Source organism: Bombus vosnesenskii, unplaced genomic scaffold (assembly GCF_011952255.1).
Source record: "Bombus vosnesenskii isolate JDL3184/JDL3185 unplaced genomic scaffold, Bvos_JDL3184-5_v1.1 scf7180000014015, whole genome shotgun sequence".
Lineage (NCBI taxonomy): Eukaryota > Metazoa > Arthropoda > Insecta > Hymenoptera > Apidae > Bombus > Bombus vosnesenskii.
Genome location: NW_022883331.1, coordinates 1 through 144,179, shown reverse-complemented (window position 1 = coordinate 144,179; position 144,179 = coordinate 1). Strand labels below are relative to the sequence as shown.

The window sequence follows — 144,179 nt, the reverse complement described above, 5'->3', positions numbered from 1 at the left end:
GATACGTTTAATTGAACATGGAAGACAGAATCTGCAAAATTTCAATTACACTGGGTTTGACTGGACACAGAGTTGACATTGTGCAAACCGGATGATGTGCATAGTATTTGGCAGCGAATGTGGGGCATAACGCGCATAGAATTGTCGACATATCACCAATAGCAGCGGATATACGTTTAATTGAATAATGCAGCCTGAATATGCAGTACTGCAATAATATTGTGTTTGACCTCGACCCGAGATGACATAATGAAAGCAGGAGCAGGTGCGCTGTGTTGCACCTTGACAACAAATTTGGGCATAACACCCTGTTACGCCGCGCGACTCTCTGCCTGGCCCAGGTCACACACCGCGGGCCAGACGGACACCAGATGTTCGCTTTTCCGTACAGCGTACCCTCAATAGCCTTAAGCACCCGTCATAAACCCGAGTAACTTGCCTGCTAAGGTCCTTCAGACCCAACAAATGTTTTTTTCTAAATCAGTTTCTAAAGACTATTGTTTACTACGGCTTGACACGGGAAAGTTAGTTTTTCTCACGTATGATGCTTCCTACTAGCAACTTTCTATCGAGGGCGGTTAAGACCCTTCCTAGCCCACCAACCTTCGTTTGTCCAATCCGAGGCAATGTATACTGCCCTCACTTCCTGACCTAAAATGGCATGAACAAATCCGATGGTCCCGTGCGCTAGACACACCCATCACTAGCTTTCCTCCGACACAGCATCGCCACTCAACTTCTTCTTCTACATCGTTGGAAAAGTCAACTACTAAGTCTAAAGCTAACGCCTAACATGGCAGTCTAAGCATAACGCGAGAGTCGGTTCTCGGTATTGTCGAACATACATTTCCTCTACTAAATATCTTATAGTGCTACGTCCACTAATACATTAAATCCAATTATAAGAGCCCTGCTCTAACGTACATATCTATCTTATCCTCGTGCAATAAGTGATTATCTATTTATCTATGCTCAACAGTGTAATCTAAGTGTTGGAAATATATTATTTATAATTCTGTGAATCACAGTGTTATACAAACTCAATCACCCCTATTATCTCAACGGAAATCAGAGGATCGATCAATTCGTGGTGTCGATTGTTATAATCGTAACGGGAATTTACGACTCCCGTTGACGTCTCTCCTCGCGACTACGTCTCCCCGCGATTGGTCGAATTAACACACCCATCGAATTGGCGACATATCACCAATAGCAGCGTAGATAGGTTTAATTGAATACTGAACCCTAAATATGCAAAACTGCAATTACAAAGGATTTGGCGGGGACCAGGGTTGACATTGTAAAAACCGGCTGATGCGCGCTGTATTTGGCAGCAAATGTGGAGTAGAGCGCGCATCAAATTATCGACATATCTCCAATGGAAACGGAGATACTTTCATTTGAATATTTAAGACAGAATCTGCAAAATTGCAATTACGCTAGATTTTACAGGGCACAGAGTATACATAGCGCAAACCGGCTGATGCGCGCTGTATTTAGCATCAAATGTGGACTATAATGCGCATCGAATTGTGGACATATCACCTATAGCAGTGGGGATACGTTCAATTGAATATTGAAACCTGAATATGCAGTACTGCAATTACAGTGAATTGGCGATAGACCAGAGTTGACATAGCGCAAGACGGCTGAAGTGCACTGCATTTGGCACCAAATGTGGAGTATAACGCGCATCGAATTGTCGACATATCTCCAGTGGAAATGGAGATACGTTCAATTGAATATTAATAAATAAATCGGCGTAGATCAGCCTATTTGCGCTATATCAAGTCTAGGCACTGTCAAATACAGCGCTATTGCAGTTTTGGAGAATCTGCCTGATATATTCAATTAAACGTATCTGAGTTTCTATTCAAGATATCTCGGTAATTCGATGCCCGTTATACTCCACATTTGCTGCCAAATGCAGTTTTGCATATTTAGGCTGCCGTATTCAATTAAACGTATCACCGCTGCTATTGATCGACAATTCGATGCGCATTGCATTCCACATTTCCTGCCAAATAGAGCGGACCTGCTCCCGTTTACATTATGTCAACTCGGGTCGAGGTCAAATCCAATGTTTTTGCAGTACTGCATATTCAGGCTTCAATATTTCATTGAACGTATCTCCGTTTCCATTGTTGATATGTCGACAATTCGATGCGCGTTATACTCCATGTTTGCTGTCCAATACAGCGTACCTGCTCAAGTTTACATTATATCAACTCGGGTCGAGGTCAAATCCAATGTTATTCCAGTACTGCATATTCAGGCTTGAATATTCAATTGAATGTAGCTCCTCTGCTATTGGTGATATGCCCACAATTCGATGCGCATTATACTCCACATTTGCTGCTAAATACAGCGCACATCAGCCGGTTTACGCTATGTCTACTCTGTGCCCTGTCAAATCTAGCGTAATTTGCAGTTTAGCATATTTAGGCTTAAGTATTCAATTAAACATATTTCCGCTGCTATTGGTGATATGTCGACATTTAAATGCGCGTTATGTTCCACATTTGCTGCCAAATGCAGAGCACATCAGCCGGTTTTTGCTATGTGTTGAAGTTGTCACCACTTCTAAGAAAACTCTACATCAGGCTTCTTTTAGTTATCTCCAGCACTGGAGCCATCGACAGCGTGTGGACAAAAGACTGCGACGAACACAGGCTATAAACAGTAGACTGGCGACGTTGGCTTCAGTGTCTTTCAGTTATTGGGTAACACAGCTAGCGTGCGGATCTGGACCAGCTCAAATTGTATTCTTACTTATAATTACACTTCTATTTAAATATATTTTCTGCCTTACAATTTATCCACGTGTTTTCTCTGTTTACACATCGAATAGCCTCAACAGGTTATGGGCCCAGAGCTGTAAATTGCAAGGCAGCAACGTGAAGTGAATAAATTGTTAAAGTGTTGTGCTTAGTAAAGTAAGGGATAGTGCTAAAATGGAATCAGCAAGTGCGAAGATCGAGATGTTACGTGGCGAAGAAAGTTGGCTCCAGTGGCATTTTGTTAAAAGTTCCTTTTGGAGGAAGATGACGACCTGATCAACGTGTGTGAAAGGAATCTGTGTCCAGGTAACAGCGCAGCGAAAGAAATCGCTCATGAAAGATTTTTGAAAGCAGATCGGTTAGCCAGAAAATTAATTGTGACCTCAGTAGGAAGGAAACCGTTGGATCTTCTTTTATGTTGCACAACAGCACATGAAATGTGGAAAAAGTTGAATACAGTATATGATATGAAGTCGGATGAGAATTTAAATATGGTCCAGAAGCAGTTCTTCGTTTTTAAATGGGAAGAATTTGAAAATGTCTCTTACAACCTATCAAAGTTGGAACTGATAGCGGCGAAGATGAAATCCCTTGAAAGTGAAATTGGCGAGAAAATGCTGATAACACGCATTTTACTGGTGTTACTAAACAAATTTGACCATTTCCACAGTGCGTGGGATTCCGTGGAAGAAGGAAAGAAGACCTTAGACAGGCTTAGTACCAGGCTGATGACGGAAGAAATCAGATGGAAGAAAAACGACCAGGAAACATCGGTGGCGCTGGTAACAAAGGGTAACAATTATAAAAGGGAACAACAGAAGCAGTCAAGCAAACATGAATACGAGAAACAAGGAACAAGCTGCTTCAACTGTGGAAAAGTTGGCCATCTAAAGAAGGATTGCTTTAGATGCTTTATATGCAAAAGGAAGGCCACACCAATAAAAATTGCTTTAAAAATAATAAAAGAAGCGACAGTAGAGATAACCAGGAACCTAGAAATCAAAATCGAGATCACAGCGGAATTGATCTATTAGGAAGCACCACAGCGATACAAGCAGCAAACCCTGATGTATGGATAATCGACTCAGGAGCTACGGATCACATGACAGGACGACGGGAATCAGCGTCTTGGAAGAATTCGATAACACGGCGAAGATAGAGATCGGCGTTCATGGATGCGTGCGGCAAAGGAAAAATCAAAGTAGAGACTTTTGTGGACGGCAAATGGGTAACATGTACAATGAACGATGTTCTGTATGTACCAGGTATGAAAAGAAATCTATTTTCCATTAGATCTGTCGCAAGAAGGAGCATAGATTTCTGTGTTTTAAAGGAAGGCCCAATTGTATGTTTTTACAAAACCAGAAAATGATAGCAAGAGGTTCTGTTATCGGAAATTTGTATAAAGTAGATATGCGAGTTATCATACCGTCAGTTTGTAATTTTAGCAATAGAACGGAATCAAACGCGGACACATTGCAGTTATGGCACGAACGGCTATATCATCAAAACATCAGACAAGTTAAAGAGTTCTTAAAGAATTCAAATATGAAAGTTGTGGAGAATAGTAACTTTTTCTGTGAAGGTTATCCCGTACGGGAAACATCATAGATCGAGTTTTCACGAGAAAATCAATCGGGCGACTAAACCTCGCGAAATTATTTATGCGGATGTATGTGGACCTATGGAAGTCGAGTCATTAGGCAAGAAACTGTATTTTCTTACATTTAAATATGATTTTTTAAAATTCACAAAGATTTACTTCTTACGACATAAGTCCGAAGTAATCGAAAAATTAAAAACTTTTTGCCTAGAAGTTGAGAATCAATTCAACGATAAGATTAAAGAAATTCATAGTGATGGAGGTGTGACGGATGAAAAGAGAGAGAGAGTGCGTTTCGTCCCGGGACTACCGGTGGACTCGTCAGTAAGGCTATGCCCGGTAGTCCCTGCCTTAGACGTAGAGGGAGTCTCGCTAGGTGCGGTATTTATATCAATCGTTCGTATATTCGACTGCTAGCGAGTTAGACAGACAGACTCGTTGTCGTCGTAGCCCTCTAGTGTTGGCGGTTGGTACCCGCGGCTCGACTTGTCGACGTCCTATTGATACCGATCCGCCACAGAGGGAAAGAATTCAAAAATAAAGAAGTTAAAGAATTTTTAAGAAGCCAGGGAATTAGGCACACAATTAACGTCCTGACACTCCTGAACAGAATGGTGTCGCAAAAAGGGAAAATAGAACAGTAGTAGAGGCAGGTCGGTCGATGTCAAAATCAAATCTACCGCTGTTTTTATGGGCCGAAACCATGAATACAGCAGTACATGTTATAAATAAGACCAGGCCGACAAGACAAGAAAACACCGTATGAACTGTGGTACGAGAAACCGCCAAATTTAGAAAAGTTTAGGGTTTTTGGTACTGAGTCCTTTGCATACATACCTGCAGAAAAGAGAACAAAACTTGACAAAAAGGCTAATAAAGGATATTTGGTAGGCTATTTAGATGACGGACGAGGGTATCGAGTATACGTGCCGACAGTAAGAAATGTAATATTGAGCCGTGACGTAATATTTAAGCCCGAACTAGAAAATGCGAAATTTGTTAATTTAAGTTTACCGACAATTGTCGAGCGCGAAGATATGTGTGCGCAGAGCGATAGAGCATGTACGTATGAAAGTGCAGAGAATGAACATGGAACTAGCGACAATGTGAGACAATTGAGAGATAGAGGTAAGATCAAACGAACCGATTTCTATGGTAGTCCAGTAACGTACGTAGCGGGAAAATCACCGGTGGATTTTAACGAAGCGATGAGATCCAAAAAGTAAGAGTTATGGGAAGCGGCTATGAATGATGAAATGAAATCGCATCATGAAAATAAGACGTGGATTCTTGTAGAAAAACCAAAAGATCAGAAGGTACTTAGTAATAGGTGGGTTTTAACGGTAAAGCTAAATTCGGACAACTTTGCGCGACATAAAAGGGACCGCAGACATGGGACTCTTATATACAAAAGCAGGCAGTCTCGAAACCTTTAACGATGCTGACTATACAGGCGACAAAGAAACAAGAAAGTCAACATCAGGCGTTGTATGTAAGTGAGCGACAACAATGTATAGCTCTATCTACGACCGAAGCTGAGTATGTCAGTGCAGCCTCAGGAGCGAAAGAAATTATGTGGCTAAAGAAAATATTTCTTGAATGTAAAATAGAGATCTTTAAGTATATGCTATGTGTAGACAATACTAGTGCCGTGAAATTAATTAAGAATCCAGAATTCCATCAAAGAAGTAAGCATATTGACGTAAGATATCATTTCTTGCGAAATTTATTCAATAGAGGCGAAATTGATGTAACGTATGTAACAAGCGAAGATCAACTGGCAGATATATGTACAAAGGCATTGCCAAAACCAAGATTTGAATATTTAAGACAAAAGTTAGGTTTGAAAAATAAAAAAGATATTAAGAGGTAATTGTTTGTAGACATGTAGAATTTTTAGGGAGGGCGTTGAAGTGATCACCACTTATAAGAGAACTCTACATCTGGTCTTTTTAGTTTTCTCAAGCACTGAAGCCATCGACAGCGCGTAGACAAAAGACTGCGACGAAGTCAGACCATAAACAGTAGACAGGCGACGTTGGCTTCGGGGTTTTTCAGTTATTGGGTACCATCTGGACCAGCTCAAATTGTATTCTTACTTATAATTACACTTCTATTTAAATATATTTTCTGCCTTACAATTTATCCACGTGTTTTATCCGTTTACACATCGAATAACCTCAACATGTTTCAACTCATAAATTTGTTTATAATTTTGTAATGATCACAGTTTCTCTAGTATTTTTGTAGATTGAGTTTATTATTCTATCTAATGTATATCGATTCAGTAATGAATTGAAAAGACACCTTCCAACGAGTACAAAACCAGGCATTATGTACACTTAAGTCCTAAAAGGAACGTAAGCGTGAAATATCACCGTTCACCTCCTGTATATTTCCTGTAAAATCGGTTACTTGTACGCATATAAGTAGCTGTGTTATATATTTTCTAGTTGTACGTACCAGAGAGAACGGAATTTGTATGTGTATGTATGCGTGTATGTGCGTGACAAATTTTTTCATGAACCCGATAAAATTTTTTTTTCTCTCATAAAGGATCAAGACAGAGAAGAAAAGTACACTTTTAACCAATTAGTGTCCATAAAACAATCTTGAAGAAAAAACTAAGATTTTTGAGGACCAAAATCCATCTAAGGAGGTAGGTATGTGACATCAATCACATCTCAACCTACATCAGAGATAAGACATCGACCGAGCTTCGGACTCCTTTGGACACATCACCACCTTATCATCATTGCCTACACAGAAGCTATGACACACCTTAGTCCACATCATAGATAAGGCACCGACCCCCGACCTTCGGACACTTTTCCACATCATAACCTACACCGAGCCCCTCAACATCCTCAAACCAAAACGTATATAAGCTGAGCCTTCACCCAGCTCAGGGAGTTCTTGTTCTAGTTGCTGTTCTTGTACAACACCCCTTTTTCGGTTCAGCGTTATTCTATTCTTTCTTTTCTCTTACAACCCAAGTATCAATTTTACGTGACAGAAGCGCGTGGCAACTTATCCTTGCTGAAGTTGCATCTGCGATGTATCTGGTAACTTTCTTGCTGATGCCAGTGAAACGTTCAAGGCGCGTGGCAATTTAGTGTTTGCCGAGTCTTCTTATGCGTTATTTCTTGTTTCTTTCAATAAAATATTATTTTTTCTTGTCATAATAATAAGTTTAACATGTTATTTCATGGTTTGTTTCTCATGGCTGATTTCTATTAATTTCTAATATTCCTGTTACCATATAAGAATGATGTATTATATTGCGTTAATTATTATTTATTTTTTTTGTTACAATCTTCCATTTGTATTATCATCTATTAAATATTTACTTCTTCATCGAAAACATAATTTATTTTGTAATGCATAAAAGTTACTATATGCACGTGTTGATTATCCAAAATGGCCGCCTGTGAATGTCCCTAGTATATAGTGACTTTTATTAATGTCGAATCTATTATTTATTTGTTAATTATTTGTAACTTTATTTTAGTAGTTGACGTATAATTGAAGTGAAAATAATATTGTTTTGCATTTATTTAATGTGTGTAATTATTGCATGTATTCCGATGCGCACGTGTAGAGCTATCCTATGTTCATGACAAACCAAGATGGCCGGTCGTGAATGTCTCCAGTAAAAGTATAGTGACGCGTCCTTAATTTGTTTAATACTGAAATAATTATTCGTCCGTCGCTTATTTTCCTCTATTTTAGCGCAGTTAGAATTTTTTAATATGACAATAGCATTGTTTATGTACTCATTATAATGTGTATATATACTATGTGTTATTTTAATATAATAGCATATGGATTGTGTTATTGTTAAATTTTATAATTTATCAATAGCACTGTTTTATTATTGTGTTTTGAGTAATTTATTTCTATAAAATGTTCGCTTAATTAATTTAATACTAATATGTGCATAGTGTATTATTACCAATTTTACTGCATAACATAATCGTATTTCTCTACGCCTCTCAGACTTAATACAATTATACTATAACTTAGTACAATATAATAATTTCTTATCTTAATCGCGTTTATCGTTGATACTCGGTTAATCGGTCTTGATTAATTTCTAACCTATTCCTATTTTATTGGCTGTTTCTACTTCTTTCTTATTAGTTTGTTGTTACTTTATACTTGTGATTTTGCCGTTATTTCATATCTGTATGGTATAATTTTGGAGCTAATCTATATATTATTAATTAAAATCTTTATTGTTTATAGGTTCTACAATTCTAATCCTTCAACGCTGAGTCCTTTAATTGGAACAGTTACATGGTGGGTGTTTGGTTCTTCGCTACATTTCGAACACTTACTATGACTATTACTTATCCTAGAATTGTAAGTATATATATAGATATATATAAAAGATATATATAAAATTTTGTAAATATCTACATAGTAAAATAGTTTGTCCACTATCTTGTTTACTAAGACTGCTTCGTTAGCGTTGGATTATTTTGTTATAGTGTCACAATTTTTTCCTTGATTTTTCAGTTTCCTGTTGCCGTCATGACTGTTGTGGTAGTATCTGATTCAATATTCCGTAAGTATTCATTTAAATTTGGTAGTAGGCTTCTTACAACTGCGTCGGCTGTAATGTATACCTTCAGATGTGAGTAACGAGTTTCTTACTATTATCAATTTTTACTTTAACGTGGTTTACAGCATTCTTCCTCTTTTTAGGTTATGAATAGTTACCTCGGTATTTATTACCTTCGGTATCTTCATACCTGTGAGTAGAATGCTCTTAAAATTTTGCAATGGTCAACCGTAAGTCCTGTTATCTTGTAAATGTTGTTGACGGGCATCAATTATTGTCCGTTATCCTTGTTTCTTTTAATTCAACTTTAATGTTGTTATAAATATTTAATATTAGTGCAATTGAGATTAACTTATCCATTTGTTTCAGCTGACCGTCGTATGTTTTACAAAATGAATCCGTAGCCTATCCTTGTGGAGTTGTGGAGTTCACTTCCTCCATGTACACTTTCTTCTACGATGATTAATCGTGCACTAGGTACCTTTCACTTTCACTGCTTTTAATTATTTTATTTAATTAACACATTTTATATTTAAATAATGGTTAGAACGCACATAATAATTTTCCATTTTCTTTTAGGTTTCCACTATCTGCAGTATTCAACAAGCAGTGTTATTCCATATAACACCTATTATGTTGCCTCATGAAATCATTCTGGTGGTCTGTTTCGATTATGTGTTAGTTTTAACTTGTTCAAGTGTACTGTTCGTGGAATCTCTTTCACTTCAAACTTGACGTTTCGTGTGTGGATTCTGACAATAGTGCCTGGTTTGTCGAAGTGTGAGAATATGCCTAGGTGTTTTATATATTTTATATCCCGTTGTATATAAGATATATTTTGTTTATTGTGGTTTTGTATGTCCATATGTGCTATAGATTAGATTGTTCGATATTTCATATTTGTTATAAAAGTGTGTATTCCTATCGTTCCATTCCTTTTTCCTTTTCTTTTGGATTATTTGTGATGTTATTGCGAGATTTGATTAAATTGTCGAATTGTAGGTTATCCTGATTGAATATCGTATTATGTCGTGATTTATTAATTAATTTGCGAGTCACTTTTGGTTAATTGGTTCTTCTTAGTTTATCCTTAACCGAATTGTGAAATTATAGGCTATTCTTGGTTGTATCAGTCGCTTCGCGGCTTGCTCGGTTTATTAGTTGGTACAGGGTATGTTGTATTCACTATATTTACTATTTCATTAAAGTATGTATTTCTATTATTTCGTTTTTATTTTTCTTACTATTACGTCGCATACGATCGTTCTTTATTTTGATCGGTTAGGGATGTACGTATATATATATGTCGGAGATGAAAGAACATCGGAGCCTTCCCTTTGGAACTTCGGAAAAATCCTTTAACACCGTAATCTAGAGTCTATCATAGGCGTAATTAAACAATTGTCATTCGATCTGATTGTATTGTTCGAGATTTGTGATAATGAGCTTGGGCTCGAGGCGATAGCCAGTCGCCGAACGTAGCCGCGGTCACGGAATGAACGCTTTGTCTGACAGAGGCATGGAGTAGTTCTATAGCTCTCCTTAAAAAGGAAATAGCTGTAACACTCGACAGTAAACATTCCAACGGTCTCTGTCTCGTAGCTCGCCACTTGCAGACCCTATTCTTCGAGTAAGATGATTGCCAGATGTCGATGCGTCTCCGCAGTGCATGTTCAGCTAGTCTGAGGGCCCGTTATAAATCTTAAGATTTAGCTAACTAAAGTCCTTCAAACAAACAGTCTTTGTCCCAACTACGAGAAGATAGAGGAGACCTATTTTTTCAACGAACGGCGTCTCCCACTAGCAACTTTTCCTCGAGGGCGGCTAGCATCTTTTTCTAACCACCGATATGGAGATTGACCAATTAGCAGCAACGCCAATTTCCCTTACTTTCTGAACGAAGGCTTTTCTCGACGAATCCGATGATCTCGTGTCTTTAGACACACCCCATTATAGTTTTCCTCTGTGGCATCATCGGGACGGAAATTCATTCTCTCTCGCGATCTCATCGACGAAAAGAGTAACACCTCACGATTAGTGAATATTACGCGTCCGACTTAGATTTTGTGAGTACGTTCATGTATCATCCCGTCGACCGCGGATTCGTTATTGAACCTAGGATCATTGTCATTAGTTTCTCGAGTATCTAATTACCACGGTTACTTATCCGATTCTCTGATAATCGTATTTGCACTAGTCGATGTCTTCTTTATTGCATAACGACAACGTGTAATCCAAACGAAGATTCGTTTCACGCTCCTAACCTTAATTCTAATGTAAACCCGACATATATGTTAATTAGATGAGTGATCAGAAGTAGATGTAGAGAATGAAGAGATGTTGACTGAATTAAAGAAGTGAACCCAGTGTAGAGATGTTGACTGATCTGTAGTCGTTGAACCAATGAAGTTCGATGACGATGCTGTCGCAGAGAAAAACTCTTACTGGGTGTTGGTCGCCCCACCACCGGGTGGAAATCCCGGGAAAAATGGGGAAAAACGTTTCCCCACGTTCCACTTGATGGAGCAATAACCATAAGGAACCTCTTGACTCGAAGGTGTTTTGTACTACTTAACGGCCTTAATGGTCAAATCGAAATGCTTAGTTTTACGACAGTTCCTTTATGATTATTAAGGTTCAACTAATGATATTGACGTAGCGAGTGGCCGCCTCGACTGAGGGATGGATTCCGGGCTACGCAAAGAGTCACCGGACGTAACAAATATTATCGATCGGTGGTTAAGTGAGAAAATCATACCGATACCAAATCTACTAGCACTATAAAAAGTTCGAAGTTGAAGGTCTTATGTAACTCCGGTTGAAGATTACCAGTAACGGCAATAATATCTTGTCCGAAGTTCATTTGCCTATAGATTTTGTAAACAAAAAAAAACGTTGATATTCCAAGGCACAATGAGTCTCTCCCGTTTCAAATCTTCCATTGACTTATGTGCCGCTACTGACCGCAACTGACAAGCAGTAGTGTTACGCCACGAGGCTTACCACAGGCTGTAATTTCTAACCGTCGCTCGCGGTCCTATAGTGTCGCAGGCAGATCGTCTTATCTGCCCGCCGGATCATATACAATGTATCAACGAGCGCATAGTTGTGGCCAAGCACCGAGCTCTAGAAACGTCGATTTTTGTCCGTTACGTTTTTTCACACAAGAATGGTCATACGTGATCATAGGCGCGAGCGGTGGCGTAACCCGAGCATAGTGGGGGTCGTCTTCCAAACAAGACAAAGAAATGATCGAAGGGCAATCAGTCCCTCCTGACGAGTCAAATGTTACACATTGAGAAGTCTGACGAGCAAAATCAAATAGTCTAACGAATTCATTTAGAGATATCGTAAAGTCGAGTCAACTTTCTGTAATATATTCATCATATTATTGTCAAATATATTATTTTATGTTAACCTGTTAATACAGTGTTACATTCATTGAACCACCTCTGTTATCTTAATCGAAACAGGGGAATGACTATTTTGGAGTTCGGTTCAGGGCGCGATGGGGAGCGGACGTGTTGACGGGTTGCTCCCGCTAGTCGAGTGTATGTACGAGGACGTAGTTTGGCGTGATTCGTATAGGGTGTAAGGGGTCAATGAGGCGGGAAAGGTAGTGTAATAATAATTGTAAGGAGTAGTGAAATGAAATGAGGGGTATACGTGGACTGAGGTGGCAGGAGAATGCATGAGAGTGAGATAGTGTCGGGAGATGCGGGGGAGAGTGAGTGAAAGTGTGGAAATGGAAATAGAGTTGGCATGTATGATGATTGAGGGGGTGAGCAACAAGACGTTTGCGCGTAATGGGCTGATAATATCCTCACTGAACAAGAAAAAGTAAGTGGAGGATAGGAAGTGTGCGAGAAACGAAAAGTACGGTAGTAATCGTTAATTTGAATTTATCCGGTATTGGCGACCTCGGATAAAGTCAAATAAACATCTACACAAGACCCCATCGACTATAATGGCAGATTCACGCGTCACGGTAATTAGTCGTTTATATACATACGCTTTAGAGGATAAATAAATAAATAATAATGTGAGCATGTACGGTCGACTTGAAGTAAGTTCCTATTTTTAAGGAATAAAGTCGGGCCGGCCAGGGTTCTTATACTTATAATATTTATTTGGCCATTTATTTATTGTGACACGAGCCGAACTAAGTGCCTTGGAATAAATAAATAAGTAATGGGGTGCCGAGTAATGGGGCGGCTGTAGGAGTTACGTGGTGATTAGTAGGTTGGGGTATGTAGCGGTTGGATGTATGCACCGCTATAATGTTATAATATTTTACTATTTTATTTATTCCTTTAGTTTATGATATTTATTTATTTATAGTTTTGTATTGATTAACTAGTAATTGTTTTATTCGATTTATTTATTTATTATTTATTATTTAAATTATTTATATATATATTTATTTATTTATTTACTTATTACTTATTATTTATTATTTATTTATTAATTTATGGTATTTATTACTTATTGTTCATTATTTATTATATATTGTTGTTATTTATCTATATTGTGGCGTTCTGGGCGCGTATCATCGGGTCTTTAGCAGTATGCAGGTGTTTGACAAGGGAAACTTAGATAGCACAATTACTGTAAATATTATCATTGTTTGGCTTATTTGGTGACCTGGTGAGTTTATGGACAATGATTGGATACTTTTGGACGGTATATGGGCAAGATGTTGACGAATTGGCGATGTTTATGGACTTGCTTTTTACATACAATATGGACAGGCGGTCTAAGGTTAACAAACGTACGACGCAGGGGGTTTCGGAGCCCCCAGGCCCCGTCGGGAATACGAGTGGCTTACCATGCTCGACCCGACGGTTATTATGTTACTGGAAGAACGGCGGGGGGGAGGTGGAACCCCAAGCACCCCTTTGTGCGGTAATAGCTACTGAGGAAAAGGAAAAGGAAAAGGAGGAGGGCAAGCTAAAGAAGACGACAGCGGGAGGAGAGAAGCCGAGGATGGCGTCTGACGTGAAGCCGAATGAGAATGTGATAATCTCGGTTATTCCGAGGAAGGATGGGGGGGGGGGGGGAGAATTTCTGCCCCTTTAAACCGAGTAAGAGATTTCAGAGGAGCCCTATGATTAGTGAAAGGACGGAGGTTGGGGTGGTTGAGGAATCGGAGGGTTCCTTTGGAACTAGAGGGAGCGACCACAGTACGCCGGTAGCAGGGAAAAAGGGCTGGCCTACGCTAGACGATACGCAGATTAGCGATGCTGACGACGAGGATCTTCTGATCTCCAGGGCTGAGTTGAAGGGGCTCACACAAGCCATGACAGGGATGGTTAAAATGTTCAACATGGTGTTGAAGAGGCTAAAGTTGGACAAAGAGAAGGATGAAGGAATAAGGGAGTTAGGCAACATGATGAAAGGTATCCTGTCTACCCTGGAGCAGTGTGGGGAACACAAGGAGAGAAGAAGAAGGAGAAGGAGAGAGCCTGCCGAGGTTGTGAAAAGGGCAGACAGGGCAGAGTTGGAGAGGGAAGTGACGATAGCCAAGGGCGGATATTCAAAAAGAAAGGTAGTATCGCCGGCTGAAGGTATGAGAGTTGAAGAGTATAAGAGACCCTGAAGAGGAGAGGGCACATACGCTGAGGCGTGTGGGAGGGAGAATAGAGTGATAAGGGGTGACTACAGCGAGGACTCCGAAGGATGGGTGAGGGTAGAAAAAAGGAGGAGGGAGAGGAGAGCTCCCTTAGAGCAAGCTACTCCGATGCTGCGCCTGGGAAGCAACCGGCGGGTTGGTACTGAAGAGAGGGGCGTACCAAGAAACAGGAGGAGGAAGGAAGCCATACTAATTACGGTGGAGGAAGGTTGTGAGTGGCTTCAGGTGTATAAGAGGATAATGGCGGTGAGGAGTTCATTGGAGGGAGCCATGGGGGTCCGTAGGACGAGAGCGGACCATATCCTGATTGAATTCGACAGGACGGTGGTGGTCAGCGAGGCGGCGGCTAAATTGAGAGCCGACTTGAGTGATAGTATGGAGGTGGCCGCTCTGGTGAACAGGGCAACTCTACAAATAAGGAACATCGACCCCCTCACCAGCAGGGAAGAGCTGGTGGAAGAAATCAGGTCGCAGTGGGGAATGGAGGAGAGTGGGGAGGTGGAAATTAAATCTATAAAGGCGGCACTATGGGGCACGCAAGAGGCTGTAGTGGTCCTCCCGGTGAGTGGAGTGCCTAGTGACGAGAGAGAAAGGAGACTGAGAACTGGGCTAACGATAGCCTCCGTTAGGCAGTTAGCTAATGTTCAGCGCTGTTACAGGTGCCACATGTTGGGGCATGTTCTGGCAGAGAGTTGTGTAGGAGGTGCGGCAGCGCTGAGCATAGTATGAAGGATTGTGATAGAGAGCCGAGATGCGCCATGTGTCTGAAACATGGTGGTATAAATGCAAGACACGTAACGGGGTCGTTGGCGTGCCCTATGGTGCGCTTAGGTAGTAGGAATAGACGGGGGCCCAATTAGAGTCTTACAAATAAACCTGAACAGGTGCAGGCTTGCGCAAGACCTGATGATGCAGTGCGTATGTGAAAGCAGGGTGGACATAGTGACCATCTCCGAGCCCTATAGGCAGTTGCCTTATTGGCTTAATGACGAGGGTGGGGATGCATCGGTATGGGTCACCCTGTTTAATGGAAAACATGCGGCGAGCGAGACCCTGATAAGAAATGTAGGGATTGTAGGGGTCAGGGTTGGTGATGTGTTTTGCGTCAGTGGGTGTTGTTCCCCCAATAAGGGCAGGGACCAGTTCAACGATTATTTGAAGGAACTGGAAAGGGTCATAAAGGAGGAGAGGAAAAGAGCACCGGCGATTATGGTTGCCGGTGACTTTAATGCGAAATCATCGGTGTGGGGGGGCTCTAAGATGGAACGAGGGGAACATGCCCACTCGATGTTATGACGAGGAATGAGCTTATACCTATTAGGACGACGGGAAGCTACTCCTTCCTGAGAAATGGAGGGACTAGCTTCCCGGATATAATTAGCGTCAATAGACGAATGAGGCTAAGTTGGAGGGCGAGTAGGGTCCTAGATTGATAGGATATAGGGTCCTGACAGTGCTCAACGGAATAAATACCGGTGGAAAAATACCGGCGGTATGGAAAAAGGCTAGGGTGGTATTAATACCCAAGCCTGGCAAAGAACCTGGGACGTCATCGGCGTATAGGCCGATTAGCATACTGCCGGCGTTGAACAAGGTGTGGGAGCACACGCTGAAAATGTTCATAGAGAGGAGCATTGTTCAGGATCCCTTCCATAGGGATCAGTATGGCTTCAGAAGAAAGAGGGGGACTCTTGAAGCCCTGGATAGGACGGTCGCAGTTGTTGAAGAGTGTAGAAGGAAGGGCCTGGTGTGTGTTCTGGTCGCCCTTGATCTGAAGAACGCCTTTAACGCTCTAAGGAGGGAGAGGATAATGGAGGAGATTCGAAGGAGACGACTACCGGAACGGCTACAGGAGTTGTTAGCGGACTATCTAGCTGAGACGAGAATATTGGTACACTGTCGGGACGGTGTCGTAAGGAGGAACGTCTACGCAGGGGTCCCGCAGGGGTCGGTCTTAGGACCTTTACTGTGGAATCTAGTGTATGACGGGGTGCTGGCGGCGCTGGACCGGGAGAAGGATACCGAAGCAGTAGCGTTCGCCGACGATCTGGCGGTTCTACTCGAGGTTAGAGGGTCCCACGACTTTAATGAAAGGATAAAGGCGGTCATAGCCTTGGCCACCAGGTGGTGCTGCGAGGCTGGATTGCATCTGACCAGGGAGAAGACGGAGGTTATCCTCTTAACAAGGAAGAGGATTCCGAAGATTTTTAATGTTGATGTGGGGGATGGGAGGGGGAGGTTTCCACCAGCCGTGTTGTGAAGTACCTAGGGGTAGTGTTGGATAGTGCTAGGGGATTCTCCCTCCACCTCAAAGAAGTTTGTGATAAAGCAGAACGGTTCTTGGGCGCCATACGGAGCGTACTCCCAAACGTCGGTGGGCTCAACGATTTAGTCAGGAGGCTGTATTATGGGGTCTGGGAGTCTGTGGTACTATATGGTGCACCGATATGGGCCTCCTCTCTGCGAAGAGAAACAAATAGGACGATCATGAGAAGGGCGCAAAGAGCAGTGTTGATCCGTACGTCTACCGCCTACCGTACGGTGTCACATGGGGCTTTGTGTGTGCTTACCGGTAGCATGCTGATTTACATCAAGCCATGGTTGCGGTGGAAACAGTATGGAGTAAAGAGGCGGATCAAGGAGGGCCCTGAAAAAGCGGCACATGCTGGGCAGGAAGAAATGAAGGTTTTGGAGATGGAGGCAGAGGACAGGTGGAGATTGGAGTGGGCGCTCCACAGCCCCTCCAATTAGACTAGGAGACTCGTAGAAGATCCGCTGATCTTCTATAAAATAAGGAGGAGGATCAACTACCATACGATGCAGATCCTTACGGGACACGGTATCTTTAACCGTTACCGTCATAGGATCGGCAAAAAGTCGCATACCAGCTGTTAGGATTGTGGTGCGGTGATGGATGACGCCCAGCATGTGCTAGTTTGGTGCCCTAGATGGACGGAGGAGAGAACGGAGTTAGAGGTCGAGATCGGTGAAGATTTTAAATTGGAGAACCGAGTCGTTGAGAAGATGGTAGCAGAGGAGCGGTTGTGGAACAGGTTTCATGACTTTTGTACAAAGGCGATGAAATGCCGGCTTTCTAAGGAAAGGGAGGTGGAGGACAGGAGAAGAAGGGAAGAAAGGAGGAGAAGAATGACCGGAGTCGAGGAGGGAGGATAAAGGATTAGGTACGTGGTGTAGAGGCCAACCTGAAGTAATGTCGAATGACCGTACCGGGTTGGTGCCTCGAGTACCGTAGCAGAGGGAGAATGAGGAGGGGTTTTTAGTGGGTATGGCGATGTCATCTGCCGAGTCCTACATAACCCGGAGATGCGGGTCTTTGGGTATGCGTAAAAGCATTTTCCCCTCCTCGCTACAAAAAAAAAGGGGGGGGGGACGACTCTTTCGCGGCGTCGATTAACAAAATCGTAGCGAGAATTTACGCCTCTCGCTGACGCGTTTCCTAGCGACCGCGTTTCTCCGCGAACGGTCGTAACAAGTAGTGTTGATATAGAGCCATCCGACTGATGAGCGGTGCACGCAGCACAATAAGGGATGCATAATGCGCATTGAATTGTCTACAATACATATCTCAAATAGCAGCAGAGATGTTTCGATTTGAGCATTTCAACGCAAATTAGCACAACTGCTGCTGAATACCAACTGACGAGGGCTAGTGTTAATATAGGGTAAACCGATACATGTGCAATGTATGCGGGACCAGAAGGGAAGTACAACGCGCAGCAAAGTATCTATACATCTCAAATAGCAGCGAAAATACGTTAATTTGAATATTTCAGCCTGAATATTATATATTCAGTAATATTATATTACTGAATGCGGCAGTAAATGAGGTGTATACCGCGCATCGAAATGCCTACATATGTCCAACAGCAGCGGAGATACGTTTATTTAAATATTTCAGCTTCAATATGTAAAACTGCAAGTTCATAAGATTTGACGAGGCCCAGTGTTAATATAGATTAAACCGCTTGATGTGCGCTGTATGCGCCACAAGAATGTGAGTGCGGCGCGCATCGAAGTGTTTACATATCTCAAATTGCAGCGGAGATTCGTTGATTTAAATAATTCAACACCAATCTAGTGAACTGTTGTTGTGAACTGGCAAGGACTAGGATGCATAAAGAGTAAACCGATTATTGTGCGTTGTATGAGGTATCAAAAGGGGTGTATAACTCGTTTGCAAAACTGCAATTACTTCGGATTTGACGGGGGCTATTGTTGAGATAGGGTAGACTGACTGGTGTGACATGTTTGTGGCACCAACTATGGAGCATAGAGCGTATCGAAGTGTCTATATATCTCAAATAGTTGCGAAGATACGTTGATTTAAATATTTCAGCTTTAATATGCAAAACTGGAATAACATCAGCCGAGGAGTATAACGCGCATCCAAGTATCTACATATCTTCAATAGCACTGGAGATACGTTGATTTGAATATTTCAATCACAATATGTAAAACTGCAATTGCATCGTAACTGACTAGGACTAGTGTTGATATAGGGTAAATAGACTGATATGCGGTGTGTGCGCCACCAAATGAAGAATACAAGACGCCATTTTATACTGATAAATACTTTTATATAACGCATTATTTTATATTCCTTAATAATTATCACATAGATGTGTAATTACAATCTTTAGACTCATCCTTCTTCGCCCGATGTGTCTGTATCAAATATATCGTCTTTGTTTGTATTCGGCGATGTTTCTTTTAATTTTAAATTTGGCGAGTCCCTCGAACGAGTTAAGCTTCGTTCGGTTTTCGGCATACCGTCTGGTGTATTTTTCTTAGTAGTTTTCACGACCCGTTTCCATTGAATACCTTTCTTTCTACCTGTCCCCATTGATTTATGTCTTCTTACAAGAAACTTGGGGCTTCTATTTTTCGGCATCGTTGCTTTCGATGGGATTGACAAAGGTGTTTCTGGCAGCGTTAAATAAGAAGTACCGTAATGTTGGCACTGTAACTGGCATGTATCTGAATGAGGACTGTCACTTGGGTTTATAGCAGTATCGTCTGATGGATGTACACTTTCGAAGTCGTATTGCCCTTCCTCTTCCGGGGAATGTTCCGAACCACCAACATCAAACGAGTATGGTAGTGCAACTTTTGGACTATAATCTCTCCATGGATTTAGATTATCCATGTAAACGGAAGGTGTGTCTATGATTTGTCTCGAGGGTATTGATAAATTGGACGTACTCGGCCAAGGTTGTATAACCAACTTAGGACTTTTTGTTAATGTGAAAAATGGCTTTCGGCTTGAATCAATTCGTGGCAACGAATACTTTCCTAAAGATGAAAATTTCTTTATAGTGTCTGCTATATTTTTCGCTTTTTGTTCTATTTGGTCGGCGTGGACCGATGGTTCTTGAATATCAAACTGTAAAATTGTCTCAGGACAAGTTTGATCAATTTTCGTAGGTGTTTCAGGGCGCGGGCTGATCTGGCTGAAACAAACGAGTTTAACTTAACAAAACATCATTTCATTAACTACGTTTTCACACGATTTCGCAATACAAATTATTGTATTATATATTCGTTGCTGGAATTTGATTTTTAAGATTCCTTTGTTATACATGTTGAAATTGGTATGCATATAATTTCATTGAATTTTAGTTTTAATTAAGAATTCTTAAATTATTTAATAAAAACAATTGCTTGAATAATATTTAAAAAGAATATGGAGAATAATTAAAGAAATTACGCGAATACATTATACATTATAATCTTACCGCCTTTCACACGGTGGGCTGTCATTAGGATGAGTAGCTAAACTCATCGTTGATGTGTGATGTGACGGTTTTACGTCCTCTTCGTCCTCTTCTATAACATCTGGTAGAAACATAGTTTGCTTTTCCTCGGGAACGCTAAACGTCAAAAGATGAACATCAATTTTGAAAGTACCTCCTGCCATAATAATTTCCATACATTAATTAAAACCTTTTAGGGATACTAACGTCATGTGTGCCACACTACCGCGATAAGTTTTCTTTTTGTAAGCAGCCGCTGCTTCAGTGTATGGTAAAATTAGATTTTCAGCGTCATAGTAAATATCTTTGACCAATGGTGGACAACGATTCATAAGGGTATCTACTCCAAGGTATGATACCTGATATATAAAATAAATGGGGAAACTAAAACTGTACGATTCGAAAATATTTCAGAAGATATTTGTAAAATAAATCTTAGACATCGATATATAAAGAAGCTTAATTACTTTTGTATGGCGATCAATTATCCAATTCAATTCGAAATCTTCGTCGTCATCGCCAAAAGGATTAATTAATTGTTCCGCTACCTATCGAAGTATAATTATTGTTTTGACAATTTGTTATCTTTCTCGTTATAGGAAAAGTTGTATGTACCTTTAACAAGCCCATGAAAAAGAAAAATTGTAGCAGAGTAAAAACAGGTATGTAAATGTCAATCTGCAGCTGGAATTGTTTTTCTTTACCATCGATGTACTGACGAGCTATTAAAGCCACGGCAAAGAAACTGTACGTCGCCAATGTCACTACTTGCGTGTAAACTAACGGAATTGATATCCAATCGTAGCTCCATAAAAGGCCACATTTTGTACGAAATTCGCTGAATTCCTGTAACGATTATTATCTTTTACTAGCATGGTAACAAATTAGATTTTTCGAAATATTTAATTCGTTGATACGAGTTGTATCAAGTAAATTGTAAATTCCTTTTGCAATCGCAACTTGATGCTGCGACATGATATCATACCTCCATAATTAATTTTAATCCCTGAGGATCGGGAATTCTGTGATTATGACGCGCTTCTTTTAGAAGGTTGATAAACCATGTGCAAGGGATCCAATAAGTGTTGAATTCTAAGCTTGGTACTGCCAAAAATAAATCCAATTCAAACGCTGTCATAAAACCTGCAATCAGATGTTTATTGTATTATTCGTATAATATCCATTGTATTAATATCATCATTGATACTAAAAGCCGATTTTATTGGAAAGAACTGCTGTAATTTACTGGACTCCTACATATTAACAAGAAATATATTATTTCCAAACATCGTGTAATATTATAACCTTCTACTATGGAAATAATTTTTAAATAATTGCAAAAAAATGCACATGTATGTATATGGTATATACAAGTAACCGAAAAACGGATTCACCTTTGTTAGAATAAGTTTTTAATCCAAATTCAATGATTATGATTTTTACTGCCGTTCGTAAAGATTTTCTGTTATCAGTTTTCGTAATTCCATTTCATCATGATTTGTGCCTTGTTAGTCTTTCTTCGAAGTCAGTAACGTATATAATACGCTTTCGTGGGAATGAATACTACGGGTTAAAATTAGTACGTTCACGTTGAAAGAAAACTTTACCAGAATCAACGACGTGATCGAGCGTTGGGAATCGTTTTTTCACCGCCGAACTGATCGAACGTAAAACAAGTATCAGGGAAAGGTTCAAGTAGCGCATCAGAGCTCTTCGAAGTGTACGAGCGTATTCGTCGTTTCCAGTAACGTACAAAGCAATTAAATGCATTACCCTATTAATAACAGTTATCGATATTAAACGTTTCATTGTTCCATTGAATATTTATTCTCCAGACTTACTTATCGGGCCAAGGTATCGCTTGATATTGTTGCCACCATCTTTGAGCAACGTAAGATACGTAGAATCCAAGAACGAAACTTAATGGAATTAAATTAATAAAATTATCGCAATAAATGACAATCTTTTCGAATTCTCTAGAAATGAAACGATATATTTAATAATTAATTGTTACATCAATTATTTATTTATTATATATGTGTGTATGTATATCCTATTGTTATACATATATACACGTGCAATTTCTCCCTTAAATATAAAAATTTAACTGTTACAAATATTAATAATATATAAAAGTTATAGAGCATTACATCCGATCGTTATTTAATCGAAATCACATTAATAATTGAATTGCGAACCTTTTCAGTTTGATACTGAGCATGTGACGGTAAACAGTGGAGATTGCTGCAAAGATTATCAGGAATAAGAGTAATTCTCTATAGATGAGCTTATACAGTGATCCTCTCCACATAAAAAGAAGCCTGGTGAATCCACCTCTGGTAGAGTTTGCCACTTGATACTGGTACGAGACTGTCATCCTTCTTTCATTCGCTATTTACCAGTTTCGTAATGGAAGTAAGCTTGTCGTAGCAATAGTAATTTCTTTCTTTTCATTGTTACTTCACTTTCATTAATCTATCAATATAAATTACCAATAATTATCGTAACCATACGATAATTAGCCATACGTTAAATAACCGTATTTAACGTAGTTAATGAATAGGAATAGAATTCGGTGAAATTTGTTGAATTATTATTCTTAGATAGGTAAATACCTCAGGCTTATGGAACAAACGTATAATGGAGTAAAACATTCTCCTCATATATAATAATACTTTTATAATAATTTTTCAATTGATAATCGTTTTACAACCTTTTTTTGGTAGAAGAATTATTGATATGAAATCCATTCTGGATCACTGCGAATAGATACGAAACATGTAGATTAATGTGTAAATAGAATAAATTTTGCTTAACAGAATATTTCATTATATTTTGTAAAAATACGAATTAAAATAAAATTAAAAGCTTTAAATATTTGCTTAACTAAATTGGCAAGTTTAATAATTCTTTTCGATTTAAGAAATTAATATTCGATTATTAATTCTAATGAAACTTCCACTAAACAGAGCATTTTATTAAATACAAGTTTAAATAAGAATTAAAAATATTTAATTTACTTCGCTAAATCTATAACTTTAATAATGCTGTTTGATTTTAATGCAAACTGGATATCGCATAAGGACGTTTATAGAAGAAAGTGGAAGAAACTGTACAAACGTTGAGGGGTGTCTAAACGGTTTGTTTTATGCACTGTAAATAATGCTGAGTAGTTTTGGCATTTGCGCCAGTATGCAGCGATGCCGTTAAATATAACTTTGGTCATCGGTATAACCGCCATCTGAGTAAATATACAATTTATACAAGCCTTCTCGGTATGCTCGCAATTGTACTCTTAGATTAGGTATTATTTACTGATAAATTGCTAACGGAAGTTGTTCTTGGATTAATTTTGTAAATTACCACCAAGTTTACATAGTATCTCGGGCGTAGATTCTATAAATGGATAAAATTGATGAATGAGAGTAGCAGTAAGAAAGCGAAAGCAGTCGATTTTTTTTAAATAAATATGACAGTTTACTATGACGATATTTTTATTTTATTAGACGTTTCATTCAATATCAAATTTACTCCAATATTAAGCGACAGTAGAATCATTCAGCTATTTTATTTCAGTTTTGTGGTCTAATTTGATATTTTATTTTATTCTACAATTAGATGTTGATTTCAGTTCATATTTTTTTAAACGCAACTAAAAGACGCAGGACCCAGACAGAGATTCGTTTCACTTACTAAATATCAGAGTGAATGCATTGTGGATATTTTATACTCAAAATTTTTGTTATCTTAGTTGTTCAAATTTGTTTTGTCATCTACTGAAATAAATCCTCCAGATTTCCATTCCCCGCTTTAACGCTTTCCCCGTTTCCCTTGAAACACATTTACAAACAACATATATAAGTTTTAGTTTATATTTAGAATAGATCTACATTATGACCATACTAAATGATAATTAAAAATTAATTTTTATATAATTATCTATTAATTACATTAACTGTTAAATTAAAAATTTGATGTAGTCTTCTAGTGATTATTTAATAAAAAGAAGAAAAAGAAAAAACAATCAGACCAACTATTCGCGCGTGTGATTTATGAACACCGTTTGTTTAACCGAATTATTTCAGTGGTGAGTCAGTCATCGATATGATAACGAAAACATTTCATTTCGTCTGCAAGTTTTGTGCTGTTTGACACGTGCGCGAAGCGTCAACATTGTGTCTAACAGATTGTCTGACGGTCGCTCGTTGTACCTCGAGGGAGCGGTCTAAAAATATCTATGTTCGAAAGAAGCATGCGACATTAAATAATAGATATAGATTGAAACTAGTCTTTAATCGAAATAGATTAAAACTAATCCAAATCTAAATAATAAAACTAATTCGAAGCGGTTTATTCTCTGTAAATTTAATAAAAATTCAAGATACTGCAAAGAAATCTAATCAATGAACTTTACGAAGATAGAACTCGAAAATAAGCATATGACGAAAATATACAAGAGAGCGCAGTGTCGGATGAAACAAGTACCAGAAAGTAGTCGAAGAAAATTTATGGAAAATTGTGAATATGTTAATCGACATAATTCTTGGAACTAACTGTATTATTTAAGCCTGTAAATAAGTACCAATATACAAATTTATCTTTTATATCGTTATAAAAATATGAAATAGCGTTATTCGTTGTAAGAACATTTTTATGACTGACAAACAATTTTATATAATTGCGATAATTAAAGACATAGTATATTATATGTGCTATGTGCAATGTTTAAAGTGCAATGTTAAAATATTAAAAATTACCATTGCACTTTTACCATTGTCTGCCACTTTACGCATAAAGTGCATTAACATTAAATATATCTTACCTCGCACGGGTCCAATGTACGTAAAAGAACGTTCAATCGAAAGCGTTTTGCCAATTGATAAATCGAAATTTATTACACGTTACTTGTGAACACGTCAAACGAAATAAATTCCACGTTTTAATTAAGGTAATTATTACAGAAACTTCAATTCAATTTACCATCGCTGATATGTGGCCATTAATTTTTCCAACTCATGAAAATCAATTTTCAATCTCTCCCTTTAACAAGTAATCGTTTATTAATGTCAATGTTGTATACTTGTTATGTTATTGCACAAAATGTATTAAACCAACTGTTGCCTGTAACAATCGCATACAGAAAATATAACAGATCTATTTTTCATATTTTAATCATTTTGGAGTCAAGTTTTGAATTGTATCCATGCACTTATCGTATGAGAAAGGTAAATTCACTTTTTAATCATATCGAACGAATACACTCAACGAACGAGTTCACCGTACATGTGTTATACCGATTTACCAACTGTACACGAGTATTTAAAGTATTGAGTTACTTAATTAATGATTTTAAACAATTTTACACCAAAATATATAACATACAATTTAATATTTATATTATAGAATACGATTTAGCCTATCATGTTATTACTTTGAAGAAAAAAGATCAAAAAGACACTTCTAATATAAACAATACTTGTCCGACTGTTAGATCAAGTATGCATCCAAGGCTAGTAGTTAGCGCTAAACTGATTCGCTAAGAAAATCCGCATCGTCATTGCGAATGTTAACATTGAAGCTAGTCAATTCTGATCCGATGGCAGGTGCCCAAATCTAAAAGGGTCGAATTTCAAGCTCTTAGTATTGCGAATTCGTAACTATCATTGACAAAGTTTATTATAATCCGATATAATCTTTGGTCTTTTGAAAGAAGCAATACTTTAATTAAGGTGCATAAAAGTGTTCCGTCAAATATCGACAATTATTTCAATGGGTTTTATTTTTACTTAAGTCATCACGTTTGAAATGAATTAATCGGCACTTTATATGGATGAAGAGGATAAGGAAGGAAAGGAAGTACGTTTTTACGAGTTCTTTTGGCAGCTCTAGCACACATACATAAGTGGAATAAAATTATTCCTTCCACTGAATTATTAAATTATTTTAATGAATCAATAATTTGCTGTATCGTTGATTAAATACAGAATAGATATTTGTGACATTATGCATTGATTAAATACAGGATTGATCTGATTTGACCTGACACTATGAGGGATTTGGTATATCGCGTTCTGAAATACCGACCTCGAAAAAATCAACCTTTCTCACGTTTTCTGCCATTTATTACGACAAATATAGGAATTATATTCTATTATAGACGGTCTATATTTTAACGATTGAATTGAAAGACGGACAAAGTACAGAATAAACGTGCAATTCTTTTTTTTTCTTATTCCACATTTTGCAAGTTATCCGATATCCTAATGATCGTTCTCGTTTCTACTTCGTCTGTATCTCGTCGGTAGCACTATCGACTAAAGACAGGATGGATGTGACATTATCTGAAATACCGACGTCGAAAAGACCAATGCCTCTCTTTCGTCCTCTACAGTTTATTACATTGCGACGATTGTAATTCATTAGTCTGTTCAAACGTGTTTCATTCCTTCTAACAAAATTTTAGTTAGTAATCGACTAAATAAATTTCTGGTCATTGAATTCATTTATCTGCACGTCCACTATTATTATATTTTTTTTATTTAATATTTCACATTCACAATTTGTCCAATTTGTACATTTGGTAGCATTTTTTAGCTGTTTGATTATCATGTGGGTGGCTACCCTCAATGGGGTACCATCTTCGTGTTTGTTAAGATATATCCTTTATGAGATCTGCTGGGTGTTTCTTTTTTAGTCTTCTTTCTATGCTTGTGTTGAACGTTTCCGCTGCCAGCCGGTTCGGATGCGTTGCTATTCTTTCCCTGTACCTTCTTGCGAATCTGCTAATCTCTTCCTTGACCGTTGGTATTCCAAGGTCTTTCCGTATGTCCTCGTTTCTAACGTACCATGGGGCGTTTACTATTGTTCTAAGAATTTTAGCTTGGATTGTCTCTAATTGGCCTATATGGCTCATTGCTGCTGTTCCCCAAAGTGGTATTCCGTACATCCAAATTGGTTTTATGATCGTTTTGTATATTTTCAGTTTGTTTTCTATGCTTAGTTTGGATTTTCGACTTGTTAATAAATACATTTGTCTCCTTGCTATCTGTATTTTATCTATTATTGATTTAATATGCTGTTTCCATGTGAATCGTGTATCTAAGTGGAGTCCTAGGTATTTGACTTGCCTTGTTTGTATTATGTGCGTGCCGTTCAGTGTAATGTTTGGTGGTATCTGTTTTCGCAGTGTGAATGTAATATGGTTGCATTTATCGGGATTTGCTTTAATTTGTTTAACTTGTAGCCACTTTTCTATTTTTGTGATATGTTCTTGTAGTAATGTAACTGCTGTTGCAGGGTTGGTGTGCCTGACTAGTACAGCTGTGTCGTCCGCAAATGTCAGTATTTTGCTATTGGTAGTTGTTGGTATGTTGGCCGTATATAGTTTGTATAGAATTGGTCCTAAGACGCTTCCTTGCGGAACCCCTGCCTCAGAGTAGGCGTCTTTAATTTTTACTACGAAGGTTCTGCTGCTTAAGTAAGATTTAATTAAATGGTATATCTGCTCCGGGAATTGTTTTCTGATTGATTGAAGTAGACTTTCGTGGTTTATTTTATCAATGCTTTCTCGATGTCCATAAAGAGGGCTGTGAAATATTGTTTGTTTTTTAATGCTGGTATTATTTCATTTGTGAGTCTGTGCATTTGCTCTATTGTGGAGTGTTTGTTTCTGAATCCAAATTGGTAATCTGGTATTAATTTTTCCTTCTATACTATTGGTTTTAAGCGGGCGTAAATTATTTTTTCTAGTATTTTGGAAAACACGGGGAGTAGTGATATTGGTCTGTAAGATGCTGTTTGTTGTGGGTCTTTTCCTGGTTTGGGTAACATTATGATCTGTGCTAGTTTCCATAGTTTAGGATAGTATTGGATTCTTAATATTGCATTGTAAATTATTGTGATTAGTTGTATCGCTTTTGGAGGAAGGTTTTTCAAGATTTTACCATTGATTAGGTCGATTCCTGGTGCTTCATTATTTTTTGTTTTCTCAATTATGTTTCTAATTTTTTGTGCTGTTGTTTTGGGTATGGTGTAGTGTTTGTCATTTGAGGTACTAGTGGTTAACGCATCCTCGTCGGTATGAAAATTGCTGCAACAGAAACCTGGCGTGTGTCAAATGCGCAGGAAAGCACCTAACAATGAACTGTCCACACACGGAAAAAATAAATGATGTAAAATATTACAATTGCGGTGGAAACCACCCAGCTAGCTACAAAGGCTGTTTAGTCAGAAAACAACTTCACAGTAAACTTTTTCCGCCGCTTCGTAACGGAATATACAATAACTCTCACACACAACAGGATAGCACAGTAACTGAGACATCAACAAACACATAGCATGTAATGAACATCAACCATAATAATACCAACACCTTTGGTAGCCGAAGCTACGCGCAAGTAGCCAACCGGTCGTCACCCTTAGACAAATAAAAAACAAAATAAAAGAGCACAACAACAACGAGTTCACAAAGTTCATCGAGTCACTATCTGCACACGAGAACTACAACTACTCCCTATGGAAAGCCACAAAAAAAATAAAGAAGACAATAAAAATGGTACTAGCAATCAGAAGAACAGACAACACATGGGCAAGAAGCAACGAAGAGCAAGCTGAAGAATTTTCCAACCACCTATGCAACACATTCATCACACATAACATCAACAACAGCAACCACAATAGTCATACGGACGAGAATGCGCTAACTACTAGTACACCAACTGACAATCACTACACCATACCCAAAGATACAGCACAAGAAATCAGGAACATAATTGAGAAAACAAAAAATAATAAAGCACAAGGAATCGACCTAATCAACGGCAAAATCTTGAAAAACCTTCCGCCAAAAGCGATAAGACAAATCACAATAATAGTTAACGCAATACGAAGAATACAATACTTTCCAAAAACTTGGAAACTGGCACAAACCATAATGACACCCAAACCAGGCAAGGACCCACACGAAACCAAATCCTACCGACCAATCTCACTACTTCCGGTGTTCTCTAAGATACTAGAGAAAGTAATTTACGACCGAATAAAACCCATAATAGAGAAGAATCAACTAATACCGGATCACCAATTCGGATTCAGAAACAAACACTCTACAATAGAACAAACGCACAGACTCGTCAATGAAATCTTACAGGCGCTGGAAACAAAACAATACTGCACGGCACTCTTTATGGACATCGAAAAAGCATTCGATAAAATAAACCACACTAGCCTACTTCAATCAATCAGGAAACAGTTCCCGGAGCAGATATACCAATTAATCAAATCATACTTAAGCACCAGAAGCTTCATAGTAAAAATCAAAAGACACATACTCGGAAGTTAAAGAAATCAAGGCAGGAGTTCCGCAAGGAAGCGTCCTAGGACCAATTTTATACACATTATACACGGCCAACATACCAACAACTAACAATAGCAAAATACTGACATTCGCGGATGACACAGCTGTACTAGTCAGGCACACTAACCCTGCAACAGCAGTTACATTACTACAAGAACATATCACAAAAATAGAAAAGTGGCTTCAAGCAAAACAAATTAAAGCAAACCTCGAAAAATGCAAACACATTACATTCACACTGCGAAAACAGAAACCACCAAACATTGTACTAAACGGCACACACATAATACAAACAAGGCAAGTCAAATACCTTGGACTCCACTTAGATTCACGACTCACATGGAAACAGCATATTAAAGCAACAATAGACAAACTACAAATGGCAAGGAGACAAATGTACTGGCTAACAAGTCGAAAATCCAAACTAAGCATAGAAAAAAACTAAAAATATATAAAATGATCATAAAACCAATCTGGACGTACGGGATAGTACTATGGGGAACAGCAGCAATGAGTCATATAACCAAAGTAGAGGTAATGCAATCTAAAATACTCAGAACAATAGTACGTTAGAAACGAGGACATTCGGAAAGACCTTAGAATACCAACGGTCAAGGAGGTGATCAACAAAAGTACGGAGAAAGGTACAAGAAGGTACGGAGAAAGAATAGCAACGCAGCCAAACCGGCTGGCAGCGGAAACGGTAGACACATCAAGCATAAAAAGGAGATTAAAAAGGAAACGCCCAACAGATCTCACAAAGGGCATTACCTAACAAACACGATGATGGTACCCCGCTGGGGATAGCCACCCACATGTTATATTAGCATACCGCTATAATATTTTACCAAATGTCCTACTGGACAAATTCTAAAATCCAAATAAATAAAGAAAAAAAACAATTTATTTTTCCCGTGTGTGGACAGTTCATTGTTAGGTGCTTTCCTGCGCATTTGACATACGCCGGGTTTCTGTTGCAGTAGTTTTTTGTGTTTCCGTATTGTTGACACCGTATGCATTGTCTTACCGTATGTATGTCTTTTTTGTGCTGAGTGGCTCGACTGTGATTATTGCGTTTGAGATTTTTTTAATTTAAAATATTTCTTTGTTGTTGCTTTTCGGTTATAGCTCTATTAGGAATAGAGGTAGTGGCTGCTTAGTGTCAAATCTGGTTATGTTGTTGATCGTTCTTACCTGGTGTCCGATCTTGGCCAATTCCTCGCATATTTTGTTTGTATTTGTTTTATGGTGTAGACCTCCGATTACCGCTTTGTAGCTCTTGTCGGATTTGGATTGGTAAATGTGATACCCAGCGTTTTTTTCCTTTAGCGCTTTAGTTACTTTTCTGTAGGTTTCTGGGGTATTGGTTTGTACTTTTACCTGGTCCAGTTTGAGCTGTTTAATAGTGTAGTTTTCTTTTCCTGCCGTGCTGTTTAGCAGGTCAATGAGGGGGTCTATTATTTTTGCGTCTATGTAGATTGGCGGTGGCTTAGGCGTGTGTGTTCTCGGTTTTTCTGTAGGGTCTGTGTCCATCTCTTCTGTCAGCGAGCTGAAGGAGTTTTGTGTGGGAATTTCCTGTAGCCATTACTGTCTTTCTGTTTCTGTGGTCCTCCTATCGTTTGTGTTTGCGTTTATTTTTCTTTTTTTGCTGGGAGTTACAGTCTTCCAGCTTTCGTTATGTTGTGGTAGATCCTTGTTGGTATTGCTCTTTACGTCGTCTTCTTGCATTATTTCCATTTCTATTTCTTTTGTATTTGAGCAGTCCTGTACTTCACTTATTGTTTTGATTGGACACTGTTGGTCTACTGCCCTGTTTATAGTGTATGTTTCTCCTTTATTTAATATTCTTATCGTTGGAACTTTTTCCATCCTTGGTTGGTTCACTTGCACTATGTCAGAAGCACTATATTTTACGTCCGCCTAGCTCGACTGCTCGGGCAGAACTGTGCTTGGTTTGTTGGTTGACTATTCGCGACTTATGACGTATTCCTTTTTCTTTCCTGGTTCACGTTACGGCTCATGTGAAGCGCGAGACGTGACAAGAAAAAATGGTTAATATCATTGTTTTTTTAGAAAATTTGCGAGTAAAGAAGTAATGTAGAATAAATTAATTTAATAATGTTAACAGGAAAGTAACTATTTAGATATAATAAAATAAAATAAGATAAAATAACATAAAAGTAAGATGTAAGAAATCGTGGAATAAAATATGAGGATTAGTAACATAATTAATATGATCGAAAATGTGTATCATAAGCAATTTGTATAAAAATATTTTATTATCAATATTGATATGCAGATTACCAATATACTGTATAAATATATAATAATATACTGTATAATATATAATGTATAAAAGAATATAAAGATAGAAATGAAAAATATAATAAAAGAATAAATATACTATGCCATGTAATTATCTTGGTGTTTATAATAAAACAGAGTGAGAGTTTTAAAATCAATTATAAATAATAAATTAAAATAATAAAGTATAGTATAATTCGTAATAGAGTATTACTAAATTTCAATGGTTATAAGAAATTAAATTTCGTTCTATCGTAACCTGAGTCATGTAGTATTTAATTAGTGAGTATTTATACCATAAAACTTATGTTTCACTATAATCGAATTACTTTAATAAAAAATCTAACATTAAATTGATTAGTATGTTACTTTCTATATATGTAACACATATTAATGCATTATAGTTGTTATGGGATATTTAAGTCTCGAAATCAACTTTTATTCATCACATATTTTATTCATCATATAACATCATCCATATGTATATATGTTTCCATTATGTGTCATGTTCATTAATTTATTATTATCATTTACTTTTGTTATTTCATTAGTTGAACTTGTAATATTATAATGTAGGTGTGCTTATTAATTAATTTAGTAAGCAACATCCATTGATTGGAGAAAATCACGACCTCAATATGTCTTAGATTTTTATAAAATGATTGTTTACCATGCATACTGGCGTTTATATTTTCTTGTGTAGTTTTGTTTTGGTATAGAGTTAGATAATCATAATGTGGTTCAATAACAGGTCTATAATATAATCTTTACGTAAAAACATTTAGACTTCTGTACTAAGTTCATATGTAACAATGTTTGTTTTTTATTAAATAGTGAAAATGGTGGATAATTTTGATCAGTTTGCGTTCACCATACTGTCAAATTATGTATTTTATGTATTGTTTATGAGTTACCTTTGTTTAATTTTCATTCAGTAGAAAATATATAACAAATTAACTTAGAATTCTTCTTCCATGTAATTTTTTACCACCTTGTATGTATTGTCCACATTAGTATATTCAGAGTCATACTAGTCGACACGTGTTCATTACAATATAATTGTCAACTTTATTGTAATTATCTAATATAGTTAATAAATTTAATTAAAATCTTAATATATTATTACGCCACGTGTAACATTTCCTTTGTAATCACATCGTTCTTCATGGACTTCTCAAGATGGATGCTATGTACTTTGCTATTAAGCACGTGCTCAAGTAACATGATAAAATATACAATTTGTTTATTTAACTGACAGTTCATGGCGAAAAAGTATGTATTATTTGTGTCTTCATAACTGGTGTTATTTACCTGAGATTTATCCATACTAAATGTGCTTCAGTATTTTTTGGTTATAGTTATTTGGTTATAGTTACACGTGTTATTCTGCATATTTATTTATCTGTATCATATTTTCCAATTTATAAATTTACTGATTATTATGCATCAACTACCTTAATCGATAATGTGTTGTACTAACTCATATTATTTCAGTTAAAGAACAAGTAACATAAATTTATCTTTATTCACGTACATTCATAACGTATAAGTGTGGTGAGTTAATGACTTGTAGATTTTTAGTTTTAATTATAAAGATAGGAATATTAGTATCTTAGTTTTATTGTTTTCCATGTTAAACTTTGATTTATGTAATTTAATAATTTCTTCTTAGTTTATATGATGTTAATTGTAATAGACATATTTCCATGTGTTTAGTATATTCTCTGATAGAATCCAGTATTAACTTATAGTCTCTATTATATCGTGTTTGCAAATGTTGCATTACTGTTTAACATTTTACTAATATCATCTTGTTATTTATTGTATACGGCTTTCATCTGGGTTACATCTGATTAGTATTAGTATTAGTAATCTGATTAGATAATTTTAAATATAATATAATATAATATAATGATACTTTTCTTTAATTTGATTTAAAGTTTCTGTTACGAGTATATACTTGTAATTGTAATATATATATATTTATTATTACGTATTTCAACTAAGTTTATTACTTTATTCTTTATAACCATTAAACATCAATATGCATTAACAGCTGATTTAGGTTTCTTTTTAATTTGAGACAATATCATTAAAATATACTTTTTGGATAGTTTACTGTTATCCAATGTATCATATTTTGTATCAAAAGTAGATATTAAATAATTTTATATCTCCAAAAGAATAAAACGGAAAGAGATACATATTCATTGTGTCTTTTCTTTCAAATTTTTAATATGCTAAAATAACCGTTTTATATTATTCAATCCAGTGCTATGTTATTGATGCTGTTGCTATTACTTATTATTTGGACATGTTATAGATAAAATTACCTTAATTTTATACATATTGATAATCATAATTTTGATAAACAGATTATATATTTAAGTATCTTCTTATTAATATCAAATGTTTTATATTATCATTAATGTTTGATGCTAAGCTGTTAATCCTTGGATTCATATATTTCATGATATTGTTAATAGAATATTGAAATATTTTAGATTTATCATTCTACTTGTGGTATTTTAATTTATCTATAATTCCTTATTATAGTTTGACACTTTACCACTTCTTTAGCACTACTAGTTATGTACATAGTATGAGTAATTCAAAGTGGCTGTGAATGTCAGTACGTGTACACTTAATAATGATTAATATACACTAAATATATGTATTACTTATTATCTACCATTAGTATCTCCGCTTAGTGGAGTTCTACTTTTGGTATTTATAAGTCACAAGTTTCAATTGCATTCTTTATTTAGTGTTCTGTTATTTTCAGCACATGATGTGTAACTTCGTTTAATTTTAAATATGAATATCTATTTTGAGTGCATCAAAATTCATGAGTATGTCATATAAAATGAAAATTTTTGACTTGTGTCAGTGCTGCTGCATATTAGGCCGTATTACAGCCTTGATCCTATTAGCATGTGGTTAGATCATTTAACCACATGCATACTAGGTTATCTTTCATACAGTGGCTCACGAAAGTATTCGAAGGCTTACATATGCAAACTTGAATGGCCGAAATAATGTACATTAAAGTATTAGGTTGGCAACTAAACGATTGCGGATTTTGTTATTAGGTGGTAATAATTTGCTTAGACAAGCAGATGTCAATAGGAAGATAAAAGTCTTAAGATTATGTCAGTAATGTAGGTAGGAGTTATGATCCATTTATTAGAAGTACGCATTGTAAGTGACTCACAAAAGTATTTGAACGCTACATATATTATTAAATTATTTAATATTAATATTTTGTTGGGCCACCTTTAGCAGCAATAATGTTTTCTCAATCGACGCTCCATACTGTAAACCAATAATTTTGTAAAACTACACTTAACAGAGTTCCATATTTCTATAATTTTATCTTTCAATACTTTCTTTGAGGTTATTTGAAATTTATTTCATTTTTTCCGATTTCAGCCCATAAATTTTCAATCGGATTTATGTCTGGACTTTGCGGTAGAGTAATTAACATATGTGATGTGTTATATATCTTTCACAATTTTAGCAGTATGCTTAGAATCATTATCATGTTGGAAGTGGAAATCTTCGAATAATCCTAATTTGCGGACACATTCTTTAAGGTTATTTTTTAAAATATTTAAATATGTATATTTATCAAGTATTCCATCAGTAAATATAAAATTTCCGGCGCCACTGGCAACTATGCACCCCCACACCATAACCGATCCATTTCCGTGTTTTACTGTTTGATGTAAATGTCGAATTTCCAATTCCGTATTTGGTTTTCTCCACACATAATTTTGACCATCCGAGCCAAAAATGTTAAATTTTGACTCGCTCGAAAAGATGACTCTATCCCAAAAAGAATTATCTTTATTAATATAGGTTTTTGCAAAAGTCAATCTGTTTTTTATGATCGACCGCATTAATATATGACTTCTTTCGCGGTACTCTGCCATGAAAAACATTGTTTCGTAAGATTCGTCGACATAATTCCGGGTAAACTTCTTTATGAAACATATCAGCTACCATACTTGCGAGTTGAGGAGCGGATGTAGTAGAATTTTTTTTTAATTCGCGAATGATAAATTTCTCCTTTCATCCAGTCAATTTCTTTGGTTGACCTGATCGAGTTTGTTTGCAAGTGTTCCCTCATTTTACGACTTTTTTATGGTATAATGTATTGCGGACTTACTTTTGTTCACAATTTCGACAATCTCGTTATATGATTTGCCGTCCTCATGTAATCGGAATATTACTTCTCTTTCACACTTTTTTATTTCAGACTTTTTGGTATTCATTTTAAATACTATTGTGCACACATTTACGTTACTGTTACTGGAACGATATCCTAACATCAAATGAACGTACCAATAATTTTATTTCGCAATGATGTTTACATTCGCTGCAAAGGAAAATGAAAAACTATCAACAGTGTTACAGCGTTCGAATACCTTTGTGAAACGCTTATCATGAATGTTTCTAATAAATGTATCATAACTCCTGTCTATATTATTGAATCATTTCCAAATTTTACTGATGTAATCTTGATACTTTCCTGTCACTATGAATACCAAATTATTTTAACAAATTAGTTTAGTACACATTTTATTAGTACTCATTTTATTAATTGAAATTTGTAAGTGTAAACGTACGAATACTTTTGTAACCCACTGTGTATTATTAGTCTATTACCTTACATTTCCTTGACGTATTTGGTAATTAATAAAATTTATCTAGATTTGTAGTTGTATGGGAATTTATTTGGCAATTTCTCCATATCGTATGCACGTAATGAGATAACATAACTTAGAATGTAAGTTATGTAATTTTAACATGTCTTTATATTATCTTCATATTCACTGCTATATATTTATGTTATAATACCTTATTTCTTTGATATAGGCCACGCCATGATATGATAATTAAGCAATTTAGCTTGTAACTGAATTTAGAAGATCACCACTGTTATAAGGTTATGTGAGCTGCTATGCAATACATCTCGGATTACTCTGCTAATTTTTTTGAGGACATTTATAATTTAGTTTAAACTTATTTCTACTATGATTAAGTAAGTAAGATCTTTTATGTGATTATTGTACTCGTCATGTTTATGTGTTTAACCGTTTGAGTCCCAAGCAACGCGATCGCTGTTTAGATTTTGTGTTGGAAAGTCCTAGTACATTTGAACGCTACGGACGATTGACGGTTTTTTGTATTTTATTGTTATACTCTTAATAATTTTTATTGAACAAAACCTGAAATATTTATAAACTAATAGTATGCATACATATATAGATTTATTTCATAAAATAACAAATATTTCGATCGTTATTACGCTTGTTTCTCTTTGCAATTGATTAAGACAAGCGCTATCGCACTGTTGGGAATTTTTCGATCTTGTTTTTTCAAAGACCCGTGGTACTCAAACGGTTAATGTTTCCTTCTTCTCCGCTGTTCCCATTCCTTTTCTTGCAATTGTCTAGTTTTCATAATTGTTTCACAGAATTTCCAGAAAGGCGTCAGTAGTTCTCCAGCATGATTTTCCAATGGCGTTCTTAGAATTTGACATCTGGAGCAGTTAAATAACGCATGCTCAGCATCGTGAGAATCTGCATTACAGTCCCAACATCTCCCGTCAGTATCTTTATTTATTTTTTTCCTATATTGATTAAAAATACCATGGGCAGTAATTAACTGCATGGTATGATGATTGATTTCTCCTTTAGTATTTCTAAATAGGCATGCGTCATACATTCATTTATCATTATCATACATCATACATTTCATTCTTGTCTCCATTTTGGTCGTTGCTGGTGTCGCCGCGGTGGGCCTGGTTGCTTTTAGAGTGGTTAGGAGTTGTTGCCCTTCCCGTTCAAGTCACACTACCCACTGGTACCGTAGTACTGGTAACATAGTCTTGAAACACAATATAGCACTCGTAGGCGCGGCGGCTATTGCTAAATGGAGTGTGGTGTATTCCCTTGAGCTCATGAGATACGTTACTTGGGCTGTTAAACTGTTTGAGGAAAAATGGTTTGTTATCTATTTCATTTATATGTTTAATGCTTTTGCCTTACTGAGAGAGGAGGTTAATTGGGGAATATTTAACGTGTCAAATGTTGAAATGCGTTCTAATTGAGGGCATGGGTTTTAATTGTATACGAGTTGGTTTATGGTTAAGGAATTAAATTATAAGAATTGTCGTATGGGATGAAGGAAAAGTAATATAGAATAATAATGGATTATAGTGCGAATAATGATTTAGCCTCGGACACAGATTCGCCAGTTCCCGGGAATTCTGTGGCCGATCAATTCGCTGAGAAGGAGACCTTTGTAAACGACGTGGCTATAAATATGGATAATGCGAACAATGAAATGACGATCTGTGTGCCTCTAAAAGGCGACGCACTATGTCCCTTTTGCGTTAGGGAAGGTCTTAGATTTGCGTTTAATACCTTAAAAAGTCTTAATGAACACATTAATAGTCATCATCTGGAAAGTAAAATATCGTGGTGTTGTCGACTCTGCCTAAAAAGTTACTCAAAACTACATGGGTGGTATTGTCATTATGGTAAGTGTAAAGGATCAGTTGATACTGGTCCTCCAAAAGCATTTCAATGCGAATTGTGTAATGATAGGTTTGACACTCAGCGAGGGTTATCCACTCACGAGAGGCACGATCATCCACGTTTACGGAATGAAAAAAGACATGCGATGAGCACGTCGAGAGATACTACTCAAGTTCGTAACCGCCCGAGAGGAGCAATATGGACAACGGAAGAAACTGATTTACTAAAAATATTAGAGCTACGTTTTCGCAATTTTAAACAAATAAATGCTGAAATAGCAAAGATTATTACCAGTAAAACAGCCAAACAAATAAGCGACAAGCGAAGAGATTTGCGTAAAACTGCGGAGTCAGGAATAGGTAAAGTTAGGGTAGGAGACGAAACCGAGAATGATAATAACAACAATAATATACTTAACACGGAAACTGAAGTGGGAAACCAGGAAGAGATAAAAATGAATAGGGAAGAGGTGCACAGGCGATCATTAGAAAATGAGGGAGAAAGAAAAGAGAAAATGGTTAAGGAGGATGAGATGGAAGAAGGAGATGCGGTTCTAAGCGAAGAGTGGCTTACGAAGTCGATAGAGGAAGCAAATAGTCCTGGAAATATGACTCAATTAGTGATTGAGATATATAATACTATAAGGATGTTATGGCGCAATTACATACAGGGAACAGTCGAATTGCGTAGTGGAATAGACAGTTTTATTGAAGATATACTAGTCCCATTCCTTAACAAAACAAGTGAAACAGCTACTATAAGTAACAAAGAAAAAGGAAATCAAAACTGCAGTGGAAAAGAGAATAGTCGCAAGCAGCAACAATTTAAAAATAGATTTAATGAGAGATTAAATATGAACAATAGGCGTCATAGGAAACGCTTTTCGTACGCTATATGCCAGAATATGTTTAGAGAATGTCCCAAAAGGCTGGCAGATATCGCGGTAAAGGGCGATCTTAACTTACTACAACTACCACAAATGTCTCCGTCAGGACACGAGATAAAGAATCTCTACGAAGCGCTCTGGGGTACACTTGGTCCAAACCTGGAAATAGAAAATGATAATCAGATTAATGAAATAAATATCAGTAGAACACTTACCCCGGTTACCCCTGAAGAGGTTCGTACTAAAATAAATAAGATATCACAGAAATCAGCTGGTGGCCTGGACGGTCTGCGAAAGAAACACCTGCAACAAAAAGGATTAGAGGTAGTCTTGGCCCTATTATACAATATAATTCTGGTTACAAGTTATTACCCGAAACCCTGGAAATTAAATCGCGCGACGTTAATTCCTAAGTATGGACAGAATCTAGCTAGTGTGAAGAATTGGCGCCCAATAACAGTTAGCTCACTACTCAGTCGCATCTTTTCGGCATTAGTGGATATCCGTTTAAGGAAGATCACGGAACAAGATATCAGAAAAAAAGATTTTACCTCGGAGAATGACTGTAAAAACAATGTTATGCTCTTAAATGGGGCTATTAAATTATCCAAAGTTCTGGATGGTGGAATAGTATCAGTTTTGGATATTTCGGAAGCTTTTGACACTATTCCGCATACAGCTATAACGAGAAGTATGGCCAAAAAAGGCATCCCTGCCGGAATCTGTGACTTAATAGAAAATATGTACACCGATGTTGTGACATATATTAAAGCATCAAATAGTCAAGTTGAAATACACGTAAAGCGTGGCCTCAAACAAGGCGATCCTTTATCGCCATTATTACTCAATTTTTGCATCGGACTACTATCAGAAGATTTACAGAAGAAAACTCTAGGCTTGAAGGTTAATGCCGAAAGTAACAGTAGAATAGCTATCCTAGTATTTGGAAATAATATCGTCTTATTAGGTGCGAACAGAAGCGAAGCACAATCCCAATTAGACCTTACGCACGAATACCTAAGGAAACTAGGCATAGTGGTGTCTATACCTAAGTGTCTAACATTTGAAATTAGAACTAGCCGGGACACATGGTACATGGTAGACCCTGATTTATCAATCCAAGGTAATAAGATATCGGCAGCAGATCCAGACACCGTCTTTAAATATCTTGATGTAAAGATTGAACCATGGCGTGGCCTGACAGGCGGTATTATAGTTCCTGACATTATCGACATAGTTAAAAGGGTGCGCAAAATGCCACTTAAGCCACAACAGAAAGTGGAGTTAATTGCGTCTTACATTATGCCCAGATTTATATATGGGTTCCTAATCTGTCCACCGAGTGATTCAGTCTTGAGATTCTTAGATAGTGAACTGCGGCAACAGATAAAGTTAATACTACACCTAGTACCTTCTACCGCCTCTGGCTTTTTCTATACCGCCAAATCTAATGGCGGCTTGGGGCTACCGAGGTACGAACACGTGATTAAATTATCTATACTGCGCAACGCTATAAGGATGACAGAGTCCGCTGATCCGGCAATCTCTAAATTGTGTCTCAATAGTGCAGAACGCAAGAAATTAGAACGTATGGCTCATTCGTTAAGAATTAACTGGCCAACATCGCTCAAAGATATAGAGAAGGCCAAAAGACGGCTGAAGAAAGAAAACTGGGAAGATTGGAACGGTTTGAAGTCCCAGGGACAGGGTGCTTCTGCTTTTTATCAGGACAAAATAGGAAACTGCTGGCTAAAGGAACACGATCTATTAAAACCATCGCGCTTTATAGGTGCAATAAAACTAAGAACAAATACTTACGGAAATAGAGTGACTCTAGCTCGAGCAAATAAGAATATAGATATACGGTGTCGAAGGTGTCACAGTCGACCCGAAACGTTAGGTCACATTTTAGGATTCTGTGGAAGTACGAAACCTAAAAGAATTAAGCGTCATGATGATATAAAGAATTTACTGGCTGAAAGATTAGCCACTAGAGAGAGTAATGCCGTTCTTGTAGAACCCCAGCTGCAGGTTGGAGAAAATTCGATAAAGCCTGACATAGTAATTAAAAACGAAGACAAGCTGATCGTAGTCGACGTGACAATCCGCTTTGAGAACAGAGAAAATCTTCAACAGGCCTGCAATGAGAAAATGAAAAAATATGGAAAATGTTTAGCTGAATTAAAGAAGAAATATAAGTGTAAAGAAGGCGGAATATTACCTGTGGTTATTGGCTGTAGAGGGGCTATTCCGTCTTTTACAAAGAAAAATCTTCAGGAACTGAAAATTAGTATAAAAGATATGAAAACAATGTCGTTAATGGTACTGCGAAGCTCCTTGGAAATAGCGAATGCGTTCTTAGATTATGATACTTAGAATATACAAATTTTATGTTTTGAACAATTGTACCTCTATTACATGCGACATGAGAAGTGTTTTATTTTGATTTGTGATTTTATTATATTAACTCTAAGCGTTTATTGTACGAATTTTGGTTAAGAATTAATACTTGTATATGTCTAAGTACAGTCAGTGCGTGCGTGAGATTAGGCGTTAAGTAGCCAACGAGAAGGATAAGTCTCAGAAGTGTGAACTTCCTTTAGAGGAGCGTCATAGGTTACACCCAAATGCCTCCTCATGTAATTAGTGACACGTATGAATGGATTAGAGGTTCCCTCTGTCCCTATCTACTTCCTAGCGAAACCACTGCCAAGGAAACAGTTTTCGAAATTTTAGCGGGAGAAGAAGAACCCGTATAGCTTGACTCTAGCCTGGTATCGTAAGGCGATGTGAGAAGCGTAGCATAGATGAGAGATAGTAATACATCGCCTATAAAATACCACTACTTTCATCATTTATTTACCTACTGGATTGGGCGGAGCATTTGCGCTGGTGTTTCGAATCGCTTGTCATAATAGCCGAGAGCCAAGTGTGTAAGAGTGCTGTGCGGCCTTTCCGGTTGATCGTCAAAAATACTCCGGATATTTTGCAACAAAAATAGTTGATTAAACATTAAACATTAAAGACTAATAGAATTTTTCAGTCCCTCTTCTGAAGCGGGGTGTGCCGCTCTTAGTCGGAAAGATTGTTTTTTGAAACCAATTGAAGTTGGTTTAATTGACGCGAACTTAACAGGAAGCGATATTGAAACCTTCATCGCAGATCAGAGCTCGGTCCCGTGTCTTAATCTCCCGCGGATCTTCCTTGCTGCGAGGCTTAGAAAGGTTGATTTGGGTCTCTTTTTAATTTGAGACAATACCGTTAAATATATTTGTTGGATAGCTTACTGTTATCCAATGTATCATATTCTGTATCAAAAGTAAATATTGAATAATCTTATAAAACGTTTATTAAACGGAAAGAAAAACATATTCATTGTGTCTTTTCCTTCAAATTTCTAATATGCTAAAATAATCATTTTATATTATTCTATCCAGTATTATGTTATTGATGTCGTTGCTATTACTTATTATTATTTAGACATGTTATAGATAAAATTACATTAATTTTATACATATTGATAATCATAATTTTGTTAAACAGATGATATATTTAAATATCTTCTTATTAATATCAAATGTTTTATATTATCGTTAATGTTTGATGCTAAGCTTGGATTCATATATTTCATGATATTGTTAATAAAATATTTAAATATTTTAGATTTATCATTCTACTTGTGGTATTTTAATTTATCTATAGTTCCTTATTGTAGTTTGACACTTTCCAACTCCTTTATCCTGTGCTACTAGTTACGTACATAGTACGAGTAATTCAGAGTGGCCGCGAATGTCAGTACGTGTACATATAATAATGATTAATATATACTAAATATATGCATTGTGTCCCTTATTATCTATCATTAGTATCACTCCGTAGTGGAGTCCTACTGCATTCTTTTAATCCTTAATCCTTAATCTTAAGTCCTACTGCGTTTAATCTTAAATATGAATATCTATTTTGAGTGTGTCAAAACTCATGAGTATGTCATATAAAATGAAAATTTCTAACTTGTGTCAGAGCTACTGCCTATTACGCCGTATTACGGCCTTGATCCTATTAGCACGTGGTTAGACTACTTAACCACATGTATACTAGGTTACTTTTGATATATTATTGGTCTATTACGATACATTTCCTTAACGTATTTGATAATTAATAAAATTTATCTCGATTTATATTTGTATGGGAATTTATTTGGTAATTTCTTCATATCGTATACACTTAATGAGATAACATAACCTAGAATGCAAGTTATGTAATTTTAACATGTCTTTATATTATTTTCATGTTCATTGCTATATATTTGTTATAATACCTTATATCTTTGATATAGGCCACGTCATGATATGATAATTAACATGTTCGTCGCCATGTCGCACATATCGGTGCGACAGGTATACTTACGTGGGTGCCCCGTCACCAAAGTATGGTGACGCTCTTCTTGTTCGAGTTAATTAATATACGATATTATATATAGGATATACAACATAAAAATATTAAAAATACATTATACCATACTTTTTATTAATTTATATTCTGGACAATATATTATATTATTCTATATCGCATGATATTTGTTAAAACATTCCAAACACATTTGGGGTGATTTTGGGCACTTCGACCAATAGTTGTAGACTCCGTCATCACTACTTTCCTCACTTTCAAATACAGGGTGGTTGGTAACTGGTGGTACAAGCCGAAAGGGGGTGATTCTACGCGAAAAAGGAAGTCGAAAATAAAGAGTAAAATTTTTCTTCTTAATTTTCTTTTTAATTTTTCTATCGAGACAACGATCTACAGTGAGATCCGTTATAACGTACCGCACGCGTACCGAGCGAAAATACAAAGTCGATTTTCTCGAAAACAAAGCATCAAACGAAAAATTTTTATTCTATATTTTCGACTTCTTTTTTTGCGTAGAACCACCCCCTTTCCGCTTGTACCACCAGTTACCAACCACTCGATATATTACAACAAACACAAAATAATGTTGAATAAAGTAATACACTGTAAACATACACATCATAACGAACATAAAACCAATATTAATGTCATTTCAAAATTCAAACTGCACTAAGATAGAAAAAAATAAGTAACAGACAAATAATTATTTCGGTATTAAATAAAATTTAAGAACATGTCACTACACTCTTACTGAGGACATTCACGAGCGTCCATCTTGGATTGTCACGAACATGAAGTAGCTCGAACGCATGCACAATGAAATACATGCAATAATTATACACACTAAAATAAATGCAAAATAATAATATTCAATTATACGTCAACTACTAAAATAAAGTTACAAATAATTAACAGATAAATAGTAAATTCGACACTAATAAAAGTCACTATATACTAGGGACATTCACAAGCGGCCATTTTGGAAGTGATGCTAATCAACACGTGCATGTAGTAACTTTTATGTGTTGCAAAATAAATTATATTTTCAATGAAGAAATAAATATTTAATAAGATGATAATACAAATGGAAGATTGTAACAAAAAAAATAAATAATAATTAACGCAATATAATACATCATTCTTATATGGTAACAGGAATATTAGAAATTAATAAAAACCAGCCATGAGAAACAAACTGTGGCGGATCGGTATCAATAGGACGCCGACAGGTCGAGCCGCGGGTACCAACCGCCAACACTAGAGGGCTACGACGACAACGAGTCTGTCTGTCTAACTCGCTAGTGGTCGAATATACGAGCGATTGATATAAATACCGCACCTAGCGAGACTCCCTCTACGTCTAAGGCAGAGACTACCGGGCATAGCCTTACTGACGAGTCCACCGGTAGTCTCGGGACGAAACGCAAACTCTCTTTTCATCCGCCACAAAACCATGAATTAAAACCCTGCAGTAAATTACTAAACCCTTAACTACTTATGGCGGACGGACTAAGAAAGAATAATAAATAATAAATAATAATTAATACAATACATTGTAGCGAGAATATTAAAATCCGATAAAGAATGGTCACGAGAAAAGAAAACTGGGTCGCAATTAACTATCAACCTATTCATGATTAACGAATTAATAAAAAGAATATATTTTTTTTTATTTATTAATATTTACAATCAATTCTCGTATTGAGAATTTTCAGTAATTTTTTTCTGACGTGGCGTAATTATTTATAATAAATTAATACTTATTATAGATAAGTATAATTTATAAGTAAGTATTATAAATAAGTAAATATTACTTGATATAAATATCTAATTAAATCTAGTGTTTAGTTCTAACGGGTAGTGTTTCTTCAGCCTGCGGATCTGGTCCGACGTATCAAGTAATCCAGTAATTAGGGGGTTTCGATGTTTGTTGACTCTTTTGCTATATCTGTCGCTATATTTTGCTATTTCCTCTTTGACTGAGGGTATCTTGAGGTCGCGATGTATTAGTTCGTTGGTGACATACCAGGGTGCATTTATAAGGGATCTTAGCGTTTTCGATTGGAAGCGTTGAAGCATTTCAATGTTGGAATTACTTGCTATTCCCCATAGTTGAATTCCGTAGGACCAGACAGGTTTTATTACGGTCTTATAGAGGGTAATTTTGTTCTGTGTGCTTAGGTTGAAGCGTCGGCCAATGAACCAATAGAATTTCTTGAGTTTGTCCTTGAGTTGCTTTGTTTTGTCTGTGATGTGATTTTTCCAAGTTAGTCTCCTGTCCAGGGTCATGTCCAGGTATCTGACTGTGTCCAGGTATCTGAATTGTTGTATTGTTGATGGTGATCTGGGGGCAGGTTTGTTTTCGGAGCGTGAAGGTTACATGTGTGGATTTTTTTTCATTAATTTTGAAGTCCCATTTATGAAACCACTTTTCCATAGAGCCGAGACATCGCTGGAGAGTGGATGAAGCAATTACTGGGTGTGTGCGGGAAGCTAATAGCGCTGTGTCGTCAGCGAATGTTGCTATTGTTATCTCTGTTGATATTGTTGGAATACAACGATATCAATCGCATGCAGGTAAGGTAATTGATCGTACGGATTCTTCCTTTGGTTGCCCAGTCCCATCCCTACCAGCGTGCGTTCGTGAGATGCACCACGGCCGCTAGCACGTGCATGCTCTTTCGAAAAATTCGCCGGAAGAAGCGTGAGGATATGGACGGAACATTCTAGATGGGCACGTCGAGAAATTACTAGAAAGTTCTGTGCCACATGTGAAGCCACACAGACACCCACACAGGTCACACTCATTATTGCATAGAGAGTGGGGCTTTAAACCTTTTCAAGGGCAATGGGTCACTAAGCCAGTTAGTCTGTGAATAACTAGCCAACTGTCTACATTCCAGAACGCACATTTATAACTCTTGACATAATTGTTTAATAAGTATCACATTGCATTATTTCAACACAAACATTGTGTCTTCCACAGATAATTAATCTTAATTCCAAGATTAAATTCTAACAGATATAGGTAAATCGGCATGGTAGATGGAGAACAGCAGGGGTCCGAGGACACTACCTTGAGGTATGCCAGATTCTATTGGGAATGTTGTGGAAGTGGCGTCTAAGTATTTAACCATGAATTGTCTATTGGTTAGGTAGGACTTTAGGATGGAGTAGTAAGTGTGTGGTAGGGTTTTTTTAAGTTTGTATAGTAGCCCTTCATGCCATACTTTGTCGCATGCCTGTTGAATGTCTAGGAATACCGCTGAGCAATATTTTTTCTTTTCAAGGATTTGGCTGATAATGTGTGTTATGCGATGGATTTGCTCTACTGTTGAATGTTGTTCCCGAAAACCGAATTGATGATCTGGCAGTGTTTTCAAATCCTCAAGGAATGGAAGGAGTCGATTCGTTAGCATCTTCTCGAATAGTTTAGACAGGGTAGGTAAAAGACTGATTGGGTGATAGGAGCTGGTTTCGTATATCGGTTTACCGGATTTAGGGATGAGGATAATCAGTGAGATTTTCCAGGCCTTAGGATAGTGTTCAAGGCGAAGGATAGCATTAAAAATCGATGTGATGAATGCGATCCCTTTTATGGGAAGTTCCTTGATTGCTTTATTGCCTATTAGATCGTGCCCTGCTGCTTTCTTGGGATTTAGGCGACTGATTGTTTCTATAGTCTCTGCAGAAATGAAGGGTTCGATAGGAGGGGACATTTGGAAGGGGGTGTGCAAGTATTCAGTAACGTACGCGGCAGCTTTGCGGGAATGGGGTTTGAATACTTTAGACAAGTATTTAGCAAACAGGTCGACTTTTTCTATAGGGCTTCGCGCCCATCCACCTTGCAGACAGCGGATTGGTGGGATTATTTGTGGGGGGCGTGTGAGTTTCCTGGAAGTCTTCCATAGGGAGTAGTTGGAGTCGGCTGTGGGGGATAAGCTGGCGAGGTATTTTTGGAAACAGTCGTTTTTATAATTTTTTATGGTTTTGGATAGCTTTGGATAGTTGCGTTGTTTAGTTTGCATTTGTCATCCGGTGTTCTATGGGTCTGCCATACTCTTCTTAGTCTACGTTTTTCTGCTATTTTTTTTAGTATGTACTGGGGATATTCTTGTTTGCTGATAGACGTCTTTGTCGGTGTGGAGAGGCGGATGGCGTTTATTATGCTCGTGTTTAAGTATTCCGTGACTGCTTCGATTTCTTCCTTAGTTTTTAGTGGAGTTAAGGCTGAAGTTGAGTGTGTAAAGACTTCTCTAAAGAGCTGCCAGTTGGTGTGTTGGTTGTGAATGGAGCCATTAGGTGTATTCTCGATGATTGTTGAACTGACTGTTGCTATCACGGGGGAATGATCAGAGGAGAGATCAGACGAGGAGTTGATTTGGACGTGTCTTGATGAGATATTTTTAGTTACGAAGAAGTCGAGAAGGTCGGGTATTTTGTTGGTGTCAGTGGGCCAGTATGTGGGTTCGTATGTGGTGAGGTAGTTGAGGTTGTTGTTTATTATGCTGTTCAAGAGGTTTTTGCCTCTTGCTGTAACCAGTCTTCTGCCCCATTGGGTGTGCTTGGAATGTCTTCTGGAATGGTGTCTTTCTGGAATGATGGAAGTTCTTAGTGCTTAATACTTGTTTTGATTATTATTCCGGTGCCACCGTGGGCCTTTATGCTGGGGTGTTGGGTATGGTAGAATTTGTAACCATTTATTTTCAGGTAGTTTTTGTCGGTGAAGTGGGTTTCCGATACGAGCATTACGTCGATTTGCTGGTGTTTTAGGAAGAGTTCTAGTTCAAGTTTGCGTTGCGCTAGACCGTTGGCGTTCCAAAGAGCTATGCGCCTTGGTTTTATTTTGCGTCGGGGCGTATTTATTTATTCATGATGAGTATTACTAGCGATAGCAAATTATTTATTTGCTCTGATTGTTTCTCTATTAGCTTTTCAAGCCTAGAGAAGTTGTCTGTGTTAGGTGGGTTGGGGACACTATTTTGGGAAAGATCCCTTTGGCCATTCGGGTTATCTTGGATGCCTTGTACTGCTTGGGCATAGGAGGTTGAGGTGGTGATGAATTTGGTAGGACTGGGTGTTTGGTTGGTTGAGGGGATTGGGGTAGTCGTGAATTTCGGCGGGCTGGGTGTTTGGTTGGTTACCTCTTTTGCTCTGAGTTTAGGGTACCTGTTTGTGTATAGAGTTTTATAGGCTGAGCAGCCTTTGTAGTTGGCAGGATGGTTACCTTGACAGTGGATGCATTTCGCTGGGGTTTCCGGTGATTTAGCGCACTGGTCAGTGGAGTGAGTGCCTGCACATTTAACGCAGTGGAAAGTATGGTTGCAGTATTTCTGCGTATGACCGTACCTTTGGCACCTTTTGCATTGCACTATTTCTTTTTTCACAAGCGGTGGTTCGAATTTTACTATTGCGTTCATTAGGCGACTGATATTGTAGATTTCCTTATTGTTAGGCTTTTGTTTTATATCTATGAAAAATAAGGATAACGGGTCTTTCGAGACTCTATGCTTTATATTACTTACGTTGATGACTTCGTGGCCGAGTTTTGAGAGTTCGTATTTAACTTCGTCTATGTCTGCTGAGTGGTGGATGTTTCGTAGGACCATCCGGAAAGGCCTTTCCTGTTTGAGTTGGTAGGTGTGGAAGTTGGCGTTCAGGGTCCTAAGTATCTTGGTGAGTTTTCTGTAAGCTTCTGGGTTCCTCGGCAGTATTTTTACTTTACTGTTATTTATCTTTAAGTTGTAGTCGTCCTTGGAGATTTCTCTCTCTAAGGTCTTGATCATTGTTTGTATGTCGATGACGTCATCCACAAATATTGGTGGGGGAGGGGGGATTCTCTGTGCTTGTTGGTTTGGCGGCGGGTCTGCGATTTCCATGGCGTCGTTAGTGGATTGCAGTACGGCGAACCTGTTGTGGGTGTTTATTTGTATCGTTGATTGTTCGTTCCGCGTGTCGATCGTGTCTGGTTTTGATGTTTCTATTTTCCGTTTCTTTGTAATATTAGCGTCGTTGGTGCGGAGAGTTCTGCTACACTTCTGCCACGGGGGAGGTAGCGCGGGGTAGTTGCGAGTCTGCTCCGGAGAGCCTGGTCGCGATTGCTGGGCCATCATCGAGCTAGTTAATTCGAAATGAATAACTAGTCGTGAGGCTATGAGGCTAGTATTCGGGTTGGGGTTAGGTGCGTGGGATTTTCTTCTCCCTAAAGGGTAGGAAACACTTGGCTGTGTTCACCTTCGACGGTTGGGCGACACGTGTTGTTTTCGGACTACACTGGGCACTAGAGACACGTCTGCACGCTTCGGCACTCCACAGCGAACTGAAAAATGAAGATCAAACAGATCTCACAAAGGACATAACCTAACAAACACGATGATGGTACCCCGCTGGGGTGGCCACCCACATGTTATATTAGTATACCGCTGTAATATTTTACCAAATGTCCTACTGGACAAATTGTAAAATCCAAATAAATAAATAAAAAAAAAACATGCATTTGGTGCAAAGTTTCAAGCGAAGTTTGGATTAGGAATACAGCGTTATTCTTGTGAATTTTCTCGGAAGCAAATATTCGAATTCATTCATATCTGAATTACAGCGTGTCCTTCGTTCTTCCAAAAAAAATGTATTTGATGAAGTTCTATGTTCGGTGCAAGGATTGCTACTTACACGACTTTAACCAACTCGTAACCTGCAGTTTATTGCATTGATGCACCTCTGGACAGCTTTGGCATTTCAAGATTCACAGTAAAATTGATACTCGCGGCCAGTGTGCAATTACTTATTCTGTATCTTCATTGTGTTCATGGAGTGTTGGAAAATTTCATCCTAATTACCAATTTTATGTTAGATGCTATGGTGTATCTGAAAGTTAGGTTTCACAGTTCGAAGACATTTATTTTTAAATAAAATCTGTAAAAGTGTACAGGTTGATATGATGTGGCACGCCATTCTTAGATTTAAAGGAAAAGAATACAATAATTATGCAAGATCAACAGATCAATGTATGATGATTGTAGAAACAACTATCATTAACCTTATATTTTATACTTTATTATATTTTTTAAATATTAGTTTTCTTTATAAATTGAAGCAAATAATACATTTATTTTTCATTGTGAAATTGTTGAAAGTTCTTGACATGTTTTTACCATTTATATAATTTGTAGTGACATGTCGTAATGCGTTAATGTATAATTATGTATTTAATAAAAATTATTATTACTGTTCATTACAGTATTGTAATTAATAATTACAGAAATTACAATAATATGTTTCTTAATGACTTAATAAGCAACATTAATTGAAATTTTTAAGCACATTTGTAATGGCTTCAACACAAGTCGCAACAGCATATGCACCAGCATCTACATTCTGGAAATATTGTGTTTGTTTTACATAACTAGCTCGTCCTACCCTGTAACATAAGTTAAATAAACAAATCAATTGAATTCAATGCAAGTAAATAAAGGTCATGTGTTATATATGTCGGAGACGAAAGGACACCGGAACCTTGGGATAGCCCCGCAACATTGCAATCTAAAGTCTACTATAACTGTAACTAAACTATTGTAGTTATTCAATCCAATTGTAATTGTTCGAGATTAGTGACGGTGAGCTTTGGCTCGAGGCGACAGTCTGTCGCCCAACGTAGCCGCGGTCAAGGGATGAACGTCTTGTCTAACAAAGGCATGGAGTAATTCTATAGCTCTCCTTAAAAAGGAAATAGTTGTAACACTCGACAGTAAACATTCCAACGGTCTCTGTCCCGTAGCTCGCCACACGCAGACTCTATTCTTCGAGTAAGATGATTGCCAGATGTCGATGCATCTCCGCAGTACACGTTCAGCTAGCCCGAGGGCCCGTTATAAATCTTAAGACTTAGCTAGCGAAAGTCCTTCAAATAGACAAACAGTCTTTGTCCCAACTACGGGAAAATAAGGGAGATCCATTTTCAACGAGCGGCGTCTCCCACTAGCAACTTTCCCTCGAGGGCGGCTAGCATCTTTTTCTAACCACCGATATGGAGATTGACCAATTAGCAGCAACTTCAATTTCCCTTACTTTCTGAACGAAGGCTTTCCTCGACGAATCCGATGATCTCGTGTCCTTAGACACACCCCAATATAATTTTCCTCTGTGGCATCATCGGGACGGGACAGGCATTCTTTTTCGCGATCCTGTCGGCTAAAGAGTAACGTCTTTACGCTCAGCAATTATTTTTACGAGTCAGACTTAGATTCAGCAAGAACGCCCATCTGTCATCCCGTTGGCCGCGGATTCGTTATCGAACCTGAGACCACTGTCACTAGTGTCGCGGACGTCTCACCGCCGTGGTAGATTGTCAAACCTGTGTTATCCATACCTGTGTCAATAAATCGTATCTTCGTTACACCGCAACGATGGCTACCTTCAATGAAGACTCCTCAAACACCGACAACCCTATCCTCAACGCCATTCCGACATATATATGTCGGGGATGAAAGGACATCGGAGTCTTCCCTTTGGAACATCGGGAAAATCCCTTAATACCGTAATCTAGATTCTATCATAGGCGTAATTAAACAATTGTTGTCATTCGATCCGATTGTATTTGTTCACGATTTGTGATAATGAGCTTGAGCTTGAGGCGACAACCAGTCGCCGATCGTAGCCGCGGTCACGGGATGAGCGCTTTGTCTTACAAAGGTATAGAGAAATTCTATAACTCTCTTTAAAAAAAATATTTGTAGCGGCACGCGACAGTAAACATTCCAACGGTTTCTGCCCCGTGGCTCGCCATACGCAGATCCTATTTATCGGGTATGATGGTTACCAAATGCTGACGCATCTCCACAGTACATGTTCAGCTAGCCTGAGGGCCGTTATAAACATTAAGATTCAGTTACCTAAAGTCCTTCAAACAGACAAACAGTCTTTGTCCCAACTACGGAAAGATAAGGGAAATATATTTTCTATTTTTCAACGAACGACGCTTCCCGCTAGCAACCTTCCCTCAAGGACGGCTAGCATCCTTTTCTAGCCACCGACATGGAAATTGACCAATTAACAGTAACGTCAATTTCCCTCACTTTCTGAACGAAGGCTATCCTCGACGAATTCGATGATCTCGTGTCCTTAGACACACCCCATCACAGTCTTCATCTGCAGCATCATCGCGACGGAAAGTCATTCTCTCGTGAGGTCGTATTAGCGAATTACTTAGCGTCTTTACGCTCGGTGGATATTCCACGTTTTAACAAAGAATCAGTTGAGTTATACTTCCACCGTAGCCAAGGAAGTAGAGTACGATTTGGCCTCTGGAAGAAAGAGCATCCTGTTATCCCATTGACCGCGGATTCGTTATTGAACCTAGGATCATTGCCATTAGCTTCTCTAGTATCTAATTACCACGGTTATATATATACATGTAATATATATGTCGGGTTTACATTAGAACTAGGGTTAGGGGCGTGAAACGAATCTTCATTTGGATTACACATTGTCGTTATGCAATAGAGAAGACACTCACTAGTGCAAATACGATTATTACAGAATTTGACAAGTAACCGTAGTAATTAGATACTCTTTCTTCCAAAGCCCAAATCGTACTCGACTTACTTGTCTACGATACAAGTATTACTAAACTAGATTTTTGTTAAAATGTAAGACATTCACCGAGCGTAAAGACGCTGAGTAACTCAGTAATACAACCTCACGAGAGAATGACATTCCGTCGCGCTGATGTTGCAGAGGAAGACTATGATGGGGTGTGTCTAAGGACACGAAATCATCTGTTTCGTCGAGGAAAGCTTTCGTTCGGAATATGAGGGAACTGAACGCAATTTCTATGTTCAGTTCTGCCCGAGCAGTCGAGCTATGTGGACGTGTGAATCAGTGCCTCCGTACGTGCGAAAAGTGGGAAAACAAAGTGACTCAAGACAGAGCCAATCGCTCTGGATTAAGGGAAATATGCAACTACATAACTATACTATAGGGGTACAACTACTCCCTATGGAAAGCCACAAAAGAATGAAGCAGACAATAAAACTGGTCCCAGCAATCAGAAGAGCAGATAACGCATGGGCAAGGAGCACTGAAGAGCAAGCTGAAGAATTTTCCAACCATCTATGCAACACATTTACACCACAAATATCAACAACAGCAACCTCAATAGTCATACCGACGAGGATGCGCTAACCACTAGTACATCAACTGACAAACACTACACCATACCCAACACAACAGCACAAAAAATTAGAAACATAATCGAGAAAACAAAAAATAATAAAGCACCAGGAATCGACCTAATCAATGGCAAAATCTTGAGAAGCCTTCCGCCAAAAGCGATAAGACAAATCACAATAATATTTAACGCAATACTAAGAATTCAATACATTCCTAAACTATGGAAACTGGCACAGATCATAATGTTACCTAAACCAAGCAAAGACCCACATCAAACTACATCATACAGACCAATATCATTACTTCTTGAGTTCTCTAAAATACTAGAGAAAATAATTTACGGCCGCATAAAACCAATAATAGAGAAGGAAAAATTAATACTGGATCACCAATTCGGATTTAGAAACAAACACTCCACTATAGAGCAAATACACAGGCTCATTAACGAAATAATACTAGCATTAGAAAACAAGCAATACTGTACAGCCCTCTTTATGGACATAGAGAAAGCATTTGACAAAATAAATCACGAAAGCCTACTACAAACGACCAGGAAACAATTCCCGGAGCAAATATATCAATTAATAAAATCTTACTTAAGCAGCAGAACCTTCGTAATAAAAATCAAGGACACATACTCCGAAGTCAAAGATATCAAGGCAGGGGTTCCGCAAGGAAGCGTCTTAGAACCAATACTATACACACTATACACGGCCAACATACCAACAACTACCAATAGCAAAATACTGACATTCGCGCGCGACACAGCGGTACTAGTCAGCCACACTAACCCTGTAACAGCAGTCACATTACTACAAGAACATATCACAAAAATAGAAAAGTGGTTACGAGTTAAACAAATTAAAGCAAACCCCAATAAATGTAACCATATTACATTCACACTGCGAAATAGATAACACCAAACATATTTCTGAACGGCACGCACATAATACAAACAAGGCAAGTCAGATATCTAGGATTCCACATAGATACTCAACTCACATGGAAACAGCATATCAAATCAATAAAAGACAAAATACAGACAGCAAGGAGACAAATGCACTGGCTAAGAAGTCGAGAGTCCAAACTAAGTATAGAAAATAAATTAAAAATATACAAAACGATCATAAAACCAATCTGTACCAATGAGCCATATAAGCAAAATAGAGACAATGCAAGCTAAAATTCTTAGAACAATAGTAAACGCCCCATGGTACGTTAGTAACGAGGACATTCAGAAAGACTTTGGAATACCAGCGGTTAAGGAGGAGATTAGCAGATGTGCAAGAACAGAGAAAGAATTGCAACGCACTCGAACCGGCTGGTAGCGGAAACGATCAACACATCAAGCACAGAAAGAAGACTAAAAAGGAAACACCCAACAGATCTCATAAAAGATATAACCTAACAAACACGACCATGGTAGCCCGCTGGGGGTAACCACCCACATGATAATCAAACAGGCAAAAAATTCTACCAAATGTCCAAATCGGACAAGTTGTGAATGTAAACAACTAAATAAAAAAAAATTTCTATGTTGGTGGTTGAAGAAGGATGCTAACCGCCCTTGAGAGAAAATTGATAGCGGGAAGCATCGTTTGTGAGAAACGCAGATTTCCCGTATCTACCCGTAGTAGGTGATACATTTAGGGACTGTTAGGATAAGGACTGTTTGTCCGTTTGAAGGATCTTAGTTAACAAAATCCTAAGATTTATAGCGGATCCCCAGGCTAGCTGAACATGTACTGTGGAGATGCGTCGACATGTGGTAATCATCTTACCCAAAGAATAGGGTCTGCGTGTGGCGAGCCACGGCACAGGAGCCGTTGGAATGTTTACCGTCGCGCGCCGCTACAACTATTTCTTTTAAGGAGAGCTCTACAATTACTCTACACCTCTATTAGGAAACAACGTTCATCCCGCGACCACGGCTACGTTCAGCGACTAGTTATCACTTCGAGCCCAGCTCATTATCACAAATCTCGGACAATTATAATCAGGTTAAATCATAAAGCGCCGGTGTCCTTTCATCTCCGATATATATAATATGTAGCATATATAATATGAGTTGGAAGACAATTCAAATCATGTTGTTGTTTTGGCTCGGAGTATCAAGATCGTTAGGATACACGTAATGTAATAATAAATAAACTCCGGGCAAAACAATGTCGACGCTACGTGCAACCGTCGAACAAAGACGAATTTGAATTTTCCGATTGTCCTCCGATCAGCATAAATAAACAGACGCAACCGAATCAGCTCAGTTTTCTATCGAATATCCAACGAGTTATCGACGAGAATCTAACGAGCATTTATCGAGTATTTATCAGCGATCTTATTTTGCGACGTATATACTGTACGGGCGCCTCAACGACATTATTTATATTTACTTATTTATTTAATTTAAATATATTTGAGGGGTTTCAACAGCAAGTTCTCGTTATTCTAATTACCAATCATCTACAAGTTCTCTACATTGGTGACCCCGACGTGGTAAGTGAATAAAGATGATGGCAAGTACTAACGAAGCTGCGGATAGCAAGTCCACAGCTAATATAACGATCGTATGCCTCCATTGCAACCCTCGAACATCACGGTGTGGTTCGCCTTATTGGAAACGCCGCTCGACGCGGCGGACATCACGACCGACAAGTTAAAATTCGCAACCGTCGCCAAATGTCTCGACGGTCAGCTACTACAACAAATTGAAGGCATATTGACGAATCCCCCAGCTCCAGAACGATATGCGAAGCTAAAAGGGGAACTCATTCACATACTAACCGATACAGACAGTGCTCGGATAAAGAACTTGGTGGAAAGCGAAGAGATGGGCGATAGGAAGCCATCTGAGTTTTATCAGCACCTTAAAAAACTTTCTAGCCCCTCTACACCTGATGATTTCATCCTCATGCTATGGAGGAATCAACTATCCGCTCGCATCAGGCGTATCCTGGCCGCGGTCGACGACACGAACCCAGAACAATTAATGCAGTCAGCGGAACCGATACCAGAGGAATTTGAAGAGGAGTGCCAGCGTACTGCCCGAATAACGACGGTAATTGATCCACCAGCTCAAAACGTTGGAACAAACGAAACTTGTATCGCCCCCTTTAACGCGTTGAGTGACCAAATGAACCAACTGAGGGCCCCGATGATTGGGCTGAGTTTCAATCATCGTCCTCGTCGGCGATCGAGATTGAGGAGTCGGAGTAGATCAAGGTCGCGAGAACGATCGTGTGACTCCGACCTATGTTACTATCATCGGACATTCCGGGACCGCGCACGAAAATGTTGGTCCCCTTGCAAATGGAAGTAGGGAAACGGGACCAGCCATCCGTAAATACGGCATACGATGACGGCTTGGGAACCCGCCGCATCTTTGTCATGGACAAGAGGACGAAAATTTCATTCTTAGTGGATACCGGTATCAACACATATGTGTATCCGCGCAACAGGATACGCGAACCCGCGAATAAAAGCGATTACGACTTGTTTGCGGCCAACGGAACGCGGATCGCGACTTGCGGCACCATCACAGTATCCTTCAACCTATCGCTACATCGAACCTTCAGGTGGCGTTTTGTAATTGCCGATGTACAAATGCTCAAAGTTATTTTAAGGAAAGATTTCAGTTTCCTTTGTTTAATGTTTTATGTTACCTGTTTAAATGATTGACTGCTTACAGTTATTAATATGTGTCATGATACGTTCCACGTATTAGATATGCCGGGTTAACATTAGAATTTAAGACGCGTAACGATTCTTAGTTTGAATTAGCCATTGTTTTACGAAACAAAGATTATATTTACGCGAATATACAAGATTTTACAAAATATTATGAATAATGAGTTTAATGAATGATAAGATTAACAAACGATAAGTTTAACTAATGATTAGATTAAAGAATAATAAGTTTAACGAATAATAAGAGGAACGAATAATATGTCTTACGAATAATAAATTTAACGAATAATGAGATTAACGATTAATAGGTTTTACGAATAATGAGTTTAATTAACGCTATTAACAATGTTCCTGGGTTCAAACGAATCCACGGTCAACGGGATAACTCTTTACTATGCGTAGAATAATTTTAAACACAAAAAAATACGATTGCTGAGACACTCGGTAAATTGCTCGATGTATCACTTTCCAAGGCGATCACACGAATGAATACCTGATGAAAATCTTTTTCGCTATACGACTGGATTTGTTTGTTATATGCTCGCTGGAGTCATCGAGAAGGTTCCAATCGTCGTTGCTAGGCAGTTTCTGTCAAAAGTTTGTTGTATACTCTTTGGAAGCATCGAGAAAGATCCAAACGCCGTTGCTAGGCAGTTTCTGTCTGGAGTTTGATTCCTAATACAACGTGTGTCCCATTATATCGACATCTCCAAAGTACAATTCTATGTGATTTCTAGGGAGAACAATACAATCGATCCACACCTTCGTCAGGCAAAACGTTTATCCCGTGACCGTGGCTACGTTCGGCGACCAGTTGCCACCTCGAACCCACTTTTGCTATCACAAATATCAAATAATTACAAATGACAATAGCTTAATTACAGCTATGATAAAATCTAGGCTAAAGCATTAGAAGACTTTTCCAAAATTGCAAAGGGAAGGCTCCGGTTTTCCTTTCATCTCCGACAGATACATGTGTGGCGGCACTCGACAGCACAAATGCCGCCACTCGACATAAACAACTAACGGACGACGGTAGCGCAGTGATTAGCGCATTAGGTTACGAACGTTCGGAACGCGGGATCGAATCTCAGCGACCGAAGTCCGATTTTTATTCCACGATTCTAAATAGAAAGAAAATATAGCAGTACCCCCAGCAGCGACATCTACAGCCACCAGCCACAATCATCACGGACACGACTTATACACCTCATATGTAAAATATCAGAATTAGATATCGATAAAAACATACAACTCAAGAGATTATTTTCTGTATTATTTAGAATATTATATTTGTTTTCTCAAATCTATCAAACACGGAAAACAGAAAGCAGTGTTGTAGCCAGATACATATGCTTTGTTCTCTCAATTTTGTTATACAGGTACATGATTATATGAGATCGTGGTACAATTGGGTGGTGGGTACTACATGCAAAAATAAATCAGGAAAAAGGATAACATTTTCTCACTTTTGTTTCATAATATTTTCACTAACTTGGAGTTAATATATAGGTACTGGCAGATTTTTCAACTCATCTTTTTCGGGAATGCAGTCTTAAATTAAAAAATGTGATTCATTTTTCTAGATTTATTTTCGCATATAGATCACCGTTCGACCGATTATACCACGATTTTAAGGACATCCTATATACAACTTCTGAGAAAACAATTGACTTACCTCTACAAATTTATTTATAACAAAGTAAACGATAGTATTAATAATTACAAATAATAATGTAAATTAAAAAATATATGAAAATTAAAAAACACTCCAATTCTCATCATTTTTTTCCACTTCTCAATTTATAGTGTTGATCATTATAACTTTTGAAGAAATAAGGTTTGTAAAATTAATTGTTATGAAATAAAATCTAGAACACATACGTTCAGTTTGAAGTAAACTTGTTTATAAGCAATTATAGTAATGCACATTTTCAAGAGTGTTCAGGCTTATAGCAACCCACGATCCAAACTTGTTATCAAAACCTTCCGACTCGACATAACACACAAAACAATCATCATTATGTAGAAATAATATAAAACAATTATCGCTGAAAAATTTTGAGGCTTTCTACAAAAAATATACAAAACTGTTCTGCGCTTACTTAGCTTTCATATTCTTCGTGGATTCACATGCTTTCCAAGTTGCTATCTTTAATGCATCACAAATGTCTACTAATGGCTTGTGCAACAGGTTTTCAAAAGTATCACAAAATGCATTGAGAGCATCAACCTAATAAAACACAAAAAGTATTTAAATAGTATTATAGCAAATTGATATTAAAATGTATAAACGATCTTTTCACATATATACAACATTTTATTTTTCAACTTTAGACATATCTTAAGGAGATATCATTAGTTGGTCGCGACATTTAATTATTATAAAAGTATTCATACATCATATAAAAAGGTCATTTTTATTAACATGTAAAGTAAATATACGTTAATTTACAGCACCATATGTTATGTAAATAAAATATCTCTTATATATGTACGAATGATTGAAAGTTTTGCTTGAAAGAAGTAAGCCAAGAAAATTTCAAATTAATATAATAATAAAAAAGAATATTTCAACATAAGAATATTTCAATATTTCACGCTGTAGTGGCACGTGAGAGTAAAAACAGTCTACGGAAAATTAGAATCTGGGAGAGACCCATATTATTGTGCCTTTGAATACTAACGATTGTTTTGGTTTACAAAGGGGCCCGGGAATCGGTGTGAGCGATACACTTGCGCGCCTAATACCAGCGCTTGATGGAGCGGTGTGTGGCAATTGTCACACCGCGCCTCGTCGCCGGAGCGGCCATGCCATGCAGCCCGGTTCCCCTGCCGGACTGCTTTGCGGCCCCGGGGCGCTGAGCTATTGCCAGCGCCTAAGTTTGCACCCCACCGGGGGGCGTGGCGGACCTAGCGCGCCTCACTGAAGCGCGTCCATGCCCCCTGCCGTACCATCGCCGGTCAATCCTCTCAGGGTGAGAGTACCGCACCCTCACCTTCTCCGCGGCCTCTTTTCGAAGCATAACTTGCTCACAGAAGGAGGTCGCGGCCCTCCTCCTCCTCTCGCTTACCAACAATGCCTCGAGGATCGTTGGCGGCGAGAGATCCCATCCGATTTCCGCGATGAGGTCGTGGCGCGGGCAGTATTCCAGCGTGTGCTGCGCCGAATCCACACTCGCATCGTAGTGATGGCAGCGCGCGGTCGCCTCTTTCCCGATTCGGTGCAGATACTCACTGAAGCAGCCGTGTCCGGTGAGCACTTGCGTCACCCTGTAGGTCAGAGGAGGTCCGCCGCCGTTCAACCAAACGTCCCAGTTTGGAAGGACGGCCCCGAGGCCCCTTATCCCCGGTGCACCCGCTCTAGTGTCGAGGCTGGCGCGCCATCTGTCGAGTAAAGCTCGCTGAGCTCGAACCGTGACGTCGGCGCCCGCCGAGCCCACCCCGCCCGACACACCCCGAATGTGGAGGTAAATCTCGCGACACCTCAGGGTCTGCAATTCGAACGGGGGAAACCCGGCGAGCACCGCCGCTGCCGCCGCCGAAATGGTGCGGAAGCCCCTCACTACCCTGATGGCCACCGTCCTGTGCAGCCTCCTGATCGCTAGGAGCTTGCGACGGTTGGTCATCAGGTACTCTGCCCAGATCGGAGCTCCGTAGAGGAGCTTCGATCGCACCACGCCGACGTACAGCCGGCGCACTCCGACGTCGGGCCCGCCCAGCCGAGGCAGCAAACGTCCTAAGGCGTTCGCCGTCGCCTCAACAGACGGCGCCAGGCGCTCGAAGTGAGCGCTGAAGGTCCAGTGGCTGTCGAGGGTTAGGCCCAGATACTTCATGCTGGTTCCGACACCGATCTCAGCCCCCTCCAACCTCAGGCGATAACCCGCTGGAGGCGTCCCGTGATCGGCCTTGCAGCAAAACCACATTGCCTCGGACTTCTCTGGGAACACCCTCAGTCCCAATTCCTTGATCTCGGCGACCACGCAGGTCATCGCCAACTCCGCCAGGCGAACGGTTCTACCCCATGCCGTGCCCCAGACCAGCACCAACGTGTCGTCGTCAGTGTCGAGTTCGGAGGCATCGGCGTCCGAAGCACTGCGTCGTACGCGATGTTCCACAGCAACGAACCCAACACCGAACCTTGCGGGACCCCGCGGTGTACAGCCCTCCCGATCACCCCTCCGCCCCGGACGGTATAGACGATACTCCGGTCCCGGAGGAACGCTCGGACCACACCCCACAGGTACGCCCGGCATATCCTGTCCCAGGGGATGCTGTTAAAGGCGTTGACCACGTCCAGCGACACGTAACCATGCCGCTCGGCCCCCTCGAAAAAGGAGCGGACGCGGGCGACAGCGTCGGTTGTAGACCGCCCTGTCCGAAAACCGAACAGGCCGTCGTGCAGTCCGGGCACACTCCGGGACAGATGCGACTCCAGGTGGGCAGCCACCACTCTCTCCAGCAGCTTGCCCGCCTCGTCCAAAAGGCACACTGGCCGAAAGGCGGAAGGCGAGTCCGGGGAGCGCCCCGGCTTCGGCAGCAGGACCATCCGCCCCTCCTTCCACGACGCGAGGAATTCACCCCGAGACAGGCATCCGTCGAACAGACGCATTAGTCTCGGGGCCAAGACGCCGGCGACGTCCTTCCACGGGCGGACCGGGACTCCATCGGGACCCGGTGCTTTCCGCGCACCGATCCTCCCGACGGCCCCGGCCACTTCTTCCTCGGTGACCCTCAATTCCGGGCTCCACCTTCCCGCGGAGACACGTGGTTCTACTTCTGGCGGTTGAGGCTCCTGCTCTTCCTCTTCGATAGGGCTGCCATCTCCCTCGTTCGCTGCTCCTGGGAACAAGGTGCCGACGACCTCGTCCAGGAATCGAGGGTCCATGCTCTCCGTTAAGGGAGGCGCCCATGGACGGAGTTCGTTCAATACCATTTTGTAAGGGCGCCCCCAGGGGTCAGAGTCGAGGGGCCAGAAGCTCGTCCCAGGCCCGCCTCTTCGCCTCCTTGATGGCTCGTTGCAGGAGCCTTCGCGCTTCGCTGTAGGCCTCGTACAGACGAGCCACCGTGTCTTCGTCCACCCGCCGCCTACGGCGGGATCTGGTGTACCGGCGCCGGGCGCGGATGCATGTCTCACGGAGACGAGTTATCTCCTCGGACCACCAGTACACAGCGCCGGCGCGGTGCGGGGCTCCAGACCGCGGCATACAGGAATCACAGATCGCGTGCATGTCGCGCCTCAGCCGAGTCTCCCCGCTTCCGCGTCCTCGTCGGTCCTGGATTCTTCTAACCAAGCAACGCCCATGGCGGGAATCTTCTTCTCCTTCCCGGTGGGCCCATGGGCCCGCGCGCACCCAACGAACGGTCACCCATCGCGCCGCCAACCGCCACCTCCATGAAGATGTAGAGGTGGTCCGAGAGTGTCTCCTCCGGGGAAACCTCCCAACCGGAAACACGGCGGGATGCGGCAGGGTTTGCCCATGTGAGGTCCACTATGGACTCTCCCCGCCACGCCCCGCACGTACTGGACGACCCCCGGTTTGGTTTACAAGGTCTAGAGGCAAATGAACTCTGGACAGATTGTTATTGCCGTTCCTTGTAATCTTCAATCAGAGTTACATATGAAGGTTAACTTTTTGTGGTAACGTCCGTCGATATAAATGTATGAACGTGTTCCCTAGGACAGAGTATTGGTATCCTTTCTTCGATCGGCATAATTGCATTGAGCGAGCGACGATTACAACTGGCATACACTATCTCTGTATCTGTACTTGTATTTATACCGATTTTAATACAACTGACTATTACAAATTCATCCACCCGTTTCGGCATCAAACAAACTTACACGTTTAATCCACCTCAACGCGATACTCGAAGACTGTCTTTCATTTTTTCTTTGGTCACACTCGCATACACACAGTCGCCTTCGGTAATCAATTCAACTCAATCGTCTTATCGCGACATCGGCATCGGTACTTCCAACATGCTTTACACTTTCGCCGCGATTCTATTCAATTCCTACATATATTTATCAAAACTGTTGTGTGCAGCTGCGTATATTAGTTGCAAATTATGTAAAGATATGTATGTAATAGTTTCCTCCATACTTACTTAGTTAAGCGTTGCCTTTTATTACATTTCCTTAAAATATACTATGTTAAAAGATTACTTATGTTATAAACATTATGTAGCAGCAACACACCTTCATGCCGATATAATGGGTGATAGCCTGCCGTTATTTAGCCTTAAAATAATTTATGACTGGGTCGAGTGCTCAGTAAGAACCTCTGCAGATTACTTGAGCAAATGTTTAGAAATCCGATAGCTGGCGACTTGAAGTCACCAAACTATGAGGTGTCGATGCTATCTGAGGTGTCCACTGTTTAGAGAATGTGTGAAACAGTTTGACGAAGGATAAGTTGATACACAGATAGACTGATGGCAAGCGACCCGATGTTGCATTACCAAAGAATAAAGAAATAGATAATAGGAGACTTTGTTTAAAGGATCTGACCACGGAGTGGCAAAGGCAATGATGCTTTTTGGTAAGCGGACTGTGAGGGACCGCACGGCATTTACTCCAGAAGCTGGGAGGCACGAAGTATTCACAAAATTAATTTCTAACATGTATGTCTTATATGAAATAAATATAAAGAAAGAATAATAAATGGAAACAATCAAGGAAATTAAATTTCTTTAAAAGTGCACCTTTAATAATATAATTCAGACAGATGAATAATAGAAATACATTCAGTCAATCTTATAGTGTACACATTGTTCGAGATAGGCATGCGCTGATTATAAAATTTTGTAAAAACTCCGATAGCTGCCATGGGCACTATTCTACATTGTAATTCAAAAACGAAAAGCCGCTGCGATGATCATTTATTACAATGTGAGATCACTGTATATTGGATCGGGACTCGGCAGAAGAATGACTGATCGCTCATACATTCAGCCATACATTCAATTCGCTCCAGGATTACCGGACGATTCCCTTAATCCTACCCCCGCTGCCACTGACATTATCTATAGCAATACGATCTCATTTGTATATGTCATTTTTCGGCAATGTGTGAGCTTATCCTTATCATTGTATCAAGAGTGACGAGTAGTGATATGAGTAATATGTACAAAGAGTAATATGTCCTGACTTAAGGAACTCTTTTACAGCAATTCTGCTTTGTCTGAGTATTCGAAAGCGGCCCGTATCCTCACTGTAGTATACGATGTACTTTATTACTTTGTATTATTTTATTCAGTTTTTTTCAGTTCTTTTAATTTATTTTTCATCTAGAAGTGTTTTAAACTAGTTCATTTATCAATTATTAACATTAATTTCAACACTTTTATAGGGATTTCTCCCCTCTTAATGCAACTCCGGATGTTGTTCCCCAATCTAACTCTTTACGGACGGGGCCGCTCGATGAGCGAACGTCGCTGTGGATGAGAGGTATTGGCGCGCATGGTTGAGAAAATATACACGTTGAATGTTTGCGTTATTTTGTTGACGCTTGTATTATTTTCTTCAATATTTAGTTCATCATCACTGTTACTATCACTAGAAATATTGAAACATCTGAGCCGATTCCTTGTTGAACGGAGTTTTCACTGTCTGAAGCACTGGCGTTGTCTTCTATCTTGTCAGGTTCAAAATAATATTTGTCATCACTACTATCACTATCGAACATGTCCTTTCTGAATCTTGTAGGCATCGTGTATAAGGTATTGTGGCGGATCGGTGCCAACAGGACGTCGACAAGTCGAGGCATCAACGCAGTCGTAACACCTCCCGGACGATCCGCGGGTATCAACCGCCAACACCAGAGGACTACTACGACGATAACGAGACTGTCTGTCTCGCTAGCGGTCGAATATACAGTGTCACGATACAAATACCGCACCTAGCAAGACTCCCTCTATGTCTAAGACAGGGACCACCGGGTATAGCCTTACTGACGAGTCCACCGGTAGTCCCGGGACGAAACAAGAATTCTCTTTTTATCTGGCAGCAACTACTCCACCTACACCCCAAAGTATGTTGAGAAATGTTAGGTTGGTATGATCGCTAGTTACTACAAGCTAAGTTGGTACGACTTCTAACGACGCTCTTTTGTCTTAGAAGTCGACCACGTGTTAATTGGCCAAGTGTATTCTGTGTGTTAAGACGTGTTGTACGAGGCGGAGAAATATATGGAGAAAATCGAATCTGTGTGCATCGATTAATTATCAACCCCAAACCCACATCAATTAATAAAGTATTATAAAAAAAATATGTAAAATATATAAAAAGCTTCGGTTTTCCGTCCTGTCCGTAACAAAGTCAATGCCAAAACATAAACTAAAATGAAATTAAAAGCTTTTTCCAAAATGATATAACCGACTTACAAATGCGCTGAAAAGTAAAAAATGGCTTTCATTGTATTTGTGCAAATTTGGTGCTAAGAAATATGAGATAATTTCTATTTTATGTACACACATACATATCCAAAGACGGTAAAGATTATTACTCATTTATCTACTAAACAGCACATTAAAATATTGCAACCTTTTGGAAGACGGAGCAAAATACCGTAAAATGCTACTAGTCTGGCAATGCTTGGACGCCATACTACAAAATTTCAATTCATTTATATTTATCTTATTCAAATTTCAACAAATTTATATGTGGTTGCATTACATCGCAATTCATTATATCACAAAGTTACCAGGAATATGTTTTAATAGTGACTAAATTGAAAAATGCCGCTTGTATCCGTACTGATACAAATTACGCTCAATGTATTGATAGTGTACAAAAAATGACGATTATGTAGAAAGAAACTTCTCTTCGAAACTGAGATCTATCATTAGTTTGTGCTGATTATCGATATATACCATGGAGCATAGAATAATTCCCATTGGCTTCATCAATAACACGCTTCCAAAATTTTAATACTTAGTATTACATTCATTGTTATTAATATATCATATTATTATTTTTCTTGCTTAGTTTAATGTTATTTTAGTTTTAGTTTCTTTATTTTGGTGATTATATTGTCATTTACTTGTAACATGCTATCGTAATATAATAAATGAAATTAGTATCAACCAGTATAATAATTGAAATCAATCAATAAGAACTAATGAAACTTTAAACATTGTTTTCCAAGAGAATAGGTCATTTGCGAACCACAGTGTTGCGTATTATCGACTAAAGAGCAACCGGTCAGGTCAAACCGATCGGTCGATATCGCGTACCTCGAATGACTTAACGTTCAAGGTGGAAGAGATGAAATAACTCGAGTGTTAGATTTAGACGGCACTTTATTTGTACTAGTTGTAGCACTTAACCGAACTAAGCGAGGACTACTGTCGTCCTGAGTCTGTCCTGTCCAATGGTTGGAGATGAACTCAATTCTCCCGTTCCTGATTCTTTCCCGCCGTTGGATTTCTTCTCTCTGCCGTGCCCTTCCGGCTGGTCCTTTCCTGGGTTTTTCCTGGCCTCGAGTCATTACGTTCACCGTCCTGGGAGGACATGTAATTCGGAACTTCCTAACGAGAGGAATGTTTCTGTCCGTGTCATAAACGGACGGCTACTCAAATTTCGAATTGCAGCCCTGGGAGGACCGGTAATTCGGAATTTCCTAATGAGGGAAATGGGCCTGTCATATGAGCTTGTTATATGAGTAAATAAAATGTAAATAAAATAATTATTATTTCATACTTTTTAGTGTATCTAATTTATATAAATGCGATGAAAATTATTTTTCACTCTTGGGCGCATTTCGAAGTCGGTAATATCTTTTTGGAAAAATGTTTTGTTTATATTTATATTATATATGTCGGGTTAACATTAAAATTTAGGGCGCATAACGATTCTTCGGTTGGATTAGCCATCGTTTTACGAAGCAGAGATTATATTTACACATATAACTTTTACAAAGTATAATGAATATTGAGTTTAACGAATAATAAGTTTGACGAATAATAAGTTTAACGAATAATGAGTTTAATGAACGCTATTAACAATGTTCTTGGGTTCAAACGAATCCACGGTCAACGGAATAACTCTTTATTATGCGTAGAATAATTTTAGGCACAAGATACGATTGCTGAGACGCTCGGTATAAACTGCTCGATGTATCACTCTCCAAGGCGATCACACGAATAATAATCTGATGGAAATTTTTCTCGCTGTACGATTGCATTTGTTTGTTATATGCTCGTTGGAAGCATTGACAAGGTTTCAATCGCCGTTGCTAGACAGCTTCTGCCTGGAGTTTGATTGTTAATACAACGTGTGTCCCATTATATTGACACCTCCAAGATACAATCCCACGTGACCAGGCCCGTTCTTGAGGCCGTATGCCGCCGCAACCACATTTCTAGGGAGAACCATACAACCACTCCACACCTCCGTCAGGCAAAACGTTCATCCCGTGACCGTGGCTATGTTCGGCGACCAGTTGTTTCCTCGAGCCCAATTTCGTTATCACAAATCCCGAACAATTACAATCAGATTGAATGACAACAGTTCCTTAATTATAGCTATGATAAAATCTAGGCTAAAGCATTAGAGGACTTTGCCAAAATTGCAAAGGGAAGGCTCCGGCTTTCCTTTCATCTCCGACATATATATGTCGGATTTACATTAGAATTAGGGTTAGGGGCGTGAAACGAATCTTCATTTGGATTACACATTGTCGTTATGCAATAGAGAAGACACTCACTAGTGCAAATACAATTATTACAGAATTTGACAAGCAACCGTAGTAATTAGATACTCGAGAAGCTAATGACAATGATCCTAGGTTCAATAGCGAATCCGCGGTCAATGGGATAGCAGGATGCTCTTTCTTCCAGAGGCCAAATCGTACTCGACTTCCTTGGCTACGGTGGAAGTATAGCTCAACTGATTCTTTGTTAAAACGTGGAATATCCGAGCCTAAAGACGCTAAGTAACTCGCTAATACGACCTCACGAGAGAATGACTTTCCGTCGCGATGATGCCACAGAGGAAAAGTATAATGGGGTGTGTCTAAGGACACGAGATCATCGAATTCGTCGAGGATAGCTTTCGTTCAGAAAGTGAGGAAAATTGACGTTACCGTTAATTGGTCAATTTCCATGTTGGTGGTTAGAAAAAGATGCTAGCCGCCCTCGAGGGAAAGCTGCACGTGTACTGTGGAAACGCATCGACATCTGGCAATCATCTTACTTGAAGAATAGGGTCTGCAAGTGGCAAGCTACGGAACAGAGACCGTTGGAATGTTTACTGTCGAGTGTTACAACTATTTCCTTTTTAAGGAGAGCTATATAATTACTCCATGCCTCTGCCAGACAAAGCGTTCATCCCGCGACCGCAGCTACGTTCTGCGACAGGTTGTCGTCTCGAGCCCGAGCTCATTATCACAAATCTCGAACAAATACAATCGGATCGAATGACGACAATTGCTTAATTACAGCTATGATAAAATTTAGGCTACAGCATTAAAGGGCTTTCTCAAAATTGCGAAGGGAAGGCTCCGGTTTTTCTTTCATCTCCGACATATAAGTATAATGTTTGCCGTCGGGCGATTTGCTTATGCAGAAAAAATGATTGAATTAACGCTCATCTAGGTTGCTGCATTGAATGCAACACACAACTAAGAAATTAAATAATGAATGTTCAAGAAACCCAGTCATTATTTGTGACAGTAAAAGAATATAAAATGATCAAATAGATTTATGTATGGACTGACGTCGCCTGTCAAATATTCGGGAAAACTTTGCATTCCGTTTTCTCCTTGCCTATTGAGAAAAGCACTGCTAAAACCCATCAACGAATAACAGAACAAAGGTTTGAACAGGAGAGACAAAAGTGGTGTCATATAAGATAGTTGATTATTGATGAGATATTAATTGTATATTGCGAAAACTTGCGACTAATTCATTTAAGACTGTAGGAATTCAAGGTCAATGAAAAACTATTTGATGGCTTTGTTGACAATATACAACTTACTTTGTGTTTTGTACAACAATAGTGGCGTGCTAGAGATTAATTTATGATACCAATTTTCATTCTATCATTAATATGAAGATGCGTAAACCTTGCATCATGCTAACGGATGGTACAGAGTTTATCGACCTATTAAATATTATAATTTACTGTATGATGAAGTAATAACTTCTCAGTAAGAATTTTTTTTTATTATTTAATTTAAATTTTACAATTTGTCCAGCTGGACATTTGGTAAATTTTTCTAACTTAATTGGTAAGTAACATGTGGATGGCTACCCCTAGTGAGATATCATCTTCGAATTTGATTGATTTATTTCTTTAGTGAGGTGAGTGTTTGTTTGTTAGATTATGTCCTCTGTGAAATCTGTTGGGTGTTTCCCTTTTAATCTTCCTTTTATGCTTGATGTGTCTACCGTTTCCGGTGCCAGCCGGTTTGAGTGCGTTGCTGTCCTTTCTCTGCACCTTCTTGCACATCTGTTAATCTCCTTCTTGACCGTTGGTATTCCCAGGTCTTTCCGAATGTCCTCGTTTCTAACGTACTATTGTTCTGAGTATTTTAGATTGCATTACCTCTACTTTGGTTATATGGCTCATTGCTGCTGTTCCCCATAGTACTATCCCGTACGTCCAGATTGGTTTTATGATCATTTTATATATTTTTAGTTTGTTTTCTATGCTTAGTTTGGATTTTCGACTTGTTAGCCAGTACATTTGTCTCCTTGCCATTTGTAGTTTGTCTATTGTTGCTTTAATATGCTGTTTCCATGTGAGTCGTGAATCTAAGTGGAGTCCAAGGTATTTGACTTGCCTTGTTTGTATTATGTGTGTGCCGTTTAGTACAATGTTTGGTGGTTTCTGTTTTCGCAGTGTGAATGTAATGTGTTTGCATTTTTCGAGGTTTGCTTTAATTTGTTTTGCTTGAAGCCACTTTTCTATTTTTGTGATATGTTCTTGTAGTAATGTAACTGCTGTTGCAGGGTTAGTGTGCCTGATTAGTACAGCTGTGTCATCCGCGAATGTCAGTATTTTGCTATTGTTAGTTGTTGGTATGTTGGCCGTGTATAATGTGTATAGAATTGGTCCTAGGACGCTTCCTTGCGGAACTCCTGCCTTGATTTCCTTAACTTCCGAGTGTGTGTTTTTGATTTTTACTATGAAGCTTCTGCTGCTTAAGTATGATTTGATTAATTGGTATATCTGCCCCGGGAACTGTTTCCTGATTGATTGAAGTAGGCTAGTGTGGTTTATTTTATCGAATGCTTTTTCGATGTCCATAACGAGTGCCGTGCAGTATTGTTTTGTTTCCAGCGCCTGTAAGATTTCATTGACGAGTCTGTGCGTTTGTTCTATTGTGGAGTGTTTGTTTCTGAATCCGAATTGGTGATCCGGTATTAGTTGATTCTTCTCTATTATGGGTTTTATTCGGTCGTAAATTACTTTCTCTAGTATCTTAGAGAACACCGGAAGTAGTGAGATTGGTCGGTAGGATTTGGTTTCGTGTGGGTCCTTGCCTGGTTTGGGTGTCATTATGGTTTGTGCCAGTTTCCAAGTTTTTGGAAAGTATTGTATTCTTCGTATTGCGTTAACTATTATTGTGATTTGTCTTATCGCTTTTGGCGGAAGGTTTTTCAAGATTTTGCCGTTGATTAGGTCGATTCCTTGTGCTTTATTATTTTTTGTTTTCTCAATTATGTTCCTGATTTCTTGTGCTGTATCTTTGGGTATGGTGTAGTGATTGTCAGTTGGTGTACTAGTAGTTAGCGCATTCTCGTCCGTATGACTATTGTGGTTGCTGTTGTTGATGTTATGTGTGATGAATGTGTTGCATAGGTGGTTGGAAAATTCTTCAGCTTGCTCTTCGTTGCTTCTTGCCCATGTGTTGTCTGTTCTTCTGATTGCTAGTACCATTTTTATTGTCTTCTTTATTTTTTTTGTGGCTTTCCATAGGGAGTAGTTGTAGTTCTCGTGTGCAGATAGTGACTCGATGAACTTTGTGAACTCGTTGTTGTTGTGCTCTTTTATTTTGTTTTTTATTTGTCTAAGGGTGACGACCGGTTGGCTACTTGCGCGTAGCTTCGGCTACCAAAGGTGTTGGTATTATTATGGTTGATGTTCATTACATGCTATGTGTTTGTTGATGTCTCAGTTACTGTGCTATCCTGTTGTGTGTGAGAGTTATTGTATATTCCGTTACGAAGCGGCGGAAAAAGTTTACTGTGAAGTTGTTTTCTGACTAAACAGCCTTTGTAGCTAGCTGGGTGGTTTCCACCGCAATTGTAATATTTTACATCATTTATTTTTTCCGTGTGTGGACAGTTCATTGTTAGGTGCTTTCCTGCGCATTTGACACACGCCAGGTTTCTGTTGCAGCAATTTTTTGTGCGTCCATATTGTTGACACCGCATACATTGTGGCATGTCTTTTTTGTGTCTGGGTGGCTCGACTGTAATTATTGTGTTTAAAACTTTTTTAATTTCGAAAATTTCCTTGTTATTATTTTTAGGATCAAGCTCTATTAAAAATAGCGGTAATGATTGGTTAGTATCAAATCTGGTTATATTATTTACTGTTCTTACCTGACGTCCGATTTTGGCTAATTCCTCGCATATGTTACTTGTATTTGTCTTAGGGTGTAAACCTCTGATTACTGTTTTGTAGCTTTTATCAGTTTTGGGTTGGTAAGTATGATACCCAGCTTTTTTTTCTTTTAGTGCTTTTGTCACTTTCCTATAGATGTCTGGGGTATTAGTTTGTACTTTTACCTGATTCAATTTAAGTTGTTTAATGGTGTAATTTTCTTTTCCTGCCGTCCTGTTTAGCAGATCAATGAGGAGGTCTATTATTTTAGCATCTATGTAGATTGGTGGTGGTTTGGGAGTGTGTGTTATTGGTTTTTCAGCTGGATCTGAATCCATCTCTTCTGGCAGTGTGCTGAAGGAGTTTTGTATAGGAATTTCCTTAGCCATTGTTGTCTTTCTGATTTTATAGTCCTCCTAGCATTGGTGTCTGTATTTATTTTTCGTTTTTTGCTACAAGTTACAGTCTTCCAGCTTTCGTTATGATGTGGTTGATCATTGTTGATATTATTCTTTTTGTCGTCTTTTTGTATAATTTCCATCACTATTTCGTTTGTAGCTGAGCAATCCTGTACTTCGCTTGTTGGTTTATTTGGGCTTAATTTGTCTACAGCTCTGCTTATGGCATATGTTTCCCCTTTATTTAGGATTTTTATTGGTGGTATTTTTTGGATGTTTTCCATCATTTAGCGATTGGTTCTGTTGCACGTCACTTTTCTTTCCCACTTGTGGCACTTACGGAGGCACTGGTTCTCAGGTCCGCATAGCTCGACTGCTCGGGCAGAACTGTGGCAGTAAGAAATGCGTGCAAAGGAGACTTCCTTTAACCGGAGAGTGTGAGGATGCTATAGCAGTAAGAATACTTCTGACAGTAAAATTAGTGGACAAATATAACACAAAAGTTACTAATAAGTTGATGGAATCACGTCGTATGTATATTATTGTAGTATCGTGGACGAGGGGCCTGGGGGGTGTCGTGCGAATTACAAATAAGCGGTTGCTGAGCATGATGAGACTTAAACAAAAGATATGAGGCTAATACAAAAGACAAAGGGTTGCTAAGGGACATAAACGAATTAACGGCAGTATGAGTTGAGAAGCCAGAGAGTGCGGATTGCGTTGTCGAGATAGTGTTGTTAGCGTTGTTGAGAGAGAGTTGAATTTGTGTTGAAGAGAGTTATTAAGTAATTATAATACATTGTTACGATCAGTTCATGTTAAATTACTATTGTTTTCTGTTTAATCCATTTATTATTAATAAATTAATTATTATATTTACGATACTACATTATTATTTTAACAGACGCGTCTCGGGAAGCAGCTAATAATTGTGGAGAATTGTTGCACATAATAACATTACCTGAAGAAACATCAATTTCTCAATGGTTTGATAAACAGCACAATATGAATATCTGATGTAGTACCATACAAAATTCTGAAACTGCATGATGTAAACCCGCTTGCAGAAGTGCGAAGTTTAGGGGGACTTCTTCAGGAAGGAAATAGCTGAGATCTACTTCCTACAAGCAATGTGTAAAAAAACGATCCAAGTATGCTTGAAACGAGGAGTTAATAATAAAAGGTACGAGTCAAGTCGGTTTTGAGCGACCAGCCTACCTACAGAAATGGACGATGTATGTTTGCAGAGACAATTTTGTAAAAAAACTACCGAATTTTTTCAGCAACGAGTTTATGAAAAAACAACTAAACACAATAAAATGAAATCGATGAATAATAATAGGTGATTTGCAATAAAAATAGGTAAGAATAAAGAAATAGAAAGGACTTTGCTGACGAAACTGCTCGATGCACTACCCTTGCAAGATATAGAAACCTTCATCCCAATAGCTTAACCCAATTCAAAACATTTGATGAACATACATAAAAATTAATTTTTTACAGTAATCAGTAGTTGACAATAAATAAATGTGAGAAAATTCTTTAACGGGATCAACGGTAGAACATACCCTAAATAATAAAAAAAATCATCTCAATATCAGTCCAACAATTGCAGAACAGTCACTGAACGCACATAAATGAAATTGATGAACAGCAAATTCCTTGCAGTAACAATAGTTAACGATGGATACATCCAGAAAATTTTGCAAACGGAATCAATCGCTGAACTACCCTTGCACGGTGCAAAGGTTCATCAAACATAAAAATTGGATTTTTATGAGAAGAGTAGTTTATAAAAACTAATAAAAAAGAATTGCCTTAACGGGACCAATCGGAATACATGTCTTACAAAATACAAAAATGATCATTGTGATTGATCAAGTTGTTTCGGAGAAATCGATGAACATACATGCAAAAAAAGAAATATTCATCAAATTAAAATACCTTTTTTGTTTATTGAAGTCGATATAAAAATTATAGTTTAGATAAGAATGACAGACCCGGTTCTAAATTTGGAGATAGTGCTGTTATACTGGTACGCTGTCCTATTAAATATGAAATTATTAAAATCGATAATTGGTGTAACACAAGACTGGAGCTTTCAATTCAAGTTATTCCTGAGCAACGAAAACAAGCAGGATATAAATAACGGCAGTCAAATTAGCATATATTGCCCCAACAAATGTCCCCAGGAATTAGAAGTGTACTTAGTTCTAAAAATAACAATAGTATAAGGAAAATAATTTTTTATTCTTCATATTCGGACATATTTAATAATGCAAAGTTGGATCTCGGTTTTCTAGCTTGGGATTCCGACGAGAGATTAGTAATATCAAACCCTACAAACAAACTAAATGTTGCAGGTGACTCTTTCAAAAAAATTCACATCAAAACCTAATTCACATCAAAATTCACATCAAATCTTAAATTCAGTTAACTAGTTAATAAAAAAGTACAAGTTTTAAAAGAGAAAGTTTCTAGTACTAGAAACTTTTTAGTACTTGCTAGCGTGAATTAAAGTTTGTGCTTTTTCGAAGTACAATTCTGTCAACAACCCTAATTTACATGTTATTTTGGCCAATTATTTCACATCATTTGAGAAAATGAAAATTATTTTTTCCAAATTAAACAATAAAAAGTCTTTAGATTATAATAACATCCCGAATTAAGTTTTGAAACATCTGCCCTATAGTTACATTCTTTATTATACCATATTACCTAGTAATGCATTTAACTTGAAATATTTTCCATTCGCATGGAAAATAGCCAACCCTCTAATTCAGAGCTATCGAACTTTTTTCTCTGCCCAGATAACATTACTACTCATATTCTACTCTACCTAAACCAGGTCCTACACCACGGGCCAGACGGGAACCAGATGTCCACTCATCCTTACTGCGTACCCTCAATAGTCTTAAGGACCCATCATAAATCCCAGTAATTTGCTTTTTTCTAAATCGCTTTCTAAAAAGTATTGTCTACTACGGCTTGACACGGAAAAGTTAGTTTTTCTCACGTACGTTCCCACTAGCAACTTTTTATCGAGGGCGGCAAAGACGCTTCCTAGTCCACCAACCTTCAACCAATCAGAAGCAATGTATAGTGCCCTCACTTTCCTGACCAAAAATATCATGAACAAATCCGATGGTCCCGTGCGCTAGACACATCCATCGCTAGCTTTCCTCCGACACAGCATCGGCACTCAACTTTACTTCTTCTACACCGCTAGAAAAGTCAACTTTACTTATTCGACAACGCTCGCAAAGTCTAACATACATCATCTATCTAAGTTGGTTCTCGGGATTACCGAACATTCACTTCCTGTATTAAGTATCCTCTAGTGCTACGCCCATTAACATACTAAATTCAACTGTGCATATTTATCTTATCTTTGTGCGACAAATTGTCATCTACGATTTATACCTATTTAACAGTGTACCTCATGAGTGTTGGAAATAAAAACCTTATAACCCTGTGAATCACAGTGTTATATTAATTTAACCACCCCTATTATCTTAACGGAAATCAGGGGATTGATTAGCTCGTAGTGTCGATTATTATAATCGTAACGGGAATTTACGACTCCCGTTGACGTCTCTCTTCGCGATTGCGTCTCCCCGCGATTGGTCGAAAATACACATATAGATAACCGATAACCCACTATGAGCAAGTTAGTCCTTAGTCTATAGATCTTCCTTTAGACAGTAGTTAAATGTCTGCTCACCCTATTACGATCAGATAGGAATGCGTTATAGTTATAATTTATAACTGTTGCCCTATTGTAATCTATTGTTTTTATTCCAAAGCAAACGAAGTACATACCTAATATGAACATTGTTGTTGCGATATTTCGTCAACAAGTGATGGTACATCGACTGGAACTTTAGTAAGGAAGGTGAGTAGTCTACTAGCGCCGACCGATACCTTGATTTTATGCGTATCATAATAGGAAAAGTGCTTTCACTTATAGATGGATCCAAACGCAGGACATAATTATTTATTAACAGACAATAATTAGAAAAATTTATATCCATACTCATTGCTACTAGGTAGGAACAGATCCCCTTACAGTTTGCATAATTTCAGTCTCTATAAAATATTTCGTTGTTCGATCCTACAACTTCTTGAATTGTTGAAAATATCATTTTTAATGTATCAAAATCTTTAAATTTAGTTTGGAATTGTTCCGTAATTTCTGTTAACGGTGCTGTGAATTTTTGAAAATTTGCATTTGCGTGTTCATTTGTTATCTCTTTACGAGACGGAAAATGATAAAATTTGGAGGTTTCTGTTTTTAATATAAATAAGTAGATTTGTTTCTGGAAGCCGTTAATGTGTTCAATTAATTCTGATATCGTTTGGTCCTGCTTTTGTAAATTTAGATTTAAACGGTTGAGGTGATATATAAGTCTATCAAGAATGCTAATTCACTTAAAAACGAAGTATCTTCAAATTAATGCAATTGTTAAGGTATAGAGAGGATTCGGAAATACAAATAGTTTACTTTATATAACACTCTGAAGACCTCGATAACCTTCTTGCATGCACGCTTGTTGTCAACCGACTCCACCAGATTCTTCTAACGGCTTCCAACCGCCTTTTGTTTCAACTCAGACCTGGACGCCCTCTGATGCTTACACACACATTCACATGTACAGTGTAAATGTATCATCTACCTAACAGCAATAAATTCTCAATTCTTTTATTTCATTTTTTAAAAATTCGGCTATTTCATTTCTTAATGAAAAGAATCGGGATAAGCTGAACTCAACCAGCGTATATCTGTATGCAAGGATGGGCCTTCATACGTGGCACTAATTTCTTGTAAGAAGTTTTTAAATTTTTTACGCGTGAATGCATTATTTGTACTTCTAATCAAATTAGTAACTTTCATTACAGTTTTCATCGTGGAATTTAATATTATAATCTTTCCACATAACGGCTCTCGATGCAAAGTACAATAAAATGTTGGATCATTTTTTCTCAACAGGCCTTTTAAGCTGCGTAAAATAAAAATAACAGGCTGTAATAAGCCAAAAATTATAAATTATGATGTATTCGTACTTGACCGTAGTGATATGAATTGATATTTAGCTCTAGCTGCTGAAGAAAAAGACATAGAGTGATGACTAACTCATTTGTGGTAGGAAAATCTATAGAGTAACCAACTCTGGCCCGTGAATCGTCATTTCGTCAGTCCTGCTCTTCTCGAAAGGTAGTAGACTTTATCAAATCTGTTTAGTTAGAGATCTTCTTCCTAATATCAGTAAGACATTTGACCAAGTAGCTAATAAGTCAATAAAGTCTCACTGCATTCTCAATCATATTATTCCTAACAATCAATTCGCTTTTCATTCAAAATACAACACCATTCATGCTATCAGTAAGTTTGTATTTGATATTTGCTGGGCAACGAACGCTGATAGATTTGTAGGAGTACCGCTAATCGACCTTGAAAAGCCCTTGGGCACGGTGTGGTTGAATACGTTGTTCTACAAGCTATTCTAAAAAATCTTCAAGTTATTTGAGCTCGTCAACAATTTTCTCACTTAATAATGGTGTGCAATAGGACACGGTAAATTTACCCTTGCATTTCGATATTTAGTTCGGCGATTTACTGTTCTCTTTGACCTAAACAATTAGGATGAGAAATCTGCAACCGCTTTTGCAAATAATTTATTATTATGTGCTTCCTACAGGAAATTTTCTCAAATTAACAAAATCTCCCAAAATATTCAAGTCAACTATTATGTGGCCAAATACTCTAGCATATTTAGCATTCTGGAAAAATCATTTAGCTGCCCTAAACCAATTAAACATAAATCTTCGATTAAATATTTAAATTTAAATCTTTTTAAAGTCGCAAAATTTTTGGGTCTTAATCATTTTAAAAAATTAAGATTTCTAAATAATTTAAGATTGGAACTCTCCATAGCTCAAATAACCATGTTGTCGTAACAAAAAATTATTGTATTCAAATTTTCAAACAACAGTGCATATATTCTGTATTATAAATTATTAGTTAGGTCTATAATTATACAGGGTTGTTGGTAACTGGTAATACAAGCGGAAAGGGGGTGATTCTACGCGAAAAAAGAAGTCGAAAGCATAGGATAAAAATTTCTTTTTAATTTTCTTTTTAATTTTTCCATCGAAACAACGATCTACAGTGAGTTCCGTTATAACGAGACGTGAGAAAGTGCACGCGTACCGAGCGAAAATTCAAAGTCGATTTTCTCGAAAACAAAGCCTCAAACGAAAAATTTTTATTCTATATTTTCGACTTCTTTTTTCACGTAGAATCACCCCCTTTCCGCTTGTACCACCAGTTACCAACCACCCTGTATATGAAATGCTTATATGATTCAATATCTTCACTAGCACGATGGAAAGAAGCAGGCTCGCCGAGAGGAAATATCTAAAACAATGCCCAGGATGATTCAACTCTCTTAGTTCCAATTCAAAAACTGAAATAGTAACTTGGAATTGTATAGCTATATGAATATTATGAGAATTTATTTATTTGAGTTGAAGCAAATAAGGAATTATTGGGTGAAAATTAAAGATATCTCAAATAATGACTGAATTAAATACCGCGCGTTCTCAAATTCTCTTTATTTTCAAAAGGCTACGAAAATCGGATATCGAGTAGATAAAAATTATCGGATCCGGACTGAGGATAGCATCTCACTCATCTACTATGTTGGAAGAAATCCGTACAATAAGGAGATAACATATATTCTTAAGAACTTCTAGACGAATTTGAAATATTCACTACCATATTCTACACCTAATTTGAAACCCCACTTAAAATCCTGATATCCATGGACCAATTTAATAACAGTATAATATAGTTATTATTAAGTATATACATGTACATGTATTAGCTAGAATTGCGTATGTTAGATAAAATTAATACCTGCCACAAATAAGTTCCTATGTAAATATTCTGTTATTCTGTGGTATCACTTAATTCTATCGCATTGTTATTATTATTATTATTTTATTCTTTATTTTATCTTTTCACGTTAGTTTTTCCGGGTAAGCAATCGTGTTTGGACCTTGCATTTGTTTTTTGCACATGTATTTTTGTCTAATGTTATTTTATCTATTTTTTATCCATATTTGTATTAAAAATTACATGCCGTGACGAAGTATATAAATTATGCGAATACTTACTGTAACTATTTATAAGTAAAACTGTGGCATTTTTCATTAATTCTGTGATATTAATCTGCGAGAGCTGTTACTACAGCCATACAGATTTAGTGTATCTTTTTTTTTTATAAGTGGGGAAATCCCTATCGACATCCTGCCACTCCTGGGAAGCGACGGGGTAGTATCGGGCTTAACCGACTAAAACCCCACGGTGGTCCGCCTGACGCTCAACAGGGATGCCCCGGGATCTCTTTCGAATTACTACCGGAGCACTCCTTGGTCTTCTCGCATTCTGGGGGAGTCGTTCCTAGGTTAGTTCGGGCATTGGGAGGGACCACCCCTCTGAACACTATCCCCTGGGCCGTCGAGCAAGTCTGAGGAGATCCCAGATCCTCCTCGGCATGTAGGCCCCAATGACTACCTAGGGCGGCGCGGAACCCTGCAAGGGTGGGATATGAGAACCCGCTCTGTGCGCTCCTTCACGAACATTGCTCCTTCGCAATAGGAGCAAACTGCGAGGAACTCTTGTTGGCCTCTCAGCATCACCTTCCACGACTGACGGGGGTCCAAACTTTCGCCAATAGTTAGTCGCAGAACACGTCGGTGGGCCTCCCGCGCCGGACAACACTCCAGCGTGTGCCCGGCCGTGTCCTTAGAGAGGCACCTCGAAGAATTCAAACGCCTCCACTATCCTATCCCAGGGTATGGTGTTGAACGCATTGGCTATGTTTCAAGAGACTGCCAGCGCTACTCCACCCCGAAAAACCATGGCCCCGTCTCCCCATCTGCCGTACCCGGTTCACCGCATCCACCGTCGAGCGTCCCCACCGAAAGCCGTCCTGGCTTTCGTGCAAACCTAGCACTCGTCCCGATATGTGGACCTCCAGGCAGGCGGCAATGACTCCATCGAAGAGCTTGCCCACCTCATCTAGTAGGTACACCGGACGATACGCGAATGGCGAGTCCGTCGGTCGTCCCTCCTTCTGAAGCAGGACCAACCTCGCCAGGCGCCATATCCGAGGATAGGCTCCCTCCCTCAGACACCGTGTAAATAGGTGTCGTAGTCTGAAAGTCATGAACGCCATCGTTTCCACCCATACCCGCCCCGGGACCGCGTCTGGGCCGCGCACCACATCGCGGGTGGCCATCCTTCTCGCCGCATCCAGCATCTCCTCCTTCGCAACCCCCAGTTCCTCCCACCACTCCACTGTCCAAATCAAGAATGTTCAGGGCTGCCCCGGCCTGTCCTCCTTTTCAATGCCGGATCCATATCTGCCCTACGGATCCCATTCGATCGACTGGAAGAGGTCCATCCAGGATCGGACTTTAGTGATCTTGATACTCCCCCGTAAGATGTGCCCTGTCTCTCTATATGCCTCGTAGCAGAGAGAGATCTTTTCCTCGTCATGAAATTGACGACGAGGTACCCTCTGGAACCGCTTGTGAGCCCGAACGCAGGTGTGTGCGGGCAAGATCTACAGCTCTGCAATCTCCGCGGTCCACCAGTACACAGTCCGGTTCTGTCTAGCACCAGACACGGAGCGCGTACCGTCGCATCACATGCCGCGCTCATGTCTCGGCGAAGGCTCTCCACCTCCTCGTCCACGCTTGTCTCCTCTGTACAAGCGTCCCAGTTCCAGGCCGCCACAATGGCTGCTGCCTGGAGCATTTCATTGTCATCTTTGATGGACCATCCTGGTGACAGGCAGGAGCGTTCCACTCCCCGGATGCCGCGGGCCTCTCCCGCGGGCATTATCTCCGGCCCCACCTCCATGAATATATAGGGGTGGTCTAAGAAAATCTTAACCCCCTCAGATAGTCTCCAGCCTGAGACTCGTTGAAACGCGTTGGGAATGCTCCATGTAATATCGACGACTGAACACCCCCTCTACGCCATGCATGTGCTGGTCGAGCCCCTATTAAGTAATAGGAGCCCGAGGCCCGTAGCCCGATCTGTCAGTACCCGGCCACGAGCGTCAGTCCCGTGTTCCTCCATTACGGGAAATGGGCATTAAAGCCCCCCCCCCCCGAACGAGAACCTGACGGGGAAAGTATCGTCTCACGTAATCGCCAACCCCGTCCAGGAACTTCCCAAACGCGACCAGGCCACTGTTCGGAGAGACATATACGTCTACCACTACTATACCAGCCCACTCGATGATTACATACATCTTGCTCTACTCGGGCAGGACACCGGCGGCAGACGTGCCCGGCGCTGACGTTCTCCTCACGGCGACCAAGTTATACAGGTTTCTGAATCAGTCAGAGGTGTCTAGTACATGACAGGGCTCGGCTACTACTGATAAGGCAAATTCTGTGGTCGGCAAGCGCACCGAGCGACTCACAGACCGGGCATCCGATCATGGAGGTAGGGCAAATCTCAGCCCGGTAACCGGTGCCTCCGCACCTGTAGCATAGATGCCTTCGGTTTACTACTGAGCTATAAGTCGCTCTCACGGGTCCCAGCTCTAAGCATCTGTAGCATTGTAGGAGCCTCTTCAGGATGGCTCCGACCCTTGCCGTTGACCAGCCCAGAGCAACTCTTCCCGCTCGGATTAGTATCCGCGCTGCTACCGTCGGACACCTTATCCAGGATGAACCAAGGCCGCCTCTGAAGATCCTGATGTCTCCTACTCGAACCTCCAGTGACCTGCATCCCCTAATCCCAGCCAGGGCATCCCGAAGTTCCTCCTTCCCGACCGAGATGTTGATCTCAGTCACTCGAAGCTCTGACGTTCTAGTTGCAGCCACGATTCTTGCCGTGGCCAGGTCCTGTTCTGCCAGACGTCCTGTAAACGCGGTTGTCTTGTCTCTTTCTTTATCCCAGGGAACATCCAGAATGAGGCATCCAGTCATCGCCTTCCTAATTTTAACTCTTACAATTCCGACTTCGGCTAGCGAGACTTTCTGTCTAGCTGTCGCCAGCACTTCGGCGTAAGAAGCCTTCTTCCACTCCCTAAATGTTAAGGTCACCGCACATGATTGCGGAAGGCGTTGAGCACCACCTTACTATTCGTCTGTACCGGCCTTCCTTCCCGCAAGGAGGACTTGCTTATGTAAGTCTATGGGGGCTGACAAACCCACGTTCCCGCAACTAGGGAGGACCGTCGGGACAAGCGTCCCGCTTACGTGAGTCCTCTATGTACACCGCAGGGAAGGTCGCCGGGAGTGTAAGGCGTTTAAGTACGGTTACACCTTCTCTACGTGGCCTTGGGTAGTAGCGCACCCACGATCCTGATGCCAAGAATGGGACCGTCGGGATAAGTTCCCGGGTACTTTGTACCTTGAGGCCCCCGCTTACGTGAGTCCGATCTGGAACTGCCGAACGCGGTTAGCAGGTCGCCGGCCGGCAGTGACGTGACCATACATCCACACGATAGTCTGACGAATGACTAAAGTTGAGACCACGGGGGTTGCGTGAAGCCTAGAGAAATTTGCGACCTTTCAGCTCGACCAAATTGGGTTGGACTCGTGGGGGTAATGGTTGATAGCCAAATGCTGGCAAGACGACCGATTTAAGAGGTATTGGCTTTCCCGAATGGTCGTCCCTGGGTGAGCAGTGTCCTAACTGTTCAACTTTTCCGGAGCCATCCTGGAAAGACGATAGGGCTAGGAAAGAAGCCCCGTTCGACCTGAGACGAGTGAAAGCCCCTGCAGACCTAACTAATAAGGGTAGCAAGATCTGGATACCGAGTGAACCCAACCCCTATGACTCTAGGGGTGCTTGGGTCTAGTATGGCTACTTCGCGAGGTACGGACCTGTTATCTAATGCTGCTACGGAGGTAGACACTAATTGTACCGGCCTTCCTTCTGGAGGCAGTTGTCTCCGGCGCCTTGGCAGCACCTGCTCTCTTCATACTGTTCTTCTTCTTCCTCAGCACGACCATCTTGCATTCACCACCCTCCTGTCCCCTCGGGGGCGATGATAATTCGGTGGCATTACCTGCAGCCGTAGTTGCCTTCCTCGGCCGTGTTTCTCAGCTATGTCGGCCGTCTTGTAGACATTCTTCTAGGCGTTGCAGGCGTTCATTAGCGAAGGCCCGAGCTTCTCAAATCTTTTCTCGAGGACGGAAAGACACTCCCCGCTCCCATCATCTTTCTTGGGAGGCCCAGCTCTGAAGTGGAAACGTTGCACCGTACACTCTTCTGACGACCGTAAACGGCCTTTCCGGTTTGCTCTTTCCGACGGACTTCGATCTCCTTCTCCAGCACCGTCACACGTATCTCCCCCAGCCTAGTAGCTCCAATACCGCAAGCAAATCCCGTCCTCCTTGTCAACTACCATCGTACCAGCAGCGATGGTGCTTGCCGCCTCCTTTAAGGTCTTGATGTAGATGATTTTCAGATTCCACGATGTCGTCGCCACCTATATTATCTCCTCGAGCCACCGAATTAGCTCAGTCCTTATGTCAACTATCGAGGACGTTCTTATCTCCAAGACCAGCTCCACAGATACATCTGGGATTGTGGATGTCAGCTTCCTTTTTCGTACCCTGGACATAGTTGATGAGGACGAAACCCCATAGGCCAACGTCTCTTCGATGTGCAAACTCGCACTTCCCTGCGAGATTCCTGCAGTGGTTGTTCCGGTGTATTATCCGGCGCTGGCGCCATGACCCGGTCCATGCCCGAACTCTCTGGTCTGTCCATCCTGTCTGCAATTCTCTTGAATCTCCTGGTCACCTTTAACGCAAGCTCCACTCCTCCCTCCATCTCCTGTCTCCTGCTAATATTCTCCAGATACAGGAGCTCATCTGGTGGCCTGGCGGTCAATTCCCGAACAGTCGTGATCATGGGATGCCGACACAGTGGGGTCCTACGCGCACGTGCTCTCGGGTTGTTTCCGAAGTTGCCCGTGCGGCGGCTATGTCGGCGCGCGTCCCAATATGACCTCCTTATTGCCTCATCGACAGGGCTGAATTTTCTGTACTTCCCTACCCCATCCATCCCTTACCAGTTTTCTTGCGCACTTTCGTACACACACACTGGCACAACACTCTAGTCAACTTCTTTTTTCGGATTTCCTTATTTTTCTAATAGTTTCGATTGCAGAGTATAGAGCAACCTGAACGCGTCCTCTCCATGCCGCCATCTTCAGATCCCAATATATTGTATCTACTGTATACCTATATGTGGCGTTTCGTATAATTTCTACATGCATATTTCTGTAACTGAAATAGTAATAAACACATTAAAACAAGAACTGTAACACAGATTAGATGGTGCGGCAAACGAAGTGCTTGATTCTGATATGAACGACGAGCTGTACTCGAAATGCGTGACAAATTGATTGCTAACGATCTCTCACGAAAGCGATGGTACGCGAAACGAGATACGCGGTATGACGCAATCTAGCACAGAAACGCTGAAAACGTCGCTTTAATTATATTAAATTTAATTTCATATTTAAATAGTTTAAAATAAAATATTGAATTGTGATTTCAATGACATCGATAAAATATTTTGCTAATTATTTACAAATCAGATGACCTTACCGATTTCAATGATCTTGAAAGATGTTATCATGATCAACATTCTGAACGTCTTTTCCCTGTATATGTTACCGTCACTATAGGAAAAAGTTATTTGATATCTTAATCTTGACAACATATTTCAAGCTCACATAAATCTGTGAAGTCGTCCGATTTGTAAATAATTAGCAATATTTTATATTGAAATAAAAATATGCCTGGCATAGAAACGCCAAAAACGCTAATTCGTTTAATGCAACGGTTAATTCTTAAGTAGGAATTATGATTCCTAATCACACATTGATATACAGAGTTATCCACTTAACTCGAAACTAGCGGTCGCAACAATATTGAAAACTGCAACAGTTTAATATATACGCTTACTGCTACAATCAAACGTCGCGAGCCACCTGTGAGCTGTTATTAGAAGTATAATTAGGCAGTGTGGTTGTCGTTAACAGCTCTTGAAGTTGGTGTTGCAATAAGGAGAAGACAAGCAAAACGAAATGAGGCAAGAAGAAAACATGCCTCGCGGATTTTCGCGTAACGATTTCATGTCCTTGCACGCTGCTGAAGCCGTCCTTCCAAACAAGCAAGTGCATCCGATTCTATACCCACATATAGCTCTTTTTTTTTTTATTATATTGTATTATTTGGATTTGGTTTATCTGATATATAACTGCAATTTTTTTTATTTAAAATCGCATTCAACTACCAGAATTATTAATGAACTACAATAATATTGTTCCAATTTTTACAAACCTTTTTTTATTTTTTATTTTTATTAAACATTTTCTTCTACATCATACTTTAAAATTTGTTAACGATTACTTTCTACGAATTGATCTTTATTACCTCGTTTTGTATCGTTTTGCTGTGAATACATCGAATGTAAAAATAAGAAACAAATTGAGAAACAACAAAACACCTCACAGGACTCAGATTTAAATAAATCAGTTAAAAAAAAATAAAAATTAATTTAACTTTCGTACTGCAATACCTGGGCTCATTTGGACTAGTTGACGAACAGCGGATGTATGTTTGAACGATAAGAAGCCTAACGGTCTCTAAACGACAGATTTCACATCAGAATTCGACAATTTATATACAGGCTGTTCTGCTATAGGTGTAAAAAATGTAAGGGGTGTTTCTTAAAGCTAAAATAAGACATGAAAATCAAGAATTAAAAATTGCATCTTCAGCTTTGTTTTTTAGTTATTAACAATTAAGAATTAGCCGAAATATCCCTGTGCGCGAGCAATCCTCCTTACAAGAACGAAAGTAGGTCAGGCTAACCGGCGGGGTGCGCAAGAATCCAATTGAACGATACATAGACAGCAACTTAGCTCGTACAAATAGTAAAGGAGAAAATATACAGAGTGCCCGTAATGCAAGTAAATGTAAAGTAAAGTGAATAAAGTAAATAAAGTAAAGTGAGGAAATGAAGTGTGAATGAAATAGACAGAAAAGTTTATGAGTCAATCAATTAACCTACGGCAGCTGCTAACATATTCCTAGTGTACAATGAGATTATATAAAATTTGAAAAAATAAACAACATTTCCGTACACAAAGTTTCTTTATTGCCTTAACTCATTTGCACCTAAGCGCGGATTAATCCGCACGCTGCGACTGTCTTCTATCACCAAGACGCGGATTATTACGCGCACTGTGACTGCTTTTTATTTCAGTTACTAAGCATTCTTCAGATGTGAGAGTTTACGTTTGACCCGTTTGTCAGCATCTCGCCTATATCAGTTTATTGTATTGACCATTTTAAAGAATTTCACCAGAAATAATATGATTTAATTTCTTATTTCTTATTTTTTTTAAATAAATATTTTTTTCTTTTTTCCATTTAGAAAGTGTAGAAAGTGTATCGATAAATCCGGATTACAGTACAGTACAGTTTTGTTATTGTGCAGCGTAATATACACATGTATTTGATTCGTCGTCCTCGTGACAACTAACGAAAATATCATTGAAGCAAAAAAGATTATCGATCATGTCACAGGTGGCGTAGCAAAATTTAAGTAACATAATATGCAGATTTAATTATTTACAATGTTAAACACCAACTATTCAAATCCCGAATATGCTTGGAAAATTATCGAAAGTTTATTGTAATGTTATATAATAAATATTTCTAAAAACTTACCATGGATCTATCACCCGGTTTCGCTTTCCCATATTTTATTAAGCAATTTAGACCACTGCGAAATGTACGTGCCCAAATTTGCAGCCAACCTTCTTTTTCAGAAATTGAAACTAATTCTGTGGTAATACTAGTAAAAAATAAGCAGTACAATGCTCCAGAAGTGCCACCCATTTCTTCTTCGGCTATATGAGCTAGTTCAGTAAAAACTGATGATGGGTGTGAGAATTGAAACTTGTCTAAATTTCCTAAAATTCCTGAAAATAAATATTTATCAAAGAAATTTAGTTAAATTCGATCGTATTTTCTGTATCAAAAAAAATGATATTAATTAATAAACTGCAGACTTTTATTCAAATTCATATTTGTACGAATATAAGTAAAAAATAAAATTTCAATAAAAATTTACTTCATTTTATCATAGAGATATTACAAAATGTGTATTTTATCTCGGATATTTAATACATTTCTGCATACTATACTCATTTTGTATATTTCTGCATATTAAAATTTTTTATAAATACAGAAAAATCCACAGTCTGGTAATTAATTATATACAGGGCGTGTTTACGTTGCCAAAACCGAACACGTAAATATCTCCTTTACTATTAATGTTTAAGTTTTGATATAACTTTTCTCGGCTTTTTCTTCTTGTAATATATGCATAAGTCAGGAATGATATTTACATACATATATTTGTTTCTATTTTGTTTAAGAGTATGCGAGCGCACATGCGTCAGGCAATTATTCAGTAGATTTTATCAGAACGGGGTCACCGCATATGTCATGTGCATGTTTTGTAAGCAAGAAGAAGCAGTAATATTATGAGAATCATTACAGATATATAAGATTTATGAAAAGATACCTTTTTTGTATTAAAATATTATTTATTAGATCAAGTCTCCCTTGTTATTTAAACTCCAAATTCTTATCTCATTATAAATCCAACAATGTTAATACAAAATCTGTATGTTATACACATATTTCTATACTACGTTGCCTTTAATAAAAATTACGGCAAATTGAGGAAATTATTGAAATATGAATTTCTATACTCATTTTTTTAGAAAATATATATTTGCAGTAAGTGCTTTATAACTACAGGGTTCAAGTTGAATGAGCCTATCCAAAGTACCTATTGCAATATGTACGTACAAATAATTGCGTAACCATCCTGAATGCACTGGAGCATCATTTGTTGGAAATATTGGGAATTTAATTCAGATTTTTTCTATGGGTTTAATTAAAGATAAGGTATAGTCATAACTTTTAAATTTTATAGAAAATGTAAATGAACAAAAGAGAGTAAATTGTAAAACAATGATCAGAGATCAACTGAAGTCGTTCATAAAAACGACTAAAAAGCATTATATGAACTGTTTAAAACTAATGGAGAGACATTTGTGTAGCTCCTTTAATTAAAACATTTTTTCTAATTATGCACGTACATTTTTGCAAAAAAAGATATGGTCGTGAATATGTAGTCCACTTTGAATTATTCATCTCTTTTTTTTAATATCATTTTTTCTGGCTAACCAAAAGAAAAATATGACCTTTTACGATTGCTCAAATCACCTTGTATATGATAACTAGTTTCACTTCGCACTTTTTTATCTAACATGTTGTATTTAAAAATCTAAAGAAATGTCATCATATTTCTTCAAATTGTAGTTAATTTATGATATGTAAATTTGTTATGTGTTTTGTTTAGAAATAATTATCGTATCGTAATTGATTCATACAAAAAAAAAAAAAGAAAATAATCACGAGGCATTATTAGAAACTTACGAAATGGATTAACATATAGTGTAGTATTTAGTATATCTGTAGTTCATTTTGATATTAATCTTCAAAACTTGATAATAATATTTTTAAATGAAAATAATATTTTTGAAAATTTCAAAAATGTTTTAGCTAGGAAATTGGAAAATAAAAAATATTTCCAATAAATATTATTTATTGGAAAATATATCTTATTGACTGTTAATTGAAGATATTTTACAAACTTGTATTTGAAAAAAGATTACAATCTATTATTAGAATAAACCTTCATATCTGGACGTGTTCGTCCTACTGAATATAACGTTGGATGATTACTTAATTAAATCAGTGGCTGTCTTGCCGCTTAGGCAATTCGTTTAATACCCGAAGTTACCAAGGTATTCCAAAATCGGAAAGAGAGAGATGTGAATTAGGTACGACAAGTAAGAATTTCATGCACTGATTTTCTATGTGTGAATTACGGGTTTACGCTGCGCCATTGCTGTACATGTGTAAATGCAAGGGTTTAATAACTCGTCTGGTTCGTAGATATGTAATTCCGCAACCATAAAGTAATTTCTAAATCTCAATCTTCGATTCCAAACAGGAAAAATTAAACGAAAACCAAAGGATTTAGAACATTTCAGCAAAATAGCATCCGTGACATAAACCCGAGTAGTTGTGCGAAGATCTAACAACATATATGTTGATATTGATCAAAGCGATCGGAAGATAGATGAAGAGAACAAAAATTAGATTTTATTATATCAAATTGAACGTTCAATATATGAATTCTCTATAATTCAATGTTTCATATAGGATCAAATAGGTACTTAAATATTTGGATAAATTGTTAACAATTTTTCAGGCATACTTAAGATTAGGAGTTATTAGTCTTAGGAGTTTAGGACATACATAAGACCTTAATACGTAAACAGTACCGATATATACCGATATATACCGATAAAATGCAGAACAATAATGTTGAATCTTGGTAGAAGGGTTCAACGATCATCATTAAATAATACAGGAAATTTTGTATTTATTCTTAGGCATGATGTGGCATACATACCAGTAGCAAGTCTGTTAAGCGTCGATCCTGTGTCACCGTCTCCACATCCTCTATCTAGATCATTAAGATGCATTTCTTTCTGAATGATACTTTCACAAGCACTTTTCAAACATTGCTTTAATAAGTTCTGTAGTTCGAGAGTAATTTCCATTCCAATTGTTTCCACTGTCCGTGCTACTGGATCTTGAACAACCTTTCGTGCATTTTCTGTAGAAATACTATATACGCAACCTGGCCACTTTGGTGCAACAGTAGGTGCATCTAGGCAACCAAGGAAGAAACTTTTATCATCTCCAGATAATTTTAAAAGAGTGATATGTACTCCAGCACTGTTCAATGACGTCATCAGTAGTCCCGCATACACACGAAGAGGCTCTATATTCATACTTCCTATATTAACAAACATTCTTTGTAAAACATTACAGTGATTAATTAACTTTATTATTGAGATTATGTATTCAACTAAATTTATTTTATTGTTAAATTTATTATATATGGTATCAAACCGTTTCTTAAGTTTTGTCATTTCTTTTCTTTTTTTTTTTTTTTTACTTTTTCTCTCATTTTAAAAGTTTGGCGTAAAATTACAGAAAAGCATTATGAGCAAAAATAAAGATTAATACATATGAATTTAACCCCAAATTCAATACCCAAAATTCACTTCACATCGTTTGAATACTACCTGTAGGATATAAAGATTTGTCCATTACATCTTTCAAGAATTCGATCTTCATAAGTCGATTTGAATTAGGTTGGGTTAGGTTTGGACCCCTGCGGGGCTCCGCAGAGGGACAGCGGGATTTCGCCCGAGAACGAGTCGCAGTTATGCGGTTGAGCCCAACGTGCGTAAGCCCATTGAGTATGACGAGCCGACGAAACCGAGTAATTCACGCGGGCGCGCGTGAAAGGCGATAAAGCGTCACAAAGGAACCTTCTAGTCGTCGTTGGAACTGAGTACTCTGACCGGCTGATCTGACTACGAAGTGGGTAATATGGGAGTCCTAAATACTCCTTCCCATGCAGGGCGGTCAGAGCAGCGATTTGGGCGAGGGCTCAGGCGTCAAAGTGGGTGTAGACGTTAGTTACCTCCGGAGGTGGGAAGGAGGAATAAAATCGTCTTTTTAGAGGAAGAACACCTCTCTGAGGAGAACAGTGGCGCGGGGATGATATCCGTTGAGATCATGCGGTTAACCCATCGCGCTCGATGAAAGTCATTGTGAGAGTTTTAGTCGGTAAAAATATCATACTACGTGAAAAGAAAAGAAAAAAAATAGGCCTCACTAGTAGTCACTCCGAGAATCCAGGTTCGATTTCCACAAAAGTGGAAAAAGTATTTTTTCTGCCACCAAACTTCAGGAGAAAGTTCGTAAATGCAAAGCAATCTGCGAATCAAAAAGGGAATTTTCCAGTGCGAAGAAGAGGCACTGTGGCGAAAAGGACACCGACTTCCGCCAGTCTGCCCATCGCCATGGCTTAGGGGCGCCCAACTGTACACGAAGAAATAACGGTGATGTACGACCGGATGAAAAAGGCAGCGCAACAATGGAACGGAACTGAACACACTGAAAGAAAAAACTCCGAGCGAAGAGGACCAAGAAGACTGGCAGTAGCTGTGGTTAAGCGACATGCGTGCGGTCGAGAACTAGTCGTAGACTGTGACGAGTCACCCTGACCGTGCGGGAGTACTCTGAAAAAAACAGCAGCTCAGGAAAATGGTGGCTTCCGTAGCCGCCGTGGCTGCACACAGCTCGAATAGGGGTCCGGTTTGTTATAGTACACAAACGAGCCCCCAAGGATGGTTGCACCGGATGTGCATGAAGAGGGGTAGTCCATCCAGCTCCAAGACTTTTGTAAAAACAAAGGCAAGGACGCGGGCGATACTGGTGATGTACCTCAGTATTCACTGTGCCCCTCTTATCACATTCGAAGATGGATACCGAAAGAATTGAAGTAAAGAGAAGTAAGAATCCCGCACTACCTGCATCCTCTCTCTAGGGGCTATGGAGTGTTTTTAGATATTTCCAGCACATAAAAGGAAAGAAGAGAGAAAGAATTGCGTCCGAACCTGATGAGTTCTTCTACATCGTAGCGTCGTCAGAGCGTTCAATCTGGCGATGCTAATCGGAGGCCGGTCAAGGTAGTCCTATCAAGCTTTGAAACTTGGTTAGACAGAGGGAAGGGTAGTCCGACCTACAGCATGAGGCAGGTATCATCGGGCATAGTCGCTTCGGAGTAGTGTAGTGTGTAAATAGGACATCTCGCTAGTCTAAAACCATCCGCGCAATGCTAGACAGTAAGAGATCATAGCAGGCGGTAACCATGTTCCGCAAGTACATAATACTGCAGAAGAAGAGCACGGAGCGATATCGGTAACACACCGATCCGCAACAGAACGCCGCTTCATCCTCCTCTGCAATATAAACCCCTATTCTTCCCCGCTGCAGTGGAGGGTTGCCCTCCCCTTCTGAAAGCTGCGGAATAATAAATACAATGAAGCTTTCCTTGAAAATGTGCGTATCAAATGTCATCATTAAGACTAAGATCATCTATCAAGAACCATAAAATACTAGATCCTCGAGCTATAGAGCACATAAACAAATATAATGACGGAAACTAACCATTTATCAGTTTCCATATATGTAAGCAAGTTCATATTGTATAAGATTTCTACTATTTCTTATACTCTTTTTCTTTCCTCGTATTTCGCAAGATAATTACATATTATATTGTTGTGTATTATTATTGTATATTACCATTATTACTATATTATTTTGTATTATTTTATTTTATTTTGTATATATATGTATAATATTAGATACAATGTTAGTATTACTTTTCAAATGGATAATACGTTTCAAATAAAAATTGCCAAAATTTGTAGTACTATTTAATATTTTTCTTTCACAATATGAAATAATCAGATTCTTCAAATTTGCTTAAAGCTATTTAATGCAAAAATTAGAAGAAGAATTGTTAAATATAAAATATACTATGTACATCGTATTTAATTCAATAAGGATTATTTTACAACACTTTTTAAATAAAGCTTCATTCCGACATTTTGTGTGCTTCAACAGTTATACGAAAATATCCCATAATTTTTCAGCGCAACGCTGTCGATTGTTCCCATAGCGCTGCGGGACAAATGTATAACTTAAAGCAGTGTACACCTCCCTAAGAATGCTACTAAGGAAAGTGGAGGATAACACCGCTGATTCTAACGGTAATTTCGGGAGATCCTCTAATATACATCATGGAGATATTAGCCGATAAGAATCCAGCGCTACTCCGCATTCTTCTCTAGACTGTGCGGAGTATTAATGAAGATTTCCTCCATGTGAAAACAACAAAGACTACGTCAAGTTCTTAACATTAAAACGAGTACTCGCAACTTCCGAAAGTCTACTTATAATAAATTCAATATTTGAATGAATCGGTCTTTTTATAACTAGTAGACGAATAATAAAAATATATTCCGTTAAGTTTTCCTAACAAATTTCAGTGAAATTGTAAGGAATTATAGACGATTAGCAAGTTTCTATCCTTTTTTTTGAATTAATTTGTATGAGAGGTCAGTGGAGTGCTTTCTTTTTAGTCTTCTATCTATGAGAGTTTTGCTCGCTTCAGCAGCCGGCTTGTTTGAATGTGTTGCCGTTCTTTCCTTATATTTTTTGCGTACCTACCGATTTCTTCTTTGACCGTTGATATTTTTAAGTCCTAGCATATATCCTCGTTTCTGACATACTACGGGGCGTTGACTATTCTCGTCAGTCTTCGATTGTAGCGACTCTAGTTTACTTGTGACTCACTGCTGCTGTTCTCCATAGCGGTATTTCGTACGACCAAATCGGATTTATTATCGTTTTGTAGATTTTTAGTTTATTTTCTATGCTGAGTTTAGAGTTTCGACTATTTAGCCAGTACATCTGTCCATTCTTTTTCTGTCCATAATTGATTTAGTATGTTGTTTCCGCCTAGATTTGTGTGTCTAAGTGTAGTCCCAGGTATTTAACTTGCCTTGTTTGTGTTAAATGCGTGCCATTCACTTGGATATTTGATGGTTTCCGTTTTCCTAGCATAAATGTAATATGGTTGCATTTACTGGGATTTGCTTTTATTTATTTATCTTATAGCCATTTTTATATTTTTACTATGTACTCTTGTAGTAATGTGACTATTGTTTCTGAATTAGTATGCCTGACTAGTATAGCCGTGTCATTCGCGAATGTCAGTAGTTTTCTCTTGGTAATGGTTGATATGTTGGCTGTGTATAGTGTGTGAGGTGGAGATAGTTGTGGTGATAGTGCTACTGCTGATATAGAGGCCGAGATAGATTCTGCTGCGGGTGTAAATGTCGCTGCTAGAGTACTGCTACTTTTCTTCTAATTTAGACGTCGTGGAAAGAAAAATCGGACTCCGCTAATCGGGATTTGAACCCGGTTCCCGAACGTTCGTAACCTAAGGCGCTAACCACAGCGCTGCCGTCGTCCGATGCTAGTTGCTGTCGAGTGCCGCAACATGTGTATAATATTTGCCCCAAGACGCTTCCTTGCGGTACCCCTGCCTTGATGTCTTTTATTTCAGAATATACATCTTTTATTTTTATTACAAAGGTACTGTTGTGTAGGTATGACTTGAGTAAGTGATGGATTTGTTCCGGGAAATGTTTTTCGATCGTTTGTAAGAGGTTTTCATGGTTTACTTTGTCAAATGCTTTCTCAATGTCCATGAAGAGGGCTGTACAGTATTGTTTCTTTTCTATTGTTCGTAAAATTTCGTTGACGAGCCTGCGCATTTGTTCTATCGTGGAGTGTTTGTTTCTGAATCCAAATTGGTGATCTGGTATTAATTTTTCTTTCTCTACTGTTGGTCTTAGGCGGTCGTATATTACTTTCTCTAATATTTTGGAAAAGACAGGAAATAGTGATATTGGTCTGTAAGATGCAGTTTGATGTCGGTCTTTGCCTGGTTTAAGTAACATTGTGATCTGTACTAGCAGCTTCCATAGATTAGGAAAGTAATGGATTCTTAAAATTGCACTGAATATTCTTGTGATTAAACGTATTGCTTTTGGGCGGAAGGCTTTTCAAGATTTTACCATTGATTAGATCGATTCCTTGTGCCTTATTGTTTTTTGTTTTCTCGATTATGATTCTAATTTCTTGTGCTGTTGTATTAGGTATGGTGTAGTGCTTGCTAGTTGGAGTACTAGTATTTTGCGAATCTTAGACTAAATTACATTTGGTTTTACTGTTGTTAATATTATATGGAGTAAATGTGTTACAAAGATGGTTGGAGAATTCTGCAGCATGCTCTTCGTTGCTTCTGGCCCATGTGTTGTTTGCTTTTCTGATTACTGGGATTAGTTTTATAGGCTTCTTTATTTTGTTCGTGACTTTCCATAGAGAGTAGTTGGCATTCCCGTATGCAGGGAGTGTCTCTATAAGTTTTGAGAATTCGTTGTTATTATAATCTTTTATTTTACTTTTTATTTCCTTTGCGAGTTTGTTTAGGTATTTTTTGTTTTCATCTGTTCTATGTTTTTGCCATTTTGCTCTCGCTTTTCTTTTTCTCTGGTTTTGTCAAAGATGTCTGTTGGAATTATTTTTGATTGCCTGTTGTTTGGTTCATAAATAGTAGTTGTCCACGTTGCTTCTTATATAATTTCTGTCAATGTTGCTACTACCTGTTCGATGTTGTCGGGTGTTTTTGGTGGAACATTGCAGTTGATTTTGCTTTCAATTAGTTCTTTAAACGTTTGCCATTTGGTGGTTATATTGCAAAGCGACTCTGGATTGCTGTAAAGTATTGATCTGCTTGTGTATTCCATTATTATCGATGTATGATCGGAGCTAAGCTCAAGACTGGGTGTTATTTTTAATTTATTTGCGTATAGTCCTTTTATAACTGCAAAATCAAACAAGAAAGCAATTTTGTTTAGATCTGTCAGCCAGTATGTTGGCTTTCCTGTGGATAATATGTTGAGATTACTAGTTCTAATATATTTTTCTAGTGTTCTACCTCGAAGTGTATTAATTCTTAAGCCTCATAGCGTGTGTTTTGTATTGAAGTCTCCCGTAGCGATGTATTTGTCACCTAAGGATTGAAAATACTGTTCTCATTTTTGAAATGCCATTTTATGTCGCGGTGGTGTATATACTGCTGACATCTGGAAGTAATTGCTGTTAGTCTATATTTTAACGGTAGTTGCTTGAACGCGTCCCACACTAGTTTCATTATGTTAATGGTGTTTGATATCGTTTCTTATTATCGCTGCAGTTCCTCCGTGTGCTTTTCCTGAGGGGTGTTTGGTATCATAGATGGGGTAATATGGTATTTTCATGTAGCTTTTTGGTGTGAAATGTGTTTCTGAAATAAGTAATATTATTGTTATACAGAATTGTTTTAGTTTCGAGGGCCCGTTGTTGTAGGCCATTGGAGCTCCAAGCTTCTATTTTCACTGTGTCCGTTTCCATCTTTTACTTAACATGTTTGTAAGTAGTTGCAGCGTGACTGTAATTTGTTGTACTTTTTGTCTGAGTATTGCATTTTGCTCACTTATCATTTTTGTTAGCATTTCAGTGTTTTTGATGTATTGCTTGTGCAGTTCCTTGATTTCTGTAGCGTCGTTACTGTTGTTGTTTTGGTTTTGGTTGGTGTTGGGTGGTTAATGCGTGGTGTTGGTTAATTACTTGTGCATAACTTCGGCTGCCAAAGATGTTGTTGTTTCTATGGTTATTGTTCGATACGATTTGTACGTTTGATGTTGGCTCTGGTTCTGCAATCTCTTGTTGTGAGGGATAGCTGCCGTATGTTCTACCTCGAAGCGATGGAAACAGTTTTCGTTGTAGTTGTTTTCTGACATCGCAGTCTTTATAGCTTGCTGGGTGGTTTCTATTACAGTTCATTTACAGTTACAGTTTACTTCGTTTATCTTTCCTGTATATGCATAGTTTGTTGTTAGGTGGTTTTCTGGGCACCCGTACCCACAGGTCATCTAGCCGGCTCCACCTATAAGCGGCACCCGAAGCGAAGGGGTTAACGATATGAGTTGTGACATTTCCTTTTGGGTCCGTATCTATTTCTTCTATTGGTGAACCGAATGAATTTTGGAGTGGGATATTTTGTAGCCATCGTTGCTTTTCCGTATCTGAAGTTTTTACGACGCTTCTGACTGGTATTATTTTACGCTTTTTGTGCGCTGTTGCTATCTTCCAGTGTTCATCTTCATGTGATAGTTCGTCATCGTAGCTGTTTTCTTCTTAGTTTTACATCGTTTCCATTGCTTTTGTAGCTTTACTTATGTAATATATTTCACCTTTGTTTGTTATTTTGATTGGTGGTATTTGCTGTTGCACTTTGTAGCTTTACCATTTATCAATGTTTGTTCTTTTTGTTCACCTAAATTCACTGCTTGTCGCATTTTCACACAAGCACAGTTTCTCGTGTCTGTCTAGCTCGGTTGCTGAGGTAGAACTGATTAGCAAGTTTCCTAAAAATTTCATCTGACCATATTCAAACAGTAAATACAAATGAAGTAACAATTGACATATAAAACAAGATATATCAGTAATATGTTATCGGTTTAACGTGTTGAACATGATGTATGATAGAATATTTAGTAATAGATATTTAATAATACTTTTGCAGTTATGTATAGGTGAGTCTCGTAACATGATAGCATCAAATAGCTCGTGAATTATTTGCTGTATTACGAGTCGAGGCTTTGCGAGTTGCACGAAAGGCCGGCGAAGGTATTTTATGACATATAGTTACAGTGTATTAGCAAATATGTGATCGCATCTAACGCTAAGTCAGGGAACCACTAGGAATAATTAATAAAGAATAAGTTTACAAAGATGAAACAGATGGAAATCAGAGAGCCTTTCAGATGGAGACATACGGAGGTTGACCTGTCGCTAAATCGGGAAGTTATCCTAGGAGAGTGAAACTTCATGAACGAACCCGATTCGAAATCCACCAAATGTTAGGAGATTGGAGAAAATACAGAGGATTCTGATGTGAAATAAGGGAATTGTTGGATGCTAATGAACTTGATGCGAAATCAGAAAGCAGCAAGATGAGTTTAATTTTCGTGGGCAAACCTGATTCGAACATACTAGGTTGGAATGGTTTCTTCTGGACTTTGAGGCATGCGAACGAACCTGATTAGAAATTAGGGAGTCGCAGGAGATGTTATTACAGGCCACATAACTAGTAAAAGTTGACATGATTCGAGCGATAAAATTGTGTTGCGTGAGAACGTTTAGCTAGATTGTACGGGCTTTGGATTGTGGGCTTGAATGTTAAAGCTTACAATAATTACATTCGAATTTATGCGGGAAACGGAAATATGTATATTGTAATCGAAAGACTGTCGCGGATAAAAATGACAATGTGAAGATTAAGAGTGGTGTTGAAAAAATGCCGAATAGAATTTAGGTGCTTGTGGATTCTGCAGAATTAACGATTTATTCGGAGAGAATCATTAGTCTGATCTCACTATACTACCTCTTAAAAAACGCGACGCGATGTTATGCACAGACTTTCGCGATGTTTTGTCCGGGGAAAATAATTTCTCTGCTGGTGATATACCAAGAGAATACAAAAATTCCATGGTAAAATAGAACCTGTCTTTACCATTTACCAATTAATTCCTTCTGGGAAACTGTGCTCCCGGATATTTTCACAGTCGGCTTTAATAGTAACTATCTTCCCCATATCATTTTAAGATATTGAAATATTTATATGCATATAAAGCACAAAATTGGTGTCCCCATTGGAAAAACCATACATAAAACGCATAATTGCTATTTCTACATTAGAATTACGACCGAATCTACGATAACACTATTTCGCGGCCATCAATATATACATTCAATGTGTTGCGAAAAGACTCACTTATGACATCAAAAAGTAATAAATAATAAAAGTTGATTTTACATTGAATAGACTGTTATTAGGATCTATGTTGACTAGATATTTTTTAATCATCCCGGTCAGTACTATGAGCTCTTTAAATATCTTTTTTTCCAACGCCCTGTATAGTAGTTTGTTTCATAATAAATTACGAGCCCTTTGTTCGAATCTACAATTTTTACCTGCTAATGTATGTAAAATTCGAGAGCCCGGTAATAACTAATATACACTCGTCTGTATCACTAGAACGGAAAGGGTTAAAACTCTGTGTGAGTGCTCATTTTATAACTACATCCCTCTTTTATAAATATGGCAATAAGTTTGTTTGACGCAATCACGAACAGTATCATTTAGAGTAAGGTTGAATATGGATGCAACATCAATGAGATTTAAACAACATGCAGTGATCACGATTGCAACTGCAGAAACAGTTACACCTATGGCGATTTATCGTCGCTTATTGATAGTGTACACAACGACATCAAGATTACATTTGCGAAGATGTGTATGTCGGGTTCGGAATTCATCGGAGACCACATTTTTCACAATTGTCGTGAAGCATTTGTATCTTACTCGTGAGCCACGCTAGATCGTATGATTTGGGAATCTAAGAATAAACTATGTAAACTACGTAAGCGAAAATCCGAGCAGTCCCTTGCCCTCACCCTCTCTCTCTCTCTCTCTCACTCTCTCTCTCTCTCTTTCTCTTTCTCCCTTCCCCGCATGATCGCGTGCCAGACTCAAGGTGGATCGAATGGCAGCGGAAATGAACTGCGACGCGAGGAGAGTTTGAAGGGTAAGAACAAGGCCACGCGACCGTTGCTTTCCGAATTTTTACCACTGGAGTTCGAACCGTCGAACGAAAGCAAATTAATGCATTGTCTTTGAGTCGCAAACTTGTCTTCTCATCTAGCTACTTACATTGAAGTCCTTCATCTTCTTGCATCTGTAGAAATACTGCAATTATATCGAAGTTGTATACCTTTTCGGAATGCAAAGAAATAAACTTTTTTTCTAAGTCCTCTTTTCCTTTCCCTATTTTTCTCGATTAACAACGCGTTACTTTTTTTGGGCTAAGTCCTAATTTCAACTTGCAACATTCATTGAAACTATTGAAATATCGCTAGTACAATATTATTGCAGAATGACAACGCTCGACCAGACATCGCACACTCAATACTTGGTAGTCCTGCGAGTTTAAAATTTGAAGTCGTTCCGCATCCGCCTTATAATCCAGACCCGGTTCCTTCGGATTTCCACTCCTTTCCACAATTAAGGAGGACTTTGAAGAGTATTCATTTCAAGTTAGACAATGAAATCAAGACATCAGTGAAATCCTTTATCAAAAGTAAGCTAGCAAAGTTCTTCATTGTGGAAATGAAAAAGCTTGTCACATGTTGGCAAAAATCGAAGTTAACGGTGATTACATTTAAAAAATTTTTATTTCCTTTTGATAATTGCCTTTTGTTCTTGCGATACAGACGAGTGTACAACATTACTTATCAGCCAACTCTGGCATAATGCTTCTTTACTATCTCAGATATTTATTTAAAAAAAAATGTAAAAAATTTTCTAGTATGTTTGCTGCCTGTTTATCATACAATGCACGTTACAAATAATGATGTGATGAACTCTATCAAGATGAATTATCTTAATTTGAAAGCATCTACCATTGTATCTTGCGCGTAAACAATCATTCAAAATATATCATTTGCAAATATAAGAGTTAATGTGGTCTTATATTCGACATTGATGACTATTAGAAACCACAGGGTAGATCTTCGCCAGTTTCGATAATATACCCAGTATATACCGCTTAATGTTAAAAAAGTTCACTAAATTTAGCTCCTCAATCCTCATACAAGAGGAAGGACGAGCAAATCATCGAGTATTCTAAATAGGGTCTGACTTTGTGGGAAAATATTGCATAATGTACGGTGTTTGTCGAGGCAAGACAGCCTGCTATAAAAGAGAAAAAAAAATACTACTTTGTGACAACAGCGTCACGCAGTTTGAAATCGCTGTGGCTGCGGCAATGATAAGTCGAGAGAGTTCAAAAAACAGTTATTTCGCATTCTCGAATATCGTAATACTTTGCCCGAAACTTAATCACATTTGAGAGTATTGTTTTAACAGGAAGTACTCGCGGATGTGAACTATACTTTATTGCACAAACACTGTTGTATTTCGTCAGAATTAATATAATTTATTTTCGATTTCACTAAATAAAAACTCTTGTTATTTCATCACGCTATATCCCCCTTTTTTCGGTTTGATTTATCTTAAATCAGTCCGACTCCCGATCATCGCTGTTATTTCCTCGTTGGATTTATCATCGGGAATTTTAAAGCTCCGACTCCTTCATCTTGAGTCGGCAGGATAAACAATCGTGGATGAACGGTCTAGCAATGACTGTGTCACGTAAAATTAAAGCTTAGGTTTTAAAGACAAGAAGGTTGAGCCGTAACTCAACTTCATGTTTCTTTTCTATTGAACTTTATTAAATAACACAAGTTTATAAGCACAGTTTACGCGACTGATCTGAGAGATGTTAACTGATGAGAGTTTGTAATTTCAGTGCCGAGGTGTTCTCATATTACGGAGGAAAGCTCGGTGTGGGCGTGTCCCTTTGAACTAACAACGCGGATTCGTTGTTCACACTTTTCGTTAGCAAAAGTGAGGGTAACGATCCGCGATTCCAATTGGTTATAGCCGACGTTAATAAATGAAGATAGGAGGAAGAAGCCTCCTACCAACGTGGCTGACAACGTAGGTGACATTGTTTATGAGAAAAACCAGCTTTTCCAAATATTCGTTAGCCAAATATTCGGTTTTCCCATTAGGTAACTACCCGCTTTCTCCGTAATTTGTAAGAACGTGCAATAAATCTAAGGACTGTTCCAAGGACCATCCATAAACCGATAAAACTTACAGGGGCAATAAACTAAAAGTTTAAGTTTATGGTGGGTCCTTGAGGTTATTGAGGGTACGCGGTGAAGACCCGCACACATCTGGCCTCTAATGTGGATTGACGTTACAACTGTTACGTCCCGTTATCTGGTACCGGCTGAAGTCCATCCCTCGGTCGGGACAGCCACTAGCGGTGCGAACATCATAGATCGGACCGCAATAATCCTAAGGCACCGCAATATCCTGAGGCATAGTCATAAAAATAAATATCTTTTTTTACTTTAACGTCAAGGCCCTCAATTGCTGCAACATACAGGTCAAATCGAGACATTTGTGGCGAATGTATTGTCCGTGATAATTGTAGCTGCTGGCTGAAGATGTCGCTGCTGGGGTACTGCCATTTTTCTTCTGTTTTTTATGTGTGGAAGAAAAATCGGACTCCGGTCGCCGGGATTTGAACCCTGGTCCCGAACGTTCGTAACCTAAGGCACTAACCACTGCGCTGCAGTCGTCCGACACTAGTTAGTGTCGAGTAGTGGTATTTGATGTCAAGTGCTACCACAGTAGCTCCTTACCAGTGATAACATTTCTTCTTAGCGTGGTTAGGTTCTTAGCTTAGCCGATTGTTGTCAAGCCCGTGTAGATGTTGCGCGTTGTCTTCGATGTGGCAGTGGATACTTGTCGGTACAGTGCGGAGCGTTCCGCGTAGTATGGCTACTTTTTAGTATGACGTGCTGGTGGTGATGCCCGTGAACTTTGCAATGGCTACATCACTCCTGGCTTGGTCATCGTCTCGTATCCTGTCACCTGCTTGCGTGGGTCGGCGGTGAAGCGTCGAGTTTTGTTGAAGGAAGAGCTGATCCGTGTGCGTCGTAGCGGTAGATCTAGATTGCCACAGTCTTAGATTCGCGATGATCGAAGTCTCGGGTAGCGCTATCACGATCACAACTCTTTTCGATGTCGATCACGTCGGGGTCACCAGTTTGAGGTGGATAGTGGAAAGTTGCTAGCGGAAAGCATCGTACGTACGGAAAACAGACTTTCCGTATTTTCCGTGGTATGTGAAGGACAAAGACTATTTGCTCCTTTGGAGTATCTTAGCTAAAGAAATCGTAAGTTTTGTAGCGGGTCCTTGGGCGAGCTGAAAATATTCCGTGAGGATGTGCCGACTTCTGGCAATCATCTTGTCCGAAGGATAGGGTCTTTGTGTAGCGAACCACGGGACAGGAACCGTTGGAAACATTAGTGTCGAGTGCCGCTACACATTCCTTAGGGCTATTGTTCCAGCCCTAGGAGGACGTGGGTTTTTCTACTTTTCCCGGGATTTCCACTCGTAAATAACCGATGGTGGGGAGATCAGCGACCATCCCCGGTTCAGTATAAATACCGCCATCACAGAACAGGAGTTTTTTAGTTCTCCATTTGTTCTCTGATCAGTCACCGTTCTCATGTGTATTTCGTACTCTGTCTTAACTTGTATACCGTCTGTCGACATATCAACTGTTATATTGAATGTTACATCCATTAATTTGTTGGAATAAAGTATATATTGTAACTTGTTACATCAGTGTTATAATCAGTTCAACCACCTCTATTATCCTAAACGAAATGGGGGATTGATCATTTCGTGACGTCGATGATCTAATCGTAACGGGAATTCACGACTCCCATCGACGCGATTGTCACGTAAAGTTGATGCTTGGATTGTAGTAAGAAGGCTGAGTCGTAACCCAACTACTAATTTTCCTTTATAAAACTTTATTATAAATTTTAACACTTACAAGAATAACACTGAACCGGAGGAAAGGGGTTGTATGAGAACAGCAACTAGAACAAGAGCAAGAACTGCCCGAGCTGGGTGAAGTCTCGGTTTATATACGTTTTGGTTTTAGGATGTTGAGGGGCTAGGTGTAGGTTATGATGTGGAAAAGTGTCCGAAGGTCGGGGGTCGATATCCTATCTCTGATGTGAACTAAGGTGCGTCACAGCCTTGGTGTATGCTATGATGATAAGATGGTGATGTGTCCAAAGGAGTCCGAAGTCAGCGGTCGATGTTTTATCACTGATGTAGGTTGAGATGTGATTGATGTCACACGATCTATCGCGAACACGTCTCTCCGCGAACGGTTGATCAGTGACATATTATTATTTTTATTGGTGTGCGGAATTATAACGAACTAATTAAATTGGCCGGGATAAATACGTCAGGTAAGTATGAAATATGCAATATATGTCTTTGCATACAAAATTTATGTATAAATATTTGATTGTTACTTACGAAGATGTTTCACAACATCATAAACTACAATTCCTTGTTCCAGTTGACTTAACGCTCCGAAGTTATTAATGATAACTGCAACTGAGTCTCCACTCTTCAAAGATAATGCCTCGCGTAAGCGTTTGAGCATGAATGCAACTATTTCACTGCAGGGTTTCAATTTCATTTTTTCATATCCAGCCTCTCCATGAATTCCCTGACCAACTTCGATTTCATCGTCTCCGAGCTCGAACATTGGAGATTGGCCTAAAAAAGTTAATATACGCCGGCGTGGAAAATTAAAGGATCGCTAAATTTTCGATAATAAAAATTGTCTATATTCAAGTTATTGTAATTTCATGAGAAAAATCATACTACAATTCATTTCGGCTTGTAAACCTGCTCTTCGGCAATTTTAAACACAAGACTTCCTCTTTCACAATTCTATATTTTTCAGAGATGTTTTTACCTCGTGTAATGAATACAAGTATGTGAAAGTAGATATGCTTTTTTTCTTCAACAATTTTATAAATTCAAACAACTCTATGCAATTTGCAACATCTTATTCCAGATTCGTTTTAAGATAATTTTGTAAAAAGAAAGATTTTGTAAAAAGAATCCCCTTTACAATGATTTTAAAAAATTGACGCACCATGTTTTCACCGTTTCATGGCATTTTAAATGAAAAGTGAGCTGCGCCATCATTCAAATAATTCAAAGTACACCACGAGGTAATGTGGAAGGAAGGTAATATGTGTGTGTTTAATGTGTGTGTATTGCACTAAATAGTGTGTACGATGCACGTATAATGTGTGTGTTTAGTGCACGTGCAGTCTGTGTGTACGTGAGTGTGTTTACAAGTGAGTATTACCTAGTCATTGCATTACACCTTCTTGACATTGCTCCTTCATATTAATGATTCGCTAGATTAATTCTTAAGGAATATCTGTCCACAGCCCTCAAAGTACATCTCCCAAAGTATCACGATATGTTTTCTCTGATTTTGTAGTCGGCCTCCAAGAATAAAAATTAATACGTGGGAACAAGAGCATGCATGAACGACGCAAAGAAGTCATAAGACAATGGAAAGATAATATAATAAATACCTTTCAAGCACACTAAATACTAAATACACGAGATACAAATTATACCGTGATGTATCCAGAGTTATACCAATACAGTTTTAAGACTCAGATTGAATTGCTATTTAAATTATGGATTTACGTCAAACTATGAATGTTTATACAGAATTTCAAATTCAAAGTCAAATATTCTGACTGAACCGTATTCTATTGATGATGAAATGATTGATGATGATTAATGATTGATGATGAAGATGAAAAACCTCAAAGAAACCATAGATTGCAACTCAACTGTAGCGGCACATGAGCGTAAAAAAGTTCAAGTAGGAATGGAAAATTCGAATCTGGGAGAGACCCATATTATTGTGCCTTTGAATACTAACGATTGTTTTGGTTTACAAGGTCTAGAGGCAAATGAACTCTGGACAGATTGTTATTGCCGTTTCTTGTAATCTTCAGCCGGAGTTAAATAAAAAAGTTAATTTTTTGTGGTAACGCCCGTCGATATAAATGTATGAACGTGCCTAGGACAAAGTATTATTATCTTTTATTCGATCGGCATAATATCATTGAGCGAGCAACGACTACACAGTATCTCTGTATCTGTACTTGTACTTGTACTAATTTTAATACAACTGGCTATTACGAATTTGTCCACTCGTTTCTTTATCAAACGAACCTACACGTTTAACCTTTAACGCTCCGACTTTTAATTGTGAATATCGACCGGCAACTTGCAAGTTTTTAAGTGTCAGATTTTAAATACTACAATGACATGTAAATAACAATATTAAAGTCATTCAAAACAATCTTTATTCGTCTCAGAAGTAATATAACTTTGATTACAATATTGTAGTATCGTGAACAAATGGCCTAAGAAATATCGAGTGAACCATAAACAATGTCACGAAAAAGCCTAAGTGCCGACAGGTCCATCAATATGTCGTCGATCCTTCAATCGAATAGTTATGTGGAAAAAAGACCTACGTGATCATGGCCACAGACGGTTGCGGAACACGTACATGCTGGGGCTATGAAAAAAGACAAAGGGATGCTTAAGGGAGAAAGAAGAATTAACAGGCAGTCGTAAGATAAGAAGTCAGAGTATAGTCAGCATTGTCGGAAAAAGTTGTTAGTGTTGTCGAAGAAGGTGATCCGCGTGAAAGAGAGCGTTGGAACCGTGGCGACAAGAGTTGTAAATTAACTATTTAGTTGTCTTAGTTATAGCACATTACTATATTTAGTTCACGTTAAATAACCATTTTTTTCTGTTTAATCCATTCTAAATAAGTAAAAAAATCCTATAACATTTATATTAATTATGATTGACTATTGTGTGGAATTTTTTAAAACATTCATTGGGATGCAAACCGAGGTTGCGTTCACAGGTCTCACAGTAGAAAACTGTTTGTTCTTTTACCGCATTACTTCCTTTTGGTAAACAAACAAAACACTTTTTCTTTCTCCCTTTCAGCAACTGATTTATTATATGGAGTTCCCCATCTAAACCTTGTTCCTTATCTGTTCCGGAAAGCCTGCCATACACATTGTGTAGTATCGTGAGTGAGAGGCCTGGGAGTTGGCGGGTGAATCGCGTGGAATATCGCGAGAGCCGAGGCGTTTGTTTTCGATAGGCGTTTGTTTTCGATCGCGTAGTTTTGGAAAGAGGAGGCCTACGTGATCTTGGCCACGAGCGGTTGCCAAGGGACGGGAAACAAGGAATCAACAAACGAGAGTTTGCGTGTGGCGTTGCCGAGAGAGTGTTGATTGCATTTTGTGAAAGTCGAGTCGTTATCTAATTATTTAGTTGTGCTGTTTTCTGTACGTTTGGTGTGAATAGTTCAGGTTGAACAACAATCGTCTTTTTCTGTCCGATTAACATCTGTATCATCCATTCCTTGTAAATATATTATATCACGATATTACACATTGTTATTCCGAAAGTTACTTACGAGCTGACTTACTAATAATTTCACAAACTTATACTGTGACAAAGCGCTTTCTCCTTTCCTTTCCTGAGAAATCTTGTAAAGTATATAAGCATTTATTATACTCGTTTCTAGTCCCCAAAAGAACCGTATTCTTCCACCATTTCAACGATTTTCACAGGAAACAATATGTTGATGCATATTGATCGGCTTTATCTACAGTGCTTGAGAGACACGCTTGGAGTAGAGCACTGCACATCGGTGGTGCTTGAGAGGCACACTTGGAACGTTAAGGGTTAATCCACTTCACTTTCAAGTGAATGAAATTCTTCAAAACTCTTTCAAAATACTATTGCACCATGAAGACGGGCACATGAAACTTATACCGAAATCTTCCAAACTAGGCAACGAACGACGATACTCATATAATTACCGCATCAATGCGACGCAACTGTCCAATCGGACCAATGGAAATAAAATTTATTAGATGCTTGGCTATTAGAGAACTGCTAGATATGATACAAAATATCGGCTGTCATGTCGTGTCCGACAGTCAAATCACGACCCTTGTACTTTGTAAGACGGGGGACAAGCGTTCTTTACCACTGATTGTGCATAACTGACTGTCGTGTCCGACGGTTGGATCACGGCCAAGGGTTGTCATAAAACGGGGGACAACACTGGTTTTGATGACTGCTCTTTCGCACCTCTGCTCCTCGTGTATAGACCACAACCTTCTAATTTCATCAGATAGAAGACAACAGCTCTTCAGGATTGATTCTTCGAATCTGTCCGTCGTGAGCACCGATTAGACCATGACCCTTGGTTTTCGTCAAATAAAAGACAACAGCTAATGGTCATTTCTCCCATCTGCCCGACTATTGATCTCTCAAGATGGGGGCGAAGGATAAAAGTTTGCTTCTTTTACCGAGGTGCTTATGACACTGTTGGATCTTCAAGAATTTCGGGGCCTAAACTTTAGGGTCTACATAGCAGTGTCATAAACCCATACCTTTTCAATGATCTTGAACTGTGCACATTATCCAAATCATCTCTATTCAGATTCAGATCCAGAGACTAGACAGGTCACTTCATAACATTCATTTTATAGTTCTTTAAATACTGTTTAAAAACATGAAAACACTGTTTTGGATCATTATCCACCTGATAAACATACTCCTTAGGCATATGCTTTATAACGAAAATCACATCATGTATTCTATAAGTCTCGTACCCTCTTGAGAAAAAGAAATTCCTTTAGCGATGTTAGATAGATGAAGCAAAATGCTGTATAAGCTACAACTGTAATGGAAACCACCCAGCAAGCTATAAAGACTGCGAAAACTGTTTCCATCGCTTCGAAGCAGAACATACGGCAGCTATCCCTCACAACAAGAGATTGCAGAACCAGGGCCAACATCAAACGTACAAATCGTATCGAACAATAACCATAGAAACAACAACATCTTTGGCAGCCGAAGTTATGCACAAGTAATTAACCAACACCACCCATTAACCACTCAACACCAACCAAAACCAAAACAACAACAGTAACGACGCTACAGAAATCAAGGAACTGCACAAGCAATACATCAAAAACACTGAAATGCTAACAAAAATGATAAGTGAGCAAAATGCAATACTCAGACAAAAAGCACAATAAATTACAGTCACGCTGCAACTACTTACAAACATGTTAAGTAAAAGATGGAAACGGACACAGTGAAAATAGCAGCTTGGAGCTCCAATGGCCTACAACAACGGGCCCACGAAACTAAAACAATTCTGTATAACAATAATATTACTTATTTCAGAAACACATTTCACACCAAAAAGCTACATGAAAATACCATATTACCCCATCTATGATACCAAACACCCCTCAGGAAAAGCACACGGAGGAACTGCAGCGATAATAAGAAACGATATCAAACACCATTAACATAATGAAACTAGTGTGGGACGCGTTCAAGCAACTACCGTTAAAATATAAACTAACAGCAATTACTTCCAGATGTCAGCAGTATATACACCACCGCGACATAAAATGGCATTTCAAAAATGAGAACAGTATTTTCAATCCTTAAGTGACAAATACATCGCTACGGGAGACTTCAATGCAAAACACACGCCATAAGGCTCAAGAATTAACACACCTCGAGGTAGAACACTAGAAGAAATATATTAGAACTAGTAATCTCAACATATTACCCACAGGAAAGCCAACATACTGGCTGACAGATCTAAAGAAAATTTCTTTCTTGCTTGATTTTGCAGTTATAAAGGGACTATACGCAAATAAATTAAAAATAGCACCCAGTCTTGAGCTTGGCTCCGATCATACATCGATAATAATGGAATACACAAGCAGACCAATACTTTACAGCAATCCAGAGTCGCTTTGCAATATAACTACCAAATGGCAAACGTTTAAAGAACTAATTGAGAGCAAAATCAACTGCAATGTTCCACCAAAAACACCCGACAACATCGAACAGGTAGTAGCAACATTGACAGAAATTATATAAGAAGCAGCGTGGACAACTACTATTTATGAACCAAACAACAGGCAAACAAAAATAATTCCAACAGACATCTTTGACAAAACCAGAGAAAAAGAAAAGCGAGAGCAAAATGGCAAAAACATAGAACAGATGAAAACAAAAAATGTCCTCTTCATGGACATTGAGAAAGCATTTGACAAAGTAAACCATGAAAACCTCTTACAAACGATCGAAAAACATTTCCCGGAACAAATCCATCACTTACTCAAGTCATACCTACACAACAGTACCTTTGTAATAAAAATAAAAGATGTATATTCTGAAATAAAAGACATCAAGGCAGGGGTACCGCAAGGAAGCGTCTTGGGGCAAATATTATACACATGTTGCGGCACTCGACAGCAACTAGCATCGGACGACGGCAGCGCTGTGGTTAGCGCCTTAGGTTACGAACGTTCGGGAACCGGGTTCAAATCCCGATTAGCGGAGTCCGATTTTTCTTTCCACGACGTCTAAATTAGAAGAAAAGTAGCAGTACTCTAGCAGCGACATTTACACCCGCAGCAGAATCTATCTCGGCCTCTATATCAGCAGTAGCACTATCACCACAACTATCTCCACCTCACACACTATACACAGCCAACATATCAACCATTACCAAGAGAAAACTACTGACATTCGCGAATGACACGGCTATACTAGTCAGGCATACTAATTCAGAAACAATAGTCACATTACTACAAGAGTACATAGTAAAAATATAAAAATGGCTATAAGATAAATAAATAAAAGCAAATCCCAGTAAATGCAACCATATTACATTTATGCTAGGAAAACGGAAACCATCAAATATCCAAGTGAATGGCACGCATTTAACACAAACAAGGCAAGTTAAATACCTGGGACTACACTTAGACACACAAATCTAGGCGGAAACAACATACTAAATCAATTATGGACAGAAAAAGAATGGACAGATGTACTGGCTAAATAGTCGAAACTCTAAACTCAGCATAGAAAATAAACTAAAAATCTACAAAACGATAATAAATCCGATTTGGTCGTACGAAATACCGCTATGGAGAACAGCAGCAGTGAGTCACAAGTAAACTAGAGTCGCTACAATCGAAGATACTGACGAGAATAGTCAACGCCCCATAATATGTCAGAAACGAGGATATATTCCAGGACTTAAAAATACCAACGGTCAAAGAAGAAATCGGTAGATACGCAAAAAATACAAGGAAAGAACGGTAACACATTCAAACAAGCCGGCTGCTGAAGCGAGCAAAACTCTCATAGATAGAAGACTAAAAAGAAAACACCCCATTGACCTCACTATGGAAATAAAATAGTCAAACTGGAATATGATATCCCGCTGGGGTAGCACATGTTATATAGCAATTAAGGTAGAAAAATTTACCAAATGTTCAGCTGGACAAATTGTAAAGTACGAATGAAATATTAAAAAGGAAAAACGTACGCCTTCTTCCGCGTAACTATTCGGCTAAAGAACTGACCGTTGGCATATTGAAGTTTCCGAACCCTTTCAGTCTGTCTGCACATAGGCTTTCTCTCATCATTATGTATGGTTCATCCGATATCATCCTCCAGCCTACCTAGGTTACATTACTTTACGTCTCTTATATAAAAATATGCATTTTTATGAACATCCTCAGAGTAATTATGATGTAGTTACTAATAATGGTAAGATGGGTATGATTTAAAGTAAATAAGTATATAACATTTATGATTGAGAATATAACAAAACAATTTGTTCCAATTACATCTTGTGTAAGTAATATCTGGATACTAACCGGGTATTGCACATGCTGTTAACCCAACCGAATAAGTGGCTATATTTTGCAAAACATCATGTGCAGTTTTAGTCACTTCTTCAAGTGATAGCCCTTGTTCTGCTAACGCACCAGCTATTTTCATAACAAATATTATTCCCGTTAAACCACGCTTGCCAGCGACACCTTGCTCCTCCTTCGGTATACTACAGTCTTCATTTACAATTACTTCCGAAATCTAAAATGTTAAATAGAATAAGTTACACTAAATTACAAATACAATACAATAAAATACAAATAAAATACAGTTCAATACAATAAAAATACAATAAATTACATATGTTAAATAGAAACAATTACGATTGTCTATTACACTAAGCAGGACAGCGAGCTTGATTTTGTGTATCACTGTCGGCTTGCAAAGCTGCATATTTTCTACTACGTCGGGTGACTCTTACACGGTGCACATAGAATTAAGCAATAATCCTAAGGAACTGTCATAAAACAAGGCTTTTTTATTTACCGTTAAGGCCGGCAAGTCCTTTTTTTTTATTTGGAAGAATTTTTACAATCAGTTCTCATTGAGAATTATAAGTAAATTATTCTGGCGTGGTACTATATCGTGTATAATAGGTGATTATCGTCTGTTTGATTCTGGCTGAATCTAATGTTTAAATCTAGAGGGTAATGTCTTTTTATTCTGCTGATCTGATCCGTCGTGTCACGTAATAGAGTAACTAATGGGTTTTGGTGGTTGTTAACTCTTATGTTATATCTGTAATAACGAAACTACTTTAATTAGTTTATTAGTGATAAGTAGATTGAACAGGTGTTAATTGAACAGAGAATAATGTTTGTTAAACATGAACTGATCGCAGCAAACACATAATAATTAACACAACTGAATAATTAATTAACGACTCTCATCAACGCAATCCGCACTCTCTGACATCTCAACTCATACTACTGTTAATTCGTTTATTGTCCCCTAGCAACCCCTTGTCTTTTGTCTTAGCCTCACTACGTACATGCTCAGCAATCGCTCGTTTATAATTCACACGACACACCCCAGACCCCTCATTCATGATACCACATATCTATTACTGAATTTGGATATTTCTTCTTTAACTGTGGGTATCTTAAGGTCACGATGTATTGTTTTGCTGGTAACATACCAAAGTGCATCTATTGTAATATCATAAGGTAGTTTGAACTGATCGGTTGAAAGGTTGGTAGGTAGAGATCGGTTGGGGAGCACGAGGCGGGCATGGGTTCCCGGGGCATAGGACCATGCCCTGGGAAACCCCGATGGATCTGATGTTCTCTTACAGTCGGGTGGCGGCCGATTGGTGCCCTTGGCACCCGTCGGTTCGCCGACCCGGTGCGGAGAAGTTGGTGGGCCCATGCCTGTCAAGACCACTCAACTCACCTTCTCGCGGGGCTCCCTGTCGCCCTGCACCGACTTCGACCGGGGCAGGGCGCGAAAGAGTGAGTGGCACCAGGACGGAGACTTCGACGACGACCTTGGCGAAAACAAAAGAACCAACATGGATATGGAGAACATAAACGACAAAGTTTACGGTGCAGGGGAGGGATACCCCAGTACCGGCGCAGTCGTGGGTAGTGAAGTGGGCCCCGCTGCGTCGATATCTCGCGACCACGGCCGTTCGGGGGTGGACCGCCAGGCCCCCGGACGCGTTTCTTCGACTGGCGATGGAACAGGAGCGAGGAGAAGGATAACAACGGGAGGACATCCAGAGGATAACAGGACGGAGACCGCGGAGGAGCTTCCGAGGAAGGCGACGAGACGTTCGCTGAGAGCCGCGGACAGGTCCGAGTACGTCTTTCTCGCGCCGGCCACGATGGACGATGGTACGTCACCGGTGGCGGGAGGATCGCGGGGGCTGGCGAAGTCCGACGACGAGGAGTCGGTCGCCTCGGTCGCCTCGCGTTCGTCGCTGGCTTCGATGGCGTCCAGGAGTAAGAGGAAGAGAGTAGCAGCCACAACCCCGGAGGTGTCCGAAGAGTTGGAGGTGCAGATGAGGACGAGCTCCCCGGCGGAAATCAGCGCGGGCCTGACGATGCACGTGACTGAAATCATGCACGTCGCGACGACGTCGTCGAACCTGAAGGGGACTTACATCAGATCCCTGAAGAACGCGGCGAGCTACATCACCGCCGCCTGGAACGCGGAATCCGCTAGGAGGGAGAGGCCAGCGCGAGGCACCGACGACGTGGACGCGAGGCTGTCCGTGCTGGAGGGGGAAAACGCAGCCCTCCGCCAGGAACTGAGGAGACTGGCTGCTCGCATCAACGAGTGCCCGCGATGCGCCGACGCGGCGCCCGAATACGTCCGCCCCCCGTGGGAAGGCGGAAACGACAGAACGCGTCTGGACGCCCTGGAAAGAGCGGTCCGAGAACTGGGACCCTTCATTCTCAGGACCATCGAAGAACGATTCGGGGACACACGGTGGCAACGCACCCCCGAAGCACGACCCAGCGGGGACCGCCCCGTCGACCCTCCCGCCGCCCAACCGACGCCGCCCCGAAGGGAACAATTAGTGTGAGCGGATAAAGGCTCGGCTTGGGGCCGACCGCGCCATTCCTGGAGTATAAAACTCATACTGGCTTCGCTCTATAGATGTTCGGTATTTATTATCCACTTCCTGACGGCCAATGCCCGGGGAACGGCGCGCAGGTGGTCGGCGCGCGACTTGGAAAAACCCTGCCCTCTCCTTTCGGGTCATTGGACAAGTTGAACCTGCCCTTTCGGGCGGCAGCTCGCTTAGCCGGCGCGGCGCGATGCGCGCATCTCGCCGCGCCGTTACCAGCGGGGGCCACGAGGAGGCGGAGCTGCCAGCGTGTTGCTCGGTCCCAGCAGGTTGGCTTTCCAGCCGATTATTCCCTGCACCGTCACAGTACTCATTTGCATGAGTACCGCCTGCGCCGACGGTCGCAGGGAGTCCGTCCTAGATCTTCCTTGCCTTTCCCTTTTCTTGTTCTTTTCTTTTGTGCTGTTTCTTGCTTTTTTTGTTCGTTTGTATTGCGTTTCTCTGTTTAGGGTCCGGTGTCTTCGTTGGTCTCTGTTTCTCTCAGCGTCGCGGGTTCTTCTTCTTCTTCCTCTTCTTCTTCTCCCCCTCTGCGCTGTTGGGGCGGTCTCCGTGCCAGCCTTGTACTCCGTCTTGGAGGCCGGTCTGTCGGTCCACCCGGCTGTGGTGCTCCTCTCCCTGAGTTTCGTCCATGTGGCAGGGGTCCCTCTGCCTCTCTCGGAATTCCCCTTTTCTTCTCCTCCTTCGTTCGCAGGACACTCCTTGTGAACTGGAGGAAGTGGGGGTATACGTCCTTCGTTATAAACTCCCACTTTTCTTTTGGCCAGTCTAGCTTTAGTTCGCGTATCGCGTTCCGCAGTGTTTGACGGTCTTCTTCGAAGAGAGGACATTCCTCGAGGATGTGGTGGGGGGTTTCCTCGTTGCCGCAGTCGCACGTGTCCACTTCGCTCAGGCCGAACGTCTTGAGTTTGCTGTTAAAGTCCCCATGACCGCTGATGAACTGTGTCATATAGTGGTCGGGTCTCACCCAGCGATTCCCAAGCCTGTCCTTAATGCTGTCGAAATACTCATGGGTCGTTCTTCCCTTGCTCGTGGTCTGCCAGCGTTCCTGCCACTTCTCTATTGTTTGCCTGGCGATTTCCTTTTCGCTGCTCGCGTAGTCTTGGCCTTTTTTCCATCTGTATTTCCTTGTTCGGGCTTCGATGAGGAGGTCGATCGGGATGACTCCGGCGGTGACCTGGAGGGCCTCTGTTGATGTTGTTCTATAGGCCTTTGTCACTCGGAGGAGTGCCGTCCTCTGCGATCTTATAAGCCTGCTCCTAGCTTTGCCTTTCAGCAGGTCGCTCCAGCCGGCTGCGGCGTATGTGGTTATCGGCTCGAACAGCCCTTTGTACAGGGTACGCATGGCCGCGTGTCCGAGTCCCCACTTTGCCTTGGCCACTCTCGCGAGGCTGTTGAATAGTTTCTGGCATTTTTCCGTGGTCTCGTGTACATGCCTGTTTATTTTCAGGCCGCTTTCTAGGTACACTCCCAGGTACTTGATCGCTGGTTTCATTCTTACACCTCTGCCATCGATCCTGATGATCGGCGGCCGCTCCGCATCCAGCTTGCCCTTAAGAAGTAGCATTTCTGTTTTCTCCGCCGACAGCGTGAGTTTCTTTCTGGCGCACCACGTAGCAACGCGCGTGACTATATTCTGTCCCTTCTCTTGGAGTTCGGTCCTCGCGTTCCCTGCGACCAGGATCACTATGTCGTCCGCATACGCGACCGGTTCACACTCTGCCGCGCTTGCCGTAAGTTCGGCCAGCAGGTCGTCGAATACTAGGTTCCAGAAACTTGGACCCAGTACCGACCCCTGCGGGCATCCCATCGTGACGGGTTTGCTGACCGTGTCATTTTCCCCCGCGATTCGCACGGCTCTGTCCGAGAAGTAGCTCCTCGTCAGTCTATATAAGTTGGCGGGGCAGTCTCTTCTTTTTAGCTCGTGCAGCACGTTGGGCCACCACACGTTGTCGAACGCTCCTGATATGTCGAGTGCGATTGCGAGTACGTACTTTTCATCGCTCATTCGCTCGACTATCTCGCGGAATTTTGCGATCGCGTCCACTGTAGATCTTCCGGGTCGAAATCCGTACTACCTGTCCGAGGACAAGGTGTGGTCGTGGAATATGTTTGCCATCCTAGTAGCCATCAACCTTTCCAGTAACTTGCCCACCATTGATAGTAGGCAAATCGGCCGGTAGGACTTCGGGCTACTCTTATCCCGTTCCGGTCCCTTTGGGATAGTGATGACGTTTCCCAATTTCCAAGCCTTTGGGAAGACTCCCCAGGTGAGGCAGCTGTTCATGAGCCTGAGGAGTTCCTGATGGATACCACCCCAGGCGCGACTGAATTACTTCGGCCTCGACTAAGTCGGGTCCGGGACATTTCCCCTTCGCTAGTCGTTTTACGGCGCCGCTGAGTTCCTCGTAGCGGAACTCTGGGGTGTCCTCGACATTCGGAGGGGTCGTACTTTCTCGTCTGATCGCTGTCTGCTCCGGCGTGTCCGTTTCTTCCTCGTCGTCGGGTAGCAGGGCGGTCAGCATCGTCTCCGCGGTCGTTCGCCAGTTGGAGGTTTCCCCTTGTGGCGTCCGCAGAGTCGACACTGTTTCTTCCCTTCTCAGCTTGCCCGTAGCTGTTCGGTAGGCAATGCCCCAGGGTTCTACGTTGCCCTCCTTCGTTACGAATTCTCTCCAGCTGCGTATCTTGGCCTTGGTGATTGCCCTTACGTACTCTTTCCTGATTTCTCTGTACCGCAGCTTCTCCTGCTCCCTCGTTGCGGGATCCCTGGTCCCTTGGTATTTTCTCCTCGCCCGGTAAACTTCCCTCTTTGCTCGTGTGAGCTCAGGCGTCCACCACGGCACCGATCTGTGATACCATTTCTTCCTCGGAATGGCGGCATTGCAGGCTCTTATGAGGACTTCCTGCATCTGCTCGGCCATTCGTTCAACCTCGTTCGGCTGCCGGGGGGTTGTCTCACGGAGTGTCTCCTTCTCCTCCATGATCACTCTTTGGAAAACCTCCCAGTTGGCATGCCGAGTGTTGTATCTCCTCTCCTGAAGCTGCGGCGGAGTACTCCCTTTGTTAAAATCAAGGCGCGTCTCCAGTATCCTGTGATTGCTGGAGGTTCCGTCCTCGTGTACTCTCCATTCCTTCACGAGCGGTATTGCTTCCGGAGTCGCCATAGTCAAGTCTATATTCGATCGTCCTCTCGTCGTCTCGAATGTGTATGCTTGTCCCGGTTTGTTGAGGATGTGGAGGTTATATTGTGCGATGATAGCCTCCAGAGCCTCACCTCTGTCGTCGATGTCCCTGCTGCACCACAGCGGTGATTTGGCGTTGGAGTCCAGGCCAATGATGGCTTTCTTCCCTCTGAGCCTGTTTAGTACTTTGTCTAATTGCTCGAGGCCGACTTCAATGTTCTCGGTCGGCGGAAAGTACTGGCTAACGAAGTATATGTCCGTCTCTCCATCGCTTACTTGTACACAAGCGCAGTACGTTGTACATAGTCCGGCGATTTCAAGCGGCGTTAACTCCTTCGATTTGACTCCTACTGCTGCCATTGGTGGGTCGCCCTTCGATCCTCGACAGGCGATCGAGATTCCTGTTCCGAGTCCGGGTATTTTCCCATCGATGCTGTATGGCTCTTGCATTAGCAAGATTTCGTCGCCATCAGCCTCCATCTGCGTCCTGATTTCGTGGGGGACGGTTTTGGATCGCTGCATGTTGTGTTGCAGGATCCTTATACCCCTTCTGCCCCCATGTCCTCTTCCATTCTTGTTTGGGACTTTACTCATAAGTGGTACGTGAGATGCTTATTTCCAACGCCTTCTTGTACATAGGGCAGTCTACGTTAGAGGCCGCGTGATCGCCTTTTTTCCCTGCCTTCTTGCAGTTAACGCAGCCGGCGTTCTTGTTTTTGTTCGTGCACTCCTTAGTGCTATGTCCGCTTTCTGCGCAGTGTGCGCAGATTTCATAGCCCAAGCGGCAGTATTTTGCCACGTGCCCGTAGCCTTGGCACTTGTAGCAGCGGCTGACGGCTATGTAATCCCGAACCCGGCAAGCATTCCACGAGATGAATATCTTGCCGGTTAGTAATTTATCTCTTACCTGGGGGGGTACTTCCAGTACCCAGTTAGTTTCCTGGGAGTCCTTGCGGCCTGTTCTGAAACAGAATTTAATGGCTGCGACGTCTTCGTCTGTTAGTCTCTCCTGGTTCTGCTTCTTGATGCAGCCCGTTATTTCCTTCTCCGGCATTTCCCGTGGTACATCGTACAATATTACCCGGGGCAGCCTCCTCTGCGGTGTGCTGGTTTTTAGGCCGGCCTCCTTTAACTTGGCGTTCTCCGTGAACGCTTTTAGGCCTTCAGGATCCGCCGTTTCCACTACTAGTCCGTTTCCGCTGATCTTCTTCACTGCGGTGATCTGGATACCCCTCTTCCGTGGGTTCACCAGCGTGAAGACTGCCTCCCGCGCTTCCTCGCTCGTTTTTATCTCAGATTCTGACGACTCCGGTCGGATTATCACCGCGTTTGTAGGTGGTTTGACTGCGATTTGCCCCACCATACTGTTCTTCATCTTTACCTTTTCCGCATAGGAGGGCTGCTTTGGCTCCATCCTTGTTTTGACTGCCGTTTCAAGCCGCTTGCTTGTTTGTAGCGTCTTGTTGACGGCACTCAGTATCGCCATTCCTTTCTTCTCCGCGCCGGTGCTCTGGTCCAGCTTCCCGGTGAGGTAGCTATTGTGGAGTAGGAGTTCTTCCACTATTCCTCTCATATCTCGGAAGTACCGCATGATAGTTGCGGTTTGCTCTTTGTTAACCTTCTTGTTTGGGTCCAAACAGAAGGCTAATACGCCCTTCTCTATTTCCCCTGCCTGTGCTCTTAACTCGGGCACAGCGCGGGGTTCGTCTGCTGCTACGGGCGATTGCTGCTGCTTCGCCTCTTCTCCTTTTTCTTTCTCCTCTGTTCTCTTTCTTTTCTCCTGCAGCGGGCTTTTCCCCTCCACCTTTTGCGTTTTCAGTGGTTGGAGAACCACTCTTGCTTTTGTAGCTGTTGGGGATTGACCCTTCGTAGCCATTCTGATCTTTCTTTTTTTTTTCTTTTCAGCCTTTTATCCCCGGAGCGTCGGCGCTTCCGCTACCGCCGTCTTCGGTAAGTCCCACCGTCGGTAAAACCCACCGTCGGTAAGACCCACCGTTGGTTACCTGTCTCACCGTCGGTAACCTGTCGCGGCGTCGGTAACTTATCCCACCGTCGGTAACTTATCCCACTGTCGGTAACTTATCCCACCGTCGGTAACTTATCCCACCGTCGGTAACTTATCCCACGTCGAAGGCGTAATGGCTGCACTAGTCAAGCACTTGCACTAGCACTTCTCTGTGTTTCAAAACTGGCTGCTTTTTGCTGTGTCTTGATGTGTCACTTTACGAACGTGGCACTTAGACCGCAGCGTGTTGCTTTGCGGACGTGGATACACTAGGTATCGCTGCGAGCGGCTTAACGAACACCTGCACTGAGTCCCCCGGCGTATCGCTTTACGAACGCGGACGCTAGGCCCGCGGCGTGTTGCTTTACGAACGTTGGCGCGCAGTTGCAAAGTAGCCCGTGCGGCGGCGCTGCAGTCGCGCGTCCCAAGATGTCTTCCACTCTGCCCTAACCTCCTCCACGTTTTTCTCCGTCCTCACACGCTTCTATAAAAGCGATCTCCACTGTACTTTATTACTACTTTCCTTCCAAAGCACTTCCACTCCACTTTTGCGTTATTTTTTCGCACGATTTCTTAACTTTCCCGCAAGAACTCGAACACTGAGTACGGAGCGACGTGAACGCGTGCACTCAGTATGCCGCCATCTTGTGGACTCCCCCGAAGGGAACAGGAGGACGGCGGATGGGAGCTGGTGGAGACGAAGAAGAAAAGGAGGAGAAGTAGGAAGAAGGCGAACGGGGCGAAGGCAGCCGCCGCCGCCGCCGCCGGAGGAGAGGCGGCAAGGAAAGGACCGACCGCGCCACCACCGACGCGGGTACGGCAGCAGCAGCAACCTCAGCCCGGCAGGACGACGGGCGCACCGAAGGCAAGCGCCCCCGCAACGCAGAAAGGACCACCGCGGACACCCAAGGTAGTCACGCCCCCTCGCGCACCGCGAACATCTGCGGTGACCCTGACGTTGAACGTCGTACGCCGACGTCCTGGAAGCAGCAAGAACGAGGATCCCGCTATCGGAACTCGGCATGGAGCCCTCGAGATGAAGAAGGCGATGACGGGCGCCATCATAATACAAGTCCCCGGAGACAAGGACAGGGGAAAGGCGACGCTACTGGCGACGCGGCTGGCCGAGACGCTGAACCCGACGGCGGTGAGAATCGCCACACCGACCAGGATGGCGGAGCTACGTGCGACCGGGATAGACATCTCGGTCAAGAAGGAGGAGCTGCGAAGAGCACTAGCCTCGGCGGCGGGATGCGGCAGCGCGGAGGTGCAGGTGGGCGAAATCGGCGCCACCAGAGGCGGCCTCGGGTCGGCATGGATCAAGTGTCCGGCAGCAGGAGCCCGCAAGCTGGCCCAGGCGGAGAAGATAGCCCTGGGCTGGTCAACAGCGAGGATAAGGGCCATACCGAAGCGGCCGTTGCAGTGCATCAGGTGCCTGGAACTGGGGCACGTGCGCGCCACCAGCGTATCCGGCGAAGACCGAGGGCACCTGTGCTACAGGTGCGGCGGGAGCGGACACCGCGCCAGAGACTGTCCCGCCTCCGCTCCCAAGTGTCCGCTGTGCGAGTCGCTCCTCGGACACGCGGCCATGCGTACCCTGTACAAAGGGCTGTACGAGCCGATAGCCACATACGCCGCAGCCGGCTGGAGCGACCTGCTGAAGGGTAAAGCTAGGAGCAGGCTTATAAGATCGCAGAGAATGGCACTCCTCCGAGTGACAAAGGCCTATAGAACAACATCAACCGAGGCCCTCCAGGTGATCGCTGGAGTCATCCCGATCGACCTCCTCATCGAGGCCCGAACAAGGAAATACAAATGGAAAAAAGGCCAAGACCACGCGAGCAGCGAAAAGGAAATCGCCAGGCAAACAATAGAGAAGTGGCAGGAACGCTGGCAGACCACGAGCAAGGGAAGAACGACCTACGAGTACTTCAACAGCATCAAGGACAGGCTTGGGAATCGCTGGGTGAGACCCGACCACTATATGACACAGTTCATCAGCGGTCATGGGGACTTTAACAGCAAACTCAAGAAGTTCGGCCTGTGCGAAGTGGACATGTGCGATTGCGGCAACGAGGAAACCCCCCACCACATTCTCGAGGAATGTCCTCTCTTCGAAGAAGACCGTCAAACACTCCGGAACGCTATACGCGAACTTAAACTAGACTGGCCAAAAGAAAAGTGGGAGTTTATAACGAAGGACGTATACCCCCACTTCCTCCAGTTCACAAGGAGTGTCCTGCGAAGGAAGGAAGAGAAGAAGAGGGGGATTCCGAGAGAGTCAGAGGGACCCCGGCCACACGGACAAAACTCAGGGAGAGGAGCACCACAGCCGGGTGGACTGATAGACCGGCCTCCAAGACGGAGTACAAGGCTGGCACGGAGACCTCCCCTACAGCGTAGAGGGGGAGAAGGAGATGAGGAAGAAGAAGTAGAAGAAGAACCCGTGACGCTGACAGAAACAGAGACCAATGAAGACACCGGACTTTAGACAGAGGAAGTGATACAAGCGAACAAATGCAAGGAAAAAGCACAAAAGAAAAGAAAGACAAGGGAAAGGCAAGGAAGATCCAGATCCAGGACAGATTCCCTGCGACCGTCGGCGCAGGCGGTACTCACGCAAATGAGTACTGTGACGGTGCAGGGGATAATCGGCTGGAAAGCCAACCTGCTGGGACCGAGCAATACGCTGGCAGCTCCGCCTCCTCGTGGCCCCCGCTGGTAACGGTGCGGCGAGATGCGAGCATCGCGCCGCGCCGGCTAAGCGAGCTGCCACCCGAAAGGGCAGGTTCAACTTGTCCAATGACCCGAAAGGAGAGGGCAGGGTTTTTCCAAGTCGCGCGCTGACCACCTGCGCGCCGTTCCCCGGGCATTGGCCGTCAGGAAGTGGATATTAAATACGAACATCTATTAGCGAAGCCAGTATGAGTTTTATACTCCAGGAATGGCGCGGTCGGCCCTAAGCCGAGCCCTTATCCGCTCACACTAATTGTGCGAGTCGCTCGGGGCGCCCGCGAATCACAGGATGGGTGGAGAGGCATACAACCCCCCGAAAGTCAAGAGGAGGAGACCGATCCGCCAACCAACAGCGGCAGCAGCGGCAACAGCAGCAGCAGCAGCAGCAGCAGCCGTCGCGGTAGGGACACCAGGAAGCGCCGCCGAACCAGCAGCAGCGGTGGATGGCCGGGGGGAGGCCATGGAGGTGACCGCGTAGTTCAAGCGCCTGCTGCAATGCAACCTCGGTAGGTCGAGAAGAGTGCAAGATCTGCTCGTCCAGACCATCCGGGAGAACGAGGTCGCCCTAGCGGCGGTGGCCGAACCGCATCGTATACCCGACTCGCCCAACTGGATCGGGGACCTGAACGGATCCGCAGGGATAACGTGGACGTCGGCCTCGTGCGTCTTGCTGGACCGTGGCAGCGGCTTCGTCGCGGTCGAGTGGCTAGGAGCGGCAGTGGAAGATGCCTTCCCCGCCAGATACTCGTCCTGGGGGACTTCAACGCCCACTCGACGCAATGGGGAAATCCCAGGACCAACTCCCGAGGAAGGATGCTCACCGACTGGGTAGCGGGTCTGGGGCTCCTGCTGGCGAACAGGGGCTCGGCGAGCACCTGCGTGGCGTGGAGAGGATCCTCGGTGGTGGACATCACGTGGGCTACCCCGGAGCGGCTCAGGCGAATCCGCGACTGGAGAGTGGCCGAGGGGGTGGAAACGCTGTCCGATCACCTCTACATACTGATGGAGGTGACCCTGGGGACCGAGGACGACGACGCCGGGAGGAGACGACGAGGACCGGGAGAGAACCGTCGCCGCCCGCCGCCGCCGCGATGGCGCCTCAAGGAGAGGGACAAGGAGATGCTGCGGGCGGCCACGATCGTGTCCGCCTGGAGCTGGGACGCCCGGCGGACGACCGAGCAGGGAAGCATCGACGAGGAGGCGGAGGAGCTCCGAAGATACATGACCGCGGCGTGCGACGCCTCGATGCCGCGCTCCGTCCCGGGGGGTGGACGAGACCGGGGAACGTACTGGTGGACCCCGGAGATCGCCGAGATGCGAGAGAACTGCGTTCGGGCCAGCAGAAGATTCCTAAGGGCCCGTCGTCGCAGACTGACGCGCGACGAGGAGGAGATCTCCCGCCACTACGAGGAGTACAGAGAGGCGAGACGGACTCTTCAGCGGGAGATCAAGACCGCGAAATCTCGGTGCTGGACGGAGCTGATCGAGGAGGTCGAATCTGACCCGTGGGGACGGCCCTACAAAGTGGTCACTAAGAAGCTACGACCTTCGGCGCCCCCGCTGACCTCGGACATGGACCCGACGCTGTTGGACAACGTCATCGGGACGCTGTTCCCGCCGGAAGACACGAACGCGAGCCGACCGGCGCCATCCTCCCCCTCCGTCGACGACGACGAGGAGGCGACGACGACGACCGCGACGGGATGGAGCGAGGAACTGCGAGTCAGCGACGAGGAACTCTTCGAAGCTGCCAGGAGGACGGCGTCCCGCGACGTGGCGCCAGGCCCCGACGGAATACCGGGCCGAGCGTGGGCGGAGTCGATCGTCACCATGGCTCCCCGCCTGCGACACCTGTTCGACAGATGCCTGGAGGAGGGCGCCCCGGATATGGTGGACGGCCAGGCTGGTGCTGCTACGGAAAGAGGGCCGCCCGCCGGACTCGCCGTCCGCGTACAGGCCAATATGCCTGCTGGACGAGGTGGGCAAGATGCTGGAGAGGATCATCGCCGCCCGGCTGGAGGCTCACATGACCGAGAGGACGCCTGGATGGCACGACAACCAGTACGGATTCCGCCGCGGCCGCTCGACCGTTGACGCGGTGAAGAGGCTGAGGACCATGGCAGAGGACAAGGTCTCCCGAGAAGGGGTGGCGGTGGCGGTGTCGCTCGACGTCACCAACGCCTTCAACTCTATCCCCTGGGGCAGGATCGTGGAAGCCCTGCGCCACTTCGAGGTCCCAGCGTACCTGGTAGGGATCGTTCGAGCGTGCCTCGCCGACAGATACATCGTCTACGCCGGAAGGGACGGGGAAGAAAGAAGACGGATCGAGCGCGGCGTTTCGCAGGGGTCGGTGTTGGGACCGATACTCTGGATCACAGCCTACAACTCGGTCCTCCGATGTCCGATGCCCCCGGTAGCGGGAATGGTGTGCTACGCCGACGACACCCTGGTCCTGGCCGGGGGACGATGGTGACACGACACGGCGAATCGCACGGAGGACGCCGTGGCATGCGCGGTGGGCGCCATTCGGAGGCTCGGCCTGACGGTGTCGCCGGCCAAGTCGGAGGCACTGTGGTTCTTCGACCAGCGACGAAGAGGAACACCTTCCCCCGGGCTGACGGTAAACATCAGCGGAGAAGAGATCCCGGTGAGACGACAGATGAAGTACCTGGATCTCACGATCGACAGCGGATGGACCTTCGGACCGCACTTCGAGCAACTGGTCCCGAAGGCGACGGCCGCGGCCAACGCCCTGTGCGGCCTCCTACCGAACATCGGCGGAGCAGGATCGAGAGTCCGCCGACTCTACGAGGGAGTAGTTAGGTCCCGAGTTCTCTACGGGGCACCCGTCTGGGCTGGAAGCTTAGCGACCAGTCGCCGCAGCGTGACCTTGCTGCGGAGGCTGCAGAAGACGACCGCTATTCGCATAGCGAGAGGCTACAGGACGACATCGTACGCGTCGGCGACCGTGCTAGCGGCGTCCCCCCCGTTCGAGCTGCAAGCCCTGGCGCTCGAACGCGTATACGAACATCAGAAGAACCCGACGTCATCGACCGCCGGCCAGCCGGCCTCGAACATCCGGGAGAAGGCGAAGAAGGAGACTTGGGAACGATGGCGCTCGCAGTTGATCCAGGAGGTCGCCTTGCGGCCGCACCGGGCCGTTCGCGCCGTGTTTCCCAACTGCGAGGCCTGGAGGGATCGAGGCGGAGCACCGCTGACCTTCAGGATGACGCAGGTGCTCACCGGCCACGGAGTATTCGGCGAGTACCTGCTAAGGATTCGGCGAGAGGCGACGTCCGTTTGCCACCACTGCGAGGAAGAGGAGGACACGGCGCAGCACACGCTGGAGTTCTGCCCGGCGTGGGCGGAACCACGACGCGTCCTACGGCTCGAAATCGGCGAGAGCTTAGCCCCCGAAGCGGTCGTCGCGGCCATGCTCAGAGGGCGCCAGGAGTACTCCGCTGTCCGCACCTACTGCGAGCAGGTCATGCTGGCAAAGGAGCGGGCGTAAAGAATCAGGGAACGAGCTCGCGACCTGTCCAGGACATCGCAGCACCCGAGGAACACGAGGCGCCACAGGGGCGCGACGCCGCTGTCACAGACGAAATTCGAGCAACTGTATATAACAAACCGAAATTCCGAACGCCTTATCGCGTGTGACCGTCCGGTCAGCACCCGTTCTCAGCCGCCTGAGTGGCATTCGATCACTCCAGCCGTTCTCCGAATTTTACACTAAGTATAAACAAAACCTTCTCCCACTCCAACGAATGGAAGAATATAAATGCTCCCTTCAAAATCATCCAGTCAGTCTAATAAAGAAATTCTTAACTAATCCAAGCATCGAAAGTGTATCATCGCGAACCGAAAAAATTGTATAAATTGAGTAAAAAAATAAAAAGAACTTAATCTCCTTTTCGGAAATTAACAAGTTCCTTATTTTTACCTAAATTTTACACGACATTTTTGGCGATCCTGCCAGGATCTATTCACTTCAGTGCAAACGAAATTACGATTTCGGCGTACGCGCATCATTGAAGATCGAAGGATCAACGGACCCAGTGCGAATCTTTGCTACTACGAAGCCCTGCAGCAACTTTCAACGTTCCACTACGGTGAAACTAAACGAGAGGACTACGGTCAGCGCAGAGCAAGCCTACGAATAAGATTCGGAATCTAGAACCAGCCAGAGAGGAAACATCCCTGAGACTCCTCAACGGTCATAGCTACTACGGTAAGCTGAAAAATCTGGATTCATTTTCACGATACCGTGTGAGAAAACCCAGTTTCTCAAGCGCTTCGAGTCCAAATAGCAACAGTAGTTCAGACTCAATAAGCTCAATTAGAATCATGCCCACATCACGAAAAGACAAAGTCGAAACTATTGAAACCGTTTCTACAAACGGAGGTACGGACAATTCGATTCGTGCCATACTCGACGTGATACAAAAACAAATTGAAATTCTTGCGCAACGTGTAGAAGAGACACAACGGACGGCCGACAGTGAAAATAAGAAGCGTGCAGCGGAAATAGAACTATTAGGCAAAAATATCTCTAAAATAAAAATAGGACGCGACGCTACTACAGAACTAGGCTCCCTTATTACTATGGACGAATCTGTTGCCGCGAGAGATAGAACTTCCCCACCATGCGTTCCAATTCGAACAGAAGAAGGCAACCATCCCTCTTACGAAGACCGTCCACCGCAATTCGCCTCTCCGAGCTTACGGGCCAAAGACGCGATAGTATGTATTCCGCAATTAAACGGCGAAGACAATATCGGAGTAGAAGAATTCATACGCGAAGTACGCGAATTACGAGCCATGTGTAGCGAACCCACGCTACTATTAAAAATGATCAAAATCGGGAAAATCGCGGGTAAAGCCGCAATGGCCATCTGCAATATATCGATATACGAATACGGACACCTGTACGATGCCCTAAGACGAAACGTAGCCACCCAAGACTCTGTTAGAGAACATCAAGACCAGCTACGCGAAACGAGACAGCGTCACGACGAAAGTGTGCAAAATTATATCATCAGGTTCCGCAGAGCGCTCAATAAGTTACAATACAGTATAACGAACGAATACCGTGACGAAATTACTAGACGAGCTATGAACGACAGGATTTTAAAAGACTCCGTGATCGATTTTATCCGAGGCCTGAAAGGCGAAATAGGACAATTACTACTCGCCAATCCACCATACAATATCCTTGAAGCCGAAAAGAAAGCCACCGACATCGAGCGATTCTTCAGGGAAGATCGAAATCGACGACCAAAACCAATAGAACGATTACGACTTCCTGAGCAGCAACGACTAACAACCAATAATCCTAATCCGATCACTAAAAAACCAACTCCAACACCCAATCCAATGCCAAGAAGCTTCCGACAAACCGAACAAATACCACTTGCCCAAAGGACACAATTAAAATGCTTCAAATGCAACCAAATCGGACATGTCTCCAGTCAATGTAAAAATTTTCGAACACCCAGCCAATTTCCGAGACCACCAGCAGTCCACAATCTCGAGACACACAAGGAAGAAATAGAGAACCAATAGACCAGACCTACGAATTAACGCCACAACAGGAAGACTACCCACAGTACTTTTACGATCCGACGGACAGCGACATAAATTCCTCATTGACAGCGGAGCAGGAATTAATATACTCAAGCGAAGATGCGTATTACGACCAAGAATAACAAAAGAACGGAAATTCTCGATGGGACACTCTAAATTTAAAACCAACGAACACGCTTTGATAAAACTATTTGGCAAAACTCTAGAATTTTTTGTGGTAGAAGACAACTTTCCAATTATAGAAGACGGCATACTCGGTTTGCCAGCTCTATCTAAATTCAAATTTGAACTCTCGAATCAACAATTAAAACTTGACAATAATATACTTTTATTGCAACAGGAAAACGACGTACCTCCAAAACAAGCAGTGTCAAAAACAGTCTACCTGGAAGGAAAACCGACAACGATATGCTTTATCAATGGTGGTGAGTGCCCAGCCAAAATGACTAATTTTATCGAAAATTCAAATACGTATGATCAAGTCTCCACGTTTAAAGATTTAGTTAGACTTTCGCATATAGAGAAAACCCTCCGTGAACCAATCGAAAAGATATTGCTGTTCTACCTCGACGTATTCAATCTAGAGACCGACTTATTACCATGCACTAATCTTGCTAAACACACAATAACGTTAAAAGAAAATAAAATCATTAACACAAAATCTTACCGACCGCCTGAATGCCATAAAGAAGAAATCAAACGACAAATGGACGAAATGCTACAAAAGAACATTATAGAACCATCTGATTCTCCTTACAATTCACCAGTCTGGGTAGTACCAAAAAAGGCAGACGCCTCAGGGAAACAGAAATGGCGAATTGTAATAGACTTCAGAAAAATAAACGAACTAACTGACCAGGACGCATATCCATTACCTGACATAGACGACATACTATCCCAACTAGGCAACGCAAAATTCTTCTCAGCCCTCGATTTATCCTCCGGATTCCACCAAATCCCAATGGACATAGACTCTAAAAAGTACACAGCATTCTCCACACCACAAGGACACTATCATTACAATAGGATGCCATTCGGTTTAAAGAATGCACCTGCAACATTTCAACGCATGATGGATACCGCGCTAAGAGGACTCATAAATAAACATTGCTTCGTATATTTAGACGACATTATAATATTCGGACAGTCGATTGAAGAGCACAATAGCAACCTCGCGATAGTATTGCAACGCCTACGCGAACTCGGACTCAAAATACAGCCGGACAAATGCGAATTTCTCAAACCAGAATTAGAATATCTTGGACATATAGTAACCGCCGAAGGTGTAAAGCCAAATCCCAAAAAATTAGAAGCCGTTAGCAATTTCAAACAGCCACGTAATCCCACAGACATCAAATCGTTCTTAGGACTAGCAGGTTATTACCGTAAGTTCATCAGAAACTTTTCTAAGATCGCGAAACCATTGACCGAACTTACAAAAAAGGAGACACCATTTCATTGGACAGATAAAACCCAGGAAGCATTCCAGACATTAAAAAACAAACTCTGTTCATCACCCGTACTAAAATTCCCAGACTTTGCGAAACCATTCACATTAACGACTGACGCCAGTAACGAAGGTATAGGTGCAATCTTATTACAGGACGGACATCCATGTTGTTATATCTCGCGAACTCTAAACCCACCGGAACGAAACTATTCCACTACAGAAAAAGAACTTTTAGCAATAGTATGGACCGTGAAACGCCTCCGACAATATCTGTTAGGACGGAAATTCCTCATCCGAACCGATCACCAAGCACTAAAATGGTTACAGAATTGCAAAGACCCCTCATCACGCTTGATGAGATGGCGATTAAAACTAGAAGAATACGAATACGACATAGAATACACGAAAGGAAAAGATAATACTGCAGCCGACGCACTATCTAGAATACATGTTCTGACCAGACGACGCGAAAATTTGAACATAGAACTCGATAAAAAATATCACGATTGGGAAAAATCTACCGACGCGTTACCCAAAATTCTCAAAATGACTCCGAACCGTAAATCTTTCTATCAATTATCCAAAGCAGAGCTAGGAAATTACGACAGAATCGAATGGTTAACTAAATTAAACGAAATTATTCATATAAACGAAAAGATAGGTATAGGCGACGACAGTTTCACAGAGACCGAAAAGAACGCGATCAAACAAATTTTACTATTCCTGAACGACACCGTAAAAGAATTAAATTTTGCATGGGAACCAATTCAAACATATAGCGACGAAGAAATAGACGAATTATTGAAAGAAAATCACGATTTAGTAGGACACCCCGGTATACAAAAGACATACGACCGCATTCGTGAACGGCACAGAGTACCAGATTTGATGAAACGTATACAACAACATATAGAATCATGCGACACCTGCCAAACATCTAAAACTACACGTATCAGACCGCGCGAAGAACCTTGTATCACCGACACACCCCTCGAACCAAACGATAAAATTGCTATGGACTTATTAGGCCCACTGAAAAAGACGAAAAAAGGCAATCAGTACATTCTATCCATACATGACGAATTGACAAAATACTTAATACTCGTACCACTAAAAACTCAGCAAACGGAAACAATTTGGAACGCACTCTTGAATCATTACATTTACATCTTTTCCGCTCCAAAAAAGATATTAACTGACCGCGGACAGAATTTTATATCTAGTTTAATGCAACAGTACGAAGACGCGTTCAAAATCAAACATATCAAAACGACATCCTTCCACCCACAAAGTAACGGATCGTTAGAACGGACACACGCAGTAATAACAGACATGTTAAAATCGATACAGCGAAATTCGGATGAAGAATGGGACGATCAACTTAACTTTGTATGCCTTGCATATAACACAATGATACACGACTCTACTGGTTACACGCCATTCGAACTCACATTCGGACACCAAGCCAATATTCCCTCCACGATATCCAAGAATCCCCAACGCACATACGCAGACGAAGTCACGTTCCGCAAAAAGGAATGGGACTCTAGACTCCGACACGCTCGCGAAACATTGATCAAAAGTAAACAGCGATATCAGCGCGATCAAAAACGTAAAATTATAAAACCTCAATCAGTTTTCAAAGAAGGAGACTCCGTTTTAATACATAACGATCATAAAAGGCATAAACTTGATGTGGAATGGTTAGGACCGTACACGATTGATAAAGTATGTACTCCATACTATCTGATTCAAGACAAAAAGATACACGGTAATCGTTTAAAACCTTACTTTCCAGGTCGACGCTCCTCTTTGCCGGAATAGTATCCGCGCAAATAAATATTACACCATTAGAAGGAAACTCTGTATTCGTAGAAAACATAGGAAAAGGATATTTATACAGCGACACTGCCAATGTAATAGTAGGATTAGACACTAGCGACATATACGAACAGATAAGCGCAAGAGAATCATATAAACTAACAATAGACTCACGTGCAATCAGCAAACAATACGTCGAAGAGTTAGGCGGATTACAAAATCGCATCAATAACCTAAAACAACTCGCAAAACACTTGAAAGCGTTAACACATACCCGGAGCACACGAGGTCTGCTTAACATCATAGGTTCCGTATCGAAAAGTCTGTTCGGAACTCTCGACGATGATGATCTTACGCTCATAAACAAAAATATGGACAAACTATTCGATGATAATAATAAAATCAAGACCATAATAGCTAATCAAACAGCACTTATTAGAAAAATTGTAAACTCAGAAAACCTAAACCACTTAGAGAGATCATATAGTGATATATTAAAATTACAACAGCAGGCAAATATCGATAGATCTATGCTTAAGATGATCATGAAAGTCGACACCGCGATGCAAACTTTACACTTCCAATTAGATGAAATACTTAACGTCATGATATTAGGCAAACAAGGAATAATTAGTCCACAAATACATGACCCCAATGAATTCATAGAAAATTACGCCAAGGCAATAGGTAGCCAGATGTACTACACCGCGATTTCTGCCAAAACCGAACATTTTCAATTCACACTCGACATTAGTGATCTTAAAATCTTCACAATAGATGACAAAATATTTTTCAAAATCATAGTACCTTTAGTCTCTAACACAGAATGGAACATATTACAAGTATATCCTATCCCGAGTAAAAGAAATGGAGTATTTTTGGCTCCAGTAGTCGAACATCAGATATATTTAACTTCAGGTCTTTCATTTATAAACGCTGATATCGAGTATTTCAACAAACTTTGTAAGAATCGAGCCGGAACCACTATATGCAAACAAACACTACCAATCCATGACAGAAATTCAAGAATCGATTGTCGCAGCGAAATAATAAATTTCAAACCACACATTAAACATTGTCAAATAACTGTACTTAAGATTGAAGACATTAGCTTTATACCGCTCAAAACTAGCAACTGTTACATTGCGATACCAGCAAATCCGATAGAAATAGACACAATTTGCCAAACGAAACATACTTTACAAAAACTTGACAAGCCTTCCATTATAAGAGCTAACACTTCTTGCGATATATTGTACAAAGACGAACACATGCGTATAGGCGAAACAAAAAACGAAGTCATATACGAAATCAAAACAAAAACCCTAGCGCTCAAAACAAACGATAGTTTCACTCATCTATTAGATAAACTCGAGCGAGCACCGAAAATAATAGATAATTTACAAGGCTATAAAACAACGATTGATAAAATAGGCGACGAGATAGAAACTCTTAATTTCGAACACAGAATTAAAAATATACAGTATTGGGGACTAACCACGCTCCAGATATTAGGGTACATAGCATTAGGCATACTAGGTATATATGGATTAAACAAAATAGGGGTATTCAAATGCATCAGGAAATGTATACCGAACAAATTATGTATCAATTTATTTTGCTGCCGAAATGAAACTGTAATCAACAGCCACAATGCGACAGCCCCACCAGTACCACTCACCCTGGGCTCAACACCCAACATCTATATTCCAACCAACACATACCACTCAGATGAAGAGGAGGAATCAGCTGTAATTTTCAAGCCACGTCAAGTCCGATTCCACAAAAATCTTCTGAAGAAAACTTGAGGGATCAAGTTCAATCTAAGAAGGGGGGAATGTCACAGACGAAATTCGAGCAACTGTATATAACAAACCGAAATTCCGAACGCCTTATCGCGTGTGACCGTCCGGTCAGCACCCGTTCTCAGCCGCCTGAGTGGCATTCGATCACTCCAGCCGTTCTCCGAATTTTACACTAAGTATAAACAAAACCTTCTCCCACTCCAACGAATGGAAGAATATAAATGCTCCCTTCAAAATCATCCAGTCAGTCTAATAAAGAAATTCTTAACTAATCCAAGCATCGAAAGTGTATCATCGCGAACCGAAAAAATTGTATAAATTGAGTAAAAAAATAAAAAGAACTTAATCTCCTTTTCGGAAATTAACAAGTTCCTTATTTTTACCTTAATTTTACACGACACCGCCACCGGCGCCGCCGCGCCCGCCGTAGCAGCGCGTGGAAACCAGGAAGGGGCTTCAGGGGACGGGGTCCCAGGACGAAGCAGCAGGAGCGAGGCGCTAGGGGGCGTGGTCCCCCCCTAGCGGTCCAAGAAGAGCAGGACGCCTCCCTTCGACGAAAGGAGAGATAGACGCCCGGGGGTAACCGGTAGTAATTCGGGAGAGATCCCGGGTGCATCTCGACTCAGGCGTCAGGACAGGCCACCGTGGAGTTTTAGTCGGTAAGAGTCCGACACTACCCGCTAGCGGGTGTCCATGAGGATTTCTCCACGATAAAAAAAAAAAAAAAAAAAAAATAAGGTAGAGATCGGTTGAAAATAGAAAAAACCGTGTACGTCGTCTTTCTGTGGTTCGTTTACATTTAAGAGTGCCTACGTGACTAAAGTCACCTAGTTCTTACATAGGTATGAGGAAAACAATAGACAACGTTAGACGAGAAGGACGGTTTCGTTTTTCAAGGCGGGACGACCGAAAGGTCAGAGTGTACGAGTCGAAAAGTGTGCGTATTGCGAGAGTCAGAGCTAATCGAGTCGTCGAAGAGTAGAGTCGTTAGAGTTAATCGAGACACCGAAGAGTAGAGTCGAGAGAATTGATAGAGTTGTTAGAGAGAGAGAGAGAGGGGGAGAGAGAGGGAGAGAGAAAGAGAGAGAGAGGGAGAGAAAGAGAGGGAGAGAGAGAGAGAGAGAGTGTGTGTTAGATTCGTTGTGAGGAGAGTGGCTAAATAACTGTAAAGTTATTTGATATAGATACGAGTATTGCATTTAGTTTCTGTTAAATAAATATCGTTTTTTGTCCAATTTATATTTGTATATTCAATTTAATATTAATAAATTGTAAGCAATCGGGAAAAAATTTCTATCTTGATTTTCCTTATTACACTATTAAGGATCTTAGAGTTTTCGATTGAAATCGTTGAAAAATTTCTAGGTTGGAATTGGAAACTTGCTGTTTCCCATAATTGGATCCCATAGGTCCAAACAGGTTTTAATATGGCCTTATATAGCATTATAGTATAAGTTATAGTATAAGTTATAAGTAAAAGTGAAACCGAAAAACGCACCAAACAGAATAGAAAATTTCAATTTTCAACAAAGCCACGTGGATACTCCTACATGGCACGGTATAAAAGAACGGTAGTTTTATAGAAAAGGAAACACTTCATCCCTTTCAATGAGCTTAAAGTATGTTCTCAAGGTCAACATTCTGAATAACTTCGTCCTATACGTATGTCGGAGATGAAAGAACACCGGAGCCTTTGGAATTTTGGATAATCCCGCAAAATTGTAATCTAGAGTCTACCATAGCTGTAATTAAACAATTGTAGTTATTCACTTCGATTGTACTTGTTCGAGACTTGTGATAATGAACTTGGGCTCAAGGCGACAGCCAGTCGCCAAACGTAGCCGCGGTCACGGGATTAACGCTTTGTCTAACAAAGGTATGGAGTAATTCTATAGCTCTCCTTAAAAAAAATATTTGTAGCGGCACGAGACAGTAAACATTCCACCGGTTTCTGTCCTGTCGCTCGCCATACGCAGACCCTATTCTTCGGGTATGATGCCGACGATTACCAGATGCATCTCCACAGTACATGTTCAGCTAGCCTGAGGGTCGTTATAAACATTAAGATCTAGTTACCTAAGCCTTCAAACAGACAAACAGTCTTTGTCCCAACTACGGGAAGATAGGGGAGATCTATTTTTCAACGAACGACGTTTCCCACTAGCAACCTTCCCCCAAGGATGGCTAGCATCATTTTTTAGCCACCAACATGGAAATTGACCAATTAACAGCAACGTCAATTTTCCTCACTTTCAAAACGAAAGCTATCCTCGACGAATCCGATGATCTCGTGTCCTTAGACACACCCCACCATAGTTTTCCTCTGCAGCATCATCGCGATGGAAAGTCATTCTCTCGTGAGGTTGTATTAGCGAGTTACTTAGTGTCTGTACGCTCGGTGGATATTCCATGTTTTAACAAAGAGTCCGACTTAGATTTTTGTGAGCACGTACATCTATCATCCCGTTGACCGCGGATTCGTTATTGAACCTAGGATCACTGTCATTAGTTTCTCGGATATCTAATTACCACAGTTACTTGTCCAATACTATGATAATCATATTTGCACTAGTCAATGTCTTCTCTATTTCATAACGACAATGTGTAATCCAAACGAAGATTCGTTTCACGCCCCTAACCCTAATTCTAATGTAAATCCGACATATAGATATACCGCTCACAAACCTTAGGCTTGAAATAGTATATAAGTTGTTTGATAAGTCATACAAGACAATCGTCATTCTTATGGCCAATAACCCATCTAGAAATAAAGACAAAAATGAAATATAGGTGAACAAAAAAATGAAAAATAACCCAAGATATATATCAAATCTCCAAAATATGAAACTAGTCTACAAGAACGATTTTAGTTATTAAGACTATAAATATAAAATATGTAATGATGTAATTCAATTTTGAAATCCAATAAAATAATAGATATTATTTAAAAAATGGTAGGCTTATAGATCATCTAATTTCTTGTACCCGGACCGAATCCAGTTGTGAGAACTTCTTTTCATAATAATTATTCATGAATAATAATAATAAAATAATTCATTGAATTATCTTATGCATATTTTGTTATCAATTATTTTTTATTTATTATTAATAAACAGTTTCACAGAAAAGATTTCGAATTGCTGCCGGACCACTCCTGCGTCCTCTCCCATCCTGAAGGAGCTGTTCCTCAGGACTAGTTTGGGCATTCAGAGGGACTACCACTCTCAACGCTATCCTCTGGGCCGTCGTGCAAGTCTGAGGACATCCCAGATCCTCCTCGGCGTGTCGGCCACTATGACCACCTTTTTTTTTTTTTTTGTACGTGGAGAAATGCTCATGGACACTTCGCTGCTGCAGCAATCGCGTAACAGCAGAGTAGTGTCGGACTCCTAACGACGAAAGCTCCACGATGACCATCCTACGCATGTGACAGGAGTGATCCAGGAACCTCTTATGAATTAACTTCTGTTGCTCCCCCTTCTCGCGTCCCCTTGTTCGAGCCAATCCTAGTACCTCCTGACTATTGAATTGGCGTTAGGGGGGGGGGGGTCATTGTTCCTAGCGCTGTCGCTCCTTCCAGGCGCGGTCCGTTTGGACGGCGGTGGAGCGGCTCTAGGTCGTCTGACTGCCATCCTTCTCCATCGTCTTATCCTGCAAGGGTGAGAGTTTTTCTTTCTCTCCCTGCGAGCATAACTCGCTCGCAGCAGAGGCGGACGGCCTCGTATTCCTGTGGCCCTCTCAACATCGCCTCTACAACCGCTGGGGGGTCAATGTTCCTCCTATGGCGTGTCGCAGAGTATAGCGGGGCAGCTCCCACGCCGGACAGAGCTCCAGGGTGTGCTGCGCCGTGTCCCTGCCCTCTCCGCAGTGGTGGCAGATGTCTGTCGTCTCTCGTCCGATTCTCTTCAGAAACTCGCCGAACACGCCGTGTCCGGTGAGCACCTGGGTCATTCTGAATGTGAGCGAGAGGCCGTGGCGGCTTTTCCATGCCTCCCAGTTTGGGAGGACCGCCTCCGCGCCCCGATGTTCGCCTCCCTCGTTGATCAGCTGGGATCGCCACCGGTCCCACGTGTCCTCCTCAGCGGTTCCTATGTCATTTGGAGCCGCCTGCTCGTTGGCCACTATGACCACCTAGGGTAGTGCGGGGCCGCTCTTCGGTGCAGAACCCTACAAGGGTGGGATGTTCTCACCCTCTCCCACTCTGCCCGCTCCTTTGCGAGTATTACTTCTTCGCAATAGGAGCGGACTGTGAGGAACTTCTGTTTCCTTCTCAGCACCACCTTCTACCACTGCCAAGGGATCCACACTTTCGCCAATCGCTTGTCGTAGAACACTGCGAGGGGCCTCCCATGCTGGACAAAACTCCAGCGTGTGCTCAGCCGTGTCCTCACCCTCTCCGCAGTGATGACAGATGCTCGTCACCTCTCTTCCAATTTTCTGCAGGGACTCACCGAATACTCCATGCCCAGCGAACAACTGTGTCATCCGGAATGATAACGGGAGCCCTTCGCGGTTCGTTCAAACTTCCCAGTTCGGAAGGACCGATCTAACGGCCCGGTGGCTCTGAATCTGACCTTCTCTGGTTTGACCAGGCCTCTCAGGTTTTTGTACACCCCTCGGAGCGCCAAGGCCTGGAGCTGGAACGGTGAATACGCCAACGCGTAAGATACCGTTCAGTATCCCCTTATGATCCTGATGGCGGTCGTCCTATGCAGCCTCCTCAGTAAAATCAGACTGCGACGACTCGCCATCAGATCTTCTGCCCACACCGGAGCCCCGTATAGTACCCGAGAACGGACAACTCACATATAGTCGCCACACTCCGACCCCAGCCCCACCGATATTTGGTAGCAAACTACATAAGGCGTTGGCTGGCGTCGTCTCTTTGGGGACCAAGTGCCTGAAATGCGTGAGGTGAGGCCCAGGTATTTCATCTGAAGCCCTACCTCGATGTCCTCCCCGTTTATATCCAAACACAGGTCGGGCAGAGGGGCCCCCCTACGCCGCCAGTCATAAAACCAGATAGCCTCCGACTTGGCTGCGGACACCCTCAAGCCCAGCCTGCGTATGGTACGTACCGCGCAAACAACGATGACGCAATGTCTCGTACCACCAACGTCCCCTGGCCAGGAACAACGTGTCGTCAGCGTTAGACACCATGCCTGTGTCCGGAGTCATGAGACAGCGAAGCATCGCGTCGTAGCTGATGATCCACAGAATCGCTCCCAAAACAGAACCCTGCGGAACACCGCGCTCGACGGGTCGCCATCCGTCTTCATCCCTACCGGTGTACCGTCCCACCTGTCGCTCAGGTAGGACAGGATAACACGAATAAGGTAAGGAGGCACCTCGAAGAATTCAAAGGCCTCCACTATCCCATCTTAGGGTATGATGTTAAAGGTATGGACTATGTCTAAGGATTTTTTCAAATTGTAAATACATTTTTCTCAAAATTGATTGATCATCTAAGGCTGAAATGACAGATTTGTTATATTTTATATACATATCAAATTTCATTTAAATCTGTAAGAACTAGGTATGAAAATTCCTTTGTTAGAGCATTCAGATATTTGAATGTTTCACCGAACAGCAAATGAATGTTCGGTTACAATCTTATTTTTTATTTTACTAAAATGAGGGAGATCGATTAGTCGCTCTGTTCGTCTAAAGCAAATCTAAAGGTCGGATTTTCTAGATGCGTCCAACGCACACGCTGCATTAAGAACGGTCAAAAACCCAACATTACTAGATTGAGAGAATAAAAATCCTTTGATAGTAAGGGATATAGTATAGTTGCTGAACTAGTGACGTCGTAACTCATACTACAAACAACTGGAGATGCAGGAACAGTATTGTAGATACAACGCGTGGAGATGTAAGACGAAATTCATGTTATATAACACATGTGACATAGCTGTAGAGTGAGGGTAATGTGATGTTATATTATCGTCAAATTAAGGATATCGCCTAAAAATCCTGGATAAGCTCGAATCACACAATATCCTAGCAAAAACGAGAGAATGCTTCTCTATTGTAACGGTAAAAATCAGTGATCTCGCAACGAGACAGTGTCACTTACGTGATTCGGGTTTTAAAATGTTTCTGACCTAACGCGCGCGTTAGATGCACATAAGAAACCTCTCCTTAAATGAACCATAAAAACCGACGATGTGTTACATACGTACATAAACGTTGATGTATTAATCCTATCCATATAAAATATAGAAGCTAAAATTAATCAAAAAATTCAGTTTATAAATTCGTTTTCCTTTTTCTTACCTTCAAACCCTTTTGTCTCGCTTTTTCAATTGCTATTCCAAAATTAAGGCAATCTCCAGTATAATTCGGAACAACCATCAAAATACCAGCTAGAAACATATTATACACATAAAACATTTTATAATTTAATGCGTTACATTATATAACTGCATTTAAGATTTATGATAATAATATTAATAATACACTTCTGATCATGTATGCTAAATTGTTTAAATTGAATTCAAGGAAATGACCTAACGCCTAAACTTTTAGTTAAATTTTCTAATATTTTTTTTATATTTCAAAGCTTACGGAAGCAGCATGAAATTTTTTATCATCTGTTACTGGACACTCCGTATAGATAATAAAGATAGTACAAAATCTGTTTAACTTTGCGGAACTAAATCAGATATTTTGTGAAGTCTCGAAATTTCCGAAATTGGGATAAAAATTTTCGAAATAAAACCAGAAATTATTATTTCCTTTCCTTTTTTTCTAGAGGTATCTAATTCATCAAGAACTAAAATTTTGACAAATTTTTTTGGAATAATCAAAGTATTTAATGGTGAAATGGTACCAATTAAAATCTAAGCAGAGATGCAATTGAATTATTATCAGTCAAGTAAAAATAAATTTATATGTATCGTCACAATACGAGGTGTTTCGAAATTTCCAATGTCCTCTCTCTAGTAATTACATATGAAATAAAGAAAAAGAAAAATTGTAAGAGAAACAAAGGTGACATAGTGAAATAATAAAATCCACCAAACTCCAATGAGTAGAGTTCACATGTTTCAAAACTCGTAACCGTGATTTAAGAGTCAGCTCAGAGGAGAACGATATGATTTCAGAACCAGCTGTTCCTCTACAATATATCTAAAAGAATTTTTCTAGGAAGTAAAAGAGTTATATTAATTCATTCTTTACTTGTATCCTGGGTGTTCCGGATCTATGATACATCGTTACACTACCAATCATTATACAAATTGATTTTTAAAATTTGATATGAGTGACTACGTGCGTATGGGGCGCATACGACTGTAAATACAGACCAAATTGGCACCATTTTTTATTTTACGATCTCACTGTACCATTTTCACCAATCATATCAGAAATCAAGTCAAAATAGTCTATTATATCTAATACTATATTGTGAAGGTAAGTTTCGTAAAAATCGTAAAAAAACTAGTCATTTTGAAGATCTGTATTTTTCAAATATTTTAGATAAGAGGAAAATGATGACTTAAACATTTTTTTCGTATTAGTTATAACATATTCCAACTTGAAACAAATATCAGATATTCAGTACAAAAGTAACTTATTTAACGTAAATAACACGAAATGCTCAATTTTGGATTTATTCCATCTTGTTCTGTCTAAATCCAACGAAATTATAAATCTTACAACTTACTATTATTATATTGAGAAACACGGTCGATGGCATAAGAGATATGTTTTGACGGTGGTGCTGCGTATATTGAGCCTGCTACAGCCGCAGCTAACATACCATTTCCAACATAACCTAAAAGAATATTTGAAACTAATTTTATATTGTTTAATTTTACTCATACTATTATATATTCATTTAAAATTATATTATATGTACATATGTACATATATATTACATCTACATATATATAATAAAAGATGCCTTCGTATTTTTAATAGTTACAAAAATAGTAGTGCGTAACATTTATACCGGATATACTATATCTACACATGTACAGTGTACAGAATTTAAAGATATTATTGATAAAAATTATCACAACGTAATTCTACACATCAGATTCGGTGAAAATTTAACTGAAAGAGCCTAAGCTTGCCTTTTAAGCTTGAAAATCAAAATCGTAAGAACAAATTTTTTTGCATCATATCTTACTCATTGCGAGAATCAACTTTGCAACTTTGTTAAGTCGCAACTTAACCGATGTTAAAGTTCTATTGTCTATTGCATTCACATAATTTGTAATATGTTCATATTTAACAATCAAATAGGAAGTAAATAACAGGATATTAATGCAGGAATAGAAAATTATTTTCTGTTTTTAAATAGAACGAAACGCCTATCTTCATGATTTCTAAATATTGCAAGATTACGTTTTGTATGATGGTTATTTAACCATCCTAGCAAAAATTAGATATATCTTTATTCATTTATCATAAAATCATATATGTCTTTATTCATTTTATCAATTAAGAACAATGAAGATAAACATATGATGACAGTAATATCGCGCGGATAAAAGTCGCTTGTCTGCATCAGGACTTCATTTTTTCCTCAGGTAGATACTTGAAGGACATATGAAGATCCACTATGTTTCTTGTAAATAGAATCACATTTCTTTATGCGTTGATCGGTACAACTCGTTATTCCACATAGGAAACTATCAAATTGGTAATTATGCCAAAAAGCCAGCTCAGAAGGTATTCATTATCTTTGTTACCTTGTATCAAAGGCACAATTTATTAAAATATTTCCTGAACCAATTACTTTTTTAACATAACCAACTTTAGTAGTTTCTTGTGTGGAATAAAGAGTTGCGTTAACCAATGTATACAAAAAATGTAAAAAGATACTGTTAATTATGCCGAGAAATGTTTCAATCAAAAGTTGAATAGCTTCTATTAGATGGACATTAATCGATGTAATTGGCATTTTCATAGGTGGGCGCGTAGAGGATCTTTGAAACTCAAATTTGTTTTCTTAAATGGAATTACCCATTTCAATATTCTCTATAAAAAGATGTTCAGCCATGTATGTTGCAAAGTTGTTTTGGAGATACTGTAACTCATATTTTGCAAAATAAAAATTAGAACATCTAATGAACTTCGATGTAAGTTGATAATTTTTTTATAGAGAATGTTAGACTTGGCGTTGTTTAATGTATAAAGGAATATATGATTCCTTTTAAAAAACAAACAAACAAAAGTACTAATTACGTCGATCATTGTCCTCCTCGGAATCATTCAACTTTTATTTGAAACATTTTTTGATATAATTGACAGTATTGAAAATATTTTAGCTTTCATCTTGGGTAACTCACCTTGTATGTAAACATATATATAACATTATATTTTAGAATATTTAACGACCCGACGACAGCAATTAGATTTTCGCAATTAGATTTAAAGACAAATTTTATTTTGCAGTAGCTAAGAACTTAATCAACTTATATTTTCTGCTACGGAATAATGAAAATATTTTAATTCCCGGGATCATTTTTATACAAATTTATATAAACGGGATTTCATTAAAATGATCAGTTCTGCCCGAGCAGCTGAGCTAAGCGGACGTGAAAAACAGTGCTTCAGAAAAGTGCGGCGAGTGGGGAAGAGAAAGTTACGAACGGCTACGCCCATAGCTAAATGGTGGAAACCCGTGTCTTCTATTAAGAAGACTACAAGCAAACCTACCATGAAAAAACAAATCTCACCGATAAAAATTATTAACAAGGACGAACAATACTACATAAATAAAACAACAAACACATCAAAAACAAGTCAACAAATAAACCAAGAACAGGACTGCTCAGTTACAATTGAAGTTGATATGGAAACCAATAAAGAAACAACTCAACAGGATGAAAGCTGGAAGGTGGCCAGCTACAATAAAAAACGAAAAATAACAGGTAATCTAGATACGGAAAAGCAGCGATGGCTGCAAGAATTACCATTAAGAAACTCCTTCAGCTCGCTAACGGAAAAATTAGACGATGACCCAACAAGCAATACCACAATTCAACCAACACAACATTACAAAACCACCACCAATATTTGTTGAAGCGCAAATAATAGACCCGCTTATTGATCAACTAAACAATATAGTTGGAAAGGATAATTACACAATAAAACAAACAAAATTAGAACAGGTAAAAATCCAAACAAACACCCCAGAAAATTATAGGGAAGTGATAAAAGAATTAAGAAAAAAGAATGCTATATACCACACGTACCAGTTCAAAACGGAAAGGAGTTACAAAATAGTTATAAGAGGATTACATCCAAAAATTAACACAGAAAAATTAAGTCACGAACTAGCAAAAATTGGCCATCAAACAAGAACAATAAATAATATAACAAGGTACGATACGAAGTAACCATTACCACTATTCTTAATAGAACTGGAACCCAGAATGAATAGCAAGGAAATTTATGAAATCAAAAAAATTCTAAACACAATAGTAACAGTGGAACCACCACGCTACAAAAAAGATATACCACAATGCATGCGGCGCCAACGATACGGTTACACAAAAAATTATTGTAACAGTAGCCCGGCATGTGTTAAATGTGCAAAAAATCACTTAACAATACACTGCCCATACACAGGAAAAATAGAAAAAGTTAGATGTTATAATTGTAACGGAAACCACCCAGCTAGCTGTAAAGGATGTGTAATCAGGAAGCAACTTCAACGTAAACTGTTTCCACCAATTCGCAATAGATCAGTCGATAAATACCAACAACAACAAAGTACAACGGATAACGAAGCAACATTGAAAGCACAAAAGGAAATAAAAGCTATAAGCAGAAACACAGATCCCCAAGGAAACCGAAGCTACGCGCAAGCAACGCAAAACATTAGACAAGCAACACCCATGAACAATCAGAGTCAAAGCAACAACACCGAAGACGCTACAGAAATCAAAGAACTACTAAAACAATCAATCAAAAACACCGAAATACTTACAAAAATGATAAGCGAACAAAACGCAGTCCTCAGACAGCAAACACAACAAATAACAGTCATGCTACAACTACTTACTAACATGCTGAGCAAAAAATAAAAATAGACATGCTTAAAATAACAGCCTGGAACTCTAACGGCCTACAACAAAGGGCCCTAGAAACTAAAACATTCCTATACAACAATAATATTGACATACCACTCGTATCAGAAACATACTTCACTACAAAAAGTTACATAAAAATACCGTACTACACCATATATGATACCAAGCAACCCTCAGGAAAAGCACACGGAGGGACCGCAGTAGTAATAAAAAACGACATTAAACATCATTTACGCAGCCAGGTTAGTAAGGAACA

General features: G+C 40.5%; 2 protein-coding genes and 1 long non-coding RNA gene across 8 annotated transcripts; 1 reads left to right on the top strand and 2 right to left on the bottom strand.

Annotated features, from left to right (window-relative positions):
• The first annotated feature begins 7,776 nt into the window (after window positions 1–7,776).
• On the top strand, window positions 7,777–10,173 carry LOC117239459. 3 transcript variants are annotated; one of them, XR_004494457.1, is made up of 5 exons: window positions 7,777–8,041; window positions 8,632–8,748; window positions 8,905–9,022; window positions 9,094–9,427; window positions 9,530–10,173. It is a non-coding gene; the product is annotated as an uncharacterized LOC117239459 (long non-coding RNA). The 3 variants fall into 3 exon arrangements; XR_004494456.1 differs by having other exon boundaries at window positions 7,779–8,041; window positions 8,905–9,142; window positions 9,320–9,427; XR_004494455.1 differs by having other exon boundaries at window positions 8,905–9,427.
• Window positions 10,174–18,569: 8,396 nt separating this feature from the next.
• LOC117239456 (bestrophin-4-like) lies at window positions 18,570–25,732 on the bottom strand. Of its 4 annotated transcripts, XM_033505016.1 has the most exons (14): window positions 25,592–25,732; window positions 25,179–25,477; window positions 24,050–24,186; window positions 23,477–23,752; window positions 22,972–23,115; window positions 22,555–22,831; window positions 22,198–22,332; window positions 21,964–22,130; window positions 21,342–21,499; window positions 20,972–21,202; window positions 20,824–20,904; window positions 20,564–20,715; window positions 20,339–20,473; window positions 18,570–20,053 (listed from the first exon to the last, which is right to left on the bottom strand). In XM_033505016.1, the coding sequence occupies exons 6-14, from the start codon at window positions 22,731–22,733 to the stop codon at window positions 19,246–19,248; spliced, it is 2,046 nt and encodes a 681-aa protein (XP_033360907.1). In that variant the 5' UTR covers window positions 22,734–22,831; window positions 22,972–23,115; window positions 23,477–23,752; window positions 24,050–24,186; window positions 25,179–25,477; window positions 25,592–25,732; the 3' UTR covers window positions 18,570–19,245. The 4 variants fall into 4 exon arrangements, with proteins under 4 accessions (XP_033360907.1, XP_033360908.1, XP_033360909.1 ...); XM_033505017.1 differs by lacking the exon at window positions 23,477–23,752; XM_033505018.1 differs by lacking the exons at window positions 23,477–23,752; window positions 24,050–24,186.
• A 25,290-nt stretch (window positions 25,733–51,022) lies between these two features.
• LOC117239461 (triokinase/FMN cyclase-like) lies at window positions 51,023–141,885 on the bottom strand. The gene is made up of 10 exons (XM_033505022.1): window positions 141,849–141,885; window positions 140,542–140,670; window positions 139,152–139,240; window positions 111,700–111,916; window positions 104,390–104,635; window positions 90,283–90,672; window positions 87,453–87,706; window positions 59,813–59,940; window positions 51,113–51,273; window positions 51,023–51,080 (listed from the first exon to the last, which is right to left on the bottom strand). The coding sequence occupies exons 1-9, from the start codon at window positions 141,883–141,885 to the stop codon at window positions 51,156–51,158; spliced, it is 1,608 nt and encodes a 535-aa protein (XP_033360913.1). The 3' UTR covers window positions 51,023–51,080; window positions 51,113–51,155.
• Window positions 141,886–144,179: the final 2,294 nt, after the last annotated feature.

What these genes read in the sequence shown, in the direction of transcription:
- LOC117239456 (XM_033505016.1), bottom strand. Translation starts at nt 22,733, where the DNA reads ATGACAGTCTCGTACCAGTATCAAGTGGCAAACTCTACCAGAGGTGGA. An exon ending in GATTAAAATTAATTATGGAG is followed by an intron (nt 21,203 to 21,341) that starts GTATGATATCAT and finishes TAATCGTTACAG; the next exon opens with GAATTCAGCGAATTTCGTAC. An exon ending in TAATTGATCGCCATACAAAA is followed by an intron (nt 20,716 to 20,823) that starts GTAATTAAGCTT and finishes TTTATATATCAG; the next exon opens with GTATCATACCTTGGAGTAGA.
- LOC117239461 (XM_033505022.1), bottom strand. Translation starts at nt 141,885, where the DNA reads ATGGCTGAACATCTTTTTATAGAGAATATTGAAATGG. An exon ending in AACAGCATGTGCAATACCCG is followed by an intron (nt 104,636 to 111,699) that starts GTTAGTATCCAG and finishes TAACTTTTTTAG; the next exon opens with GCCAATCTCCAATGTTCGAG. An exon ending in ACGAAGAATATGAAAGCTAA is followed by an intron (nt 51,274 to 59,812) that starts GTAAGCGCAGAA and finishes CTTATGTTACAG; the next exon opens with GGTAGGACGAGCTAGTTATG.